General features: G+C 40.6%; 2 protein-coding genes across 2 annotated transcripts in view; both read right to left on the reverse strand.

The window, feature by feature from the left end:
- gra (granulito) overlaps nt 1–4,876 on the reverse strand; it is a 96,577-nt gene extending 91,701 nt beyond the window's left edge. Inside the window, exon 1 of the mRNA XM_048596065.1 lies at nt 4,686–4,876. Within this exon, the coding sequence (XP_048452022.1) occupies nt 4,686–4,717 (32 nt within the window). The 5' untranslated portion in view covers nt 4,718–4,876. The remainder of the gene's footprint in view (nt 1–4,685) is intronic.
- Nucleotides 4,877–44,016: 39,140 nt separating this feature from the next.
- Nucleotides 44,017–109,332, reverse strand: pip4p2 (phosphatidylinositol-4,5-bisphosphate 4-phosphatase 2). The gene is made up of 7 exons (XM_048596384.1): nt 109,148–109,332; nt 85,268–85,416; nt 77,258–77,364; nt 73,144–73,267; nt 67,594–67,646; nt 52,915–53,005; nt 44,017–45,049 (listed from the first exon to the last, which is right to left on the reverse strand). Exons 1-7 carry the CDS (start codon nt 109,251–109,253, stop codon nt 44,906–44,908), a joined length of 774 nt encoding a protein of 257 aa, XP_048452341.1. The 5' UTR covers nt 109,254–109,332; the 3' UTR covers nt 44,017–44,905.
- Nucleotides 109,333–115,647: the final 6,315 nt, after the last annotated feature.

The following is a 115,647-nucleotide window of genomic DNA, read 5'->3' on the forward strand; positions in this document are numbered from 1 at the left end:
TGCTTGGCCTGGTGTGTTCATCCAGCTCTACACCTTGTTATCTCAAGTATCCCTTATGCCTTCTTAACTACTCTATAAACTCGCTAAGCAACCTTTAGGGATTTATAGACAAATACCCCAAAAATCCCTCTGTTCCTCAAATATTCCTAGTGTCCTGCCATTCATTGACTTCATCCGTGATTTGTTACTTCTTCCAAAGTGCGTCATTTCATACTTATCAGGATTAAGTTCCATCCGCCACAGACCTGCCCATTTGACTATTTATATCCTCCTGTAAACTGAGACCTCCTTTCTCACGGTCAACCATCATGCCAAACTTCATGTCATCTACAAACTTACTTATCATTCTGCCTAGTCTACATTCTCATCTTCATCATTTACAATAAGTGACCCAGCACTGATCCCTGTGGTTTGGCACTGGACACTGGCCTCCAGTCACACAAACAGCCTTCTACCATTACCCTCTGTTTCCTGCCACTAAGTCAATTTTGGAACCAACTTGCCAAGTAACCTTGGAAATGCTTTCTCCCACAGTGTTGCAACTTCGGGACTCGGAAGGCAGTGGAGTTGGGGTCACTGAAAATGTTTAAAAGAGATGTAGATAGATTCCTGTTAGGCAAGGAAACCAAAGATTTTAGGGGGCTAGCTGGGAATGTGAAATTCAAAACATAAGCAAGTCAAGTAGTGTCTTACTGAATGGCAGAGAAAGCTCAAGTGGCCAAATGGTAAATTTTAGTCCAATTTTGTACTTTTGTTTGTTTCTCCTGACATTCCCCACAACTCTTGTGTTCCTACTTTATAGCCACATTCACATTAAATGGGAAGATGCTGCCATAGTGTTATATCATTGGACTAGTAATCCAGAGACCCAGGCTAATGCTTTAGGTTCAAACTTTACCCCAGCAGCAGGTGGAATTTAATTCAATTATTAAAATCTGGAATCAAGACCTAGTTTCGTTGGAGAGCATGAAACATTCATCAATTGGTGTAAAAAATCTATTGGGTTTGCAAGCAAAATATGTTGTACTCATCTAGACTGGTCAACATGCTATTCCAGAATCGTAATCAAGTTTTAAGTGACTTCTGAAATAGTCTGGCAAGCCACTCAGCTCAAGGATAATAAAAGGCAATATATGCTGGCTTTACCAGTAACACCCACATCCTATGAAAGAATAAAGAGGAAAAAAATAAGCTCACAGCCTCTCAGAGACTCACTGGACATTCGAGTGAGGAACTCACCCCTCGATTCTTTTGAGTGGGATTTTCAACTGATCGATTTTCACTTTGATCAATGTCATACAGTATGTCCACTGGAACTAATCCCATCAACATACTTATTGTCTGATTAACCCTATCTACATCATTATCCACTTAAACCCTGCAAACAAATCAAGAGAGTCAAGGTTACCAATAATGGATGGCAATATGAACTTCGTAACAGAAGCAGATTAATCATGATTTTATTAAATGGCAGAGCAGACTCAAGGAGCCAAATTGTTTACATCTGTTCCAATTTTGTACGTTCATAACAATCATCACCCCTCTGCAAATTTCTTAAGAGAATGCTCATTGTTAAAACCTTTGCCATCCACATTATTCTGGGTGATTTCACCGACATTTTGATTTTGACTATTATTTTGCCCTGATGGCAGCATCTTACCTGCCTCATATACTTTTCACTATTTGCTCTATCAAAATGGTAAAAGGGTGGCCTCATTCAAATCACAGCTTATTCTTTCTATTCTATATTTTTTGGTAACATTTTTTGTTTTGTTCCACACCTCTCACCTCTTCTTTACAATGCTAATCAGATACCATCCCTCATTACACTCCCACAAGTTTTTGTCGACTTTGTGGTGGAAGGTGTGAGATTTATATATATTTTACTGTCACTTTCTTTTGAGTTTGGATTTTTGAAAATGAAACTAGTGGAAAATGAGTTGTCTCTGTCTAAAGGTATTTAACTGTTAGCTTATAATTATTTCTGCAGTCATTGTCTTTTGAAAAAAAAGGTCTGAATGGATGTTTTGGAGGCTAATTGCAATAGTTTACATTGGGTGAGTTTATGAGCAAACAAAGTAAATAACGTAGTGCATAAGATTTTAATAGAAGATTATGGATTATTTTGGGCTTGGAGAAATACCTAAAGCTTGGAAAACAGCATTTTATTTTCAGTTTGGGGAGTTTTGCAGAGTTCTTAGCTAAAGCTGGATGTGTAAAGAAGATACTTCAGGGATAGGAAGATAATATAAAATCGTTAAAGATTCATTATCTCAGTGTAAGGAGTTAAAAGTTTTCAGACCAGAAATGTTTGCTTAAAACTCAAGGGATTATGTGAAAATGAGAAAGTTTAAACTCAGTTATATGAACAGGTGGGCTGGAAAGTTAAGTTAAGGTAAATGTTCAGCCAAGATTGTACAGAATTTGGGACAAAGCTTGAAAAATAATTTGATCTAACCTTACATTCTTAATACCAGAACAGAATCTTAAATTATAAGCCAGGTCATCAGGACAGAAATGAGGAACTGCTTCTCCACAAACTAGAAATATACAGAAACCTGGAACTATCCTACTTCAGAGGATACAGATGCTGGATCAATTGAAACTTTCAAGACTAAGGTAGATTATCCTAAAATATTAATTTGTTTCTGTCTATGGCTATGTTCTAATCAAACTGTTCACTGATGTTATTACGCACCTTTAAAGCAGGTGGAACTTGAACCCAGGACCAGAAGTAGGGACTTTACCACTGCACCACAATAGCAATTTTTTTCAGTCCATGGATACTACTTGAAAAATTGAATATTTCCAGAATATTTTAAGAATTTGCAGTAATTTACTTGTGTGTTGACATAATGTTAAGTGTGGATATTAATAGGTTTAAAGAAATAGAATTGACACAATTTCAGCTATAATCTCACTGAAAGAAATCAGACATGTTTAAGAAGTTGAATGATCAAGTTCTGTTCCTATGTAAAAAAAAACAAAGAACTGCAGATGCTGGAAACCCAAAACAAAAAAACAGAAATTGCTCAGAAAACTCAAAAGGTATGGCAGCATCTGTGGAGGGAAAGCAGAATTAATGTTTCAAGCCCAGTGATTCTGCTTTCTCTCCATAGATACTGCCAGACCTGCTGAGTTTCAAAGCAAAATAAAAACCAAAAGAACTGTGAATGCTGTAAATCAGGGACAAAAACAAAGCTGCTGGGAAAGCTTAGCAGGTATGGCAGCATCTGTGAAGAAAAAGAAAAAAAGAGTTAACGTTTCGGGTCCGGGACCCTTCCTCAGATCTCGGAAACAAAAACAAAATTGCTGGGAAAGCTCGGTGGGTCTGGCAGCATCTGTGAAGAAAAAAAAGTTAACATTTCGGGTCCAGTACCCTTCCTCAGAACTGATGCTCCTGTTCTGAAGAAGGGTCACCGGACCTGAAACGTGAATTCTGTTTTTTTCTTCACACATGCTGCCAGACCTGCTGAGCTGTCCCAGCAACTTTGTTTTTGTTCCTGAGTTTCAAAGTAATTTGTTTTTGTTTCAGTTCCTGTATATCCATTCTGAACTCTTTGCTTCTCTGAGTTAGGCTTATTGTGGTTTTCCCTGCTCTGCCCCTGACTGGCAGTTGTACTTTCAATTGCCTAGGCATTGACATCTCCTTCCTCACTTTTTAAAGCCAACATAAATCCACTTCTTTGGCCAAAACTTTTACCCCTCCTAATATCTCATCAGATCAGCCCTAGCTGTGTTTTTTTTAAAATCTCATCTCTTTTAAAAGGTCTTGAGAAGTTTCCCTGTATTAAAAGTATTACATAAATGCAACTGTGGTTTGATTACTCTTTAAAATACTTTGGAATTTCACTTCCAAGTCGATTCTTGTGCAGTTCCCCATCCAAAATATGGTTTCTGGAGCATTTAACTGCTCATATATTGAATTGTGTTTTCAATAAAGCTGTTCTATATGCTATTCAAGTGTAAACAAGAAAGCAGTTAAGAAAAAAAAAACACACAAAAGAAAAAGTAAATGATGTCCGATGGGAGAAAATGAAACAACTTTCCTTCCCCATGAAATTCTTCCTTCTCAGCATACTCTGTGATAGGTATACCTCTTCCGATAACTTAGGGAGGGACTAAACATGCCACACATCGGAGCGCTGAGGCATCTTGGCACAGTCAGCTTAACCTCGGCAAGAAGTGTCTCAGTCCTCTGGGAGATTCCACTGGCAATTGCCGGTGGAGTGTCAGAACCGTGAGAATCAGTCACCGTTGCGATTCCCACATAGCTGAATAGCCGCTTTGACATTCTGCCATGGTTTTACACACGAAGGATGACATACGACAGATACCCCATCAAGCGAGTGGGAGACACATCAGCTCTTGGGGGTGGAACTAACCGAAATAAGTCACTTCCACCTCTTGATTCTAAACGGCGAGCGGGGCCGTTGAAATTTCAGCCCGGGTCCCCGAAACCCTAACGAATTATCTCTCTCTCTCTTTGACAGTTAATCGAGTGAGGTGACAGCGATCCCTGACAAGCTCCTGTTAAAGCCGCGCTTTCGTTTCCCCCTCAAAAGAAAATCAGACTCCCCTTAAATGTTTTCTGGCAGAAAGAACATATAGAAATTATAGGTGTGTGTGTGTTTTTAAAAAGGAAGCGATCTGGACTCCATTCAAGTTTGAACGGTCGTACTTACCCAGTTTGAGCGACGCCCTTCACCTCCGCCATACCCCTCCTCGCTCGAGCGCCTCCCACGCGACCAGTCGCTCCGCCTCCGCCAGGTGCGGCACGATCCCGCAACAAGAGCTCGAGCTGCTTCGGCCGACCCCCCTTCGTCAGACCGCACGTGCCCTTCCGTTGGTCTCGAGCTCTTCCTGCGCGGAGAGGGAGCCGAGAGAAGTGAGCGAGGGGTGGGGCGGGGGAGGGGGTTAAGAAGCAAAAATAAAGGAGGTCGACCAGCTCACTTGTTGCTGGAGGAGGAGGAGGATGGCGATCACCGAGAGGGGATCGTCCGGACTGGGATCTATTAAAAACAAACCTGCTGAAGAAATGCAGAGGGACTGAAGATCATTTTGTTTTTTTTTTCAAGAAATTAAAAGTAATCAGCCTTCTTAGGGAGTGAAAAAAAAATCAAGGCGGCGGTCTCAATTTTTAAATTTGGACTGGGTGGGGAGCTAGAAGAGGGGAAAAACTTTCAAACGCCGGCGAGAAAGAAACTGACGCGAGTTTAAGAAACGTCTCCCCACAACGGGAAAAATAAGTAATCGAACACATTGGGGTTTTCTTAAAAAAAAGACACACACTCTGAAACAAAGTGTTTGTTTTCACAATGAAATACTCACAGAGAAGTTGCATTGAGAGGAGGGGGTTATAAAGCTGGATAACCGACCGGACTGTCACCTGGAACGGTTGCCTTGCCAACCACAACAACAGGTACCGCAGTGACGTAGCGCGTGTCGTCTGTCAGTGTGTCAGCAGCTGTGGGACATCTTTCCAGTGCATTCCCGGCCAGCACTGAACTGGAGCCCCACATCAAACCCTGTACCCACTCGGGACTTCCCTCCCCGCTGAAGGTGTGGATTGGAACCTTCAGTGCACGATTTCTCCTCGCCGCACTTGAGGAGCCAGGGACAGTTGGTCCAAAGATTTCGCTTCGAGGATGACCTTAAAGGAGGAGAGGTTGAGGGGAGCGCAGCTCCAGAATTTGGTGCCCAGGAATCTCAAACCAAATTATTGAGAAATCAGCATCGTCTTTTGCGTGTGCACGTAGGTCCCAAATGCAGTCTCCCAGTTCTGTTAGTTCAAAGAGCTTAGACCCTATTGTTGGAACGGAAGATGTTGAGCAGCCCCAAACCGTTGCGAAAGTACACTGGAATTTAACGAGCTTAAATATTTCTCCTTATAGAATACAGTAGCAAAGCTAGGACATTAGCTTGCAACTTCCCCCATCCCGGAAAAAAATGAGGTTAATTCTTTATATTCTCAAAAATTAGATTCAAACAAATTACTTATGCATCCTATTGTTACCAGGTCAATGGTAAGTATACAGATTAGTGAACCGAGGACTACACGATAGATCATGTCAACTAAAAATTGTAACATGCTATCACTACTGTTAACCAGTTGCTTCCATCATAGAATTCAGAAAATTAGAAAGTAAAAGGCTTACATATATTGCTACGCTTAGACAATGAGACTGAAAAACGTAAGTAATCATTGCAGTTGTCTCAAAAAACTTACTGCCGCTAAATAAGTAAGTTGGAACATCGTGAAACAACCCAAGGCACAGCGCATGAATGTACCCATACAAAATAAAAGCCACACAAGATGTTAGAACGAAATGTTAGAGCACCTTGAAGAAGAGCAAAGTGGAAAGGCAACAATGTTGAAAGAGGCAATTCAATAATTTCATACTCAGCTGACAACAAAATAGCAGAGTTTTGAAAGACTCGAAATTTATGCAGGGAAATCGGCCAGGTGAGTTCTGGAATAATTGAGTCAAGAGTTAACGAAATAATGGATGAGATTTTAAGCAACAAGTGAGCTGACGGAAGCTACAGAGATGCAAGTGGAAATTGGAAATAGGTGATCTTTGAGATGGAGGAGATTTGGGGTGAGAAGTACGGTTCAGGATCAAATGAATACCAGGATATCATGAAGTCTACTTTACCCTGAGACAGTGGCTAGGGACAGAGATGGAACTAATAGCTAGATAATGAGGTTTGTTACAACTGCTGAAGACTATGATGTCAGTCATTCCAATGTACAGCTGGAAGTAATGAGGTAGTGCAGTTAGTGAATGTTGCTGAAGGAGCAGTATGTTGTTTTAAAAAATCAGACGGGATTTATAGGGATAACCCTGCAAGATATAAGGAAAACAAGCATTGCAAGAGATTTTAAATTGGATTAAAATGAGTGGGTAATTTGTTTTTTTTTAGCTGATACTGACACAATGGGCTGAATAGCCTCATTCTGTGTCACAAGTCGAGCATAGTTTTATATCCATAATCAGACATCGTAATGACATTCAATGAGAATAGTGCTTCTAATTTGCTTGATGGAAGGTAGATAGTTAAGAGGATGGTTTGGTCAGGAATGGTAAAGCTGCAGAAGTTGAAAACAATGAGGAAGGATAAAGCAGCACAGTCATAGTCACAAGGATCTAAGTTATTACTTTAATCCGGGCAGTTTCACTGCAGTAGCAAGGGCAGAAACCTTTTTGAAGAAGTTCAAATATGAATTCCAGGCGAGATCTGAGGGGTGGCATTACTTTAAGGAGGAAAGGGAAATTTGTAAAAGGGCAGAGAGGTCAAGGATTCCTTTTTGAGGTTGAGATCATTGTGGTAGATTTAAACTGTATGGGTAGAGAGCTACTTACAATATCAGCCAGCATGAGGACAAGGAAAAAGAAACTAAGTTGGCTACTCAGTACTCTAGAAAGAATAGGAAGAAAGAACAGGGGTGGGCCCCTTGAAATCAGAATGGGTATGAGGCTAGGAAGAAAATTAAGCAAAAATTTAGTGAAGATGGTTCTTGTGGAAGATGGTGATAATGTCACTGGATTTAGTAATCAAGTACCCCAGACTAATGTTCTGGATATGTGTATTCAAATCCCATTTGACAGATGGTGAAATTTGAGTTTTAAAAACTGTCTAGAATTAAAAGTGTATTGGTGATGATGTAACAAATATTGTAAATAAACATCCGGTTCATTACTGTCCTTTAGAGAAGGAAATCTTCCATCCTTACCTGGTCTGTTCCCCATGTGACTGTAAACCCATAATAATGTATTCACTCTTTACAGTCCTCTGAAATGGCCAAGCAAACCATTCAGTTCATGGACAATAAACGATGGCCAAGCTAATGACCGACACTCCATGAGTTAATCAAACAAAATCTAGTGTTTGTTCGATAGCCCTTCCATTGAATGTAGAGGATGTGATGGAGGTGTTGCTGATGGAAGTTCTTTACCACTCGTGTGTCACTGAAACATAGTTAAGATCTCACTACAATACAGGAGTGTGGTGATAACAACTGTTCTGCACTATAGGACTTTTGTTTACTTGTGAAGATTTTTGTTTTAACCTACTTGCTACCATAATTTGTAGAAAGCTGTGTGCACAAGTGATCTGTTGTTGGATCTCTTTATTAATTGTATTTTTCTGAGATAATTGGCTGCCAAGTATGGGAAGTATTCAACACATTCCAGACTTTCTCCAGTATAAAAGCAGAGTAGGCTATCTGGCCCTTTGAACCTGCTCCACCATTCAAAGGATCATAGATGATCTGGTTGTGGTCTCAGCTCCACTTTCCTGTGAAAGTTGCCATAATTCTTGATTCCTTTATCTGTCAAAAATCTGTCTCAGCCTTGAACAATTTTAAAGAGCAAACCTCTCCTTCCTTCTGGGGAAGCAAATCCACTTAATAACTCTCTGAGAGAGGGGAAAAAAAAACTTCTCTTAAGATTTCTTATGCTTAAACTATGTCCTCTATTTCTGGTTTCAACCACAACAGGAAATATCCTCCCAGTTTCTACCATATTTAGTCTCATTAAAATCTTATATACTGCAATAATACCACCTCTCATTTTTCTAATCTCCAATAGATATAGACCAACCTATTCAAACTCTGTTGATAAAGCAAGCTCTTCATCTCAGGAATGAGTCAATATATGATAGGCGAAATGTTTCACTGACCAGTTTCAGCTGATATGGGTTTTGTTTTAGCAGCATTCAAGGTGAAGTTTCTTGCAGCAGAATTGAAAAGATTGACAGTGGTGTGCAAATCTGGTGCAGAGAAGGCAATGATACTATAGTCATCCGTAAAACAGAGATCAATTATATTTTTGCAGTGATCAGTTTAATTTTGGCACAGAGGTGACTGAGATCAAAGACATTTTTGTCTAAACAACATTTAATGCTGACTCAAGAAGACAAGTGACCTTGTCTTGAAGTAAATAACCACAGTCAGGTAGATTGAAAATAGCACGGAGGCTATCACAGTCTTGCTTGACCCCTCTCTGGAACTTGAAGGCATCTTTTTCAGATTTCTTACTCAACCTAATTGCAGTCATATCACCATAATATCACCATGACACAGCATTGATCTGTGGCAGTCAGCTGGGTAAAAGACTATTCTCCTCTCCATCAGCCCAGCCACCAAGCTGCCCAAGTCTCTGTCCATGAAGCAGGAAGTGAGAATTCTTTTTATGTCCTGAATGTTGGAGCTCAGGCACCACAGAGTGAGACCCAGTTCCTCACTTGCAACATTTGAAGTGATGCGGAACTGGGCTTTACATATGACATCAAAGGTATATACACCAGAAAGTCCTGACAGTGGCAAGTACTTTCACCACTCCAGCTATGTGATTCCCTGAGGAAAGTGCCCAAGAACTTATTTGCATAAGTATTGAGGTAAATTTGGAAGATTGCATGAGAAATGTCATTTTGCGCCATGGCAGACCAGATGCCATGAATCTCACTCCATAAAACACTAGAAGAAACTTGGAAAATTCCACCCTTAATGTGTTTGTCTATGATTTTGTAGCCACGTAAATAATGTTGTTAATAAACTTCAAAGCATATCTCTCAACAAGAACCTGACTTTCTGTGGTATATGTTACATGGGCAAACATACAAAAAAACTATATAGCACATTATAGTAGCAGTAAGTGGACATTAAAAATTACTGGTGACAACTAGTAAGTGGACGCTAAAGGCTGAAAAGGTGGCCCAGTATGGCAGTTGTGAAAAAGATTTCTCCTGTTATCCAACAACCTGTCTCAGTTCAGATCTGAAGTTACAAATACAACCTAAATTAAAGTTCATCAACAAAAAAAGGCTATAATTCTGTACTGAAGCACAGTGAGTACTCCACCTCTCTCTCTCTCTCTCTCTCTCCCTCTCTCCAGAAAGAACAAAAGCAGTTTAAAAGTTAAAAGAAAAAAGAACTGCGGATGCTGGCAATCAGAAACTCAGTTTAAAAGTGCCTGTATCTATACGGTACTATAGATAAAAGCCTTATGCCCGTAAAAGCCTTATGCCCATCCAGACATCAATCAATTCCACCATTTTCTTTTCATGGAACAGCACAAATCCTACAGTAAGTAACTCACCTCCAGATTCCAAAGCCATCCATCAATGACAAGTTATGACAGAAGACCGTCCACTTGCTTGGATGAATGCAGTTCCAACAAGACCGAAAATGTTTGGCACCATTCAAGACAAAGCAGCCCATTTCATTAGCACCACATTCACTCTCTCCACCACCAATGCTCAGTTGCAGCTGTGTGTACTATTTACAAGATACACTGCAGAACTTCACCAAGGCACTTTACACAACACCTACCAAATCCAGCAACACATGGGAACACCACCACCTGCAAGTTTTTCTCTAAGCCACTCACTATCCTTACTTGGAAATACATCACAATTATTTCAGTGTTATTAGGTCATTGAGGAACTCCATCCATAATGGCATTGTAAACCTACCTACAACACATGGAATGCTCTGGTCAAGAAGACAGCTCACCACCATCTTTGGGAAGGGCAATAAATGCTGGCCCAACTAGCAATGTTGACGTCTCATGGATAAGCTAAAAATGACGAATCACGATGAGCAGGGTTTGCAGCATGTACCATCCACAATATGCACTGCAACAATTAACCCTCATTTGACAACCCGTTCGAAATCCATGACCTTTACCTCTACTGGGACTAGGACAGCAGATGGAAGGGAACATCACTTGCTGCAAATTCTCCTCCAAGGCAAATACCATCAAGACTTGGAACTATATCCCCATTCCTTTACTGTCACTAAGTCAAAAAGCCTTGAACTCCCTTCATAACAGCACTAAAGTTGCACCTATCCACCACAGTCTGCCTTAGTCCAAGAAAGCAGCTCACCAACACCTTCTCAAGAACAATTAGGGATGGACAAAATGCTAGCCTAGCTAGTGACACCCACTTCCTGTGAATGAGTTTTAAAAATCCTCAAATCAACCAAACCTCTGTTACTAATCCTACAAGATAATCAACAGTAAAACAATGCTGGTGCCAAAACCTAAGCCTGTTATAAAATAAAACCATTGAACCACACAAAAGGCTTGTTCAGTTTTCAGAAAAGTAGCAGTGTTCAGCAGAAAAACATTATTATGATTAAGCCACTCAGTGTTTTCATTTGACAGATGAGAATGTCAACATTGAAAAGCAGGAAGCAACAAAGCAAAAAGAATGCTGAGCTACAGTGTCGAAGTAATAGAGTTTAAATCTGAGTTTGTCTTGCAGAAGCTTTGTAGACTCTGGGTAGATCACACCTGAAGTGTTATTATTAGTTATATTGTGACATGTGTACAGAAATTCCCACAAGACTAATCCTAACTGCAATACGAGGAAAAATAAAACAAAAAAATCTTCATCTTTAAAAGGTAATGGGGAGAAATCCTCCTTAGGAATAGTAGCAGCAAAGATCATACTATATAATTTGGTTTATGTTCAAGACTCCATTTTACAAATAGGCATTTTTCCCAGAATTGCTGGTAGAATTCTGGAAAACTTTAAATCAGTCCTAATCTCCAAGTCCCTTACAAAGTGGATACCATGTTGTCAAAAAAAAGCCATTTTATTCCCATACGTCTGGACTTTTGGCAATTATATGTGCACTTTTTCTGAATGCATGTTAATACAAAGATGGTTCTTATATGCTGATGTTTCATCTATTTAAGGTGCGATAAAGCAAATGACACTTAACAAAATTGTCAGCTGAAGGGTAAAAGCAAAGTCATCATAATGCAAAGTTGGGATGGCCAATGAGTTAGCCTTTTTGCAATTGATCTCAGGAAACTGTAACACAAGGGCACAGATCTCCCAGTCTCCAGATAATCAGATAAAATATAGAACTGTGGAATGCTAGAGATCTGAAACACACAATAACAGAAACTGCTGGAAGAAGATCGCTGAACTCAAAACATTAAATTTGTTTTCAACCACAGATGCTGGCAGACCAGCCGAGTTTCTCCAACAATTTCTTTTTTTGTGTTCCAGGAAATCAGAGACCAGTTGTACCTCAAAAGGTGCCTCATGGAGCTCCATACGCACTGACGACAACAGACAAATACCCTGCACCATGAACTTTACACAAAAGTCCCCAACTCTCAAATCATAGAATTGTTATGGTGCAGAAGCTGATCATGTTTGTGTTGGCTCTCTGTATATTTTAACTTGATGCTGCGTTCCTGCCTTACCAGGTAACAACCAATCAACATGCTCCTGTGTTACCATTTAGATTTCTTTTTTACCCCGTGCATTATCTGATCTGGTGTTTGGTCACCCTCTCCCTGTCTCCTGGTTCTCCTCTCCTTATAAATCAGAGTGAAACACTTCAGATGGTTTTGACTTACTTACCTGGATAGTACCCTGGATTAAAGACTATTCTACCTTCTGAGTAACAATAAAATGATTGCCAATCACTCACACTGCCCTTATTTCATCAAAGTATTTGGAAAGGCAAGGACTGATTAGGGATCGTCAACATGGCTTTGTGTATGGGAAATCATGTCTCACTAACTTAATTAAGTACACATGACAATAAATAAATCAAAAACATCAAATAACTGAGTTTTTTAAAGAAGTAATGAAGAGGATTGATGAAGGCAGAGCAGTGGACGTGATTTATACGGACTTCAGTAAGGCACTTGACAAAGTTCTGCATGGTAGATTGGTTAGCAAGGTTAGATTAAATGGAATACAGGGAGAACTAGCCATCTGGATACAGAACCAGGTCAAAGAAGGTGGTGGTGGAGTGTTGCTTTTCAGACTGGAGGCCTGTGACCAGCGATGTAGTGGACAGCAAGAAGATTGCCTCAGAGTACAACGGGACCTTGTTCAGATGGGCAGGTGGGCCGAGGAGTGGCAGATCATTCCTTGAAAGTAGAATCATAGAGTACAGCATGGAAACAGACCCTTCCATCCAATTTGTCCACGCCGACCACATATCTTAAATTAATCTAGTCCTATTTACCAGCATTTGTCCCATATCCCTCCAAACCCTTCCAATTCACATGCCCATCCAGATGCCTTTTAAATGTTAAATTGTACCAGCCTTCACTACTTCTTCTGACAGGTCATTTCATAGAGACACCACCGTCGACATGAAAATGTTCCCCCTTATGACTCTTTAAAATCATTTTCCTCTTACCTTAAACCTATTCCCTCTAGTTTTGGGCTCCCCTGCCTCAGGGAAAAGACCTTGGCTATTCAGCCTATCCATGCCCCTCATGATTTTATAAACCTCTGTGAGGTAAAGCCTCAGCCTCAAATGCTCCAAGGAAAATAGCCCTAGCCTATTCAGCCTCTCTCTACAGCTCAAACCCTCCAACCCTGGCAATATCTTTGTAAATTTAATTGAGATAAATGTGAGGCGATGCATTTTGGAAAGGCAAATCGGGGCAAGAGTTATACACTTAATGGTAAGGTCCTGGAGTGTGTTGCTGAATAAAGAGACCTTGGGGTGCAGATTCATTGACCCTATGACTCTACTTTCAAGGAACAGAGAGTTGTACAGCATGGAAACAGACCCTTCTGTCCAATTTGTCCATGCCGACCAGATATCCTAAATTAATCTATTCCTATTTACCAGCATTTGGCCCATATCCCTCTAAATCCTTCCAATTCATATGCCCATCCAGATGCCATTTAAATATTGTTATTGTACCATCCTTCACCACTTCCTCTGGCAGCTCATTTTACACACACACCACCCTCTACATGAAAAAATTCCCCCTTATGTCCCTTTAGATCTTTCTCCTCTTACATTAAACCAATGCCTTCTAGTTTTGGACTCCCCTGCCACAGGGAAAAGATCTTCGCTATTCATTCAATCCATGCCCCTCATGATTTTATAAACCTTTATGAGGTAAAGCCTCAGCCTCCAATGCTCCAGGGAAAATAGCCCTAGCCTATTCAGCCTCTCTCTATAGCTCAAACATTCCAAAACCGGCAACGTCCTTGAAAATCTTTTCTGAACCATTTCAAGTTTTACAACATCCTTCCTATAGCAGGGAGACCAGAATTGCAAGCAGTATTCCAAAAGTGGCCTAACCAATGTCCTGTACAGCTCAACTCCTATACTCAATGCACTGACCCAATAAAGGCAAGCATACCAAATATCTTCTTCACTATCCTCTCCACCTGCAACTCCATTTTCAAGGAACTATGAATTTGCATTCCAAGGTGTCTTTGTTCAGCAACCCTCCCCAGGACCATACCATTAAGTGTATAAAAGCCTTGATTTGCCTTTCCAAAATGAAGCGCCTCACATTTATCTGAATTAAACTCCTTCTGCCACTCCTTGGCTTATTGCTCCATCTGATCAAGATCCCATTGTACTCTGAGGAAACCCTCTTCACTATCCACTACACTTCCAAATTTGGTGATATCTGCAGACTTACTAACCATACCTCCTATGTTCACTTCCAAATCATTTTGCAGGTAGACAGCATAGTGAAGAAGGCATTTGGTATGCTTGCCTTTATTAGCCAGAGGGCAACTTTTCATTCAGAGTGGTGCCTGTATAGAATGAGTTGCCAGAGGAAGTGGTGGAGACTGGTATAATTACAACATTTAAAAGACATCTGGATGGATAGATGAATAAGAAGGGTTTAGGAGGGATATGGGCCAAATGCTGGCAAATGGGACTAGATTAATTTAGGATATCTGGTTGGCATGGACGGTTGGACCGAATGGTCAGTTTCCATGCTGTACGGCTCTACAACTCTATGACTGTATAAATCACATGTTACTTGAAGCCAATTCAACTCCATATACCCATCTTATTTGCACTGTCCAAACTGTAGTTGAAGATCTCATTAAATATGCATGACGAGCAATATAGTAAGTGGCACAACTTGCAACAAATTGTCCGCCATCCTCCTGCTGTAGGATAGACATACGTCAGTCATACTGTTTTCACCAGTTGGAGATGGAGATCTTCTTCAACAGTTGCTTGCTTCTACAATCCAATGATGATCAATATTCTACTGTATTTTGGAAAGCCAGTTAGTGAAGGTTGTATTGATGCCAATTTTGATTCCATCTTACATTTATTTGCAGAGTGAAATATTATATACCTCTGAGATCAATCACACCACAGCTCCAGTTAGGTCTCTTCATTTGTCCTCAAGGAAAACTCAGTTAATATCTTCATCTTGCACATAAATAAGCAGAATTGATACACATTTGATCAATTCTCTCTTCCTCGTTAAATAAAAAAAGTTAATATCCACAACAAAACTTTTAAATTGAATCAAATCTACAATAATTTCCATATTTTGCATAATAAAACAACCCTCCTGTAGCACCTCTGATGATTCTTTATACAATCATTTTGTATTGCAAAACTATCAGACAGTAGATGACTTGCAACCAATTTCACTAAAGTACAAGAATAAAGTAGACAATAAAAAAAATCGAAAGATAAGGACAAAATTGACAATAAAGGAAAATGATTATCACCAACCTAAAGGGAACGAAAAAGTGATATTGACAAGTTAGGACAATCATTAGAAAGGCAAGGATGGATTGTTAAAAGAAATTCTCAAAGAATATGAGAAACAGTATACCATAGATACGTAAATGGCAAAATGAAAATTAATCCAGTAATAGAGTCACGTTGTAGATAAGGCTATTTTTCTAATATTGCAAAGGGGGTCTAAAACAGATACTTGGCCCTTATTTCAACATGCAAAGAGCCTATCAGTCTTCATGTGACTTCATTTTTCACTTTTGAACTCCATTCTTTGCTGTTGATTTGCAGATCTCTCAGCATATTGGACAAGACATGAGGTAGTTGTAGTGATTGCAACAAGGTCAGTCAGATGGACCCCATAGAATAGGAGTTCCCTGATTGAGGTTGTTAACCTGGTCCAATCAGGGAACCCTGGCTGATAGATATAAACAGGAGTGTCAGATATTCTCTTCACTCTGAAATCTGGTTCTGAAGAAGTCACATCAGTCTCAAGTACAATGCACATATAAATAAAGGGTGGCTTGGTGATGGGATACTGGCCTCTGTGGAGTTATTCCAGTGATGAAGAGAGGAAAAAACTATGCTCGCAACAGTCGTCTTTGAGTTGGGTTATGCATTTCTGGCATCATGCTATTATTTGGGAAGTTTGACTTGCTCGATTCTGCAGTCGAAGACTGGGCCCCATATGTGGAAAGAAGGTGTTATTTTTTCCAGGCAAATGACACTGGGTAGATGAAAAGCATGGAGTAATTCTCCTGACAGCTTGTGGACCCACAACGTTTTTGCTTCTTAGGAGTCTAATGTTTCCTGAAGCACCACATACTAAAACATTTCAAGAGTTGACGGATTTAGTTAAGGAATATTATGACCCCAAGCCTCCTCTAATTATGAGAAACTATTGGTTTTATTCAGCAGTTTAAGAAGTAGGGGAATCTTTTTTGCAATTTTTGATGAGGTTAAGAATACTGGCAGAGCTTTTGATCTTGGTTTAACTCTTAATGAGATGCTGAGAGACAGTTTGGTATGTGGGATTAATGATGTAACCATGCTGAAGCCTGACTGGGCTTCAAATAGGCACTACAACTGGCTTTGTCATTGGAAAATGTGGCAAGTACAGCATATGATTTATGGGGAATGCTGATGAAAGTGGACACCCTCGCCAGGCCAATGAACTTGCTTGCAATTGAGTGATTGCAATTGCATAGCCTCCCTCAGGACATATCCTGAACAGGGGGACTCCAGGTCAGCCCATAGTAAAACCTCAAAACAAAGCCAAGCATCGGCGAAAGAGTTGAAATTTTCTTCGGGATCCAGGCTGGCAAGCAAGCATAGTTGCTGCTGGTATGTAGACTCAAGACAGAAAATGAATCTCAATAGGTCTGAACTGAGTAAGATAACTCATAGGCTTGTATCCTGGAGAGTGCACACCCTTGAAAGCCCACCTACATCTGACTCAGAACAATTAAATTGTTTAGCAACATCCAAATCAGAACCAATCAAAATAAACGTCTGGTTAAATGGTCACCCGGTTCTAATAGAATTTGATACCAGCATGGCTGTATCAGTGATTGCAGAACCAGTCTTTAACAAAATTCACTCTGGACCCCAACCCTTAAATTTATGTAAGAACTCGGCTAGACTGAGAACCTATATGGGGGAATCTTTAGAGATTACGGATACAGCTTTGGTTCTGGTCTCATATGAGAAGCAGGTGGTTCAGTTACCACCTTAAATGCCAACACCATAAACGATTATAGCTCCTTCTTCACTTCCCTAAAGGCTATGTCTTGCCTACGAGACCATTTCCAAGGCTGCCCCTTTATCAGTAGCAGATGCATGGGTGCCAGGATGGAGACTATAGTACATATGAACTTTCCATAATAATTCACCAATCCAAGGAAAGATCTAAGCTCCAGTAGACATGGGAGCTGGGCCACCTTTGATCACCTTCCCTTTATCTTCCAATGGGTGCAACCTGATCCAGTTGACTCTGTAGCGAAATGTAGGTCACTTGGGGTGCCTGGAACACACATTCTTCCCTGGAATCAGTTACACGTTGACTATGTCAGCCCTTTCATGGGATTAACATTCTTAATCATTGTGGATACCCATTGGAAGTGGTTGGACCTGCATAGAGTTCATTTGTCAAACATGGGGAAAACAATAGAAAAGCTGCGAGCATCTTTTGCAATACATGGTCTCCTAGAAGTGTTGGTCACAGACAACTGGCCATCATTTACCATTAGGGAATTCAAGTATTCCTAAAATCAAATGGCATTTGGCATAGAAGGACAGCTCCATACCATCCATCATCCAACGGCCTGGTAGAAAGAGCAGTCCAAACTTTTAAGGCAGGTTCAAAGAAACAGCCTACAGCTTCACTCAGTACCACCCATTATCCAGCTACAGGAATAGCTCCAGCAGAGTTGCTAATGGGTAGAAGACTGTGTAACAGATCAAGTCTCAACTTTCCGAAACTTTGGGGGAGGGTATAGGGGATAGGCTGAAACAGCATCAGGAATGCCAATGCTGGACATAAGACTCCTCTAAGCAAGAGAGATAGTTTACATCAGGGGACGAAGTTTGGTGCCAAAACCACGGAAATGGTCCTGCATGCATGACAGGCATAGTCAATGCGAGGTCGGGTCCCATGATGTACAAAGTTCAGGTAGGTGAGGTGCTCCTGAACAAGCATGTGGACCACATGAAAGCTGCAACCCCACAAACAGGGCAGCAGCAAAACATATCTGGAAAGGCTGTGGGTTCTTGCCCTCTGTTTAGCGTTGAAGAAACCTCAGCGTCTGAGATGGACACGGCCGATGTCACATCCTCAGCATCTTTACCATCTGAAGAAGATGGTCTGAGACAGTCCAGGCACAAGAGGCAGGCTATGGTCCAGTACATGCCACCGGTATCTAAGAACACGGCCACATCCCCGGACTTAGGATGTAGTGATTGTAACTGGATGAGCCAGGTGGACTTTATGCAGACGATGGTGGGTGCCTGGAACGCGTTGCCAGCGGAGGTGGTACAGGCAGGCATGATAGCGTCATTTATGATGTATCTAGACAGATACGTGAATGGGCAGGGAGCAGAGGGATACAGATCCTTGGAAAATAGGCGACAGGTTTAGATAGAGGATCTGGATCGGCGCAGGCTTGGAGGGCTGAAGGGCCTGTTCCTGTGCTGCAATTTTCTTTGTTCTTTGGCTGACAGATAAGAACAGGACCCTTCAAGGGTCTAGGCCCGAAACGTCAACATTCCTGCTCCTCTGATGCTGCTTGGCCTGCTGTGTTCATCCAGCTCTACACCTTATTATCTCAGATTCTCCAGCATCTGCAGTTCCTACTATCTCTGTCAAAGGTTCTGTTCCCTCTGAGAGCTCACTCTGAGAAAGTCGGTCCAGTGTTGAGTAGTATGCACATGTAAATAAAGAGTAACTTGGTGATGGGATACCATGCTCTGTGGAGTTACTTCAGTAATGAGATCTGGAGTGCCACATTTACTTGTTTTACCTTCTTTCTCCGGAATAACCTGGCTTGGGATCTGTAATGGTGAGGTTCTCAGCAGAAGGCTAAGATAAACCAACTATCCATGACAAAATTGGTAAGAGTGACCACCACACAGTACCTATATACACAAAACTTCTCCCACACATTGAAGGCACCCTCCATCATGACATTAACATTATGTTAGGACTTAGAAATTCAAAATAGATCTATGCCCAGTTGCACTAGAGTTATACCAGCTATATCAAAATTATATTTGAGCACTACCCAGTACGGATCAGATCAAAGCTCTGCGCTTCTGCCGTATCCATTCATGAGGTAGTGGACCCAATAAAGTGCAGACTCCACAAGTATTCCCAAGTTTAATGATGGGGGTACCCAACACTTCAGTGCAAAGAAAAGGCTGAAGCATTTGGAGTTATCTTTAGCCAAAAGTCCTGAGTGGATGATTCATCTCAACCTCCTTCTGAAATTTCCACCATCATAGATACCAATCTCCAGCCAATTATATTCGCTCCATTTGGTATCAAGAAGAGGCAGAAGATGATTTGATGCTGCAAAAACTACAGAGACCAATCTGCTGATAATACTAAAGAACTGTAGTCCAGACTAGCACCTAGCCAGGCTGTTCCAGTGGAGCTACCTCTCTAGAATCTACTGGACAATGTAGAAAGTTGCCCAAGTATGTATTATCCTCAAAAAGCAGGACAATTTGGCCAAGTACCGTCCAATCAGACTTTTCTTGATTGTTAGCAAAGTCACAGATAATGTCAATGACAGTGCTGTCACGTGGAACTTACACAGTAAAACTCATTTTTGATGCTCAGTTTCATCTCCACCATGGTCATTTATTTCCTCACATCATTACTGTCGTGGTTCAAATATGGATAAAAGAGCTAAACCAAATAGATGAGAGTAACTGCTCTTGACATCAAGACAACATTTGACCGAGGGTGGTATCAGTGAAAATTAAAGTCAATGAGAATTGTGGGGAAAGTCCTCTGCTGGTTGGAATCGAAACTAACACAAAGGAAGATGGTTGTGGTTGCAATTCCTCAGATACTGATGCATCGTCTAATCATCTGTCATAAGACCTAGACAACGTTTATGCATGGGCTGACATATGGCGTGAGTTTTACTTGCCACTTAAGTGACAGGCATTGAGCACATAACCACATCAATGCAATATTATGCTGGTGCTGGAAATGTGAAACAAACACTCAAAATGCTGGAGAAACTCAGCAGGTCTGGCAGCATCTGTGGAGAGAGAAACAGAGTTATCCTTCTGAATCTGATACAACTCCTCTTCCGGTTCTAAAGGTTCTGCCAGACCAGTGGAGTTTCTCCAGCATTTCCTATCTTTGTTACAGAATATATTCTAGTAGTCTCATCCAGAAGATTAAGATTAATGGATCCACATGGATTCAGAATTGGATCAGAGATAGTAGGAACTGCAGATGCTGGAGAATCCGAGACAACAAGGTGCAGAGCTGGATGAACACAGCAGGCCAAGCAGCATCATAGGATTCAGAATTGGCTTGCCCATAAAAGGCAGAGGGTAGGGGCAGAAGGTTGTTTTTCAGGCTAGAGGTCCGTGAATAGTGGCGTTCGCAGGTATCCGTACTGGGACCTCTGCTGTTTATGATATATATGAATAACTTGAATGAAAATGTAGTTGGGTGGGTTAGTAAGTTTGCAGATGATACAAAGATCAGTGGAGTTGTGGATAGTGTAGGAGGTTGTTAAAGGATACAGCGGGATATAAATCCATTGCAGATATGGGAGGAGAAATGACAGATGGAGTTTAATCAGGGTAAGTGTGAGGTGCTGCCCTTTGGGAGATCAAATGTTAGAGCAAAGTATAGAGTTAATGACGGGACTCTGATTACCATTGATGTACGCTGGGATCTTGGGATTCAAGTCCACAGTTCCCTGAAAGCGGCCACACAAGTAGATAGGGTGGCAAAGAAGGTGTTATGCATGCTTGCCTTTATTGGTCAGAAAATTGAGTACAAGATTCAGGATGTCATGTTGCAGCTTTATAAGACTTTGGTTAGGCCACACTTAGAGTGCTGTGTTCAATTCTGGTTGCCATATTATGGGAAGATGTGGAGGCTTTGGAGAGGGTGCAGAAAAAATTTACCAAAATGCTGTCTGGATTAGAGGGCATGAACTATAAGGAGAGGTTAGAAAAATTCAAGTTGTTTTCTCTGGTGCGGCAGAGGCTGAGGGGAGACTTGATAGAAGTCTTTAAAATTATGAGATGCGTAGATAGGGTTGATGGTCAAAATCTTTATCCCAGAGTTAAAATATCAAAAACTAGGGAGCATGCATTTAAGGTGAGAGGGGAGAAAGTTCAAAGGAGATGTGAGGGTCAAGTTTTTTACACAGAGAGTAGTAGGAGTGTGGAAGTGCTGCCGGGGTTGGTGGTGGAGGAAGATATGATAGGGGTGTTTAAGAGACTTTTAGATAAGCGCATCTAGGAATGGAGGGATATGGACCAAGAAGGGATTAGTTTAATTTGGCGCATGTTTGGCACAACATCATAGGCTGATGGGCCCGTTCCTGTGCTGTACAGTGCTATATACTGTGTACTAATAAAACCATCTCCCCACAATATTCAATGACACCATTCTCAGTGATTCCACCACCATTAGTTTCCTGAAGGCTATCAGAAAATGAACTAGGTCAGCCATATAAACACTCTTTTTAAAAGGGCCAGTCAGAGACTAGGAATTCTGGGGTGAGTAACTCACTTCCTGTCTCTCCACTATCAGTCTACTATCTACCAAGGCACAGGTCAGGAATGCAATGGAATACGTTCCACTTCTTTGCAGGAACATGTCACTACCTATACTCACGAGGTTCCAGGGCAAATCAGTCTGCTTGATCCATACCCCGTCTACCAACCTAAACATTCACTTCCTCCACTTCCAAAGTACAATAGCAGCAGTGTGTACTGTATACAATATACAGTGCAGCAACCCACCAAAATTCCTCTGGAAGCACCTTCTAAACCAATGACTTCTAATACCTGGAATGACAAAAGCAGCAGATCCATAGGAACATCATTTCCTGCAAGGTCTCCTCTTAACCACAGAGTAAAGTGGCAAAATTGGAATTAATTTGCTGTCTCTTTCCTGATTTATGCTCAAAACCCTATAACTCCCTCCCTAACAAAACCATGTGAGTAATTGCATCAAATAGACAGTCGCTATTCGAGAAGGCAATGTCCCGCCACCTTCTTAAGAGAAATTTGGGATAGTCAATAAATGCTGGCCTTCCCAGAGATGTCTACATCCAAACAAAATAAAGAAAAGGAATCTTCATAGTCTGCCAAATCCATCATTTTACCAGTAGTCTGGCTCAAATAAGATTGCAAAACTGTATGCATGAGCAACACCAGTCACATCAGAAAGTCTGGTGCCAATCTAAAGTTACAACACTAAATTACATAGATACTAAACAAAGGAAGCAATAAGCACTCTCATGGATGGAAATGAATTACCAACTCAGCACTCTAGCTGAAGATGGTCACAAAACTTCAAAACAAGTCTTTTACCTCACATGCATGTGGAGTTTTGGAGCATTGGATGTTCGAGGTTGTTGGAAATTTTAATGCTTTAAAACTAAAATTTACTAATCATTCCTGTATAACGTGAGATCTCATTTAACTGCTATTACTGCAGTTACTTGATTTTACCAAACACAAACAATTTCTACTGATCAAGATCACTGAAACCATTAAATTCCATTAGCTGATGTCAAAGATAAAGGTGAAAATTTAATTCCAGAATTTAAGTCAGACGTCTTTTATATTCGTATATATCCTATTATCCATGCAGTGTTTTAGAAAAGTTTTGTTCCCAAAAAAAAGTGAAAACCAACCTTCACACGAAGATGGGCAAGTGAAGAACTGATATCTTGATATCGTGAGTAAATGTCCCATGTCTATTAGCTGGAAGAGTTCAAATTGTGATTGCCACAGTGTAAACTACCAGTCCCTAGAAATAAAGTATATCATCATATTCTCATGGTCAGAGGGCAGTCCTCATCAGGCAGACTTGTATGGTTCATTCATCAGGAGCTGTCCTTTTCAGGTGGGAGATGAACCAGAAGAGAGTAAGGGAAGATCCAGGAAAGAATTCCTTGACACTTCAGCTAGACAGCAGGATGTTGCATTCACAACTTCAATGAGATCAAGATGCTCCATGTCAACAGTTTGTTCATCCCCTGGTGTCAGCAAACGGTCCTCAATTGTCAGGGTTGTACACTTTTGTTTTGTTTAATTAACCAATGTATCAAATCTAACTGCTACTTAACCAACTTAATAAACTGTCTGAAAATTCCTTACAAATGATCAACTGCCTTTATTAGATAACTGTGCTCACAAACCCCCAAAATCTAACAAAGGACTGCAAGTTTAGTGGGAAGCTATTCTGGGTTGATTCTCCAGTGCATATCAAGGGATAATGTACTGTTGTAAGTGCTGTCTTTCAGAAGAGATGTTAAAGCAAAGCCTCATCTACCTCTTTGGGGAGATGTTAGAGATCGCACACCACTATTACAAAGAAGAGCAGGGCTATTATTTCTAGCGTATTGGCCAATATGTATCCCTCACAAAACAATTTATTTGGTCATTACCACATTGCTGTGTGCAAATTTGACTGCTAAGTTTGTATAACAATGACTATCTTCAAAAGTGCTTTACTGCCCACATTGCTTAATGCTGTGATTTTAAAAAGTTCTATACAAAAGCAAACCTTTCCTTTTCTCTTTCTCCTGCAGGTTGTTTCTTATATTAGCCTCAAAACTTGTTGGTTATCTAAACTGATGCTGAATACTGATGACTGGCTTAATTTATGCTGTGAAGGGCTAGCCAGCAGCCTCCAAATGCACATTCTCTTGGTGTCCTTATTGGTCAGTAAACAGGCAGAAACAATGGAAAATTATGCCCACAGTTTTATCACGTAACTTAAAATGTAAATGCCCTTCGTCTTTCCTCGCCATTTTAATGAGAAAAATCATTCCTAATGATTAGTGCAATCTGTGTACAGTGAAAGAATATAAAAGACATCTGACTTAAATTCTGGAATTAAATTTTCAACTTTATCTTTGCCCTAAAACTATTCAAATAATCATTGGTCACGTACATTATATTGCAGAAGTAATAATCATTCAGGAGAATATTTCAAATTACAATTCCAGTCATTCAGACATACAATTCATTGATATTATTAGTTTTTTTAACCTGAGTTGGCATTGTAAAAGCAACTTCCAAAACCAGAACATGAAAAAATAACCATAAAGAAGCAAATTCACCGAGAAATGATAAATAGAATACATAATTTTATGTCTACATAAAAATGTAGAACACAAATTACAATAAACCTACTTTAGTCCTCTCTATACTGCATCCAGCATGGTGCAACAAAGGCAATCTGGCATGATGAGCACTTGCTGACTTTGTACAAAATGTCATTTCAATTCAATGGATTAATATTGTTTTCCAGCTTGCTGATACAGCTTTGACAATCATTACTGCTTCTACTGCCATCTTCTGGGAAAGGGACTTAAAACAAATTATAATACTTTCAGCACAATTCAGAATATACCAAGTGCCAAATAGGAAGCCATTACTGTAAACCTCAGAGCTGGCCCATCGGAGCTCACATAATTTTTATCACGTGACCTATTCCCTGGCATATCTTGCAGCTTTTCTAATTGTCCTAGTTGGATAGCATTTTTGGTTTGCAGAGAAAAGAAAGCATTCATAATTTTGGACGTCAGTAAACAGGATATAAATCCGTTCCAAAAGTTAGGAAAAAAACCTCTGGCCTCATTTCAAGACATTATCTGAATAAGTTTGTATCTATTATTTTTTCATGGAATTATTCTTTTAAACACAGATTCTAATCAATCAGGACATTCTGATGGGTGGCGCAACTGACGTCATTCATCTGAGATGCACACCATTTCAATGGTTTGGGCCTCACTTCAATTTGATTTCTGGGCTGACCATATAGCAGTGATAATCATCCCTCCCACATGGAGGGTGGAATTTCCTGTTAGCTGTCTAACGGTGTTTTCAGCATGATTACGCCACTCAAATGAAGACTGCATACAATTGTTATTATGTTTTGTTGAAACTGAGAAATAGGACAATGAAGAATGAAGTGATGAGCATCGACATTCTCCAAAGCAGCTATGGGAAACATTCAGTAAGGTGAAGACCCTATTTAATGGAAGCAAAGTCTGCAAGTAAAATCTGCAGCTTGCTTGGAGTTGAGCATTTTAATGCCAGGATTTGTGTAAGACAATGTTTAAATTCTTTGACTACTACAGTTTTCATTATGAATGGTGGTTCTTATAAAAATTGACAGTAAACAGGCAATGACATTGAAATTTTAAGTAACATGATAAAATCTGCAGAAGGTTTGGAGACAGCAGTCAATCATTTGCAATACCAGTTACATCACATCCAAGACCTGAATTTAGTGCTCATAATTGCGTCCATTGTCTATACAAAACAGCATGGAGAAGCACAACTTCTTATGTTGCTATCTCTTTTGCATTATATGTGCTCACAGAGTTTTTGTTCTCTGAAGCACTTTATGCTTTTCTCTCTTAATCTGCATTTCCATCAATCACAGGGAAAGTTACAGGTAGAAGTAATTCTCCCTTAATTGTAGAAGGTGAAAGTTGAGTCAGCTAGTCCAGATTTAGTCACGTGCAAAATGGACTCGGACAGAACAGAGACTGAGTGGAACAAAGTATTGCCACTGGTGGGCTCATCAACTTTCCACAAGCATACACCACCATCTCAGAGAGGTAAGATCATCAATTCAGCCATGTGGTCCACATAAATAAGATGTTATGATCCCCATGGTGGAATCACATACATAAATCATCATTTTTTAAAAATTAATTAATGGGATATGGGCATCACTAGCTACGCCAACATTTATTGCCCATTCCCAAATGAAGAAATTACCAACTTTTCACTTTTTGCTGCTTTTACTTTGACACACATCATAACTTATGCAAATGAATTAACAGGAAAATCGTCCCTTAAATAAAAAAGTAAATTTCACGTTACATAGTTAATACAATAAAAATACATCATATGCAACCATAAAGACTCACTAATGTAAAAATTTAGTGCTATATGCACCTCCAAAGTTTTCTTGCTCAACCTCTGATAAATAAGAATTTGGTGAGTTGAGGATATACTAATCTCTTTCCAGAAAATTTAGATTTGTTTGTATTTTAAAATTCAAACATTATGATTTAACTGAAAGTTACTGCTTAAATTCAGCAGCCAAAGAAGAGCTGTACAAACTATCCACTGTGGAACAGGCGAAGTTAGTAGATGAAGTGCTCAGTATGGTTTGAAAGGAGTGCTGCGAATTTGTTTAGTTCAAAAGGTTAGGTAGGAGGAGAAGCTCTTTTGCTTTTTTTTTTAAAATCCTTTTTATCCTGTAGGAATTGGATCTTACTCTTAATCTTAAGTATCCAATTTTTTGGTTTAGGATGAGGAACAGATTGTTAATGGCAAGTAATTCTACTTTCTATTTTCTTTATCTCAAATCTATAGTAAGTAGTTCAAGAGTAATCTTAAGGTATGTCAGAGCAGCTAACTACATGGAAGGTTTGTCCTGTGACACGTGGGGAGTCGTGGACACTGCACAAGACCTAAATGAGCAGAAAGTAAGTGTCTCCAGCTACAAAAACTTGAACTCCATATCTTGGAGCTCAAATGGCAATTGGTGTCACTGGGATTCACCAACGAGGCAGAAGACTAGGTAGATATATGTTTAGGGATGTGGTCACATGGCAGGACAGAAGCATATCAGGAGGAGGAAATAAGTGACTGACAGGGAGTCCAAGTGAACCAGGTGGCTGGTGCAGCAAACTGAGATGATTTTGCTCACTAATCAGCTTTTCATTCAAGATAATGGTGAAACCAATCGTTCCTCAGAGGGGTACAGCAAGACCCAAGTTAGTGACACTACAGGTTGCTCAGCTGTTCAAGGGGGAAAAGTAGAAGACCAGTACTGATAGGGGATTCATTAATTAGGGAAACAGATGGGCATCACTGCAGCCTTAGATGTGACTCCAAGATAGTATGTTGCCTCCTTGGTGCAAGAATCAAAGATGTCATAAAGCAGCTGCAGGACATGCTTCTAGAGTGGTTGATCAGCCAGAGGTTGTAATCCATGTTGGTACCAATGATGTGGGTAGTGATATGGTTCTGAAATTAGAATTTAAGGAACTAGGTAGAAATTTAGCAAGCAGGACTTCAAATGTAGTAATCTCAAGGTTATTCCTAATGAGATTCTCAAGTGAATACAGAAATAGGAGAATACGACAGACTAATTGATGGCTGGAAAGTTGACATAGTGGGGATGGCTTTAGATTTCTGGAACAGCAACTGAACCCTGAGATCTCTTATGGAGCATTTTACTTTTACTATTGCTACTGGAGAGAGTTTAAACTTTATTGGCAGGGGAGTGTGGAAACCTGGAAAATATATCAGAGAGGAATTCTACAGTGAGCAAAATGCTGGGACAGATGGTTAGCATTAAAAGAAAGAACAATATGTTAATAGTTGGAGTCAGAATAGGGGAGAAATTAAAAGATTGTACCCCAGGATACAAATGCATGTATATGAATGTATGGCCTACAGTAAATAAGATTTGAGAGCTTTAGGCACAGATTTCAAAGTGGAATTATGATGTTGTGGCAAAAACAGAAATCTGGCTCAAGAGGGAGCAGAGCTGTGTTTGATCTTCCTGGATATAAAGTGTTCAGGAAAGACAGGAAAAGAAGAAAAGGAGGATGAGTGGTAGTATAGGTTAAGGAGAACATTGCGATGCTGGAGAAAGACTGTCCCATGGGGGTCAAGGTTGGAATCAGTTTAGCTAGACCTAAGGAACAAAGGTGCAGTTACAATGTTCAGTACATACAATGTTCACACTAACTTCTGAGATGAGAGCAGAGGTATAAATCTGCAAAGAATTTACAGAGACGTATAAACATGATAGAGTAGTTGTAATGGAGTACTTCAATTATCCAAAGTTGGATGTGGTAATAAGTGGTAATGTAATTGGCAGAGAGGGACCAAGAGTTTCGTGCCTGTGTTCATGAGAATCTTTTGCACAAGTATCAATGAAAATCAGCCACTGCTAGGTCTGCTTTGGGAATAAAATGAGTGGAGTAGATCAAGTTCCAGTGAGGGACCTTTAGGGGATAGTGATAATTGTATCATACATTTTAGGATGACAGTAGAAAAGAACAATAAACAATCCAGAGCAAGAATAATGAACTATAGGAGAGCTGACTTCAATGGGGGAAGAACGGAGATGGGCATTGCAGATAAGAGCCAAAGGTGAACAGGATAAACTGTAACTGAAAATTTGAGAGCTGTTTTAGACTCAGTCAAACTATATTTTTTCAAAAGGTAAAACAAACAAATCCAGATCTCTCTGGATGATAAAGGAGATTGAAACTAAGATGAAGAAGTAAGGTATGCTTATCATGGCTATCAGGCAGAAAATACAATAGAGGGCCAGGCTGAATATAGAAGTCTCAGAAGAGAGGTGAAAAAGCAAATAGATGAAATAAAGAGAGCTCATGAGCAGAGGCATGCACATACAAGGGAATCCCAAGGTCTTCTAAAAGCACATAAATAGCAAAAGGATGATAGGGACGATTAAGGACCAAAAATGTGTGCTTTTCTTTTAATTCACCCATGGAATGTGGGCTTTGTTAGCTGGGCCAGCATTTATTGCCCATCCCTAGGTTACCCTTGAGAAGGTTATGGTGAGCTGGCTTCTTGAATATCTGCAATAGGTACTCTAGGTAGAGTTACATAAAGAAGTAGAAGTTAATAGTTTGAATCTGTCTTTACGAAGAAAGCAGATGCTTCCTAGGCCATGATGACATATGGTCACTAGAATAGTTAAAAATCAATAAGGAATTGGAATTTGATAGATTGTACCTAAAGTTGATGAGGCTTTAGAGCCAAATTATATATATTTAAGGATACAGAAGGAAGTAAGAATGGAAATTGACAAGGTACTGTGTATAATTTTTCATTCTTCCTTAGGATTGGGTAGTGCCAGAGGATTGGAGAATTGCAAACATTATGCTCTTGTTCAAAAAAAATTGCAAAGATATGCCTTACTACACGCCAGGTAAAAGAAAACATCAATGAGATTAATGACATTGATTTGGTATTCATGCACTTCCAAAATATGTCTGCTACAATACTGCACAATAGACATGAGTAAAGTTAGAGCTCATGGAATAAAAAAGGACATCAGAAAGGTGGATACAAAATTGACTGAGTGACAGAAAATAGAGAGTAATCGGTAATTGATATTTTATCAGTTGGAGGAATGCTTGTAACTCCTGAGAGCACAGTATTGGGACCCTTGCATTTCCTGAAAAATATCCTAAAAATGATCTAGACTTTGCGTATAGGGGTCAATTTTAAAGTCAGTGGACAATACAAAACTTAGATGTATTGTGTACTGAAAGAAGGACAGTGTAGCATCTCAAAAGGATATTGACAAGTTGGTGAAGTTGGCAGATACATTTAAGGCAAATAACGTTTTGTTAAATTACCTAGAGAGACACTTACTGTCTGTTTTGCTATGTACTCTTACTCGTACTCTAACTTTTCCCTTCTTATTAATGTTCTGGTCATCTGATAAACAAGATTCAATCTAGTGTGATGAGAGGGGTGAAATTCAGCTGGAGAACTGGGTAAAAGTTTAAAATTGCCTTTGATGTTATATGCATGTATACAGATAAGCCAAGGCCTGAACGGCCAGAACAGGCAACCCTTGAGTAGTGAGGTCTGATGGGACTTTCAGGACAGGTCAAGCACAAGGCATCTGCACAAGACAAAAGCAGACAAAGACAAATCCAGACTTGCTCTGGAAAACAAGACTGGCTCATGAATTAGAGTACAGCAAGCAGACTTGCTGGTGAAGGGATGAGGAGAAATATTTGGAAGCCATTCCCTTAGTGAAGACTTGACTTGGCCCAGCAGAGGAGTTCCAACCACCTGGAGAAAGAGAAAATGGCCATATGCGAGAACAACCTTTGCCAAGTTAATCAGAGCTAACTACACAGCCTGGCTAAATTTAATTGCATGGATAGTACATGGTCCTAGTCTGTTAGCCAGCAGTAGTTTAGGTAAGGTTTGTGACAAAGACTTAACAAGAGACCTTGGGGTGCAGGTTCATAGTTCCTTGAAGGTGGAGTCACAGGTAGACAGGGTGGTGAAGAAGGCATTTGGTACACTTGCCTCTGATTAGTGCATTGAGTACAGGAGTAGGAATGTCATGTTGCGACTGTACAGGACATTGGTGAGGCCACTTTTGGAATATTGTGTTCAATTCTGCACTCCCTGCTATAGGAAAGATGTTGTTAAACTTGAAAGGGTGTAGAAAAGATTTACAAGGATGTTGCCAGGGTTGGGGGGTTTGAGCTATAGGGAGAGGCTGAATAGGCTGGGGCTATTTTCCCTGGAGCGTTAGAGGCTGAGGGGTGACCTTATAGTAGTTTACAAAATCATGAGGGGCATGGATAGGGTGAATAGCCAAGGTCTTTTCCCAGGGTAGATAAGTCAAAAACTAAAGGGCATAGGTTAAAGTGAGAAGGGAAAGATATAAAGGGACCTAAGGGGCAATTTTTTCACGCAGAGGGTGGTGTATGTATGGTATGAACTGCCAGTGGAAGTGGTGGAGGCTGGTACAATTACAACATTTAAAAGGCATCTGGATGGGTACGTGAATAGGAAGGGTATAGAGGGACATGGGCCAAATGCTTGCAAGTGGGACTAGATTAATTTAGAATTTCTGGTCAGCATGAATGAGTTGGACTGGGTCTGACCAAAGCACGGATAGCATTGGGATCTCTGGATGGTCTTTGAATAAAAGTAGCCAACGGTTACTCTGAAGTTGAACCCCACCAGCTTTGTATTCCTAAACATTCAGCCTGAGCCTGAGCCTAATTTACAAGGGCAACTGCCCCACGTGACAGCCAGGATTCAAGTGGGCTAAAGGGGATAACGGCAACCGGCAAGTAATTGGATGACATGCCAGATCTGTGGAGTGAGATGAATAAAAATGAATAAAGAATTGTGAAGCTGGGATAGTGAAGAAGGAAGGGTAAACTCTGCAAGACAACCATGAGGCAGGGAGAGGGGGAGTTGCTTACCTCTTGCATGTTGGACTCAGAGGGACAGGGCAGGAATTTAGCATAAGCCTGATCGCTCTCCCAAGTGCTTCCCTATCCCTTGGACAAACCACAGTGGAACAGGAGAGCAGAACAATGGCAGATTGCTCAGAGTGGAAGGAAAACCAAAGGAAATATCTGAATAAGAAGTGGGCCAAGTGAACACTGCACCAAGGTAGTATCTGGTCTGGGATCCGGATGGCAAAATTGTTGAGAGGGAAGGCATAAAGAGTTAGATAAGTGCACCCCCAAATTAAGTAAGGTTATAGCAAAAACCAGCTGTATGGGACAAGAGAAAGGGAGAGAAGATGAAATGTAAAGCTTAAAGTAGAGCTAGGGAATGCAAAGAACAGAACTGAGCAAATACAGGCTAAAATTCAAGGGCAGGAACAGAGAAACTAGACAAATTTGCTGCACATGGGCAGTTTCAGGCCCAGGAGAACAGGCATACCAAGGGGAACAGTGTGCTATCGGGATCATGATGCAACCCATCAGCCATGACTGAGCTAACCGAATGGTAACCTGCAGGTGGCGGTCAGGGCTCTACACTAAGTAAAACAAGACAGTAAAACCCACACTGCAAAGTGCCGGTGAGAGATTGATATAGTAAAGTCCCAAGCTGTGGTCTGGAAAGGGATGATATGTGCCTTTAGGGTCACAGGAGCAGAAGAGGAGAGAAGCTGTGTGAACTGGGGGGACATAGAGGAGGAAGCATGTTGGTATGCTGAGAATCATGAGGGACAGGAACCCCCACCTCCCTTCCTGGAGCCTGGACCCCCAGCCCTGCTTCTCCTCCCTAAAGAATCTGAACCTCAGACAACCATGGAGCCCCTTTCAGTCCGATGAACCCAGTAACTACCAATCGCTGAGCGTGGTAAGGGGCAGCCAATATCACCGACACCACCCCATTCATGGTGGCACAACCGGCAGAGATAGCCAAAAAATCTTTGAACCCACTTCGCACCTTTATGAATTCTTCGACAACTGCCATCAACAGAGAATTTTGCATGGGCTGGAATACCCTGATGAAATCACGCTGATGTGTATGTGTTTGCGTGCCACTGTCCTTTCGGCTTTGAGCCATCCACAAAACATGGGCAGAGCGGAACTCGAAGACATGAACGATGGAATTTTAACTGTGGTCCGTCACAAGAAACCTATAGATGGGTTAAATAAATGCCGGGATTAGAAATTGGAACACCTGCCCACATTCGCCAGGTGCTTACAGACGCAGTTCACTGTTGTCTCTGAGCAGTTAGACCCAGGTCATGGCGTAGAATAAAGCCAATTAGACTGGGACCCTAGTCTCACGTGCAACCAAAGGGAGTAGGAAGGCCTGTGATAACTTTGACCCCAACGATGATACACACACATGGGGTGTGGATGCTCCAGAGAATGGCCTGTGCATGGGAAAAGGAGGTGCTGGGCTTAGAAAGGCCCAAGTCCAGCAGGGTGAACCCAGTCAGGGTAAATCCTAACCTCGGGCAACAAAGGGGGAGATGTAAATAGAGGGGGCTGCTGCAGAGATGTTGCATTGTGTTCTTTGCTAGACCTAGTTGGATATTGCTGTTACCAAGTAGATGGTTTCGCCATCAAAGCCTGCCTACTATCAAACCTGTTAAAAAAAGGATTTCTCCAGAGAATATGACTCAGCAAAATGCACAAACTGTTTCGGAATTAAAGCAGGGCATTGGCAAAGGCTCCCATGCTACAGATAATAGACCTGGAACCACCACTTGCAGTACACCTGGCCACTACAGACACTATCCGTATTCTTAAAGGAGGCTCACACCAGTGGCCTATGCTTCCCAACTCCCGTCCCCAGTGAAGCAGGGTTTCTCAGTGTGTGAGAAACACCTCCTGGTGGCTTTCTGGGCAGTGCAACACTTTACCTATAGAATTGGACTCAACCGCAGAACCATTCTCACCAAACGTATCCCTATGCAACTACTACTAAATACTACTGGACGGCTAAATTAAAGATGGCACAGTTAGCCAAAACCATATAGAGCACTGAACCCTGATGCTTCCGGGCCACACCATTACAGCAGAATGTACCAAAGTGCCCACCTTCCCAGCTGATATCTTGAACTATGGGGGGGGAACCTCATGACTGCCAGGTAGTGGCAATAAATAACCACAAGGGACCATTTTGTGCCAAAATAAAAAGGGGAGAGCCCAAGGGAATCAGGAAAGTCAATACACAGCCTTTTAAATTTTTTGTGGATTGGCCCTCTATTTTTGAAAATGGGAACATGAAAGCACAATGCAGAATACACATAGACAACCACTGAGGCAAAAACCTGATGGAATGAGCACTAAAGCTCCCCAACAAAACTGGCAGCCATGGCTCACTTAGTCAGCCATTCAGATATTCTCTCCCTACAAAATACGTACATTCAGACAGTATGTATATCTGTAACAGTTTAAACAATTTCCTGCCACTGTGGGAAGCCAGAGGTTTTGTATTGGCGAATGGGAAACCCCTACTAATCTGCATCCCTGATAAAATACATATAGTGTTAAAGTCAGGGCACATGATAAATCATCCCCAGCGGGGAATATAAGGGCAGATGAATTGGCCAAGCAGGGTGCCGAGAAGGAGAACCATGGCAGTCCTGCCAATTCCTGAACAGGTAGACACCATCGCTGCGAGACAAACTAAGGTCGAGGACCTTAAATAAAGTCAGAGCAGCAACAATGACCTAAAACAAATCCAGGAAGGAGCACATCCTGCCTCTTATGACAAATGGAAGGGCAAGCTAACAGTAAAAGAAGACGTGCTTAAAGATGGTGGCTACACGGGACTGTAACCGGATTTTATAACAATGTCATGATGTCCAGGGCCATCAAGGGGCAGAGGCCACAGGACAAAGAATGAAAGGGTTCTGATGGCAGCTAGAGATGGATAAGGACATACACCATTACAATGATAATTGCACAATCTTCACCTAAAATAATCACACCAACTGCCTCGTAGCCAACTGGCAAAGTCTCCGTTCTGGGCCCCCATTGCTGCCATCACTGCCACTGCCTCCTCGACCGCGCTCCCTTCAGAGGGTAAATAGAGAAAAAAAGTGAAAGAAAACTTAAAACAAAAGAAAAAAAGTGAGAAAACAAGAAAGAAAAACGGTTGGACCCTTTGGCTTAGGAGCCCCACTCCGCCACCATCTTGGAATAAATATCACTAGGTCTGGCAGCATCTGTGGAGAGAAAGCAGTCAATATTTCAGGTGACCCTTCTTCAGGACTGATTGTAGCTGAGAAAAGGCTGGTATATATACTGAAAGACAGGGAAGCAGCCCTTAGCCACGAAAAGACGATCAGAACATTGTTGGACAATGCCAAAGCTGCTCAAAAGGCAGCATTGTTGGGATAGGTCAGAAAAACAAAGCAAAGCCTACTTTGACAACAAAGTGAACCCCATTGTGTTCAAAATAGGGTAACAGGTCATACTCCAAGTCTCCCAGCCAGGAACACTCATGTCACTCAGGTCTTCAGGAACGTCAGAGGTGGACTAGGTGAATCTCCGAGTTTAAAAGGTGCTGGTTGACTCCAGGAAGACAGAATCACATAAAGCAGATTAAAGCGTACGGCTCCCAAAACGTAAACCACTATTTTCACATGTCCCTGGAGGGATTCGAGACCCCAAGCCCCAGGCCCTCATAGTTAACTCAATCTCCATGGGTTGAGGAGCTGGTGGTCAAAAGCCAACCTGTACCCCATCAGAAAAGAAAATGCACAGTGGTCCAGCCACATATTAAGGAATTTAAATGGCACCAGAACCAACAGAGGTGTCTAATCCGTCGCTCCACTGGGGAGGCCATGGAAGAATCAGTCCCCAGCAGCCAGAGTCTGTCCACTTACAGTTCCGACTCCACTATCAGAAACATGTGTGCACCATCCCCCACAACTGGTTCAGTTTTAGGAACTGACAGCCAACCAAGCTACCACATGCCTGAAGCAGCTTTGCTTTTTTTCCAAATAGTGTACTTTCACAAATAAAATTTTCTGCCTGGTAGGAAAATGTTCGTCTGTCTCATGTCTTTACCAGCCACTTTCGACCCAACAGATAAGAGTTGCTTGCATGAATGATCTAAGTCTTTGTTGCTTTCTTGTCCTGGCTCGTTTCCAGTCCCAAAGATCCCTATGAGCCTCTGCAATTTTTTTGTCATTTCTTCCAGGTGGTATATTTTCACAATCTGACAATACTCTAAAGCTGGTATGTGATCCCGCTGCATGTGCTTGTACCTCAAAATTTACCTTAAGTTCAGGCTGGGATTCATAAGCCAAAAATAAAAATTAACAATTGGTAAAGGAGGTGAATCAGTGAAAGGAAGGGAAGGTAACTAGGAGCATCAGATATTGAATGGGGACAATAACAAATGCCACTTTGACCTCTGTCCCCCCAGAATGTACGCACCTGTAAGGGGCGTCGTAGTGATCACCATCGCCATCATTCTGATCACATCCACCCTTTGGAAATGTTTGATTACCTGAGATACGTGGTTCGCCCCCACTGGACACAGGCAAGTTTGACGACAGAGTTCTGTAGGTACACCCCAACAAAACTGTCATGTTCAGGTATAACATCCAGCAGGTGGTTGTACAGAAGGATAAATGGCAGCTTGAACAATTGGTACCTCACTATGGAACCTACTGGTGATTAGTGGGAATTCCCCAGTAGCAAGTGCATTGAGCATAGGGTGCTACAGGCTCAGAGAAAGGAGTGCAATGGAGGACAAGAACAGAGAAGACTGGTCACAGACACAGAATATCTGAAGTTGTTTATTTTGCGAATCTGCACTTTCTGATCATAGATCCACCAACAATATATTGTTCATCAGCTCTTCATTGTTCTTCATTGTATTTATTTGCTAGTATTTATTTTGTCTTTTCAATTGCTGTATAATTCACAGTTTTAGATGGTTGAGGCTGTCAGCCTGGGACGAAGTACTGTTCGGTGGGAGAGCATGATCAGAGTGGTGTGATCCTATTTCGTTGACACTCATCCGGATCAAGAGGAGGGGGCAGTGTTCAGATTGCCTGAATGGCTAGGCCTGAAATCAGGATGGGCAACCTTTGAGCAGCCAGGCCCACCGGGACTTTCAAGACAGAGCATCTGCACAAGATGAAGAAAGGCAAGGACAAGCCTGGACTGTTCTGGATAATAATGCTGCTTTGTGAATTTTAGAGTCTTACAGTGCAAGAACAGACCCTTCAGTCCAACTCATCCACTTTGACCAGACATCCTAATCTGATCTAGTCCTATTTGTCAGTATTTGGCCCATATCCGTCTAAACCCTTCCTATTCATATACCCATCCAGATGCCTTTTAAATTGTAATTGTAGCCAGCTGTACCACTTCCCCAGCAGCTTGTTCTATACGTGCACCACCCTCTGTGTGAAAAAGTTACCCCCGAGGCCCTTTTTAAATCTTCACCCTCTCACCTTAAATCTATAGCCCTCTAGTTTTGAACCGTCTAACCTAGGAAAATTAACTTGGCTATTCACCCTGTCCATGTCCCTCATGATTTTTATACACCTCGAGACGGTCACCCCACAACTTCTGATGTTCAATGAAAAAAAAACCCAGCCTATTCTGCCTCTCCTAATAGCTCAAACCTTCCAACCCCAACAACATCCTGTAAATCTCCTCTGCACCCTTTCAAGTTTAACAATATCTTTCCTATAAAAGGGCGTCCAGAATGGTACACAATATTCTAACATGGCCTCTCAAATGTCCTGAACAGCCACAACATGATATCCCAACTCCTATACTCAATGTTCTGACCAACGAAGGCAAGTGTGCCAAACACCTTTTTCACCACCCTGTCTACCTAAAACTCCACATTCAAGGATCAATGCACCTGCACCCATAGGTCTCTGTCCAGCAACACTCCCCAGGGTCGTACCATGAACTGTATAAATCCTACCCTAGTTTGCCTTACCAAAATCCAATGCCTCACATTTATCGAAATCAAACTCATCGGCCCATTGGCCCATCTGATCAAGATCCCATTGTACTCTAAGGTAACCTTCTTCACTGTTCACTACACCACCCATTTTGGTGGCATCTGCAAACTTACTAACCATTCCTCCTACATTCACATCCAAATCACTCATAAATGATGAAATGCAGTGGGCCCAACAGTGATCCTTGTTGCACACCGCTGGTCACAGGCCTCCTGTCTGAAAAGCAATTCTCTCCCACCACAGTACAGCCAGCAAGTCTGCTTGCTGGCACCATGGCTTCGGTGAATGGACGTGCCCTTGACACATTGAGGATCCATTTAAAACCCGTGGCTTTGACTTGGAAGATTGATTGGCTAAGGGCCACAGAACATTCTGGAAGGAGACACCAGGGAGGGAAGAGGGGCAGCTAGCGACAATTTTCTCTGAAAACTCAATTTAAGCCAGCCGAGGAGCTCCAACCACTTGAACAGAGAGAGATGATAATGTGCGAGAACAACCTTCGCCAAGCTCACCAGAGCCGATGACATGGCCTGGCCACATTCAACTGCATGGATGATACCTGATCCTAGTCTGGCAACCAGTTGATAAGGCTTGTGATAGGCTTAACATTGTGATTGGTAGAGAAACTGATGTAGAAATCAAGACTTTTATTTTGAAAGAGCAGGGATTTAGCCAAAAAGGCAATATGGTCAAATATTGTATCCTTAAGAGTATTTTGTAAATAAAATTGCATTGAATTGCAAGTTGACTCTGACCCTTTTGTTTATCTCACAAGTACAGTGCCCAAGTAAAACGTGTTTGAGCAGTTGCTGCGTAAAGTATTCAAAGCACAGCAGACCTACGTTGGTAGTATTGGTGGCACAGATCTCAGATGAAACTTCCTTTTCTGAAGAAATTTGGTGGTAAATTAATGTTTGAATTATGCTGATTTTATGGGTGGCCTCTTATAATAAAAGAATTTTTTAAAAAGTGAGTACCGCAAGAACCGCAGATGCTGTAAATAAGGAACAAAAACAAAGTTACTGGAAAAGCTGGGATCAGTTCTGAGGAAGAATCACCGGATGTGAAATGTTAACTGTTTTCTTCCTTCACAGATGCTGCCAGACCTGCTTAGCTTTCCCAGCAATTAAAAAGTGAAATTTTGTTCAAATTCTTCCAATGAGAAAATGATTTCCTAGATGACCTAAGTTGTTGATCTTTAATGGGATTGTGACACTGCAGAGAGCTTCCTGGATCATGCCTTATTATGCAGAACTTTGCCAGAGGAAATGCCTGCATTTGCAGAAAGTAGAGCAACAAATCTCAAATGAGGAAAATGAAGCAAGAGTAGTGAGGAATCAGAAGAACAAAGGCTGCCTTAATGTCACGCCAGTACTAGCATGCAAGAATCACGTTAGTGTGTGATGTGAAGACAGCAAAGAAAACAAATGTGTCTTAAATTAAAAGAAGTAACACAGCATATCCTCAAGATAGAGGGTAGAGAAGCGGAAGACAGACTGAACAGGTGATGTTCTAAAATAAAAGGAAAATAACGTGAATGCTGGAAATCTGAAATACTCAGGATCTGAGGAGAGTGAAACAGATGGAATAGTTTAGGCTAATAGCCCTCTGACTTTATTGTTGCAACGTGTGGGGTAGTCCCTTGGAACAAGGATGGCATTTGCTCATTTCAGAGTAAAGCGTACAGTCAGAATGAGGGAGACTTCATTGGAGTGAGACTGAGACAGAGCGACTAACTGGAAACTTAAGGCAAACTGGGAATTCAACTGGCAAATCGTTTGCAAGTTTAATTATTGTGTAGAAGTCAGAATCAGACCTAGAACCAGAAGTCTTTAAGGAAATTAAAATAGCCTAATTAAACAGACATCTGCCTGATTGTGGCAGTTTCTATCAAATATGTGAAATTTCTGTCCTAATTTAGGTGTTTATGTTGCAACACAAAGATAGAGAGCCTGATTTGACTTGGCTGTCTAAGTTACAGCACTGTAAAATTAAAACATTTAACAATCCTTAACATTGACTCCATGGTCCCTAACCAGACACCAAGTTTTTAAGCTTAAAGCAAAAGAATTTGCAATTTATTATTAATACAGTAGCTTTAGCTAAACAAAATTAAACAAGGTGATCTAATTAATGTTCATGAATGACACCCAATCTTATTTGATCCACTCAAAAAGACAGACAGACACTGTTAAGGGATAAATTAAAAGAAAAACAAGTGATGTAACAGCCCACTTCACTTAAGCAGTTTCCACAATGCATCCTATCACAGGCACATGGAATTTACCTTACTTGATTATTGAAGAAATCAATCAATGCAAATAGCTTCTAGTAGGCTCCAAGAAATATTCATTTAATTCTTATAACTGAGTTTCTATTCTTCGAACTTTCAGTAAGTTGATAATAGGAGGATATCCAAAGAGCAATCAAATCTCTGCCCTGTAGCTTTGGCAGCCACAGTCGTTTTGACCAAAAACACAGTTCAAAACCAATCTTCACTTTTTTCAACATTCTCTTTGTTAGACTGGTTGGCACCAGCCGTCCTGTTAACATCCGAACATCTGCCAACACTAACAATAATGCATCTCTGGACCCAAAAAACTCTATGGTGCTCTTTGAACAAGAATCAATCTGCAATTAACTTCCAGACTTCCTACAAACAAACTGGGAATTCTGTAAGTTAATTGCAGATTGATCAGTTTGTTTGTTCTTGACCTTTTGAAAAAAAAAGCTACTGCTCACAGTGCAAAGGTTATCTTCAATTTACAGCTCACAGTTCCAACCAAAAATGAGTAAAATAATGAAGGTCTCAACTGTAGCAGGATGTTAGGAAAAAAATGAGTGTCTCATTATGTTCTCTATATAAGGGCTTGTTTAAAGTGCACAGCCAGAGTAAGCCACATAGTCAGAATGTCAGAATGAAGAAGACTTTGTTGAGTGCAGCTGAGACAGAGTTGGTAACTAAAAACTTGGGGCAAATTAGGAATTGTTAGCAGAGGGCGAAAAAGAGGAAATTTAATTAAGATTTACTGCAAGAAATAAAAAGTTTCCAGAGAGGTGAACAAGGGGAGGAAATAAAGTGTAGATTGGAAGGCCTACCAGCATTGAAACCAACATAAAGGAAAACAACCATACATTTTGTCATATATATCAGTACCTACAAGGTTTAATTTAAAGAAAGGGTGAGGTCGTACAAACAGAACAAAGGGAGTAAGATGTACATTAAGAAGGTCGTACCTCAAAAGGGAGTAATCTCAGGATTACTACCATTGCCACAAGTTAGCAAGAATATACCATACCAATAAAATGAATGTGTGGCTGGAGAAATGGTGTGGGAAAGAGAGATTCAGATTCCTGGGACATCGAGTGGAAGAAGGTGGGACTGGTACAAGCAGGACAGGTTACATCTTGTCTCGACTGGGACCAATGTCCTCCTTAGGGATGTGTTTGCCACAGTTGTTGGGGAGCATTCAAACTACAATGGCAGGGGGATGTAAACCTGAGCAGGTAAACAGAGGAGGAACAAGGATAGAAAGGTAAGAAGCAAAAGTACAAGGCAAAAGAAACATAGGAGCTTTTGTATCTTAAATGGGCAGAGCATTCACAATAAAGTAGATGGATCAGCAACGCAAATAGACAAAAACATTTATGTTATAGCTACAATCACAGAGAATAACTGTAGAGTGACCAAGAATGAGAATTAAACATCCATGCCATTCATTATTTAGGAAGGACAGAGATAAAAGACAAATGACGAATGATTTTATTGCCATGTGTATTTTATAGTAAGAAAAACAGTAAAATACATTGATAAAGATTTTGCACTGTCATCATAATCCAACACCATTTTGAATAGTTTTAAGGATGAGGGAAAAAAAACAAAGGAGCTGGCTAGCATTGTTATTAAAGGTAAAATCTGTTCAATATTGAGGAAGGGTATTGGCTCAGAGAATCAAGTTGAATCTGCATAGATGGAGATACAAAACTCCAAGGGACATATGTTGGGTATTGTCCATAGGCTCCCAACTAGTACTGGAAATGTAAGGGAAGGCATTAAACAAGAGATCAGTGATACATGCAATAAGGGGACAACTATAACCATAGGTGATTTTAATTTACGTATACATTGGACAAACCAAGGTAGCAATGATACTGTAGAAGAATTATTCCTGGAGCATGTACATGAGAGTGAAGCAGTCAAACTCAAAACCTGGGTCTTGAGTTTAAGTAAAAGGAAACTATGAGGATATGAGGTGCAAATTGGCAAGGATGGACTGGGGAACCTTACTAAAAGTACTGATGATTAGATTTAAAAATTTAAAAAGCAGGACAGAAAAAAATTGAGAATTACAGACCAGTTGGCCTAACATCAGTAGTGGCAGTAACATCCAGGTGACAGGCAGGGACTAGCGGGGAAGGACAAGAGCCAGTGCTTGGTGCCCAGCTATTCACAATAAATGAAAATAACCCAGATAAGGGGACCTAATGCAACATTTCTAAGTTTGCTGATGACACTAAACTAACAGGATTGTAAGTTGTGAGGATAAATACGAAGTGGTTAAATACAAAGTTATACACTTCCTTGTGAAAAAATAAAAGGCAGAGTATTATTTAAATTGTGATATTTGGGAAACATAGATATACAAAGGAATCTGGGTGCCCTTGGTACACCAATGAAAATAAACAGGCAAATTCAGCAAACAATTAGGAAAGCAAATGGCATATTGGCCTTGACAGCAAGAGGATTGGAAATTTAGAAGTAGGAAAGTCTTAGTGCAATTATACAAGGCCTTAGTGAGACTACACCTTAAGAACTGAATAAGGATATACCTGCCATTGAGGGAGTGCAGCAGAGATTCACTAAGCTGAATCAATACATGATTATCCGGAGGAGAGATTGGCTGACTAGATCTACATTCACGAGAATTTAGGAGAATGAAAGAATGTGCCTGAAACAAAACTCTCACAGGGCTAGACAGACTAGATGCAGGGAGGATGCTTTCCCTAGTTAGAGTCTAGAACTGGGGTTAGTCTCAGGGTAAGGCATAATAGCATGCTTGCCTTCATTGCTCAGATCTTTTGAGTATTAGGAGTTTGAGACATCATGTTGAGGTTTATACAGGGCACTGGTGAGGCCTCTGCTGGAGTACTGTGTGCAGTTCTGGCCACCCTGCTGTAGGAAGGGTATTATTAAATTGGAGAGGGTTTAAAAAAGATTTATCAGGACACTGCCAAGAATGGAGGGTTTGAGTTATAAAAATAGACTGGGACTTTTTTTTGCCCCCACTGGATCATAGGAAAGAGGGGTAACCTTATGGAAAGTTATAAAATCATTAGGGGCATACCTGAGGTGAATAGCAAGTGTCTTTTCCCTAGGGTGGGTGAGTTCAAAACTAGGGGGCATATTTTTAAGATGGAAGGAGAAAGTTTGAAAAAGGACATGAGGGGCAACTTTTTTTTTTTTTTTTTTTTAAAAAAACACACAAAGTAGTTTGTGTCTGTGTGTGGAATGACCGGTCAGAGGAAGTGGTGGAAGCATGTACTTTTAAAGGACATTTGGAAAAGACTTGAATAGGAAAGGTTTAAAAAGGGACATTTTTACTTATTCGTTTTTTGGGATGTGGGCGTCACTGACTGGCCAGCGTTTATTGCCCATCCCCAGTTATCCTCGAAAAGGTGGTGAGCTGCCTTCTTGAACCGCTGCAGTCCATCTGTTGTGGGTTGACCCACAATGTCACTAGGGAGGGAACTCAATATGAGCCAAATGCAGGCAAGTGGGAATAGTTTAATTTGGGAACATGGTCAGTTTCCATGGTGTATGATGCTATGACGCTATACAAGGTAAGCCACTTAGCACTGAGGGGAGGAAACATTATCAACTCAAAAGGGTACTGAGTCTGGGAATTCTTTACCACAGAAGTCTGTGGAAACCATGATACCAAATATATTTAAGAAAGGTCGATTTTTGTTTTAAAATTACATTTTACATTCAAAAGCATCAAGGGGTATGGAGATAAATTGGGGACGTAGCCTGGAGTTAGGGTATCAGCCATGATCATACTGAATGGTAGAGTCGACTTAAAAGGCTGAATTGCCTATTCCTCCTCTAGTGTCTATCTTTGTGCTTGTGGAGTCTTCTATTTTGGGAAAGCTGTGGCACTGCAGCTACCGTATAGTCCTGGCTAAGCAGGTACTCTTGCTCGTACTAATTGCCATGAGTTACAGATCAAGTGTACCTGTTTGACTACATTATGACAACTTCCAAAGCCTCATAGCAATACGCGTTCTGTGGCCATCAAGTCCTGAGGTGGGACTGAAGTGCAGAGCTTCTGATCAGAGGTTGGGACACTGCTCCTGCACCATAACACCCCCAACTGTTCTGAAACACTGGTTAGACAGGGGGAAGAGTGGAGGGTTGCATCCATCTTTGCTGCTTCTTGGGTAATCAAACTTCTCTTATATTGAAATTCTGCTCTTCTGTTCTGCCTATACAAGCATATAACTTCACTTTTAGCCACATTATCTTCCATCTACCAATATTTTTGCCTGTTTATTCCGTTTTCCTTTGCAGTTTTAGAATAAATGCTTGTCTCATCGTTGAAACTGGCTGGCCAACATTTATTGTCTGTCCCTAGTTATCCTTGAGAAGGTGGTGGTGAGCTGCCTTCTTGAACCGAAAGAGTCCACCTGTTGTGGGTTGACCCACAATGTCACTAGGGAAGGAATTCCATATGAGCCAAACTTTTTGGTCAAAATCATAACACCACAATGAACAAATGTTTTTTATTTATAGAGTAATTTCGATCACATTATTTTAAAAAAAAAGGACTGCATCCAGTTCAGCTAAAGCAAGGTTGTTAATAGATTGATTGCTAAATTTGGTACAAATTTTGACATTACATTCAACAGCTGAGGTTTGTGTTTCCTCTTAAATTACGTAATCCTTTTATGATATTAGCAAAAACTAACTTCTTCTGATATTTTTCCAAATAGGTGTCTGTCAAAATGTTTATAATATGGATTGTTACACAATAAGATTAATATGATCCAATACGTAAAGCATCACTTACTGTTTTCACTATAATGCTTTGACAATCTCATTACAGGCATTTTAAAAAGCTTTACACTCTAAAAAGCAAGTACTTAAAATTATGAAAATATTCAAAATATAACAGAGCTTATTTAACTATGAAGCAGTTTTGTCCAGAATGTTCAGAAATGCAGGAGCAATTTAAACATCAAGCCTGTGTAGAAGTACCTTGAAGTGTAATAAGACAAACCGTTTGTTATAATGCTTCTCTGTTGCAGTTTGAAAGATAAACAGTGGCATCAGTAAACATTAAAAATATCACTGCCATCAGAAAAACTAAAAGCTATTAAAAGATTTGTTTTAACAAATTTCAACAAAAAGACAAACTCAGGTGTACATTGCAAACAAACTAAATTCAGTATGTATTTTAAAAACATAGCAAGCTGGATGCAACAAAAAGTCTACTTGCTAAAATCATAGTGCAATATGCACATGTTCTAACACCATTGCCCTCTTTAGGCCTAATAAGTTTATGAAGTAGATTTACATTAACTCAAAAGTGTCCATTTGCCTGGAATTAAAGATTTTGTAGAGTATCGTATCCTTTGAAGTGAGTCATCTGATTGGTCTATGCAAAGTTGTGCTCAGGATAGCTAACTTTTATGGCTCCCCAATAACAAGCTCGGATTAGACAGATCAAACCTAGGAGATAAGCAAAAATCCAGGAAACGTATGTTGCAGTGTAACGCCTGGCAAATTCTTGGGTCCCAACCTTTTAAAAAAAAAAAGTGGACACAATAGTTAGACTTTCTACAATCACATTATATTTTCAAGTCCAAAATCCAATTCAACACAGACATTAAATTAGTTACTCTTTGTTAACTGATGAGCTAACAGTCACCAATTAGGATACAAAATAAGCAAACTGCTGAACTGATCGTACAATTCTTAAATGGACTTAAATTTACAAATAATACGGAGAAACATGAGCGCCTATCAAATACAAAACTAACCACAAGATAGTGACGTACAGGGAGGAGATTGCCCTAGCTTTGTTCAGTTATTTTTAAAAGGCACATCAATACCACTCCGAAACCCATCCTCCCACTACCAAACACACATCAAATACCTTTGGCAAATAAGTATGAAAATAATTAGGTAAAACGAGGAGCCAAAAAGGCAATTTCACATGGAAGCAGGGACAAATAACATATTATATGAATACTTGCCATCTTTCCTAGTCAAGGAAGAAAACACCACCCAAGGGATAGAACGAGGTGGTAATTCAGACATAGAAGTGACAAGGAAGAGGTAGAAGATAGACTGCCTTTATTTAAAGTTGATTAAGCATCAAATGAGGTAGATGCAAGCACAGATACTGAGGGAAGTGACGGCAGAAACTGTAGGGGAACTGGCTGTAATTTTCCAGACTTCCTTGACCTCAGTGATGGTGTCGAGAGGATTGGAGGTTTGCAAATGGTGAACTGTTGAAAACACTTCAGATCAGTTTAAATTCAGTGGTGAGGAAATTTCAAGAAACAATAATTCAGGACAAAATTAACAGGTCACATGGATAAATGCAGATTGATTAAAGAAAGCCATTCTGGACATACTTTTATGCATTCATAGGATGTGGGTTATGCTGCTAGTGGTTAGCTACCCGTTTGAACTACTGCAGCCCATTTGATGTAGGTAGATTACAGCGCTGTTAAAGGAGGGAGTTACAAGAGTTTGATGCAACAACATTGAAGGAAATATGTATTTCCAAGTCAGCAGAGTGAGCGGATTGGAAGGGAACTTGTAGGTGTCAACGTTCCCACGTATCTGCTGTTCATGTCCTTCTAGATGGAAGTGGTCATTGGCTTAGGTGGTGTTGTCTAAGGAGCCTTGGTGAATTGCTGCAATGCATCTCTCAGACAGTACATTCTTACTGATGCTGCTACCGTGTATTGGAGGAGGAGGAACTGGGGTCAGTTTAGCTCAGTTGGCTGGAGGTTAGTTTGTGAAGCAGTGTGGTGCCAACATTGTGGGTTCAATTTCCACCACCAACTGAGGTTACAATGAAGGATTCTCGTCTTCAAACTCTCCCCTCACCTGAAGTATACTGGTGATTTATCTCTCTCTAATGAGAGCGCGGCTATGGTCTAGCGCAGCTACGGGAACACTAATGATTGTAGATGTATGCTAATCAAGTGCTTTGTCCTGGATACGGTCAAGCTTTTTGAGTGTTGTTAGAGCTGCACTCATCCAAGCAAGTGGGAGTATTCCATCTAACTCCTGAATTGTGCCTTGCAGATGAACAAGCAGCTTTGGGAGTCAAGGGAGTTACATGTTGCAGGATTCCTGCTCTTTGTACCACATTATTTGTATGGATTGTCCAGTTTAGTTTCTGGTCAACAGTAATTTCCAGGATGATAATAGGGGATTCAATGAAAGTAATGCCACTAAACTTCAAGGGATGATGGCTATAATCTTTGTTGAAGATGGTCATCGCATGGCATTTATGTGGGGCAAATGTTACTTGCTACTTGTCAGTCCATGTAGCAGCATTCAAGAAGCACCTTGATGAATACATGAATAGAAAGGGTTAGAGGGATATAAATCCTATAAATGAAGACAGTTTTAATATAGAAGGGCAAAATGCGTTGGCGCTGGCTTGGAGGACCAAACGGGCTGTGCCTGTGCTGCACTGTTCTTTGTTCTTGTAGTCCAAATCTAGATATCGTGCAGGTCTTTTGGATAAGGACTATTTCAGTATGCAAGGAGTGGCAAAAGCTATTGAACGTCATGTGAACACCCCTACTTCTCACTTTATGAAGAAGGGAAGGCAATTGATGAAGGAGCTAAAAGATAGTTAGGCATACAACACTGCCTGCTGTGATGTCCTACCTCCAAAAATCATAACTATCTTGCTTTTGCCAGGCATGACTCCAATCTGTAGAGAGGTGTTCCCTGATTCTCTGATTCCAGTTTTGCCAGAGCTGCTTGATGCCGCACAGTCAAATGCAGTCTTGACTTCTAGAGCTGACACTCTGATCTCAGATCTGGAACTCTCTTTTGTCCATTTCTGAAATAAGGCTATAATGACAGGAGCTGAGGAGCTCTAGCAGAACCCAGACTATGTCAGTGAGCAGACGATTCCTGAGAAATGCTGCTTGATGATGACATCTTTCATCACTTTACTGATACTTCAGAATAGACCAATGGGGCAGTAACTGGCAGAGTTGGAATTTGTCCTGCTTTGAGAGCACAGGACTTATCCAGGCAATTTTCCGCATTGTCCAGTTGATGCCAGTGTTGTAGATGTACTGGAACAGCTTGGCTAGGGGAACAGCAAGTTCTAGATCACACGCTTTCAGTACTATAAGGCTATCAGGACCCATAGCCTTTGTAACATCCAATGCCACACTCAGGCAAATGTTGTCTTGATGTTAAGGGCTGTCACTCTCATCTCACATCGGATGTCTTCAAACGTTTTTTGATATCAAGTGGACTGGACGAAATTGGTTGAAGTTTTGCTTCTGCAATTCTGGGGACCACTGGAGACAACGGAAATGGATCATCCAATCAGGGCTTCTAGCTGAAGATTGTTGCAAGTGCAAGGACAGTCACTCTCACCTCATATCTAGAATTCAGCTCTTTTATCCATGTTTGAACGAAGGCTGTAATGAGCTGAGTCGACCTGCTGGAAACCAAAGTGGGCAACACTGAGCAGATTATTGCTAAGCAAGTGCTACTAGGACTTTTAATGACGCCTTTTATCACTTCACTCAATCATCAATAGACTGATGGGGTCAGTAATTAGCTGGATTGGCTTTGTCCTGTTGTTGATATGTACATAACTTACTCAGGCATTTTTCCACTGTTGTAGCTACCTGATTGCATTCAGCTAACCTGGAGCTTCTTCTCCCCCCAAAACAGGTTACGGAGAGCGTTGACGAGGATTACTTTGTTGATACGACTTCCAAGACAACTCATTCAGTGTTGCGTACAGACAGACTTCCAGAAATCTTATAGTTTATGACCCAGCAACACAATGATATATTTCCAAGTTTGGATGGTATGTGGTTTGGATGGTATGTAGTTTGGAAAGGAAATTTGCTGAGTCATTGCAATGAATCTTGGAGATGGCACAACATTGGTGAGATGCTGGAGGGAGTGAAACGTTGAAGCTGGTGACTGCAGTACCAATCAGATAGGCTGCAACTGTCCTGGATAGTATTGTGCTTTGAGTGTTGTTGGACTTGCACTCATCCAGGCAAGTGGGAAGTGCTCCGTCTCACACACAACTTGAGACTTGTAGTTGGTAGACAGGCTTTTAGGAGCTAAGTGAGAAATTTATCACCTTCGAATTGCTCGTGTCTGACCTACTTTTGTAGTCACAGTTTTTAAAATGGCTAGGCTAGTTCAGTTTCTGGTCAATGTTAACACTCAGAATGTTGATAGTGGGAGGTTCAGCAATGGTAATGTTACTGAATGCTGAGGAGCTATTTCTGGATCCTCTTGTTGGAAATGGTCATTGCCTTGCACTTGTGTGGCACAAATTTTACTTGAGACTTAAGTTCAAGCCTGAATATTGTCCAGGTTTTGCTGCATTTGGGCACAGAACGCTTCAGGATCTGAGCAGTCTCAGGGGGTAACTAAACATGGTGGGGATGATTGCTGAGGTTTGCACTTCTTCTAACCTTACTATGGTGTGATGAAGCAGTTGAAGGTGGTTTGGCTGAGGACACTATCCTGAGGAACTGAGGTACTAGTACTCCTGACTGAGATGATGGACAACAAACAACCACAACCATCTTCCTTTGAACTAGGTACTGATGAAGAATTTTCACCCGATTATCACCGACTTCAGTTTTTACTCGAGTTCCTTGATGCCAGACTCAGCTGAGTGCTTCAATGTAATGGGCAGTCATTCTACCTCACTTCTGGAGTCCAGTTCTTTTGTCTAAAATTGAACCAAAGCTTTAATGAAATTAGGAGCTGAGTAGCCCTGGCAGAATACAAAGTCAGTGAGGATGTTTCTTCCCTTTGGAAATAACATTTAATAGCACTGTCAACAACCTCTTCCATCATTTTTCTGACAATCAAGAGTAGACTGACGGGATGATAATTGGTTTGTTTGGATTCGTCTTGCTTCTAGCAGACAGGGCATTACTGAGCAATTTTCCATATTGTCAGGTAGCGTTGTAGTATTCACTTACACCAATGCCAGGCAATGACCATCTCCAATAAGAGACAATCCAACTACCGCCCTTTGACATTCAACAGTGTTACCATCACTAAGCCCGCATTATTAACATCCTGGGGTTACCACTGACCAGGCACAACTGAATTCACTACATAAATACAGTGGCGACAACAGCAGGCCAGAAGCTAGGAATCCTTCAGTGAGTGATTCACCTCCTCACTTCTGAAAGTCATGTTAAGATGAAATATACACCACCTGACACCATCCAGAATAAGGCAGCCCACTTGATTGGCACCATATCCACTCTCTCCATCAAGAGTCACAGCAGTGTGCACTATCTACAAATGTACTGCAGAAATTCAAAGAGCCTTAGACAGCATCTTCCAAACCGATGATTACAAGTCTAGAAGAACAAAGGGCAGCTACATGGGAACACCATTGCCAACAAGCTGCTCCTCATCCAGCCTTGAAAATATACTGCCATTCCTGGAGTGTCGGTGGATCAAAATCCTGGAACTCCACTCGTAACATCATTGTGGGTCTATTTACAGTGCACAGGCTGCAGCAGGTCAAGGAGGCAGTTCACCACCACCGTCTCAAAGGCAGCTGGGGATGGACAATAGATGGACAATAAAATGCTTCGTCAGCAAGTGTATTCACGTCCCATCTATGAATTACGTACTGGAATAGCTTGGTTGGGTGCGCAGCAAGTTTTGAACACACATCTTCAGTACTACTGCTGGAATGTTGTCAGGGTCCATAGCCTTTTGCAGCATCCAGTGCTTTTGGCTGTTTCTTGATATCACATGGTGTGGATCAAATTAGCTGAAGACAAGTATCCGTGATGCTGGGGACTATTGCAAAAGGCCGAGGTGGATTATCTACATCTGGCTGAAGATGAATGCAAGTCCTTCAGCCTTGCCTTTTACACTGACCTTCTGGAGTCCATCATTAGGGAGGGTGATATTTGTGGAGCCTTCTCCTCCAGAGTTGTTTAATTGTCCACCTCCATTCATGGCAGCAGAGCTTATTTGATTTATTTGTGAGGGACCACTTAGCATGCTGCTTTGGCTATTTGGCACACAAGCAGTTCTTTGTTGTAGCTTCAGGGTGTTTGGTACTATTGCTGGGATGCCCTTGTGCACTATTAGTTGAACCAGGTTTAATCTACAATTTAGTCATGGTGAGTGAAGGCAGGCTGGGCCATCAGGTTATATATTCTGTTTGGACAGCCTCACAAAGTTTCAACAGTTACTGCAAGAGCACCTCCTGAGCTGAAATCCAGCCAGCTATTTGTAATGAATCAGCTGTCAAAATAAAAAAAACTTTCAACTTAACTGACAAGTCAATTATCCATTTCAAAGCATAGCCCTTGTCAATAAACAAAGGGGTGTTTCTTGAAAAGAAAATCCCAACTAAATCCAAGATTATAAACATGACAACAGCAAACCTTTAAAACTTCTCTTTTTACATTTCACTTATTGAACTTTCTTCCATTAGTTAAGTAACGCATTGCATCTGAACAATAATAATACTGGTGAACATAAGGGTCAATTTACCTTTACAAGATGGTTTCTGGTGATGAACTTTTGGACTAAAAATAATGTTATTATGATGGCAGCAGGTGAAGAAGGATTCCTTGTGGACAGTGAAATAAAGTCTTAGAACATCGAATGAACATGATCAGACTGGTCAACTTGTTCCACCATCCCTCCTCCAACTGACAGGTGAGTGTTTCGGTCAGCACTATGAGCAATCTCGTGGCTTGGGAGACGAAAGTCACTGCAGGGGCTATGAGCGAGAATTTCTCTGTGTGAAGGCAGGCTGGTCCAGCAAAGACAGATACACAGTCTCTTCAGTCTGAAGATTTCCACAGCAGAGGAAATAGCATAAGTTTAAGGATAGCTGAGCGACTATTGATAGACTGTCTCTACCCAGGTTCTGAGGGCTCCCAAAAATCCACATCTTGCTTCATACTCATTTTCTTTAATTCAGCATTAAAGTGTTTGTAAGACATAGTCACATGATGCCACTGCTTCCATCAGTAGCATCTATGCCAGGAACAGCATATGAAGATCTGAGACTTTATTTTTCCATGCCTCTTTACTTTGTGTATTATAGATGCTGGGCTGCTTTGTAGCGATACATTTGTGGCATTGCTGATGTAGTTCTTGCTTTTCACTTTAGGTTATGCATAGCAATCATACCCAAAGAAAATTTCCATAAATACAAAAAAATAAGAGTGGAGTACGCACATTAAAATGCCACACCCAATGGCAACCGTTAAAAAAAGTGTTAGAACATCACACTTGTCTTACAGAATGCTCCAAACTCCTCAGTAGACTTTCATTTTCTTCACGCACACTCGTTCTGACATGCCTACAATGGGCTTCCGAAATCCTGCATCCCCGCATCATCAGATGAAAAAGACGTGTGGAACAAAAGGACATTTTCATTCCTCCCCCTCTATTTAAAAGGGTGGGACCAATCTCTGTATGGGTGTAGTAGCATTTTAGTCATTTTACATATTCCTAACACACCACAAACACTAGAGGATGTTGGGCATGTGGAGGAAAATTGGAATTCCTTAAAAAAAACAGGCCGACTGCACACCAACATTATTTTGCATTCAGTTGAAAATTCAGCCCTTGGTCTTTCTATAAAAGCCTCATGGAAAAGTTACATGCTGCTCAATGACCTAAAGTGGGTTTGGGCAGTATATTATGTTCAGAATTACTACTAAACAACTGTAGTGGCCATGAAAGAGCAAACTTGTTTCTACTAAAGGGAAATACTCCATAATGATGAAACATCAAATATTTGCAATTTTTTGATACTGGGTTCAAACTTACTCTCCTGTGCATGTCCCAATTATTTATTTTGTCATCCATAAAATTTCAAAATTTAAAGTGAAGGGATTCTCTCGGTTTTATTTCATGGTTTGTTGCCTGTGAAAATAATTCACTATGACTGGCTGCTTGATGGCAATACTATTACTGGATGACTGGAAATCCCAATAACTTGGTATCAGAAACAAATTATCTTTGCGAAAAGGTAGTCTGCTTCACCAAGGCCATTAGATCTTTGTACGTTGGGTTAAAATCGATTCAGGGATAGTAGGAACTCCCGATGCTGGAGAATCTGAGATAACAAGGTGTAGAGCTGGATGAACACAGCAGAGGAACAGGAAAGCTGACGTTTCAGGTCTGGACCCTTCTTCAGAAATGGGGGTGGGTCCAGACCTGAATCGTCAGCTTTCCTGCTCCTCTGATGCTTGGCCTGCTGTGTTCATCCAGCTCTACACCTTGTTATCTCAGATCTTTGTACGTTGATTTCTTTGATGCCAGCAGAAAGCATACTGCTTCACCCAGAGTGTAAAAAGCAATCTAATTCCTAAATCAACACTGGCTTTACACAAGTTCTCCAATAAATTGAATTCTACTTACAGTTAAACCAACTCCAATGAAAACACATATCATTCCAACAGTAACATATGCACAGCAACGCCTTCGAGGCAATGCACTGCCAACAGACGATCTAAAAGGAAACCAAAATAAAAACCACATTATCTTGTATCTGCATTATCTACCCAGCAGTAAGCTATCACCATGTTGTGGGCGGTGAAGTAAAGAAAGGGGAACAATTTGAATACATAATGATTCCTTTTTATAAAATTACAATTCTGGCATTGGAGGTGCCCATTGACAGCACCATTTCGCAAAATCATCATAATGCACAGTCAATACACAGTACACCCCGAACAGCATTTAACAATGTTGTCTTCTGTGCGAATTTGGCACCATTTAATAGAACGAATGGTAATTCTTCATTCCTGGCATCATTACACTGCTGTTGATAGTATAGGACACAATCAAAGATCACAGCCAATCTTATGATCACTTGCCAAACGGCACATCAACTAAAGGATGATAGTCACTCTACTTCTCCTTCAAGAGAAGTGCTTGAGCTTTGTCATAACCATAGGTAGGTCAGTGGGACTGCAAGTTCAAGCTGCAATGCATCACCATCCTACCTGGGATTAAAATCTAAGTGTGCCTATCAATCCCTGCAATTGTGTCTTGGCGTGAACACATCAAATTATTCAATTTAGCTTCTGCTTTTCCAACACTGATCACAAAACAGAACCTTAAATTTCACACATAACAGTACTAAGCAAAGTGCTCTATTTCACCGTGAAGTAATGCATATAATCTCCACAATGAGGAAATCAATATTTCATAAATCAATGCTAAACATGCTCAAAAATTTGTAATGAAAATTCTGAAACACAGACAGCTCATTCTGTGTATTGTATGAACAGAACACACAGTAAACCACGTTCCTCACACATTGTAACAGTTAGCCACATCTCTCAGATATTTGATGGCTAGTGAAGTGAAAGTGCTATTTTTGGATGCAAAGATATGCAATTTTCATCCTTTCAGGTTGCTATTCTCGGAACAACAGGGCTAGTTATTTGGTAATTAGGCACAATTCTGCATCCCATACATTTGTCTGTGGAAATAGATGCAGATAAACAGATTGATAATGGCATACCATAAAGAAGCTGCTAAGCTATGCTCACCCTCAGTTCTGTGTGATATGCATACTTAGCCTAGGCACAAAATGTTACCTGCAACTGGTTTCATATTTACCCCTAGCCAACTGCGGCCTTTACACACTAAATGTTGCTTGATAATACAAAACTTTAATATTGTTGAAGAGAGAAATATATTGCCAAAGCATTTCCACTTGCACTTATCAGGTCAAATGCTGAATATAGCAGAAAGGGTGTTAATAGGTTGACTGATTCATTTATTCACAGGCTAACCCATTGCTGGCTGGACCAGCACTTACTGCACATCTCTAATTACCCTGGAGAAGACTTTGGTGATGAACTGCCATCTTGAAAGACTACAGTTCTAGGCTGTAGGTATGCTCAGAATGCCATTAGGGAAAATAGTAGGAACTACCAATGCTGGAGTCTGAGATAATAAGGTGTGGAGATGGATGAACACAGCAGGCCAGACAGCATCAGAGGAGCAGGAAAGCTGACGTTTCGGGTCTGAACCCGGTCCAGACCCGAAACGTCTGCTTTCCTACTCCTCTGATACTGCTTGGCCTGCTGTGTTCACGCCATTAGGGAAGGTGGTCCAGATTTTAACTCAATGGCAGTGAAGGAACCATAACAGTTCCAGGATGGTGTGCCAGTTGAAGGGAAACTTGCAGGCAGTGCTGCTCCCATGTATCTGTTTGCACTTGTAGCTCTGGATAGAGAGGTTAGAGGTTCTGAAATGAAAGCTTTCTCCTCTTATGTGCTCAGTTTGCTGACAGCTGCAACGACTTATCCATCCTCTGCCAGTCCATGCTGCCTCATATGTCCACCTCAACCCATAAATGTGGATGCTTCCTAGGGGATGAGGGACATTGTTTGGAGAAATGGCTACTCATTCCTCTATAAGAGTCTCTGACAGAGATGCTACAATCAATGTCCCTTGCTCGTTTTGGATAACTACTGAGCAGGGCATCGAACTTCAGATGGCGTGATCCAGTGCCCTGCAATAAACTCCTGAAAAAATCTTGCTCATTCCAGGGGCCTGCTTTAAAGTTCCCAGCCTGTGGCAGTTGCACTGGATGACTGAAAGAGGACACCAGCTGGCATCTTCTCCAAAATGTTCTACGCTAATGTCACTGATCAGATGACATTACTTTTACAGTGTCAACATGACTGAGTTCGTCATTGTTGTTTCCTGTGCTTTAGTTAATGCCAGGCAGTCCATCCTGTTTCATTCCTTTCTAGGAGGCACTTTAGTGGTTGGTCTAACTTAAATGGCCTGCTTGGCCACTTCAGAAAGCAGTTAAAGAGTCAATCACATGATTCTAGAGTCACATGATAGCCAATCCAGACAAAGATTACAGATTTCCTTTTCTAAGCAACATTTGTGAGCCAGATGGGTTTTCTTTATGACAATCGACAGTGGTCATTAAATTCTTAATTCCAGATTTCTTTTTGAATGCATATTTCATGATATATGGGATTTGAACCTGGGTCCCCAGAACATAACGTGGGTCTCTAGATTACCAGCCAAACACCAATATGCCATCGTGCTTCCCTCCCTGGCAAACGTGTTGGAAGCTTTTGAGGATGTTGTACTAACGAAAGTAATAAAGGAAAGTAAGTGGAAAATAGTACGCCTGGATTTTCCAAGAGTTTTGATAAAGCCTTGCAAAGGTTAGAAAAAGGACAATAGATAGGAGGTAATGTACTGGCCATGAGGCCTCAGTTCAAGTCCCAACTGCTGGAGAGGTGTGTAAATACCATCTCTAAAAAGGTCAATTAGAAAGTATCAAGAGTTGGGGTCCAAATGTAATATTTTCAAGTTTTCAGTTAAGTGGAAATGTGCATGTTGAGCAAGTTATTTAGCAGCTCAAAGTAGATCTTATCAGGGTTGGTGATTGAGAAAAAATGTGGTAGATAAACTATAATGTGGAAAAATGTGAGCTTATCCACTTTAACAGGAAGACCAGATGCGTAGGAGTATTTCATAACCGAGGAGACTGTAAAGCATAAGCGTACAAAGGGGCTGAGGTATCCAGGTCAACAAATAACTGAAGGCCAAGATACAAGTGCAGCAAACAATTATGAACGTCAGTGGCATGTTCGTCTTTATCGCAAGAGGATTCCAACTCAGCAGTAGCAAAGACTTACTACCAACTGTTTGCAGATGATACAAAGCTTAGGAGGAATGTGTGTTATAAAGAATGTGTCACTAAGGTTTTGGAGTAGATCTGTAGCTCGGGTTGTGGGTGTTGAAGTTGATTGGCTCGCCGAGCCGTTTTGTTGTTCCGCAGACGTTTCGTTACCATGCTGGGTAACATCCTCAGTGCAGCCTCTGATGAAGCGTCGGTGTGTTTTCCTGCCTGGTTTTTAAACTCTGGGGTCCATTGCGATGGATTGCCTCACTTCCGGGTTTCCTCCGTAGTGGAATGTATGTGGGGTTGAGTTCAATGTGTTTATTAATAGCCTGCTTCGTGGAGTGCCATGCTTCCAGGAATTCTCGTGCTTGTCTCTGCCTTGTCTGTCCCAGGATCTTGGTGTTGTCCCAGTCGAAGTGGTGGTTCTCCTTGTCCATGTGGATTGAGATGAGTGAGTATTGGTCGTGTCTTTTTGTAGCCAGTTGGTGTTCATGTACTCTTGTTGTTAGTTTCCTTCCTGTTTGTCTGATGTAAGTGTTTCTCGCAGTCTCTGCAGGGGATCTTGTAGATGACACTGGTCCTGTCCGTGGCGAGGAGTGGGTCTTTAGTTCGGGCGAGCACTTGTCGTAGGGTTGATGTGGGTTTGTGTGCCACTCTGATGCCCAGCGGTCGTAGAAGTCTTGTGGTGAGATCTATTCTGGTGCGGGTGTTGTTTATGAGTTTGTGTGTCTCTTCTAATTTGGCCCGTTTAATGATGACAAAGGTGTCGTCTACGTAGCGTATCCATAATTTAGGTTGGATTTGCAGAAGGGCAGTCCTTTCCAGTCTTTGCATCACTGCTTCTGCTATGAATCATATGAAACGGACCAAATTGGAAGAGACACACAAACTCAAACACCCTCACCGGAATAAAATTCACCAGAGAGGAGGAGAAGAAGAAGAACAAACAACTCCCATTCCTGGACGTCATGGTAGAGCGCAAGACAAATGGGGAACTGCAAACAAAAGTACACCGAAAAGCCACACACACAGACCAGGTATTGAACTTCAATAGTAACCATCCCAGCACACAAACGAAGCTGTGTGCGAACGTTATTTAAAAGGGCAACAACACACTGCAGCAACATGGAACAATGCCAAGAGGAGGAGGAATACCTCTTCCAAGTGTTCAAGGATAATGGATATCCAAAGAACTGGGTCAGGAAATGCCTACAGGAACAGCATCAGAAAGATTCTACACACTCCGACACACTCACCACACTACCCTACATCAGGAACACGTCAGAACTCACCACAAGACTTCTACGACCGCTGGGCATCAGAATGGCACACAAACCCACATCAACCCTACGACAAGTGCTCGCCCGAACTAAAGACCCACTCCCCGCCATGGACAGGACCAATGCCATCTACAAGATCCCCTGCAGAGACTGCGAGAAACACTACATCGGACAAACATGAAGGAAACTAACAACAAGAGTACATGAACGCCAACTGGCTACAAAAAGACACGACCAATACTCACTCATCTCAATCCACATGGACAAAGAGAACCACCACCTCGACTGGGACAACACCAAGATCCTGGGACAGACTAGGCAGAGACAAGCACGAGAATTCCTGGAAGCATGGCACTCCACGAAGCAGGCTATTAATAAACACATTGAACTCAACTCCATATACATTCCACTACGGAGGAAACCCGGAAGTGAGGCAATCCATCGCAACGGACCCCAGAGTTTAAAAACTAGGCAGGAAAACATACCGACGCTTCATCAGAGGCTGCACTGAGGTGGTTACCCAGCATGGTAACGAAACGTCTGCGGAACAACAAAACAGCTCGGCGAGCCAACCAACCTCAAAGAATATGTCAACTTGGACAGGCTCAGTGATTGAGCAAGAACATGGCAGATGGAATATTCTTTGGAGGTTATCCACTCTGGTAGGAAGAACAGATGTGCAGATAATTTATTAAATAGTGAAAGGTTGAAAAGTGTAGTGTGCAAAGGCATTTGGGTATCCTTATCAAAAAGTCACTGAAGGCTAATGTGCAGGTGCAGCAACTATGAGCAAAGCTAATGGAATGCCAGCTTTTAATTGCAAGAGGATTTGAGTGAAGGGAGTAATGAACTGTATAGGAGCTTGGTTAGACCGCACTTGGAGCACTGTGTTCAGTCTGGCCTCCTTATCTCAGGAAATATAATATTTCCATAATGGGAGTGCAATGAAGGCTCACATGACTTGTTGCTAGGATGGCAGGACTCTCCAATGAGCAGAGAATGGGCAAACTGGGCCGTACTCTTTTGAGTTTTGAGGAGTGAAAAAGTGATCTCATTGAGACCTACAAAATACTCAAAAGGATAAAAACAGTAGATGAAGCTATGTTTTCCCCCAGACAGAGTCTAGGACCAAGGACACATTTTCAAAGTAATAGGGATTCTATTTAAGACCAAGGTGAGGAGAAATGTTTTTAGTCAGAGGCTGGTGAAGTTTTGGAATTCTCTACCCTAGAGAGCAGTGGAAACTGAGTCCGAGTATATTAAATTAAAAAGTTGATAGATTTTTGATTATCAATGGTACAGAGGGTTGAGGTGGGTAAAAAGCATGGAAATGCTCAATCAACCACGATCATATTAAACAGCCAAGCGGGCTGAATGGCTTGCTGTTATTCCTAAAAACCTTGGCTGGATCGCACCTGGAGTAGCATGCAGAATTTTGGTCACTTCACCTTAGGGAGGATATTATTGCCACAGAGGGAATGCAATGAAGGATCATGGATTTGCTCCCATAATAGGTGACTCTCTCATGAATTGAAATTAGGGAAATGGAGCATGATTTTTTTTAACTCAGAGGGTTGCAATTCATAGGTATTCTCTAACCAAGGCTGTAAAAAAATCAGTAATCAAGCATTTTTAAAGTAGAAAATGACATATTTCTAATGATGTAAAGGGATAGGAGGATAGTGTGGAAAAAGACAATGAAATGGATGTTCAGTTATGAACGTATTCAATGGTACAGCAACCTCCATAGGAGCAGGAGTAGGCCATTCAGCCTATGCTTGTAGCAAGAGTAGATAAATATATAGTTATCAAGCTGTAACTTGAGTGCTGGAGTGTTACCGTCGGGTTCGGGCTCTCAATGAAACATACAATGAAGAATCATTGCTAGATTTGCTGATAATGCAAAGATAGGTAGGAGAGCAAGTTGTGAAGGGGATAGGGAACCGGTGAAGAGCAATCAATATCTGACACAAAAATGTCAAGATTTGGCTGATGGAGTACATATGAGAAATGTGAACCAGTCCACTTTACAGGAAGAATGAAAATACTTTGTATAATTTACACAGAGAAATAACAGAACTGTGATACAGAGGGATCTGGGTGTCCTAGGACATGAATTACAAATTTAATGTGAAGGCACAGTAAGTTATTAGGAAGCTTGATCTCTTGCAAGCGAATGGAATAAGTAGTGACGTTTTGGTATAGTTGTACAGGACCTTAGTAAGACCACATCTAGACTGCCATGTATAGTTGTGGTTTCCTTAAATAAGATATAATTGCATTAGAACTAGTTCAGAGAAAGTTCACTTGTCTGAATCTGGGAAGAAGGGATAATCTTATGAGGAAAGGTGGGACAAGTTGGGTCTGTATCCATTACAGTTTAGGAATATAAAGGAGGTGATTTTACTGAAACATACAAGACCCTGAGAGGATGAGGTGGGGTGGGTGCAGAGAGAACGTTTCTCCTAATTGGAAGGACTGAAACTGGGAACACAGTTTAAAAACACACAGTTTTTAGCAGTTTATTTTCCTCTCTTTCAAAGTGTTATCAAACTGTAATATTCTGTGTTACAGAAATCAGTGGAGGCAAGTTCATTGAATATTTGAGGCCAGAAGAAAAATTCTTGATTGACAAGGGAGACAAAATGGGAAAGGGGTTATGCAAGAAAGAAGCTACAATGAAATCAGTCACGGTCTCATCAAATGGTGGAACAGGTGTTTGGGGCTAAATAGTCTCTTCCCACACTTAATGCCTTTGCTTGTGCTTTTTTAAAATTCTACACCAGCATTTACTGGCCATACCTAAGTGCCCTCAAGAAGCTGGCACTGAGTAGCCTTCTTCTACCATTGCAGTACTTGATGTGTAGGGTGCTGTGAGAGAGCTCCAGGTTGAGTTAGGACAATAAAGGAATGGTGATTAGTTCCAAGTAAGAAAGGCAAGTGGCTCAGACAGCAACTTGCATGTAGTGATATCCCACGTCTCCGCCATTCTGTCCTTCTAGGTAGTAGAGGTCATGGGTTTGGAAAACACTGTTAAAGGAGCCAAAAGTGAATTGCCACATTACCTCTTGTAGACTGTTTGCTGTTATCTGTCAACAGTGAAGGGTTCACTAATTGGTAATTAGTAGCTTCTTTAAAAAGCAAAATTTATTTGAAAGCTGTGTTTTAAAGTTTGTTTTAGAACATTTTAATGCTTACCTTCATCCCATCTACTATTAGTAGATAGTGTAATGTAAACGTATGTAAGACTAAAACAAAAACTGAAATTGCTGGAGAATCTCAGCAGGTCTGGCAGAATCTGTGGAGAAAAAGCAGAGTTCTGAAGAAGGGTCACCAGACTCGAAACGTTAACTCCGCTTTGTCTCCATTTGATGCTGCCAGACCTGCCGATTTTCTCTAGCAATTTCTGATGTTGTTCCAGATTTCCAGAATCTGCAGTTCATGGTTTTATATTTAAAACTAATTTTATTTGCTCGCTCCCCCTCCCCCCACCCAACATTCAGACTTTGAAATGTCTTTGATACAACTGGTTGCTTGGATAGCTTGATGGCATCACTCCAGCCCTACAGTTGAACTTCTGGTTTAAAAAAAAAAGACTGCAATTTGCTGCAGAAGCACAGTACAGTGATGAAAATTACATTCACAGAGAGATTACGAGGGTCAGTGGCAAAGCAAACGTATCTCTCAGATTTATTTGCTTTGCCAATGACTGTGAACTTGAGCTGAATTACAGCAAATGCTTTGGCATAAAATTTTTTGAGAACACATTTCCAGTTAGTTTACATTTGCCCAGTTTTATCCTTGATTAAGAGCTCCAGAATTTTCTGTCTATTTGCTACTAAAAAGCAAAATTTATTTGAAAACTTTGTGTTTTAAAGTTTGTTTTAGAACATTTTAATGCTTACCTTTACCCCATCTACTATCAGTAGACAGTGTAATGTAAACATAATGTAAACCTACTTGCTAAAGGTGGCTATTTGCCTTTAAAGGACTCATACATTTGTTGCTCTCCAGTCTTCAAGTACTATCTCCCTTTTCAATGATTCAGTGAATATTGCTGTCAGTCACTCCTGCCAGGAAATATTTGGACAAGAGGTAGAGATTCAGTACAGCAGCAGGAATGTAAGTGGAGATAGCAAAGATGACAGCCAGAAAGGATAAATGAGTGATAAAATTCAGGAAGCTGGAGGTGTATGTTCTTCTTAGAGACACACAATAACGATTTTGTGGAAGGAGTTGGCAGCATGCTACTTCCTTACTTTGCAATGTTGGAAGTGGCTTAGTACATTACCAGAACAACCAGGTACGTTCCTTGTAATTTTTCCTAGCAAAAGATTTCAAATGCATGGCCTTTATTGATGCCTACCTTCACCCAATGCATAGAACTCTATCAATAATCAGTGTAATGTAACTACATTTAAAACTAAAACAAAAATCAAATTTGCTAAAGAAACTCAGACGGTCTGGCAGACGCAGGGCCGTGAGGTAGCTCAGTGGTTAGCACTGCTGCCTCACAGTGCCAGGTACCCGGGTTCGATTCCAGCTTCTGGCAACCGTCTGTGTGGAGTTTGCACATTCTGCCCATGTCAGCATGGGCTTCCTCCACATGCTCCAGTTTCCTCCCACAGTCCAAAGATGTGCAGATGAATCGGACTGGCCATGCTAAATTGCCCATAGCGTCCAGTGATATGCAGGCTAGGTGGATCAGTCATGGGAAATGTAGTGTTACAGGGATGGAGTACTTCTGGGTGGGATACTCTTCAGAAGATCAGTGCGTGTTCGATGGGCTGAATGGCCTCCTTTCACACTGTAGGGATTCTAATGATCCTTATTATCCCAACAAGGTATCAGGCAAATCAAAGCGAGATTTGACAGTGAATAACAGAATGCCACTGAAATCATGTTCTTCCCAAACCTGTTGCCCAAGATTTCTGGGGTCTCCTTCCAACTGGAATAAGAATTGCACCTGTATAGTCAATGATAATCACCTTGGAGGATCAAAGATACACATTAGGTATCATAACATGCTCCTAATCTATTCTCACTAAATCAACATATTTCAATTCATCAAAATACAGCACAATGTGGAACAACTAAAAGCACAAGGAAAACCGACACACATCCCATCCCCAACTGAGAGACTACACGGCAAGAGATTAACTAGCTTCCGGAATACCATCCCTTTCAGTCTGCAGCATCTGACTAACACCACAGGTGTACCCTCCCACTGACCTGGAGCTACTCAGATTGCAGACAAACTTAACACAAATCTGCTTAAAAATGGAGACAAGCTGGAAGCTAGCTTGTCACACAAAACATATAATAGCACAGTACAGCTAACACCACTTAGGGTATCACATCACAGTGTATCCACAATTAGTTTAAGAACGCAACAGAAAAACAGAATGGCTAAGTATGCAATTTAAGCATCTGTTCTACAAGGAAGGTTATTTTGGTAGCAATGCAAGGGAATGCCATTCATCGTCTAATTCATTTAAACCTGTTCATTCATACAAAAACAAATCATGTTTGATATGTATCTCTTTAGAGCATTTGCTGTATATGCCTGGATACACTTTCTCTATGAAAATCTCTCTCATTTCTTCATGACTTAACTGATGATTCAGAATTGAGAGCATTTGGAAAGAGTCCCAGATTTCTAAGTGCTCTGGTTTTCTCCCACAGGCCAAAGATGTGCAGGCTAGGTGGATTGGCCATGTTAAGTTGCCCGTAGTGTTCAGAGACATGTAGATTAGGTGGGTTATAGGGGGATGGGTCTAGGTGGGATGCTCAGAGGGTTAGTGTGGACTTGTTGGGCTGCAGGGCTGGTTTCCACACTGTAGGGATTCTATGATCTATCATCTATGCTCTAAGTAGTGACACATTTCAGAATGTGTCAACTTATTGCGAGTTGCTCACCCGAGGAAAACAGCTTCACCAGATAGTCATTACCGGGTACCTGTGTCAATCTTCAACAAGAGAGTATCTAACCATTACATATTAATCATATTTGCTGAATCCACCATCCTGGGTCCATTGACCAGAAACAAAACCAGACTTGCCATAAACACTAAATACTGTGGCTACAAGAGTAGGTCAGAGGCTCGGAATCCTGCATTGAGTTACTCATCTCCCCATCTAGCAAAGCCTATTCACCATTGTTCTGAAGGAGGATCACTGGACCTGAAACATTAACTCTCCTTTCTCTCCACCAATGCTGCCAGACCTGCTGAGTTCTTCCAGCAATTTGTTTTTGTTTCTGATTTCCAGCATCCGCAGTTCATTGTTTTGTTTTTTCCTATTCACCATTGACAAGGCACAAGGGAGGACTGTGATGGAGTACTGTCCACTTGCCTAGACGAGCATTGCCTCAACACTCAGGAAGCTTCACATCATCCAGGCCCCTTGATTATCACCATATCCACCGTCTTCAATATTTACTACAGTGGCAGCAGTGTGTACAATTTACAAAGATGTACTGCCGTAACATACCAAAACTGTACTTACAACCACTACCATCTGGAAAGACTTGGCCAACAGTTGCACGGAAACACTACTATCTGCAAATTCCCTCCAAGCCACTCACTATCCTGACTTTGATATACAATCACTGTCACTGGAGCAAAATCGTGGAACTTCCTAACAGCATGGTGAGTGTCTCCACACTCCAAGGCCTGCTGAAGTTCAACACTGCACCGTACCACCTGTTCACCCAGGGGAAGAAGAATGGGCAATAATGGAAGCCAAACCAGGCAACAACCACATTCCATGAACAACTAAAAATGTTGGAAGTTTTTAAACAGCATAAACACAGTTTGATTAGTACTCACCCCTCACCCTCAACACCCAACTCAAAATGTTTCAGAAAACCTCAAGGGAATAGAAATCGAGTTATCAACTGGTCCTCATAACTTACCCCTTTAAATCCCAGTATTATTCTGGTGAATCTTCACGGTTACTCCTGCCAAGACCAACTTTCATTTCCTGAGGCGTGGTACCCAAACTGAGCACATTACTCACATGGGGTTTGCCCAATAGAGACATTCTAGGCACCAAGATAGAGGCCAACATTCTATTGAACTGTAGTTATTCTTCACTGCTGTACACTAGATTTTAGTAATTTGTTTACACTACCAAATGAATTCCTTTGCTCCTCCCCTCTTCATTATTTCAGTAAGTTTTCAGTAAAAGTTCCCAGACAGTGAAAATATTATAGACATGGAACAGAAAAATGAAGAATTCAATGATTCCCCTAAGAAACCAACATATTTTTCAGGGTACCTGTAAGGTGCACTTATTATCTTCGTGGCAACTTGCACTTCATTGTATTCTTGCTACTCTGAAAAACAATGCTACATGGGACACATAACCTAATACATGCAGGTGGCAGGAATGGAAAAATGATGAGAAAGACAAGCTCAGCAGTGCTAACAATAACCTCTTTAGCCTTGCAGGTTAGGTCATTTCAAACTTATAGCCAAGTAAGTTTAAATGTGATTAAGGTTTTTGTCTCTAACATGCCACTCCTCTTACTCACTCGGTGGAAAATTCATTTCTTCCTCTACCCTCACCTGGAACTGTGGCAAATTCTGTCAGTGGATTTGACTTGTTTATTTTCTTTTTCTTAAGTTACCTAGTTTATTACCATCCTTGTGGCCCTTTCACACTGAGGGGAGACACATTTTGGTATGTTAATACCCTGTGTAGGGTCAGCCGGCTGTGGGCTTGGAGTGGTTAACAGATCTCAACCAACTCGGAGGGGTACAGGTGGTGGTGGAACATTTCTTTCTCTGTTGCAGCTGGCTAAATGTTTGAAATGTTAAGAGGCTCGATAGTAGATTGTTCGTAGCTCATCTACAGCAGATATACTCACGGTGTAGGGCTGCGAATTCTCATTGAAGGCCTTCCCAAGGGTTTGATCACGTCATGTTCTGACCACATGACCTTTTTAAAACGTTGTTATCGGATTTATTGCATCTCTCATCTTGATCATTTTTACTTGTGGTTTCGTAACACAAGAAATAATAGCAGGAGTAGGCCATTCAGCTCTTAAAGCAGAGTCATTTCGTGAGATCACAGTTGATCATCTATCATTTCACTGTACGATCCCTGTATCACTGATGTTTGACATTTGTAGAAATCATGCTGTCTCTACATTCCAAGTGCCCTTTTACTGCACTCTTCATTACGCATTCTAGGATTTTCCCTATGACTGACGTTAGGTTAACTAGTCTGTCATTTCTCAAGGAACTATTCAAAGAGTCTTGAGAACTTTAAAAGGGAGATCACCAACACATTTACCATCTTTTCTACTTCAAATCTTTAACTTTTGTGGAAAGTTGCAAGGATCAGCAAGCCACCAAAGGATAGGAGAAAACGGAGAACCAAACAAAGGCAAATATGCCAAAAAGGGAAAACACATCGTCTCTCTCTCTCTCTGAACCTGACTAAATAAATTTCACTTTTCCCCTCTCTACAACTTAAATATTCTGCACAATTTCAGACAACCACTTCGTGAAATGTGTGTGCATACCCACCCCAATTTGACGTCACCCAATTCCCTAAACCTTTCCTCAACCGACTGAAGTTCTTGGCTTGTGTGTAAAGGTTATCTTTTACCCAGCAATCAGTGGCACAGAGACCCCTCCTCTAACCCTCTGCATACTTAGGGACACATTCATTGAAAAATATATCTTGATACCTCACCATGCCTTGTTGTTTCTTACTTACCCGTCTATCAAACATTTAACGTTGGAAACATATTTGATACATTGAATGCTATTCATAGTTTGGACATTTGTAAGTCTTTATAGTTTCAATGACAGTTTGTATTTGTGCAATGCAAATTATTTGAGATTGACAGTAATTGTGCACATTTTCAGGGTATCTGCTTGTACAGTGCTGCTGTAATGTCGATCACAGGAAACTACCAAGAATAAAAAACCAACAGAACTGCAGATGTTAACTACCAGGTATAGTCCAATTGTGTGAATGTGAAAATACTCAAAAATGCAGTAATAAGAAAATCACACCAGAAACCTTACTCTGGATACCTATACAACATATCCCATTGATGAGAAGAACAGGGAAGGCTTTGAGTGAAAAGCCCTCAAGTCTGTTTTTTCACATGCTATTAATTCTAGGTTTTGTTTTGGTCCTGATGGGTTCAATGTCCAGAGGTCAGTCAATTAGATGGGCTGCACCCAAAGCAGGCCACAAAACCAGGTTAGGCAAATCCATAACTCTGACAGGAGGAGGGAAGAGGTTCTTATTCCTAATCGTGATGGCTTTTACATTTGTGTAAATGTGGGGCTGCCAGGAGGTGGAGCAGAAGGGGCAGGACTCCCATTCTTCCTAGTCCATTAGCAGTTCTGTGAAAGCACCTACCTTCTGTGAAGCCGTGTTTGCCTCATTTCAATTATCAGGTTGACTGAAGCCCAAGAAACCAAGCTAAATCAATCAGTCTTCCAGGTTTATTAACCAACCTGTCTCAGGACGACTTTCGTAAAACCCACAAAGCGGGGTCTAGGTTCAGAAGTTCTAGTAAAACAACTATACAAAATTCTGAAAAAATAACATTGCAAACAAACTTGCTGTAAGATCTAATAACTACATAAACTGAACAACTTTTAACGTGGACAGCTATTCAAGCTCACGTTTGTGTGCAGTCTGCTAAAATAATTATTAAATGGCCATTTTATCCCTCACACAATCAAACTTGAAATAGTAAAACTGAGACTGTGCACAGGCAGGGGAGAAAGAAATATGCCTTTTCCTTTGAGGATCCATCATTCAAAACTCATGATTAGACCATCACAGCTCAATAATGTCAGAACTCCGTAAATTACAATGAACCAAATATTATCCCATCGATTCCAAACAGGCTGAAATGTAGCCCTCACCTTTGGCAATCATTAAAGCCAAATTGAATTACAAAAGAAACCTTTCTTGTCATTTTTCTCGTGAGCAAATAGCCATGGTAAGTGAGCAATGAAAATCATTCATATCCTTTCAATACTTAGTTTTTTTTTTGAAAAAAGGATCTTTCAACTTTAGATACAGAAAGCAGACAATAATGGTTCGAAAGTAAAACAACTGTAGTTGATAAGACATCAGAATCACATTTTCCATAAAATGATTTTAACTTACATTCTTTTGCAGTGTGGGCATTTTGCCAGAGTGTTGAACCTAACTTCCATCCACTGTAAACAAAAACAAAACAAAATCAGGTCAGAGGCAAAACTTTTTTTTCCCTACAATGTCTCCAGAGGTCACCAACAGCTTTCCATTTCTCAAGCCTTAAATCTTCCTGTTCCTCCATTCCCTTCTAAGGGAAAATGCTTGATACATTTTCCAACTACAACATTGATTTGACATGGGCATTCACAGAAATTTTCCCATGATGTAACAAAAGTGGTTTCAGTGCCAGTGAACAGAATTGTTCAACTTAATGACTCAGGTTATGAATGGGTTGCGAGACTCTGAGGGCACAATTTAACCACTTTTGAAGAATTCCAGAAGTAGGGACCAAATGCTGACGCTGCTGATGTCGTCTGGCTGGCTGGGTCCACAATCTTGGTGGGAGGCTACCTCTGGGAGCTGTGTCCAATCAAGGACAGTGGGGCAGAACATGCAGCAGGGTGGGCTATCTGGAGGGCCCGCAGCATTGTCCTGTTAGCAACCCCTTCAGCAGACAAAAGAATGCTAACGTATCTCCTGAAGATGAGGCAACATTTTAACATTATTCGAAAACAGAAAACTTGCAAGTGACACATACTGGCCTAACTCATCCTGTATCTCTCAAAACGGAAGTCTAGTACATTCATTTTTAAGTATTACTGCTGCCTGACAAAGATTTGCAAACTGTGCTGGAAGTGTATCGGCAGTGGCAGTGGTGGTGGTGGTGAGGCGGGTAAAGGTAGTTTTGCTGCCTCCTGACTCCAGGGATCTGCCAGGCACTCGACGACTCATCCACTCCTAACAGCATCCCCAGTTGGACCCCAATTGGAGGGAAGGAGAAGTCAATGTTTCAGGTATTACTCTCCTTCAGGGCTTGAAGTCATCTCCCTGCTCTTTTGTCAGTCATGTTCTCTGGTTACTAATTCTTGAGCCAACGTAAACAGTTTCTCTGCCAAAACACTTAACAAATTTGAACGCATCTAAATTCTCAACTGTTCCAGTTTCTCTAGTCCTGCTGTACATCTGACGTCTTTCATTCCCTGACACCATTACAATAAATCTCCTGTGCACCCTCTCCAAGAAGGTGGTATCATTCAGGTTGGAAGACTATACAACCTTTTCAACTTGTAGAACCATCTTCAAAGATTTTTTTGTATATCACCAGCTCTCTAGAATCATAGAATATTGCAAACACAGGAATCAGCCACTCAATTTGCCTTTTCCATGTTAGCTCTCAGCTAGGTCAGCTGAACAACTCAGCAGGTCCCACTTCTCTACAGCCCTTTAGATTTCTTCACAGTTAATTATTCAATATTCTCTTGAAAGCCATGAATAACTCTGCCTCCATTGCCCACTCAGGCAGTGCACAGTGAATCTTGACCACTCAGGGTAATAAAGATTTTCTGAATGTCACCTGTCAGCTTTTGCCAATCACCTTACTTCTCAGCCACCCTGCCGATGATAACAGAAGCACCCAGATTTTAGTCTATTCCTATACCTCATTTAAAACCGCATCTTCTGTTCAAATTCTCTTTCATTCTTCCAACAAAAATACTTCACTTTTCCATATTACGTTTAATGACCCAAATGTGCCATTGCTACCAGTTTATCTTTACCATCTTTTCTAGTTCCTTGTTAAAATAAGATCTTTCCCCTTTCTTTTCCCCATGTAGTCAGGTTTCTGTTCATTTGAGAGAAGAGAACAATTTTTAAAATGTAGGCTCAAATGGAAATTTAAAAATGCCATAAACTAATCTTTCAGTCAAAGGACTGGCATTAGACCAATGCCTGTTAATAGAAATTAGCAAGCTGTTTTTAAATATTCTTTCAAAGGTTAAACCAAGAATGTGCAAGTTTTCTCATCTGCAAAGCCCCAAGAGAGACCATTTCTAAGCTTCCTGAAAAACGTAACCAAAACGTATTTTGTTGATTTACTATTTTCACAAACATACAGGTTTCATACTTAATCGGTAGATCATGAGACTGTTAATCTCAGGGCTTGGGTTCAAGCCCCATGCTGTGCACCTTTGTTGGGGCAGCATGGTGGCTCAGTGGTTAGCACTGTTGCCTCACTGCACCAGGGACCAGGGTTCAATTTTGTCTGCATGGGGTTTGCACTTTCTCCCAGTGTCTGCATGGGTTTCCTCCGGGGGCTCTAGTTTCCTCCCGCAGTCCAAAGATGTGCAGGTTAGGTAGATTGGCCATGCTAAATTGCCCATTCTGTCTAGGGTGGGAAATGCAGAGATTGGGTAGGGGGGTGTGTCTTGGTGGGATGCTCTTCGGAAGGTTGACATAGATTCAATGGACTGCTTCCACACTGTAGGGATTCTATAAACTTCTAAGTTCATTTTCAGACTGACACAAAGCTCTAAAATGACAGGCTAGCAAGGAAATATTGAACTAATATTACCCACCCAAACAAAGAGAGGTTCTCTCAAACAGCCTGAGCACAGTCTGACCTTTTGGTCAGGCGCTATAAATGATTAGGTGCCTGATGAATTTACTCAATGTTCAGCTCAAACAGGAACAATTTCTTCAGATGTGCAGTTAATCAAATCTATTGTGGATTTTTTTTTTTCCCTTTATTCATTAATGGGATGAGGGAGTTGCTGGCTAGGTAGCATTTATTGCCCATCCCTAACTGCCTAGAGGGCAGTTCAGAGTCAACCACATTGCTGTGGGTCTGGAGTCACATGTAGGCCAGACCAGGTAAGGATGGCCGTTTCCTTCCCTAAAGGACATTAGTGAACCAGATGGGTTTTTCCAACAATCGACAATGGATTGATGGTCATCATTAGATTCTTAATTCCAGATATTTTACTGAATTCAAATTCCACCATCTGCTATGGCAGGATTCGAACTCAAGTCCCTAGAACATTCTGGGTCTCTGGATTAACAGTCCAACGACAATTCCACTAGGCCGTTGCCTCCCCGTTTGCTTCCCATAGTGCATTTTTGCAGATGGCGGAAAAGACATATTCACTACAGAAAAAAGAAGGTTCACATCATTCACAAGCAACAGCTCATTTGTGAATAGTGTCTCAGTCATCACCAGATATCGAGCTCACTTTAGCATTGAGAATTTGATCGGTGAAATAACAGGCAAGTTGCAAATCAAGACAAGCAGTAGAGTTATAAAAGCAAAAAAGTGGCAAAAGAAATAATTTCTAGAGCTTTCAGGCCAGATGGATATGTGAAGCTAACCTTTTACATTAAAAAAGCATATCTTTTACTTTTGTAACAGTGCATTAATAGTAGTCAAATTGACTATTCCAAGTGTTATTTTCTATATATGTCGTATATTGCTTTTCTTAAAACACTTCCCAAACAAGCAATGCCTTGTCTAATAATGGTGAACAGTATAAAAGGAGTGTGCATATGTAATATCTACACTGGCTCTATGAATGAACAATTAATTCAGTGCCATTCTCCAGCCTCATCCCCACAACTCTGCACATTCTTACTTTTCAGATGATACTCCAATTCCCTTTCACTGGCTTCAATTAAACCTGCCTCTGCCAGACACTCGGGCAGAAGATTTCAGACCTCAGCCACATAATAGATAATATCTTGACTGTGCCCAAAATACTATTACTGTGAAGGTAGCCCATTGCTCAACGACAGTCTTATCTACTAACCTCTGCCTCCAATTTATCTTGTACAGATCTACTCTTATATCCAGATAATTATGTTTTCTCTACATTATTCACTGTCCTTTTCCACAGTCAGCCTAATCCTCGTGATACAATCATCATAGTTGCTTAAACATTCCCCTACGGTATTACGACCCACCTGATTTTTAAAATATGCCTCGCAAAGTCTCCATTCTGATTGGATTTCAAACCTACTGTTATAGAGTTTCTTGAACACATTCCAGACACTTTAGTTTCTCCAGTTAGCTTCATGTCTGTTGTTTGGAAAATGTTAAAAGTCTATTACAAAGGATGTGATAGCAGAGAATTTAAAATACAAAGTATGACTGAAAGTCTGCATGGCTTCATGAAGGGGAAATCATGCCTGACAGGTTCACTATTCAAATTCTTTGAGGAGGCAACAGCACGACATATGAATGGGAAGCAGTAGATGTAATGTATTTGGATTTTCAGAAAGCACTTGATAAAGGCACCACACATCAGACTACTTAATATAATAAGATCCCAAGATGTTGGCAATCACATATTAGAATGGATAGAGGATCGGCTAACTAATAAAAAGCAGAGAGCTGGATAAGAGGGCATTTTCAGGCAGCAATCTGTAACTATTGGTGTGCCACAGGGAGCAGTGCTGGAACCACAATTAGTTGTGATATATATTAATGACTTGGATGAGGTGTATTAATGTTTTACAGCCAAGTTTGCAGATGATCCAAAAATAGGTGGAAAGGCAAGTGCTGAGGATGACACAGAGTCTGCAAAGGGATACACACAGGTTGAGCAAGCATGCAAGATCTAAGCAGATGGAATATAATGTGGAGAAATGTAAGTTTATGCACTCTTAAAAGAGAAGCTGAATATTATTTAAATGGAGAAAGACTGCAGAAAGCTACAGAGGAGAAATTTGAAAGTCTTGAATCATGAGGTAGCATCCAATTTCAGTGGGTAACAGGAAAGGCAAATGGAAGTTGGCCCCCTTATTTCAAACAGAATGGAGTATAAAAGTAGGATGGTTTTGCTAAAACTATACAAGGCACTGGTCAGCTCACAACTAGAATACTGTGAACAGTTTTGGGACTCCACTCCAAAGAGATCATCCCTGATTGGATTTTCAATTCCACTTCCCTGCTTTTTCCTCCCATAAATGCGGATTCCCTTACTGATGAAAAATCTATCTTAACCACAGATTCACTACCTCCAGAGAAGAAATTCCTCCTCATCTTGTTCTTAAATGGGTGACTTCTTGCTTTAAGATGGTCTCTTCTGGTCCTAGACTCTCCCCAGAACGGGGAACAACCTTTCTGCATCCATCCCGTCAAATCCTCTAAGAACCTTGCATGTTTCAATAAAGTCACTTTATTGCATGAACTCTGCCAGGATCTCATGTCGATAAGATTATATGTTAGTCTTCTAAACTCCATAAGATAATGCCCAGGCTCTGTCCAACCTTTCCTTATAAGGTAAAGAATCCACAACTACACTTCTCTCCCCTTTAACTCCATCCAATCCCCAAGTACCAACTGTGTGAACATTCTCTGAACTGTTTCTAATATATTTGTATACTTAAACAAGGAGACCAACACTATATTCAGCTCTCCCAGATGCTGTCTCAACAGCGCCCTGTAAAACCACAGTAAAACTACAATCCTTTTATCTTCCATTTCTCTTGCAATAAACAATATTCCATTATCATTCCAATTTCTGTTTAATGTGCAGCGAAAATATACTAATCAAAGCAAGTAAATGTAATGGAGAGCAAATTACCGCATAAATATTGTGTAATTCATGGTAAGTCTTTTCTAATTGCTACTGGAGCTGGCAGATCCTCTCAACTATCTTACTATTCACATAGCAGCTACATACATACCAGAAAGGTATTCCCACAATGTCCGCACACCACACGTGTACCTTCAGGTTGCACTGGCAAGGCAGGCTGAGCAGGTTGTTCCTCTGGGATCAGCATCACTGGACCCAAATTTATTATGCGTCTACTGTGGGGAAACAAGTGCTGCATTAGAGTACGTATTTATACTAAACTTTGAGATTAACAACTCTGAAAACATTTATCACTGTTTATCAGAGATAGTAAGAACTGCTGATGCTGGAGTCTGAGATAACAGTGTGGAGCTGGAGGAACACAGCAGGCCAGGCAGCAGAGGAGCAGGAAAGTTGACATTGTGGCTCAGGAGGGTCAACTTTCCTGCTCCTCCGATGTTGCCTGGCCTGCTCCATTCCTCCAGCTCCACACTGTGTTATCTATCACTGTATATCAGCATTTTCGCAACTTGGCTCCGCTGCTGGACATAAAGGGTGAGATTATTCCAGATAAAATCTCAAACCCCAAACTGATATCATTCAGTTCAATAATAAACAAACTGTCTAAGTTGATTGCTAACATTATATTAATAATTGAACACTTTTTCCAGCTCATGATTTGTACTTTTACTTGAAATCATCTCTTTTGCATTAGTAATAGGTACAGAATCAGCTGCAGTGCCTTCTGTGGAATACTGGCATCTCGTGGAATGTCGGCAAAGAACAAGGAACATAGGAGAAGACCACTTAGCCCCTCAAGTTTGCTGCACCATTCAACATGATCATGATTATCCACTTCATTACCGTTTTCCCCACTCTATCCCCAAATCCCTTGATGTCATTAGTATTTAGAAATCAGTCAGTCAATCTCCATCTTAAACATACTCAAAGTCTCAGCTGCCACAGGACTCTGAATAAAAGAGGTCACATCATACTGGTCTAAAACGGCCTCCCCCTTACTTTTTGCCCCTTGATTCTAGGCTCCTGACTAAGGAAAAATTATTACCTGCATCTACACTGTCTATCTATCTATCATTAAGTGTTTTGTAGGTTTCAATGAAATTGTCTCTCATTCTTCAAAACTCTACAGAACACAGGCGCAACTTCCTAATCTCTGTTCGGAGGACAGTCCCGACAGCCCAGGAACAAGTCTGGTGATCCCTCATTACACTTCTCCCGTGACAATAATATGCTTCCTAAGATAAAACGAGGAAAACTGCACAATACTCCAGGTGCAGTCTACCCATGCTTCTATACAACCGAAGCAAGATTTCTCTACTGCTGTATGACAAAGGCTAAACATACGACTAGCGTTCCTAACTGTGCCTGTAGGTTAGCCTTCAGCAACTTATATCTTGGCTTTCTAATTTCTTATCATTTAAGAAATAACATATATATCTTTTCCTCCTACCATAATAGGTAATCTCATTTCTACACATTATATCTCTGCCCAGTTATTAAGTCTGTGCAAATCCTCTTTTAGCCATTTTGCATCTTCTCTTCACAATACACATTCCCACCTAGCAAGCTGGTAGTAGTACATCTGGTCCTGATATCCATATCTCTGATATACATTGTGAAGGTTAAAACCAGAGTACTGATCATAGTGGCACCCCATAAGAAGCTTGACAACCTGAGAAAAACCCACTTCTTCCTTCTCGGTCTTCTGCTTGTGAACTGATCTTTAATCTATGCCAGTATATTACCTTCTATAATGTGGAGAACTTTATCAAAAGTCTCCTGAAAATCCTGACTACACCCACCAATTTTACTTTAATCGATTCGGTTTGTAACACCCTAAAAAAAATTCCAATTGGTTCAACAAACACTGATTTTTGCATACATTTTGACTAATGTCAAATCAGATCATTATTTTCCAAGTGTCCATTTATTACATCCTGCCATTTTCCCAGCTACTGATGTAAATAGGCAGCCTGATAAAAGTTTATAAAATAATTAGAGGTATAAATAGAGTTAATAGTAGCTTTCTTTTCTAGAGGATGGGGCATTTCAAGACTAGGGAGGCACATTTTTACGCTGAGGGGAATGGGACTCAAAGACATGAGGGGCAAATTTTTTTTTTTCTTTTTTTTTAACATAGAGGGTGGTTCATGTGTTCAATGAACTTCCTGAGGAAGTGGCGGATGTGAGCACAATTATAACAATTAAAAGATATTTAGATAAGTACATGAATAGGAATGGCCTGGAAGGATATGGGCCAGGAGCAGGCAGGTGGGACTAGTCAAGTTTGGGATGTTTGGACCAAAGAGACTATTTCCGTGCTGTATGACTGTCTGTAATTCGCAGTTTTATCTCTCCATCCCTTCTGAAGTATTATTAAGATTTTATACCTTTCAATTTGCTGGAACCATTCCATAATCTATAACATGTTGGAAGATGATTATCAATGTGTCCACTATTGCTTTCGGAGGTAGAATATCAGTGACATCAATTTGCATCACCAAGAGTAGCTCAGTAATCCTGCTACTGACTAGGTCACAAAAAACATGGGACTGTCAGACTGGATCCGTGCTTAGTTGCAAAAGAACCAACATATGGGAAAAGCACCTAGTTAGTTAACCTCGTCCTCACTAATCTTCATGGTCTGAAGTGTCTATGACAGGACAATGTTTGCAACAGTGACCAAAAGGAGGAACTTGAGCTGATCTTGCCTTGACATAAAACCAATGTTGAATCCCTTACAGTTAACATCCTGGGCTTATCTTTGACCAGAGAATTAACTAGACTTGTCACACAAATACTGCAACTTCAACAACAAAATCAAAAGCTAGAGATTCCACAGTAACTTCCTGCATAACTCCTCAAAACCTACGCACCATCAAAAAGGCACAAGTTGCAAATATGATAAATTACTCTCCCCTTAACTGAATGAGTATGGCTCTAACAACATGCAGAATGCTTAACATAGTGCAGAAAATAAGTTGCTCACTTGATCTACGCCATATAGATCATCTTGAGCATTCCCTCCCTCCACTGCTCACAGTCAACAGCAATGTGTAACATACACAAAATGCACTGCAACACTCATCATGGATCCTTAAAGAGCACCATCCAACACTGCAACCTCTACTACCTGGAAGGACGAGGGCATCAGGTTCATAGGAACATTACCACCTATAATTTACCCTACAACCCCAATTTCTATGCCCGATTTCCTCTTAATCAAGAATCTAGCACTAGAGTCACTAAAATAGAGATTGAGCAATTTTTTTTTCTCTGAGGCTATTGAGTCTTTGGAACTAAAGGCTTGGTGGAAACTGAGTTCTTGAATATTTTTAAGACAAAAGGTAGACAGATTATTGCTAACCCAAGAGAGTATAAAGTCATCAAAAAAGGCTGGAATGCGAATTTAAGATTACAGACAGATCAGCCATGCAGATGGAGGAGGAGGCTGGAAGGGTTAAAAGGCCTATGCCCGCTACTGATTCGCATGTTTGTATGTTAGCAACACACCATCCTGACTTAGAACTTTATTGCTGTTCCGTCACTGGGTCAAAATCCTTGCTCTCTCTTCCTAACAGTACACACCAAATGGACTTCAGTGGCTCAGCAAGTTGATTCAACACTTTCTCCAGTGCAATTTGCAATGATGAACAAATGTTGGGCTTGTGGGCAATACTCACACACCACGAAAGAATAATTAAATACAAGGTTAGTTTCTGCTCACTGCCTTCCCCAGAACACTTACGTGAAATTCCTCTGCCATTTTCAAATGCTTAATTAAAGCTCCATAAGTATTCCAGATTAATTAGTTAGTTGAAATATCTCAGCTAGCATACCTTTTAACAGCTCTTTCTGGCAAAAAGACATTTTCTGTAAAGCACATTTTGAAATATGGTACTATTATATCAGTACAAGATAGTGAAACAATGACCATTTTAAAGATCATCGACAGCAGCAAGTGCCAGTAATTTCATCGGATGATATCTGCATATTCTAATACCTGCGCTGGAAATTTTCTCATGTATTCTCCATGTCAGAACTTGACCAAAAAATAGGTGGAATCTCAGAGAGATGCATAACTAGAAGTGACAATGACCTTTGGTCTAAGCTATAGGCTGTCAAAATGGATTACTGAAGAGTTCATCAAGCTCCAACGATAGAATTAAATTCCTAAAACTAAAATGCAGCAAGTTCATACCAACCAGTTAGGCCTTGGACACCCAATGCGTCGCGATGTGTCCTTGCAAATAAGGAGACAATTGCAAGGACATCGTACATACTTCTTCCCTGATGGAGGATTTTTGATTGGCTGAAAAACAAACACCATTTAATTAAAAGACGTACTTTCCAAAGGAGAAAAAAAAACAATTCTTATTTACAGGTATCTTCCACAAATATCTTAAAACACAAATTATGAATTTTACAAGGCTGGTTTAAGTTGAAGTAATGTTGCACAAAATGTAAAATACATAATTTGTCAGAGTCCTGAAAGTTATAAATAGTTATTCCTATGGAAATACTGGCAATCTAAACATTGTGTAGGTCATTTCCTTAGGAACACACAAACTTTTTATCCATTATTTAGTGTGAGACATAATTTGATTTTGGTTACCTTTGCGTTGTATCCCTAAATGACTGTGGTTAATGGTTAACTAGAAATCTAGATTTTAAATTTATAGTCAATCTAGCATCAAATACTTCTGTGCAGAAGAGTGTCCCACATTTTTAATTACCGTGTACAAGCATTTCACTCCTGAAAGGTCTGTTTTAAACAGACTATGGCCTTTTTCCTTATCTTCCCAACTCACAAAGTTTCTAACTAACTGTTCTCTTAACATTTTAAACTTTGATCAAATCATCCCATACCTTTGAATTCCAAACAGGACTTCCAGTCCTCTTCTTTGTAGTCCTCTTGATATCAAGGCCAACTTCCATTAGCTTTTTGTGTTCCCTTCTGTACCCTTTCCTGGCATTTTAATGAACTAAATACTTGGATCCCAAGTACTTTTGAATCTCTGTTGTTTCTATTTAGAAAGTGCTTCGGTTTACGTTTTGAATATGCAAAGTCAATATTTCATATTTGTCTACAATGAAATCCATTTACCACAGTTTTGCTGTTCACTTAACTTAGTGATCTCTCCCTGTAACTTTATGCCTTCATAAACATTACGTACACTACTGCCTTTGCGTCATTGACAAATTTGTGGTTTTCTATTCCCTCACGTTACTCATTAATAAATATATAGGGAGGCCTCAGCAGACCCTCATATGACATCATAAGTCACATCCTGCTAATTGCAGACTGAGTGTGTCTAAATTATTCAAAAACATTCAAGAAGTGACTCAAACCAGCCAGGATTACAAAAAGAAATGTTTCCTTCCATGATCCTGCCTTTCAACTGAATATAATACTTTGCTCAAATATATTTTCTGCTATCCATACAAAATGATTTAAGAATAACTGATCAACTGAGAACTGCAACAGGACTACACTGTTGAGTGAGGCAAGGGAGGAAATAGCAGGAGCATTGACAATCATTTTAAATTCCTCCTGGCCACAAAGCTATCAGATCACTGGACGACAGTCAATATTGAAGTGTTATTCAAGAAGGGAGCAAGAGATAAAGCAGAAAACTACTGGCTGGTCAGTCTAACCTTATTGGTGGGGAAATTATTGGAAGCAAGTCCAAGGGGCATGGAAAGGCAGGGATTAATCAAGAACAGTCAGCACAGTTTTGTTAAGGGGAGGTCATGTCGGACTAACCTGAATGAATTTTTCAAAGAGGTAACCAAGTGTGTTGATGAGGGCAATGCATTTGATGTAGTCTATGGGGAATTCAGCAAGAGTTTTGATAAGGTCCCACGTGGGAGACTGATAGCAAAAGTAAGAGTCCATGGGATCCAAAAAAAAAAAATTGACAAATTGGATCCAGAATTGGCTGAATGGCAGGAAAAAGAGCGCGATTGTCAAGGGGTGTTTTTGTGACTAGAAGCCTGTGTTCAGTGGGGCTCTGTAGGGATTGGTGCTGAGACCCTTGCTGTTTGTGGTATATTTAAACTTTAGAAAATGATTTAGACTTGAATGTAGGAGAATTGATCAGTTAAGTTTCCAGATGATAGAAATGTTAGTCGGATGGCAAATAGTGAGGAATATGGCTTTAGAATATAGAATGGTGTAGATGGGCTGATGGCAATGGCAAACTGAAGTCAATCTTGATAAGTCTGAGTTGCAAAGTCGATATTCTCATTTTTGTCTTCGACGAAATCCCATTTACCTGCATAGGACAAACAAGGCAAGGCAACATATGATGAACAGCAAGACCCTATAATGTAGTGTCCAGCACTGGACACTATTCCATCTGTGGCCTCACCAATGATTTATAAAGTTGTAAAAAGACTTCCTTTCTTTTATATTCTACGCTCCAGCTAATGAAGGCAAGCATCCCGTATGCCTTCCTCACCATCCGGACTACCTGTGCTAACACCTTCAGAGATCTATGGACCTGTACACCAAATCGATTGTTTTGTCCAACACAGGCTCAACAAACTGAAGGCCCTTTCTCTGTAACATAGACCTCTGTGACTACAAGTAGCTGCCACAGGAAATAACTCTGCAAGTTTTTTTTCTAAACAGAAAGACAAGCATAGATGGTGAACACCCAAACCAACAGTGTTTGTATTCTCGCATCCTAACTGCAGATTATGCCGATTAATTAATGCCAATTACTTTGGTAGCTTTAAAGTACAAATGTTGAGAAAATGCAACAATTTAGAAGATTAAATTTAATTATTCCATACAACACTAACAAACTATGTAAATCTATTGCCCTCATGTCCAAGGCAGGTAATTAAATACCTAGTAACTTGACTATTTTCTACATCACAGCTCAGGTTCAAGAAACCAATAGAGAATTAATACATGAATAAGCTGACAACTTTGAGTGATTAATGGTGTAGATTTCTGAAGAAATAAGTTGCATGCAACCTCGACTTGAAAAAGCACAGGAAAGCACGGAGTACAAACTTATACTGTACTTTTTAAAATTCATAGGATGTGGGTATCACCAGCTTTTATTGCCCATACCTAACTGCCTTTGAGGTGGTGCTGAGATGTACTGCTTCAATCCCTGTGGTGAAAGCTCACCACAGATTCTGCAAGAGGGATTTGACCCAGCGACAGCAATACATTTCCAAGTCAGGATGGTTTGTGGATTAGAGGGGAATTTACAGGTGGTAGTGTTTACATGTACCTGCAACCTTTGCCCTGTACGATACAGAACACAAACTTAGATGGTGATCTGAGATGCCATGCTGAATTACTGCAGTGCATCTTGTAAGTACTGTCATTGGGCATCGGTGGAGAAGGATTCAAATATGAAAAGTAGTGGATGTGACAAGCAGGATAGTCCTGGATTGTGTCAAGCTTCTCAAGTGTTGTCAGGGTTGCACTCACCCAGGCAAATGAAAAGTGTGCCCTCAAATCCCCGATTTGTGCTTTGTACGTACATGTAGACAAGCTTTGGGGAGAAAGGAGGAGAGTTCCTCACTGTTGAATTTCTGTCCTCTGACTGGTTCTTGTAGGCTGCACTTATTTGCTGATCTAGTTTGCTTCTGGCCAATCTTCACGACCAAGATTTTGAGTGGGGAGGATTCATTGAACAGCAAGGTGTAACAGTTTAGATTCTTTCATATTGAAGATGGGCATTGCCTGGCACTGATGTGGTGAAAATGTTACTTGCCATTTATCAGCCCAAGTTATCCAGATTTTCTAACATATGGGCACAATTGTTTCAGAATGTACATCTCTTGGAGGTACAATATTCCAGAGTCACCACACCGAGTGAAGAAATTCCTCCCTATTTTAGTCTTAAATGGCCACCTTTATTCTGCAATTGAGACCCTTGGTTCTATACTGACTGGGAAACACCTTAACTGCATCCATCTGTCCTGCCCTGCAACAATTCTCTACGTTTCAAAGAGATAAAATCTCACTGTTTGGAAAGCTAGGAGACGACGGACCGGACAGTTCCTCATTCTTTCTTCATGAGACATTCTGCTATTTCAGGAGTTAGCCTGGTAAAACTCTGCTGCAGTCTCTAAGGCAAATATGCTTCTTTCGATGAGGAGACCACAACTATGCACCATACTGAAGGTGCAATCTCTGCTAGGGTCTATTCAACTGTAGCAAGACATCCTTACTCCTATACTCAAAACCCCTTGCGATGAAGACCAACATACCATTTACCTTCCTAATTTCCTGTGTGACAGCTGCATGATAGCTTTGAATGACTCAAAAAATAATGACATCCAGTTACTTTGGGCAAGAAAACTTCCCAAACTCACTATCAAATTCGGTTATAGGACAGCTACCACTGGCAGCTCGAGGTTCACATATAGAAGAACACAGAACAGTACAGCACAGGAACAAGCCCTTCGGCCCACAGTTTACTGGCACCAACTGAAACATTGGGCAAGATACAGGTTATTCCATAATATCAATCGGGTAAATGTTACATTACTAAGATAAACATTGTTATGAAGGCTACAAAGAGACCTGTGGATATTGGTCTTCACTCCTCGAGATCAGAAATGTTCTACCTTATTCCTACGCAAACCAGTGTGATATCAAATTGGCTGGAGCTCAAATAAAAACAAAATAGTATAGATGCTGGGGATCTGAAATAAAAACAAAGTGCTAGGGAGACTCAATAGATCTGTCAGCATCTGTGAAGAGAGAACTAGAATTAACATCGAGTCCAATACAACTCTTCTTCAGAACTGGACAGTAATCAGGTTTCCTTGCCCATGTTCAACCTGGTACCATGAGACTTCATGATGTTTGGAGTCAACATTGAGGACTCCCTATGCAATCCCCTCCCAACTGCACACCACTGTGTAGCCTTCTCTGGTGCATCTGTTTTAATCGTGAGTCAGGACTTGTTCAAGGTTTACAATGGTGATGTCTAGGACATAGTGATATTCATGGAATCATACCTTACAAACCATGTCAAGCTATTATTGGACTAGACTGTAGGACGGATCGCCCAATTTTGATGAAAGTTGGCAATGTTCGCAAGGAAGGCTTAGCAGGGTCAACAAGTCTGAGTTTACCATTGTTATTTCCAGTGCCTCGATTTGCCAGATGGTCCGTCCAGATTCACTGGTTTTGTTAGACTTGGTAGTGACGGACACAACTGAAATGATTTAGCAAGCTATTCAGATGGCATTTGAGAATTCACCACATTCCTGAATTTGGAGTTGCATCTATGACAGACCAGATAAAGACAGCAGAAAAGAACGAGTGAACCAGATGGTTTTTTGCAACAATCAGTAGTGGTTACATTATCCAGATTGGTGCCGAATTCAGATTTAACCAAATACTTTGGTGGGATTTGAATCCAGGTCCCCGGGGAATTAGCCCGAGGGTCTAGATTACTACTAACTCACTGAGAGTGCGACCATTATTATACCACTGCCTCCCACTCCAGTTACTGAGATGGATCATGGTCAAGTTACACCATTCAAAAACAGCCATGAACATAATTCCCTCAAACACCACCAAATATAGACTAATTGGCCATTCCTCCAGTGCGCAAAACAGCTGCTCGGTCATTAAGAAAATGGACTGGTTTTCGAAGTGATTCACTATATGTGCAGTATTTTAGAATGCTTTCTTTGTCTTTTAAAAACAAACAAGAAAAGAAGAACAAGTCTGCAATTACATAGCACCTTCAGATGATGCACTTGGGAAATAATAGGTACTTTTATAACATTGGGAATGCAGCAACCTATTTGTGAAGAGCAGGTCCTCAAACTGCAATGAGATTAACTAAGATATAAAATCAGTTTTAATGTTTTGTTAAAAGTTAAATCACCACAGCTCCTTCAATAGCACCTTCTAAATCCACAACCTCTACTACCGATGAGGACAAGGTGCAGTAGATAGATGGGAACACCACCAGCTGCAAGCCCCTCCATGTCAGTCATCATTCTGATTGGGAACTATATCATTGTCCTTTAACATTCGCTGGATCAAAATTTGATAACTCCCTCCCTTACTTCACTTTGGATATACCTACCCAATATGAACTGCAGCGGTTCAAGAATACAGCTCACCACCACCACCTCAAGACCAATTCGGGACCAGCAATAAATTCTGACTTTGACAGAGACGTCCACATTCAGTGTATAAATAAAGGAGGATATTGATCTGGATACTGCGTGAACACTCAAGCATATCTTCAAATAACATCATTAAATCTTTTACATTGTTTTAAGAGTTGGCTGTGCATCAGTTTAACATCCATTTCAACATGAGGTGTGGCATTTTTTCAGTACTCAATTCAAGTGTTAATTTATGTGATGTACTCAGGTTCTGGTGTAGTGTTTGATCCATGATCTTCCAACTCAGCAGTGAGAATATGACTACTGCAACTGACAACCTGGAAATATTCCAACAGCTTTGATCTGCTAATGAGATTTCGATTGCCCTTGCATTTAAAGGGGCTTCAGTTCAATTGTCTAACGGTAATTTTAGGGTTTACCCTCTTGTTCTGCACATCCTCATCAGATGCAATAGTTTATCTGCACTATCAAATACTGTAATTATCTTAAACTTCTCAATCTTCTTCACTCAACAGAATGCAAGATTTGTCTGTGCATCCTGGTCTCAATTTAAAACATTAAAACACATCTGTATTGATGTATCGTTAAACAAAAACCTACACTGCACCCGCTGCAAAACAAATATATCCTTCCTAAGATGCACTGCCTAGAAACAAAGCAGCAAATCAGATGCTAGTCAACTAAAGCATTAGGTCATTACAGTACAACTTCTACTCCTTATGCATTGCAGTCCCCTAGAAATAAAGAACAGCAGTTCATTAGCAACTTCCCACTTTTTGTTCTAGTCTCCTAGATCTGTATAGATCCCTTTAAATCTCTCCATTCTTCACAGTTTCTATCATCCCGAGTTAGAAAATACTCAGACACATCTTTCTTACATCCAAAGTAATTTGCAACTTTCTGTTCCTACCTACATTACATACTAGACCACCTAAATGAATGGCATGAACAAGCTTGGACACACTAATCTCTATTCCTTCCTGAAACTCAGAACACTAAAATTGGGCAACTTCAAATGTTACTCCCTCGAATAAATCAGTAAGATTCAAAAATAAATTTAAAGAAACTAATGATAGGGAGGGGAAGAGGCTGTGGACATCTACAGAAAATGTGTTAGCATGTATTTTTTACAAGTAGCATAAGTACAATTTAAACTCAGTTTGTAACTGATGAAATTATTGCTCCATTTACAGTATTCTCTTACTTGTGTTGACTTCGTAAAACAATCACAAATCAAAAAAATTGAACAATTAAATATCAATACACTTATCCTAATATCAAAAAGCTTGCTGGTGGACATGATCTTACAAGGACACTAGAGTTGCATCACGAATTACTTTTGGATTTAGCTGTCAAATTTTGTACAAGTTCAAACAAGATGGGAACTGACAAGAGAAAATGTTTATGTGGTGATACTTTGATACATCCACGCAATTCTTTGCCACTTCCTAACCCACACATTCCAAACTGAAGACATGCCTTTGACCGAAATGCATAAAATAAACAGCAAATAAAACACCTTGATTTTTTTTTGTCTGTATCCATCTTGCATCCAGAACATCTTTTTTCTAAAAGAGTGGACGTGCAGAAATAAACTGTGGATACATTTCAGCATGAATCTCAAGGAACTGAAGCAACAATTTTTTTGTACACAAAAACACTGCAACCTTGAATACTGATTTGTAGTTACAGGATCCAAACATGGGAAATGATGGATTGATCAGACTACGAGTATTAATGTTTCTTATAGATTTAATGACAGGCCTTAGAAAATCAACGGGAAAACGTGGGTACAGAGAATTTTAGTGCTGTTGAATCTACAGCATTCTTTCAGCACCAATTTACTCAATATTACTAAAACAAAAATGTTAAAATCGAGAAAGTCAACATGTCCTATATTTCTTTACATGTCCATATCCCATTCTATTAAATCAAAATTCACAAAAACAAAATTTTTCGTGTTGTACAGAAAAAAATAATTTCAGTACATTTATAAAAAGGAAGAACTATACATATTCAAGGGAAGCTACACTTTATAATGTGCTACCTGTTAGTCATTGACTTGTATAATATTTAGATATTCTTACCGTGGCTTCATTACAAATGGTGCATTTAACAACATGCTGGTGGAGCTTGCCCTCCAGATTAATCAGGGATTGGCACACACGACAGTTTATTACTGGCACTCCTCCAACATCAGGACTAGCCACTGGGCTGTAAGGAGGCGGGAGCTCTCCTGTGAAGAAAACCAACCGCAAACATTTACAAAGCTTCAAAATAAATATAACTTAACACAGCAATTACAGGCTCACAAAATGGATCAGTGGATGAATGTTAATAAATTGTTGCACCAGGTAAGAAATGGCACTATGTTTGATCCCTGGGCTGATCAAGCGTTGGGATAACAACGTTGCAGTGCAGTTGGATTTTGCATTCTTGAGCTAGGGATTGAAGTTCATGCTCCTCATGACATCATTTTGTCATTTTCTCAAAAGTGTATTTGCGGACGCTGTTGAGAATAACATCAGACTCACCTCTCACCCCACAAACCCAAACCTCAACCCACCCAACCCCAAACCACAGGCAGTCTGCCAGTGCCCTTGCCATATGACTATTTTCCCATAAGGAGACTTTTTGTGTGAAATTATTTCTGTGAAGAATTTTTTTTGATTGCTGGAACAGCAAAGAGACATGCAAATTTTCTGACCAAAAAAAAAACCATTAGCAGCTATTCATCTCCCCAGACTGACCTTTAACTACTCCTTTATCTGTCCAACAGTTTCTCTCTCTCTGTGGGTTCTATCTCCATCTATCATTTACTCTCCCATCCCACTCCATCTTCTGTATAAAAACCACCCTTTTCCTAGCTACCATCAGTTATTAACAAGGTTCACTGGACAGGAAGCGTTAACTCTGATTATTATCCACAGACGCTGCCAGATGTGCTGAGATTTTCCAGCAATTTCTGTCTCATACTTTCTGACTTGCATCATAATAATAAAAGTCAGTAAGATGCACATTGTGAAGACTGAAATATTGTTAGATTGCAAAGTTATCAGAAAAGAAACATTGTGTTTATGTTCACTAAGATTTGAGGCGACAATGATAGAAGACAGCACTTTATCAGTAGCATTTGCTTATACGTCCTCAATTTTAAGATACCTATAAATTTGATTCAACAAACAATGTCAATACTTCAACTTTAACTGACAAATCAATTTCTTGCGAGATCACTTAGGGCAAATTGAGAGTATGAACCTTACAAAAAGGAGAAGTGTGCCAGACAGAATACTGAGAGTATGTATATGCAGAAGGCTGAAAGACTGCACATAGATGAGGGACCCAAAATGCTAGGAAAAAAAAATCCAATGAAACAAAGTATTGCCATAAAACAAAATGTAAAACTCAAAAACCAGATTCGAGAGATAGGTAAACTCTAACACTAGCAGTTGGGGGGGAAAAGAGAACAGGGTATTGAAATTTTAAATGGAAAAACTTGGAGTACCTACAAATCTCTAGTCCAATGTGGTATGCCTTGGTATTAGGACCTCCTTCCTGTCCTATGCCATGTTTATTTTGAGACTATGAAACCTAGAATTTTTGTGCACGTTTCCATTTGGGATCTGCCCTCTTGCCATCGTTGGCCCTATAACTGATGAGTAAAGGATTTCTGACACTAAGCATAAGAACTTTGCGATAAACAATGATACAGCATGACTAGTTTGCAGACTTTTTCAGTTTAAGCCCAAGGATATTCAGGAACAAGGTAATAGCAACTAGGTGACTTAAAGGATAAATTTAATTTGCATTTGATAACATCTTGCCAAATGGGTTTAAATTAAGTGCCTATAAGTATGAAGCTGGAAAATTAAGAACCTGAAGACTAATTTTGTCAAGTATGATGCTTTCATAGACACAAATTATAAAATCCATGGTTCATGTGCACTAGAAGTCTTTTCAGCACATAGCCAAATCAGGATGGACTGTCCCAAATAATTTATTTCACAGCACAGTCTTTAACATAAAGAAAGAAGTGTAAAAGCAAGGTGATGAAAAGGATATCTGTAATTGGTTGGTTTCCATCAGAACAAAAGGAACCTTGAAGGAGGTTGTGCTATTTATGCAAACTAAGGTTTGAGAATGCATTTCACATTAATCGTTATATAAATTTAATTGCCTTCCAAAGAGACAAGGATGTCAGGAGATTGGTTCAGATAACCTGCAAAACAGAAAGCTCATGAATGCCATCTGAACTCTCACTTTCTTCTTGATCTTCAGGGTCCGTTGGTCTTTTTTCTAAAAAATATATTTATAATATCTTTCTTTCTTTACTTTGTTAAAACCGCTGATTGTCAGTTTAATGTGTCCGGTATTGGTTACAGTAATTTGGTTAAGAGCTAGACAAGAGCGTACGAAGGTAATTAAGGGTTAGAGCAATAAGCAGCATTCCATATCTGACCACAGGACTACTACTTACAGTACAGGAAGTACAGCTAAATATTAGATAGATAATCTGCAAAAGCTAGTTCAGAATGACAAGTGCTTTCCTTTCTTAAAGTGTAATGATCACTAATGTTTGAGAAAACTAGAGCACTCTATTTTCTTTCATGTGATGTTAGCATCACCAGCAAGGCCAGGGGTCCTTGTGCCAAACTGCCCTCAAGAAGGTGATGGTGAGCTGCCTTCACAAACCATTGCAGTTCATTTTCTGCAGGAAGACCCAAAATGCCATTAGCATTTTCAGAAGTTCCAGGATTTGGATTCGCTAACAGTGAAGGAATAGAAGAACATCAGAAGTAGAAGCAGTAAGTTACACAGTCCTTCGAGCTTGCTCCACCATTCGACGTGATCATGACTGATCATCTACTTCAGCACCATTTTGTGTATTTCTTGATATTTTTAGTATTTAGAAATCTTGAATATGCTCAATGACTGAGCTGACACAGCCCCCTCGGGCAGAGAACTGCAAAGATTCATAGATACTGAAGAAATTCCTCTTTGCCTCGGTTCAAAAATGGCCACTCTCTTATTCTGAGTCATCGCCCCTTGATAACCCAGTTCTGAAGGAGGGTCAATGAGCCTGAAACATTAACTCTGCTTTCTATCCACAGATGCTGCCAGATATACCGAGTTTTTAATAGCAATTTCTGCTTTTAAATTTTAGACTTCAAGCATCCACAGTTCTTGATATTATTTCCTTGTTCTAGACGAGCTAACTAGGAAAATACCCTTCCTGCTTCTACTCAGCCAATCACTCTAAGAATGTTGTATATTTGAATATACACTCATTCTTCTAAACTCCACAGAATATAGACACAGTCAATTTAATCTTTCCTCATTTGACAATCCCTCCATCCAGGAATTAGCTTGGCAAACCTTTGCGGCACTCCCTCTATAGCAAGTATATTTTTTCTTAGCTAAGAAAAAATATCTACCCACATTACTCTAACTGCAGCCTCACCAAGGTTCAGTATAATTGCAAATCTAACCACATTGTAGGAGGGACAGAAGGAGGAAATGGGAAAAGGACAAAGTTGAGTGTACTTTATCCGAATGTTCACAGCATTCGCAACAAAATGAATGATCAAAGTCACCAGAGTTGAGTGGTTATGATACAACTGCCTTCACAGAAACATAGCTACGTGGTGGCCAGGCCTGGGAAGTGAATATTCAACATTTAAGGAGGACGGACAAGAAAGGGAAGTGGAGTTACACTAATGATAACAGATGGGATCAGTGTATTAGCAAGGGAGGGTCTCAGATTGGAACAACAACGTGTGCAATTTGTTCAGGTGGAGCTAAGCAGCAGTAAGGGACAGCAGGAATAGCTTGGAGTTATGTATAAGCCACCAAACAAGAGTGGTAGTGAGAGGCACAGTAGACATCAGAAGATGATAGAAACATACACCATGTGCATGACAGTTATCATGGTGACTCCAAAACTGCACAGACTGGAAACTAAATGAGCACTAAAGCTGTGGTGGTTTTAAGAGTGACTTTGGGATGGTTTTCTCGAGCAGGGTGGTGATGAGCTGACTACAGGACAAGCTATTTTAAAATCTAGTATTAGGTAATGAACAAAGACTATTAATAAACTTGTAAAAGAATCTTTAGGGATGAGTGGCCACAATGTGATAGAACACCACATTATGTCTGAAAGCGACATGGCTCAATCTAAAGCAGGGGTGTTAAATTTGAATGAGGAAAATTATGAAGGTATAAGGCACAAATTGGCTGAGCTGGAATGGGGAAATACAGTAGAAACATGAGTGTACACAGGCAATGAAGAGTCTTTAAATTAGATTTATTACATGGCCTCCAGCATTGTGTACAGTATGAACAGGTGGGTAATTCTTGCATTGACAGGCTGCGATTAGTGGAGTACCCACTACGAGCCGCTCACACTGTACACAATGATTTGGACATAGGGATTAAATTAAATTTTTCCAAATTTGTGGATGATACAAAACTAAGCAATAAATGTGATCTGTGAGGAAGGTGCAAAGTATTTTGAGAAAGCCATGAACAGGTTAAGTGATTGGGCAAGAACAGGAGAAATAAAATAAAATGTGGAAAAATGTGAGGTTATCCATTCTGGTAGGAAAGACATATGTAGAGCATTACTTAACTGGAGAGTGGTTGGAAAGTGTATATGTACAAAAGGACATAAATACCCTTGTCAATGACTGAAGACTAGTGCATGGGTTTAGCAGCTAGTAGAAAAAGTAGCGGAATGTTAGCCTTTATTGCAAGAGGAAGAGAGAATGGGAGTGGTGAAGTCTTGCTTCAGTATACAGCAGCTACAGGAATTGGACCTCGCCAGGAGTACTGACAGCAGTTTTGGATTCCTTATCTCAGCAAAGATTTTAAAGCCATAAAGGGACTACAACCAAGATTCACCAGACTTGTTCCCAGGATGACAGGTTTACCGTATGGAGAGAGGTTGGACAAGCTGGGCATGTGTTCTCTGAAGTTTAGAATGATGAGAGGTGATCCCATTAAAATTTACTGAAATCACTCAGGATTTTCTATGTTTCAAGAGAATCACCTCTGATCCTTCTAAACTAGAATGAATGCAGGTCTAATCTGTTCGATTTTTCTTTCTAAGGTAAGCCATTCAACCCAGGAGTGAATGGTATGAGCTTTCTCTGAAGTGTTCCTAAATGCAATTACATCCTTGCTTAAGGAAACCAAAGCTGTACATAGTAAACCAGATGTGGTCTCACCAGCTTCAGCTAAAGCAAAATGTCTGAACTTCTATATTCCTTTCCCCTTGCAATAATGCCAATGTTCCATTCACCTTCCTCACCACGTGCTGTACCAGCAGAATCACTTCCCGTTCTGCAGTCTCTCCCCATCTAAATAGTAGACTGTTTTCCTATCTTCCTGTCAAAGTGGACAAGTTCACATTTTCCCACATCATATTCCTTCTGTCAAATTTTTCCCTCAATCACCACCTATCTGTATCCCTTTGTACCCACTTTATATCCTCCTGACAACTTACGTTCCTCCTAATCTTGGTGTTATTGGCAAAATTAGCTTTCATACATTCAGTCTCTTTATCCAAGGGATTAATACTGGTCAGGCCTTTCCAACAGGTGAGCCACAGGCCAGAATGTTGGTTGGCAAGGAATCCTGGTGTTTCAAAGATTGTAACGGTTGGAAGGCAATCAGCTTCCTTGTGTCAGGCATGATTTTAGTCACTGTAAAGTTTTTCTTTGGCCAAAGACCTAGGATTCTTTGGTGGCATACCTTTCTCCTTTTGACTTTAGCTCATGTTAAGATCTAGGCTAAGGCTATCCAGTTAAACCTAGGACAGAATAATTCAGTGGTACCTAAACAGAACATCAAAAGATAATTGGTGATTGTTGCAATCAGGATATGATTAAGATCCATATCCTTTAACTGCCCAGTACATTCAGTCACTTCTTGTTATAATAAACAAATAGATCTGACCGAACACTGGCACTTATTATGGTAAGAATCTCAGGAGAAGCACCAACTATTTAACATTTTTCATTATTTACAAACACTGCACCCATATCTGTTCCCCAAATTTCAGAATTTGAAAGTTTATCAAACTAGTTCTTCTCATTAATTGCCTGATTATCCATCAGCATGTAAAACCGGAAGATAGGGAGGTACAGCTGGAAAACTTTAACCTAGTGGCTGTGAGACCTCAAGCTGTGCAGAAAAACCTGATGCTTTTGGCATTCAGCATAAAGTTAACATTGTGACGTAGTTTCAACAGACTTCTGCCTCATTTTAAAGTATGTCTGATGTTCTTTCTGATGTACTCTTTTGAACTAAAAAGTCAGCCTTATTAGCATGGAACGGATCACACATAGTTTTATTTATTTAGCAAATGTAAATCCCCAACATTTGCTTCCACATTGCCTTCTTTGACCTCCCAACATTTGGTGCAATGACAGATGTTACACTGAGTCTACTGAACCTGAAGGCTCCTCCCAAAAGATACCCAAATTAGCAAGGTACAAGTTGCATGTTTAGTACAAAATCAGAGGACTGAAACAATAAGGCATGAAAGTGTAGCTACAGTCGACAATGTCAAAGGGCATCCTTTCCTGAGTCACACTACAAGCGAGATGTTCAACTATTACAGATCGGACACAGGTTCTTCTATCCAACATAATGCAAGAAAAAAATTTAAGCTGTTCAGGCAGTTTTGGCACAGGGTATTTTAATCTGAACAGGCCTACAGGACTTCAGTTTAAAACCTCATCCAAACAAAACAGCAGCAGTGGAAATGCAGCACTTCCATCATGCTGCCCAAGTGTCAGTTGGATAATATGCAGAAATGCTGGGCTTCCTAAACAGTCGGTTGCAACCTCCAGTAGGGTTGGCAGCCAATCATGTTTCGAACACAAGCTCAGAGGCAGCAATGGCTACTATGAAGCTCCAACCAAATGCCAATAGATAGAAGGCCTTTTAAATGTCAGCTCTTGGACACGGCCAAAGTGCCTGAAGTTGCAGGCCTGAATGCTAATCTCAAAACCTAAAATCTAAGTGGACACCCTCAACCGTGTCTCCTGCATTTCCCGCGACTCATCCCTCACACCCCGTCCCCACAGTAACAACCAAAAAAAAAAATCCTCCTCATCCTCACGTACCACCCCACCAACCTCTGGATCCAACGCATCATCCTCCGACACTTCCGCCATCTGCAATCCGACCCCACCACCAAAGACATCTTTCCCTCTCCACCCTTATCTGCTTTCCGGAGGGACCACTCTCTCTGTGACTCCCTTGTCCGCTCCACACTCCCCTCCAGCCCCACCACACCCGGCACTTTTCCCTGCAACCGCAGGAAGTGCTACACCTGCCCCCATACCTCCTCACTCACCCCCATCCCAGGCCCCAAGAAGACTTTCCACATCAAGCAGATGTTCACCTGCACATCTGCCAATGTGGTATACTGTATCCACTGTACCCATTGTGGCCTCCTGTACATCGGGGAAACCAAGCGGAGGCTTGGGGACCGCTTTGCAGAACACCTACACTCGGTTCGCATTAAACAACTGCACCTCCCAGTCGCAAACCATTTCAACTCCCCCTCCCACTCCGCAGACGACATGTCCATCCTGGGCCTCCTGCAGTGCCACAACGATGCCACCCGAAGGTGGCAGGAACAGCAACTCATATTCCACTTGGGAACCCTGCAGCCCAATGGTATCAATGTGGATTTCACAAGCTTCAAAATCTCCCCTCCCCCTACCGCATCCCAAAACCAGCCCAGCTCGTCCCCGCCTCCCTAACCTGTTCTTCCTCCCACCTATCCCCTCCTCCCACATCAAGCCACACCCCCATTTCCTACCTACTAACTTTATCCCACCCCCTTGACCTGTCCGTCCTTCCTGGACTGACCTATCTCCTCCCCACCTACACTCACCTTTACTGGCTCCATCCCCGCCTCTTTGACCTGTTTGTTTCCTCTACACCTATCTTCTCCATCCATCTTCTCCTCGCCTTTCCCCTCTCTCCCTATTTATTTCAGAACCCCCTTCCCCTCCCCCATTTCTGATGAAGGGTCTAGGCCCGAAACGTCAGCCTTCCTCAGATCGGCCTGCTGTGTTCATCCAGCTCTACACCTTGTTATCTCAGTTTTCCCACTGTTGCTCTCACATCCTCCCCTTAACCCTCTCCTCCCTCAGGTATTACTACACCACCACCACCACCCCCGCAACACAACTGTCACAGCCATTCCCTTCTCTGCTGTCTCTCAGAAATTCCTCCATACACTGCTTTCCCAAGTCTGGACTCAGCACTTTTGAGAACCACAATGGGGTCACATTGGGAAGGACTGCACTAATTATATTACACTACCTTTTTTAGCTTGCAACATCTTTGAGGCCTAAGGGACATTTACTCACCTAACCTGGATAATTTCATAGCACATGCAGGGGTTAAAAAGACAACTCATTTCAGCTTCTGGCTTCATATCGCTCATGATCTTCAATAGTCTTGATATACACAGTACATTAGATTATGGCTGAGGTTTCAATAGCTTACATACAGGGTTCTTCGCTCATAGTATAACAACTCATGTCTTCAGCATATCCAAAAGCACTTTACAACCAAAAAAACGATTACTTGAGGTGTAATCACTATTATTGCACAAATAATATTCACATAGGAGAGATCCTTTCCCTATGCCACGATCTGCAGAAGGTATTTTGCTTGTCTATATCTCCTTATAGACTTCAGACTAATTGGAAAAAACTACAGCCTGAAATTTACATTCAAAAGAGACCAGAATAAAGTGAATATAAGAGTTGTTTCGATTTAAATTGTTAAAGAACACATTTGAAGAAATATTATAAAATATTTTTACCACGATTATGAGCTTGCATTTTCCTTGAGCCATCTGGCCCAGTCAAATTAGTTGTTCAAATTAAGCTGGGTTATGACTTCTGGATATTAACTCCAAGTACCTTGATAAATTCAAAACTAAATCTTGGATAAAGATCTTTAATTTCTGTAGCCATCACCAGAAACTAACCTTATTGACAAGCAGGGAACTAAGTCAACAGATAGCAAATACTATGCAATATGGATAGCTGCAAAAAGAAAGGAATATTTTTCATACTTTTAGCACAACAACGATACAGAATTACTGATAGAGAAAATGTTCTAATTATAATTTCCAGCAGAGGCTAACTTAAAACAGGGGACAGATAAAAGATGACAATTGTCATCAGACTTTGTTGGATCCCATATGGAATAAAGCCAGCAGTTCTGGTTACCAAATCATTAACTGACTTAAGCACTTGACAAGACATACAAGTGGACAATGGAAGTGTTTTAGGCTTCTCAAATATAATTTATCAAAGGAACAATTAAGGAAGCTTCAGAACAAAAAAAATGATTAAGTTTGTAGAAAGGGGTGGAGGGAGTGAACACAAGCAGGTAAAAGGTTACGTGACTGCAACTGAATCTCTAGCAATTTGAGCAAGATTTGATGATGACGGCCTTAGAACCACTGCAATAACTTTTTATAGAACAGTCATTGACATATGGGATGTTTATATAATACACATGCTAAGAGCAGCTGTTAATATACTTCAAGTTGATATCCAGTAATGTTCAAGTCAATAGATTCACCTTTGTGACAATACCATTTACAAGCTTCTTACCAGAATTCAATGGTTGACCTACAAGTCAATTTCAGTGTTCAATAACAGGAAGGAAATCTCAAAAGGAATGTGGTTTGCCAGTTAGGGCTACAATATTGTGATAGTGGTTATTAGTCAACTCATGCTCCTATCAAGACTGGCACTGCTGTAGGAGAACAGAGCACTGAAATCCCCTCCCTAAATCTCTCCACCTCACCATCTCCCTGTCCCACTTTGCGTTCTATAGCCTATTTTTTTTCAGACAAGACCATTATCTCCCTCTTTGGCTGAATGCCCATATTTGTCTCATTATGCCTCAAGTCCCTTTTGATGCACGTTAAAGGCACAACATAAACAGTGATGTTTAACATACATCTTGTTTGCCTGAAATCAATTCTATATCAATACTAAAGTCAATTCAGATAAGAGAAATCAGCAAAAGTAGTACATTTTCATATATTGCCTTAAATGGGTGGATTACTTAGTTGCTTTCATCTGACCAAATAGGCTGCTGTAAGGCCCTGAGCTATTTCAACATCAGGCCTCATACAAATTAAATTGCTGACTGCCCCATAAAACACATGCCATTGTTCTGATCTGCGGACATAAAATCCTTCAAGGTAGCTGAATTTAAAGGGATTGGAGAGCAATGATGTTAAAAGGTTGGATAGCAAATATTGGATACGAAGAAGTGAGGCAGTTCCTACTGCAGGAGCCTTTTCTGTACTACCCATATCAACATGAAGATGAAATTGAAAAGCTTTAGTACACAAATTCACAAGTGATTGTCGTAATAATGAGTGCCAAAACCAGCTTCACTAAAAAGCAAAATCCTGCAGCTGCCGGAAATTGGAAATAAAAACAGAAATGGCTGGAAACACCGAGAAGTCTATGTACGACAAATGTTAGACAAAATGACCTTCCATCAGAAACCACATGAAGTGCTTCACTTTTGAGGGGATTCTCCTGCCCAAATGAAGCTTAATATTAATTTAGTTACATCCAAGTATTTGTTGCTCACAAAGCCAAGAACATCTTCAAAATGACTTTTCCTACCTAGGTAAACTTACTAATATCTTGATCTCCCAATGTTTCTTCAAAATTTTGCGCTACTAGCCTGGCCTTAGCCTAAAGTCCCAGCAGGAAACATATTTTTTACCATGCATATCCATCTGTGAGATAGGTTGACTGTCCCCTATCTGGCACCTGTGTACCCTCAATCTCTTCTCCACTTTGCAATTGTTGTTTGGAAATGTTTATTAATTTGTTTTCTAATTTTCTGTAGCCACTACAGACTTCCCAATCACACGAGCTTATGTTTCTGGTGATATTCCTGTTGCAGAATGCTTCTTGACCTTGTTGAGCTTTTCTCTCTCTCTCTCTCTCTCTGTTGTTACCCACCTCCTAGCAATGGTTTTCAGTTCTTCATTCTGGTTCTTGCCCTGTCCCTGGCCAAGCCATTCCAGAACATCTACAACACTGGCATCTACCCAACGGTGTGGAAAACTGCATCAGTACATTCAGATTGTCCAAATACAAAGCTGTGTCATTTTTCATATCCAATTTTATCTGCACTTTTTTTTTTCCCATTGTTATCCAACTTAATAGCAAGTCTTTCACTGGATACTATATTGCTCCTAATCAAGTGGTTTATGAAGAATTACTACACCTTTTGAAGATTTTAGTGGTATCATGTACAAATCTGAAATGTTTGCAAAATTTGACAGCTGCACTTTGTTTCAATCCTTATTACTCACTGTCTGGATATAATTTCAGGTCGTCCATTCCACACACTGTAGACATGTATCCGCTATCTAACGCTGCACAAAGAGATTCTGCCACCAACATGTTCTTCACTGGACTGAAACTTCTTGTGATCAATACACTGCCCTCTCTTTGATATGCATCTCCATCTTCTGTTGTGTGTTTAGTTTCAAAATATTCATTCTACTATCTGGTACAGTTTGTGGTAGAGTGGTACTTTGAATTGACTACATCTATGCATTTTTGGGGTTCACTCTTCTATTCTAAGTCACACATTTTTCTTGTTTCTCAAAATTGTCCTCATTTCTCTTAGTTAAAATTCTTCTTTGATATTGTCAGCTATAACCTATATTTAGCCTGTTAAAAACGTGCCCTCCATTTTCAGTCATATGGTCAATTGCTCCATTTGCACTACCGCTAGAGAGGAATGTTTTCCAAGGATAATTCATTTAGTGCTTCCGACATTTGTTCTAGCAGTGTGCACTTATCTGCAAATACAACTCATACCAAAACTAGAAGTATCTCTAACTACGATATTTTGACATGTGTAAAAGCTCAAGTGCCAGCAGCTTGAGGAACATCCAAATATCATTTCTGCGGTCTTCCATACACTGGAAAAATCAACTGAATTCAATTAAGTACTCTTCCATGGAACTTTCTTCACTCTTTCCAAATTTGCTAAAATCTGACCATGCTAAAAATGTGGCCATAAACTGTTATGAAATCACCTTTTTGACAAATCTCATCAATGCAGATTGGTACTCTGTCCAAACCATCAGCCATAAGCTGTTCCTCAATCTCCAATTCTGAAGTTATGTTGCTTCCTGGTATAGTTGTGAAAGAGACAAGGTCATATCTTATTTCTTCATTAGCAAAGAATCAACGCAGGGCTATGATTTCATTCTTCTAATGATCGTAGGTTTTGCATTCAACAATAGCAGTGGTAACCATACCTCAACACTTTCAACTTTCATTAGCCATCTCCAAAGTTTGCTCCAACTCACTTGCTGGTTAATGTTCAGTTTTCAATCTTAGACTTACCGACAGCTGACCATCCTGTCTGCCAATGTTAAACACCAGACAGTCTAATTGTTGGCTAGATAGAGTCCAGGTATAAACTTTTCTGACTAAAAACCAAAAGAAATGTGGATGCTGTAAATCAAACAAAAATAGAAGTGGCTGCAAAAGCTCAGCAAGTCTGGCAGCATCTGTGGAGAGAAATCAGAATTAACATTTTGGGTCGAGTGACCCAAGGAAAGTTTGAGGAAGGGTCAGTTGACCCAAAATGTTAATTCTGATTTCTCTCCACAGATGCTGCCAGACTTCTGAGCTTTTCCAGCAATTTATGTTTTTGTTATAATTTTTGTCTAGCAAGTTTTAATTCACCTTACAAGTTACAAAACTCAATCACACTGATAATGTTCCCCATTATTACATCCACTCAAGTTCTCACCCAATAAATCCCTTACTTAACATAACAATCACCTGTCCCCTGGTTCCATTAGGTTTTGAGTATCTCAGCCAGACCTTACTTGATGCTGACAAGCAACAGAATGGATATCTAACTGGCTGCAAGGCAGACAGCAGAGAGTAGAGGGAAAGGTTAGTTGCTTTGAATGACAGAAGGGCAGGACCACTATTGGTCACCACTGTTTTTCTAAATTTATATCAATTTCAACTTTTATGGATGATGTCAGATATGGTAATTGCTGTTAAGAGCAGAATAATCAATGCTGAAAAGGACAGCAGCAAATCACAAACAACTTTAATAAATCTGCAGAAGGAGAACATAACTGGTAAATGAACTTCAACACAGCTAAGTGGCTCATAACATATTTAAGAAAGAGCACATAGAAAGTAAGATCCTAAATACGGTTCAAAACAAATGAATCAAGGAACACAAATATATCAAATTAAAATAGTGACACAGGTTAACATTGAAAATTCAAACTACGGGTTTTGTCATAGTCATAGAGCTGTACAGTATGGAGACAGACCCTTTGGTCCAACTCTTCCATGCCAACCAGATATCCTAAATTGATCTACTCCCAATTACCAGCATTTTATCCATATCTCTTCAAACCCTTCCTATTCATATACTAATCCAGGTGCCTTTTAAATGTTGGAATTGTGTCAGCCTTCCCACTTCCTCTGGCAGTTCATACATGCACCACCCTCTGCATAGAAAAGTTGCCCGTTAGGTCCCTTTTATATCTTTCCCCTCTCACCTTAAACCTATGACCTCTGGTTTTGACTCCGCCACCCTGTGAAAATACCTTGACTATTCACTGTATCCATGCCCCTGATGATTTTATAAACCTCTAAGGTCACCCCTCAACCTCAAACTCCAAGGAAAACAACTGCAACCTATTCAGCCTCTCCCTGTAGCTCAAACCCTCCAACCTTGGCAACATCCTTCTAAATCTTTTCTGAACCCTTTCAAGTTTCACAGCATCCTTCCTATAACAAGGAGGTCAGAATTGCACACAGTATTCCAAATGTGGCCTCACCAATATCCTGTACAGCCACAACATGACCTCCCAACTCCTACAACTCAATGCGCTGACCAATAAAGGCAAGCATACCAGATGCCTTCTTCCCTATCCTGTCTACCTGGGAATCCACTTTCAAAGAATCTGCACTCCGAGATCTCTGTTTAGTAACACTCCCCTGGACCTTACCATTAAGTGTATAAGTCCTGCCCTGATTTGCCTTTCCAAAATGTAGCACTTCAGATGGGCCAAAGGGGCAAGGTGATCAAGGTCCCATTGTACACTGAGGTAAGCTTCTTCGCTGTCCACTACACCTCCAATCTTAGTATCATCTGCAAATTTACCAACCGTGCCTCTTATGTTCACATCCAAATCATTGATATCAATGATGAAAAGCAGTGGACTCAGCACCAATCCTTGTGGCACTCCGCTGGTGACAGGCCTGCAGTCTGAAAAAGTAATCCTCCACCACCATCCTCAGTCTTCTACCTCCAAACCAGTTCTGTGTCCAAATGGCTAGCTCTCCCTGTATTCCATGTGATCTAACCTTGCTAACCAATCTACCATGAGAAACCGTGTCGACCACCTTATTGAAGTTCATATAGATCACGTCCACCACTCTTCCCTCAATCCTCTGTGTTTTTTTGAAGTAACGCAATCAAGTTAGTCAGACACGATTTCCCATGCACAAAGCCATGATGATTATCCCTAACCAGTCCTTGCCTTTCCAAATGCATGTAAATCCCATCCCTCAGGATTCCCTCCAACAACTTGCCATTCACCGATATTAGGTTCGCTGGTCTAAAGCTCCCTGGCTTCTCCCGATCACCTTTCTTAAATGGTGGCACCACATTTGCCAACTTCCAGTACCTCACCTGTGGCTATCGATGATACAAATACCTCAGCAAGGGGCCCAGCAATCACTTCCTTAGCTTCCCACAGAGTTCTAGGGTACACCCGATTAGGTCCCGGGGATTTATCCACCTTTATATATTTTAAAACGTCCAGCATCATCTCTGTAATGTAGAGATTTTTCAGGATGTCATTTTTTTTGGCCCCACATTCTACATCTTCCACATCATTCTCCACAGTAAACACTGATGCAAAATACTCATTTAGTGTCACCTCCACCTCCAGCAGTTCCACACATAGGCAGCCTTGCTGATTTTTAAAGGGGGCCCTGTTCTCTCCCTAAATACTCTTTTGTCCGTAATATATTCGTAGAATCCCCTGTGGATTCTCCTTAACCCTATTTGCCAAAACTATCACGTCGCCTTTCTGCCTTCCTGGTTTCCCTTTTAAGTATACTCCAACTGTCTTTATACTCTTCTAGGGAATCACTCGATCCCTGCTGTCTATACCTGACATATGCTTTATTCTTTTTCTTGGCCAAAACCTCAATTTCTCTAGTCATCCAGCAATCTTTACATCTACCAGCCTTGCCCTTCACCCTAACAGGAACAAATTTTCTAAGAAGGCTGAATTGAAATGTACAGAAGTTATGCTAAACATGGGTCAAACCTTGGTTGCGCCACTTCTGTATACAAAAAGAATATATAGAGGTACTGGGGAAGGTTCAATAAAAAGATTACAAGAATTATACCTATCAGGAGAGGATGATCAGGTAGGTCTTTTTCTGTTGAACCAGAGATTTTTAAAATTATGAAAAGTTTTGGCAGAATATGTAGAGGAAAGGCGAGAGGATGTGGGAACAACAAAACTCAAGGCCATCAATGCAAAATGATAATTAAGAAATTTTCACTCAGGGAATGATGACGACTTGAAATTTGCCACTCCATACAGTGGTCAGCATGGACTGCAAAGAGGCAGTTAAGGGGAGGCCATATAAGCAAATGAGGAAGAAATAGAGATTCATTCTGATAGGGTTAGATAAAGAGAAAGGGCAGACTCTCAAGTGGAGCATAAATGCCAGTTGAGCTGAATGACTTGTTCCTGTGGAGTATATTCCATACAATTCTACAAATTGCAAGTTATCGCCAATGTATTCTTCATGATTTACATCCACATCATTGACCAAACAATATGAATTCATGCAATCTGTATCAATGAACCTCTTCAATCAACTCAGTAAGCATCAAGTATGTCATTTTTAAATAACTTGCCAATTTAAAAATATGCAGATAGATAGATAACAACATGGCATGCATCCTATAACAACTCCTTTAACATGATAAAATTTAATATTAAAGTTTGAAAGTGATTAGTTCAAGCCAAACTAGTCTCTTTACACAAAAGAAACTAAAGGTACTACAAAGAATAGCAAATTGTTTGTGGAAGGTTAGAAAAAAACATTAGTAGGTGGCAAACAGACATAGTCAAGTATGTAAAGAATTAAAATACAGTTTATAATAAATTTATAGTACTTCAAAGCACAAAAACACAGCAGCAAAGGTGACCTGACCATGGCTAACAAGAGAAGTTAAAGAATGTGTCAGATCAAAGGAAAAAGCTCAAAAATAGTAAGCTTGGGATCATATCAGAATTGGAGAGAGGACCAAGAAACTAATAAAGAAAGGGAAAAATAGAACATGGAGTAAATTAGCAAGATATAAAAACAGACTGTAAAGAATTCTACAGATACGTAAAAATGAAAAAAAACAGAAGTTGCTGGAAAAGCTCAGCAGGTCTGGCAGCATCTGTGAAGAAAAAAATCAGAGTTAATGTTTCAGGTTTGGTGACCCTTCCTCAGAATTGAATGAAAAGATGCATATTAACAAATGTGATACAAGCAGGGACAAGAGAATTAGTATCAGGAAATAACGAAATGGCAGAAAAAAGCTAAAATATTTTGACCGAATTTGTCCTAGGATGGAACGCCTCTCCATCATAGCAATAAATGACAGAAGATAACAGAAATCAGAAGTCCTGCCCCCAAGCTTGACACCCAGCATTTTATCAGACAGAAATGAAGTTGGCTAAGGATTCACATACGTGTAGTTTGCAAAGTAGCAGTGTTCACTCTTGCATGATCCTGATGACGTAGGTCTCCAGAACCAAATGTATGGAGATCAGACCAGGAAAAACCAAATTTGAAATTCATGGAGTCAGCTGAATAGCCAGGGTATCCTTTTGTACAGGTAAAGTGCCCCTTTGACTTTGCTAGAAGTAGATACATTTTGTGTAAAGAATGCATAAACTCATTGGAACTGTCAAGTTGTCACAGGGACCCTCTCAAGGGATTAAAACTTCTAGTCTTTCAAACTCTGCTGAAGAAAAAATATGAAGTGTTTAAAAAAAGTTCTGTTTGACTCAATTGACATTAGCCTGAAGATTTCCATTACTGGATTAGTGATTTATTTCACAAAGATCCACCACCAATAGTAGTGTGCCTTCCATTTTTGCTTGATTGATGGCTACCAATGGTTTTAGATTCTCTAACATGGCATTGTGACTTCCAGTGATATTGCACTTGTATAAAATGTTTTTAATAAGGCTTTTGGAAGTGAAGGAATTTAAAAGTTGTAAGTATGTTATGACCAACAAGTGTTTCGTTCTCAATTTAGTGCCCTCTGCAAAGCCCTTCCTTCATTGAATACGTTCTTATTTCCTTCTCATCTGTGCATGGATCCTGAGGTCTTTTCACAATCCATAATAGAAGAGTTGGTATTGTAGTTGAAAGGGGTATATGCTAGTATTAAGATGGCTAGCAGTAATAAATGTCCATTGGCGAGTATAGCAACAGAATAGAAACCGTTTAGGATGGAGAATGTCGGGGGGGGGGTGGTGGTTCATTGGTGTGTAGATATAGGGGCAAGGTTGGCATGAATGATGTGGGTAGATACAGAGGTATACATTGGCATGGAGTGAGTATGTAGGAAGGATGGCACGCGAAACAGAGCATTAATTGGCAAGGTTTGGACAGAGCATGGGAATGCATAGAGGTAAGGGGATTGAGAATGAGGGCTGCCAACTTTTATTTATAAACTTTGGACACAACGCCAGAGTTCCAAGGTAGGCTTTCCATCCATCTACTCATCGCCACAGCAGGCTTCCTCAAGCAGCCCACCAACTTTCAATTCCACCCACTTCAAACTCACACCCAAGATAGGAAATCCAGGCAGTCTTTTTTTTTTTTTTAAGAAAGGTCAGGTTCACAGAACCAAAAATTCTTATGTTTTTGCAGATCTGAATCAGGAATGAAAATCAGCACTTTAATATCTGTTTCATCAAATCAGAGTCATACAGCTATTTCAGCACGCAACTGGGCCCTTCAGTCCATTGCTTTCATACTGATCAAACATCCATCTGTTCTAATCCAATTTTTCAGCACTTGGCCCAAAAGTGTACACACACTAGTGTTTCATCACTAACTAACATTATACACAGCCGCATCATAATCTCCTTACTCTTGTATTCAATGCCCTGACTAATAAAGGCAATTATTCCATTGGCATTCTAGGGTTTTTTTGGTCACTGGTACTGTCCCTTTCTCAAGAGGCCCAGTTCAAGTCCTATCTGCTCCAGAGGCATGATATAACATCTCTGAACAGATTCATTACGGAAAATATCTCCCCTATGCCTTCCTAACTACCTTACCTGCCTTCAAGGATCTATGGACAGGCATACCAAGGTCCTTCTGATCCACTGTACTTGTTAGGATCCTAACATTCAACATATACTCCTTTGCCTTGTTAGTCCTCCCAAAATCATGTCACTTTTCAGGATTGAATTCCATTTTCCACTGTTCAGCCCATCTGATCAGTAGGTCTATATTGTCCTGGAGTCTAAGGCTTTCCTTCTTTATTTACCTGCATCAATTTTTGTGTCATCTGCAAGCTTATTAATCATACCTCCTACAATCATGTCTAGCTCATTAATGTACACAACAAACAGCAGAGGACCCAGCATCAAACCCTGTGGTATGCCACTGGACACAGGCTTCCAATCACAAAAGCACCCTTTGACTATCACCCTCTGCTTCCTGCCACTGGCAAATGGGGTCCAACATTGGCTCAAATTGTCCTGGATGCCATGGACTCTTAGCTTTTTAACCAGTATGCCCTGTGAGAACTTTTCAAAAGCCTTACTGAAGTCCACAGACTACATCAACTGCCCTACCTTCATCTACACATCTAGCTGCTTCCTTGAAAAATTCAAATCAAATTTGAGAGAAATGATTTCCCCTTTACAAAGCTGTGCTGGCTAACCTTGATTAATCCTCATCTCCACAGAGGAAGATACAATAAAACTCCCAAGAATACAAAACCAAGAATGATTAACTGGCAAAAAATAACAAGGCTGCAAGTTGATAAATCCTTTTGAACCTGATGATATGCATCTCAGAGTGTTGAAAGAGATGGCTGTAGAGATAATAACTAAGTCAGTGATCATCTTCCAAAACCAAAAAGATTTTGGAATGGTATTTGTACATTGGGAAGTAGCTAATGTGACACCACTGTTTAAGAGTAGGAGAGAAAATGGGAACAACAGAACTGTTAGTTTTAAGGGGAAAACTGTCAGAATCAATTATAAAGGATGTGACTACAGGACACTTGGAACATAATGGTAGGATTGGGCACAGTCAATGTGGACTTATGATGAAGAGATCACATTTGACTAACCGGTCACAGTTTTTTTTCTGAAAATGTAAATAGCAAAACAAAGAAGGGACAAAAAATGTGTGGATATGGTATGTTTCAATTTACAGAAGACTGTTGAAATGATCCCATACACATGGTTAGTAAGCACAAATTACAGGACACATGGGACTGGAGGTAATACATTGGCACAAGTTGGTTGACCAACAAACAGAATAGGAATAAATAGGTAATTCTCAGGTTAGCAAGCTCTGATGAGTAGAGTACAATAGAGACCCAGTAATTCACAATCTATATTAGTGATTTAGACATGGGAACAAACTGTAATATTTCCAGATTTTTTGATGATGCTAAAACTATGGGGTAATGAGAGTTGAGGATACAAAACAGCATCAAGGTGTGTGAGTAAGAACATGGCTAATAGAATATAATTAAGTAAAATGTGAAGTTATCTACTTAGGCAAAAAAAACAAATGTAGAATACGGAGTGAGGTAGAAAATGTAGATGCCCGAAGTGACTGGTGTCTTTGTTCAAGAGTCACTGAAAACCAACAGGCAGATGCAGCAAGCAATTAGGAAGGAAATGGTGTGTTGGCCTTTACTACAAGACGATGAGAGTCAAAGAAGAAGTTTTGCAGCAATTATATAGCACCTGGTGACCCCATACCTAGAACAATATGTACTGTTTTAGACTCCTTACCCAAGGAACGATATACTTGCCATAAAGGGAATGCAACAAAGATTCACCAAAAAGTGATTCCTGGGTAGGCAGGTTAGATTGAAGAGACTGGGCCTATATTCTCTACAGTCTGGGACAATGAGAATTGATCTCTTTGCAGGATACAATATTTTTACAGGGTATGACAAGGTAGATGCAGGATGGCTATTTTTCACTGGAGTGGCTAGAATAGAAGTCAGAGTCTCAAAATGGGAGGTAGGTCATTTAGGACTAAGACAAAGGGGAATTTCTTCACCCAGAGGATGGCAACTCTTTAGAATTCTCTACATCAGACTGTGGAAGTTCAGCTGCTGAGTACATTGAAGGCAGAACAACAGATTTCTGTATGTTTCTAAGAATAGAGATAGGAATGCCATTCAAAATTAAGGCTATGTTCCCCTTCCATTAAGAATGCTCATTTATTCAAAAATGTGCCCATACTATTTTTCTCATTTAAAAACATTTGCAGCATAGTCATTGGGACATACGGCACGGAAACAGACCCTTTGGTCCAACTCATCCATGCTGACCAGACATCCTATATAGTCCAATTTGCCAGCATTTGGTCCAAATCCCTCTAAACCCTTCCTATTCATATAGGAAGTCAGATGCCTTTTAAAATTTTCTAATTGTACCAGCATCCACCACTTCCTCTGGTAGCTCATTCTATATACACACCACCCTCTGTATGAAAAAGTTGTCCCTTAGGTCCCTTTTATATCTTCTCCCTCTTACCTTAAACTTCCCCCATCCCAGGGAAGAGAGAGATTGCCTATTTATCCTATCCCATGTCCCTCATGATTTTATAAACCTCTATAAAGGCCACACCTGACTCTGACGCTGCAGAGAAAATAGCCCCAGCCTACTAAGCCTCCGCCTGTAGCTCAAACCCTCCAACATCCTTGTAAATCCTTTCTGAACTCTTTCAAGTTTCACAACAGCCTTCCTATAGCTGGGAGGCCAGAATTGCATGCAATAGTCAAAGTGCCCTAACCAATATCCTGTACAGCTGCAACATGACCTCCCAACTCCTGTACTCAATGCACTGACCAATAAAACCAAGCATACCAAACGCCTTATTCCCTATTCTATCTACCTGTGACTCCACTTTCAAGGAACTATGAACCTGCACTCCAAGGTCTTTATTCAGCAACACATGCTGGGACCTTACCATTAAATGTATAAGACCTGCCCTGATCTGCCTTTCCAAAATGTGAGGGGCTGCATTTATCTATTGAAAGAACAAATTTAAAATGAGAATATTAGCAAATCATGTGACATTTCACTTTGGAAATTTATCTCTAGTGCAGGGCAGTACTGAAGAGAAAACCATTAATAAGCTTTAACAAGGATAAGAATAATCTCAGTATTTGCAGCTTTTCATTAATACTGATGGAAATTGGATGGATTACTTGCTGTTAGCCCACATGTAGCTACTTGTGGAAAATGACAGCACAAGAAAAAAGGACGAAGACACAACTCCAGCCATTTTGCATTCAACATCCATTAGACAGTGAACAGTTGAAGGAAGCTCACGTCTGAAAAAAGGTTTATTTTCAAAAACAAAGTAACAAAACTGCAGAAGCAATGCAGTAACATTTTTCTGCTCTTGTACTAGACTTGTTTGTGTCAGAAATAGTAGGAACTGCCGATGCTGGAGAATCTGAGATAACAAGGTGTAGAGCTGGATGAACACAGGAGGCCAAGCAGCAGAGGAGCAGGAAGGCTGACATTTCAGGTCGAGACCCTGTTTGTGTCACTTCTAGTTATCAATATAAGTGAACACCCAGGGTTCGTAGATGTGAAGTAACAAAACAGGAGAAAGTTTAAAAAGGTCAGGAAGAAAATTTGCATCATCATTTATGGGCCATATTTGTTTTTTTTAAGATTGTTTTAGGATTCCATGAACACTTCTGCTATTGTCTTTATTTATTCCTGCACCAATACAATAGGAAATTAATTATCAGGTGGATTTGAAAGTGAACCATCAGTAAAGGAATACTAAATACAGGAAACCGCACAAGAAGCACTCTATACCCACCAGCATAGGCATATCAACATTTACAGATTACAGGAGAATCAGTGGTTTCAAGTTGTGACAGCAAGATTTGTGGGGGAGAGATAGTAGGAACTGCAGATGCTGGAGAATCTGAGACAACAAGGTGCAGAGCTGGATGAACACAGCAGGCCAAGCAGCATCACAGGAGCAAAAAGGCTGACGGTTCGGGCCTAGACCCTTCATCCTGTGTTACCATTATGCTAAGTAGTACTTCCAATATATCCCACGACAAGGGGTATCATACTTTCTATAACATTACATTGAAGAAAACATGCCAGAGAGTGATCAAACAAAATGTGATCATAGTTACACAAACAAAATTTGCAGGTATCATAATGTCTGCCTGTCAGCAACTGGAAAATGAGCTCTTACTCAGCAGAAAGACAGACAGAGAGGGGTTGTACCTCTTCTACAGTTAACTAAAGGATCTGTGACCCTTATGCGTGCCTTCCCCTGTTGGCCAACAGTGTTGTGATGAACCTAATGGTAGAGGTATTGTGGGCAATTAGAGAACAACCCACTACTTTAGCATCTGTCGAAGTCACAGTCCGTCAGGAAAGGATCACGTGCTAGACAGCTCTGTCATTCATGCACACACGGGACTTCCTTTCACCATGTTGTTTGTCAATTTTAATCCCTCGGTCTTGTCCATTCTACAACCATGTTCAGCTCTACGACCGTATTAGAACCATATGCAGTTCTGACTTCAGTTATCTACTTTTCAATCCACCCTTTCCAATATGTCCTTTATTGCACGCAGGTTTTCCCCACAAAATGAAGAGACTGGAATTATTTTTCTACATTAAGGAGGCTTGTTTCTAAAATAAAAGATTCTGTCAAGGTTTGTAACGGTTCTTACCCGTTTTAAATTGGCTCACAACAGTTTGAGCCTGTAAGTGAACAGTGCAATTTCATTAAGAGGAAGCATTGCACTTTGGAAAAACTGCTTAACATTTCCAATGCATTGTTAGGCTGTATGCAGAAAAGTAGACTATTTATGTATACAACCCACCCCAGCCTGTATTAGATTCAGAGCACAATTTTACAAGCAAGGTCGCTCTCCAGAAAAACAATCTCATGACTATGCTTGAAAATCTCAGCATGATCGAAAACCGCCTTTAATCTGTAAACCCGGACGGCGTGCGCTGTACAAACGCGTCAGACGCTGCTTTGTACGATTGAAGTTTTTTTTAAAGGGGTGGGAGAGAGAGGAGAGAGAGAGAGAGAGTGAGTGTTATTATTTGTATACTAAAGCCATCACAACACATATTCACAATGGAAAGAAAGAAGTTCTGGAGAAACCCTGTCTCATTCGTTAGCACAACAATGTTTATGCAAAACAGAAAGGCACTAGCTGGCATCGATAACGCTGACTTGCATTTCTACTTTTGCTCCCCAACATCCCGCAGACTATGTAGGTAGAGGACATCTGCAGTGAGCTCCGTGCGCAGCAAAGCAAGGCTGGGGCTAAGCGATGCACATCGACATCAAGCGGTATTCCTTCCTGCAGTTTGCTATTGAAAGCTTTCCCATTTTAAAAATAATGATTTTTTTTTCTAATTGTTGACATTGTTGCAATCTGATACAGATGAGCCACAGCCGGCCTGCAGACAACCGAAAGCTTCCTCACCGCACAAGCTTTCGTTATGAGTGCATTTTTTTTTGGTTTCAACAACAAAAAAAGGTTTTTTTTTCTTATGTGTATATCTTTAATGATTTTGCAATAAAGCCACACGCACTCACCCCGAGGACTAGGTTCCTCGACGTACAGAGGCGTTGTAGGAGTGACATTGCCAGAATTATTTCCTGAGAGCAGCGGAGAACGTTCATCCAGTCCGTTATCAGCCATGACTGCAACCCCGGGCCGCAGAGCAGAGAATGAAATCGGAGAGAGGAACTCTTACCGAACGGGGAGGAGCTTACTTAAGTCACGAGGGGAAAAAGAACAGGATTTGCAGAGGTCAGAGGAATGAACGAGGGGAAAGAGTGTAGCTTGAAACGAAAAGGAAGCTCACATAATTGTTGGAGACCATTCAGTCCATTGTGTCTGTACCAGCTCTGCACAAGCCTTTCCTTTTCAGATAATGATCCACATCCGTCATGAATACCTCCAATGAGCCTGCCTTCACCACACTCTCAGGGAGTGCTTTCCACATCATGAACGCTCACTATGTGTCAATGTTTCTCTCCCTGTCTCCTTTGCCAATTACATTAAATCTGTGTCCCCTCACAATCTTTCCACCTGTGGAAACATTCTTTCTCAAATCTGCTCCGTCTGGACCTTCGTGTTTTTGAACATTTTTATCAAATGTCCTCTCAACCTTCCTTTCTCCAAAGAAAATGCTCCCAATTTCCCAGATCTATCCGCATAACTGAAATTCCTCATCTGTAGAAAGATATCAAGATCTGCAGATGCTGGAAGTCAGAGTCAACACAGTGTAGAACCCGAGGAACACAACAGGTCAGGCAGCATCAGAAAAGCTTGAAAGTCGACATTTTGGGTCAGGACCCTTCATCAGCACTGATCCTCATCTGTAGAGTCAGGGAAGCAATATCTCGAGGCCAAGGTTTGAGTTGATTCTCAGAAAATGACAACAGAACATGCAATCTGATGGCATCTATCACAGCATCCAATGATTTCCTGAATAATTTTGGTTTTGTTTCCACCACTTACCATTCCAACTTTAACAGCTCATATTGTGATAGCAACACAATAAAAAAGACAAAATACTGATGTTGTAAATCTGAATTAAAAACAGAAAAGCCTGTAAACAGAAATTCAGGCAGCAACAGTGGAGGGGGAGAGAGAGCCATGTGCTAGCATTCAAAAGAGAACACACATTTTTATCTGGTTGCACTGGGTGCAGAGATCCTGGTGTGGTGAGCTTCTCCCATGTCTTGAAGTCACTATCAGAACTCCAAAGTGAAACTTCCATAGTGTGTTTGTCGAGCTTCCTTTAACAGCCATGAGAGTGCACCCAGATCTGTATTCTCCATAGGAGGTTTGATTTGGTAATTAAGCATATATCAGACATTCTGGTTGTATGATCAGCCCAACTCAGCTTCAAAAATCAGTTCAAGTGAAAGCTGTTGAATGTCTTGGAAAGTTGCTGATACACAGTCTAAGTCTTACATGAGTAGAACATGGTAGGTAGAAACAATGGTCTTTAGGTTTTAGTTTGCTGGGTAGATTAACTCCTCTGGCTGCATACAAATTTTCAAAGCCTGCAATTTGGCAATTCTTGTATCTGTCGCTATCATTATAGACAGTTTGAGAGAGTGTGCTGCCGAGATGTGAACATCTCTACTGCTGATAGCTTCTAACCATGAATGAAACCTTGGGCCAATGATATTGCTGTCCTGGAGTAGGTTGGTAAAAGACTGCACTTTTCTTCATTATGATCATAAGGCTGAAACTGTTGCATGCAATGGAAAACATATCCATGCTACATTGCATCCTCAGCTCTGAATCTTCAACTAGTGAAAAATCATGGGCAAACAGGAAATTGTGAAGTATATCCTTGGAATCCTTCAGCTTTACCTGGTGTCATCTCAGATTTGGCAGGTTTTCATTCATGCAATTCTTGATTCTGATGTCTGGATCACTACCATGAATGGCATCAGACCAGGTTAGTGTTAGCCATGTTTAAGTCTATTAATGGCTGGGAATGGGTCAGAAGACTTACTGTAATCTAGGACAAGAATGAGTATGCCTTCGTGGAACTGTCAAACAATTATGATGATGATGATGAATTATGGTGATGAATTATGACAATTAGAATAGTTAGGTGGTTGTTTATGACCAGTGTGGACATGATGGACCAAAGGGCCTTTTTCTGTTTTGTGGATTTCTGTGACTTCCATGTTTTCATTAGCTTCCAGGTAAATCACCACAAGCACCTTTAATTCAGCTACTTATCAAGAAATCTCACAATCAAATACTGAAACAATAATTTAAACTTTATTAAGACCCCTCAAGCAAGCAAGTATAAGCCTGCAACCCAGCTTAGCTATTAAATGATGAATGGTGAAATCTGGCCAGGATTTCAACAAACAGTGATCTGACTCTGGAAATTTCCAGGGTTTGGTCCTTCTGCAGCGTTGTTCTTCAAAGTTCTGCTGCTGCTGAGTTGTTCTGGTGTTTGATTCTCATACAATTTTCTCTCTTTCATGTTTGCAGTGCGACATTGTTGATATCCTTTAGATTCTTTCATCTCCAACATTGATTACACTTTCGATGACTTCAAGCCTGCAGCTTGCCTTCTTATCAAAAATAGTTCCTTTGTACATTGTTACATTGGGGGTTAGCTGTCTGTTTAAAACACAGTTTTTTTCCTGCAGTTAACCCCTTTGCTTCAGAGCATTACTTCTGCAGGCAGATCTGACTGCCCATTTGTCATGGGGCATCAGTTTATCATATAATCCTCTGTCCCACAAAACAGTTTGTTCATTTTGTTTCTGCAACTCCTTCTTCCCAGGAATGTTTAATTCACATCAAGTTGTTACTCATTTTATAACAGTTTCTCGTTGTCCCTTTCGTCTTAAGAAACAGTTTATTCCAGAAAAACAGTTATCTTTGTTGATTTTTCCAATCCATGAACAGTTATTAAAATTCTATAATTTACATTGTCACACCCTCAGAACTGACTGTGCAAAAGTTCTCGGTTAGGTCAATAAACATTGTGCAGAGGTCTGTATTCTGTTCTTGACATTTCTCCTGTCACTGGTTAACTGCAAACATTATATCAGTGGTTATTCACCCTGTTCTGAAACTGCAGTGAATCTCTGGAAGCAGATGCTTTTGAGACGTTGTGCTAAGTGGTTCAGAAGAACTCAGGTGAATATTTTGCCAGGCAATGGAGGGCAATATTTCATTGGAGTGATTTCACTACATTTGTTGTAAGATTGGTCAGTTCCTTGGAGACATTGTCAAACTATTGAGGATCATTCGTTACTTCCTCATAGACTGAAATAGTTCAGTGAGTTACCTAACCAGATATTGACCTCCAGCTTTGTAGACTTCAGTCGGAATAGCATCATCTCTTCCTGTTTTCTCCACAATAGAATTTTGATTGTGTTCATTATTTCTAACAGTGTGGAAAGGTTATCTAAAGAACAGTTAATGGCAACCTGTGGCAGCCAAATAATTGCTGTTTCATTGATGAATGCAGGCCAATAGAGGATGTGGTTAAAGTGCTTTGCCCATCTTTCTTTTTCTGTGAGAAGTGTTGACTCATGGCATCAGATTGATAAGGAACAAAAGGACTGTGGCCCATAGACAAATTTCAGAGCATTGAAAAATCTCCAGTCTCAGCGCTATCCATATGACTGAAGTTCTTCTGCTTTTTGATTGTGTAAAATGTCCTGCATGTCTCTGAGATTCCATTGGACAGTCCTGAGGATGATTTTGTAGACCTTGTGCTAGGATAACGATCACTTGTTATTGAAGTAAGAGGTGATGTTTTCCCTCCAGTCATTTCTGGATTGTCACATAGTTTACATCAAACCAGGCTTGATGCTTACAAGAGGTTAGACCAAGGATATCTAGAGCAATGGTGTACAATATATTTCTGAAGGCCTCCCAGTCATCCTCAACTCAATGAGTGTCCATTTTCATTGCACACGAGTGAGTCTCTGGTTTCTCTGAGACAGAATCCTTCATGACTATCTGCTGGAACTTTGAGACATTGAGATGTGTCTGGACCTTCAGGCTCTGAAGGCAGCCAGGAGAATGGAATTTGATGACTATCTTTTAAATGACAAGATGATAGTCAGGCAGCAGTGCTCATGGTTTCCATTCTTGCCTCTCTGTATATCCAGTAATAACATAGTTGATTAAAAGATAATGCACCAAATAGGGTGCATTCAGAAAGTATTAGAGTCATAGAGCTGTAGATTATGGAAATAGACTCTTTGGTCCAACTCGTCCACACCGACCAGGTATTCTAAATTAATTCAGTCCCATTTCCAAGCATATATCCATCTAAACTCACCCTGTTCATATACCCATCCAGCTGCCTTTTAAATGTTGTAATTGTATCTGTTTCTGCTTCCAAAGTTCCAAAACAACGCAACAGCTTATAAAACTGTAATTACTGCTCCTAGAAGTTGAGGAAATCAGCACCAACACTGAAATTATCTCAAAAAAGGAGCAGATCTTACAGCCACAAATTTTTCCCATCCTCCATCATGGATTACCCAGAATCCTCCATTCGAGATGACTTATTGCAACTAGGAAGATGGAATACCATGTTGCTGGTTAAGAGGTTCTTCTCAGTGCATATCTCCAGCAAGTGCAAACATTGCTGTTATACTGCCTAACCCTAACCCTAATCCTTTATAGCCTCTCAACCTTCCCTTCTCCAAGGAAAACACTCTCAATTTCTCCAAACTATCAACATAATTGAAGTTTCTCATCCCTGGAATCAACCTCATGAAACATGATAATATTTGGATGTGAATATAGGAGGAACATTTGGTAAGTTTGCAGATGACACCAAAATTGGTGGTGTAATGGATAGTGAAGAATGTTACCTCAGAGTACAACAGGACCTTAACCAGATGGGCCTAGGAGTGGCAGATATAAATGTGAGGTGATGCAGTTTGATAAGGCAAATCAGGGCACAACTTAATGTTAGGGTCCTGGGGAGTGTTGCTGAACAAAGAGACCTTGTGGTGCAGGTTCGTAGCCCCTTAAAGGTGGAGTCACAAGTAGACAGGATAGTGAAGAAGGCATTTGGTACACTTGCCTTTATTGGTCATTGCATTGAGTCTTGGAGTTGGAATGTCATGTGGCAGCTGTACAGGACTTTGGTTAGGCTACTTTTGGAATATTACATTAAATTTTGGTCTCCCTGCTAAGGGAAAGATGTTGTTAAATTTGAAAGGGTTCAGAAAATATTTACAAGGATGTTGCCAGGGTTAGAGGGTTTGAGCTATAGGGAGAGGCTGGATAGGCTGGGGCTATTTCCCTGAAGTGTCAGAGGCTGATGGGTGACCTTATTGAAGTTTATAAATTCATGAGGGTTATGCATAGGGTGAATAGCCAAGGTCTCTTACTTTGGGTAGGGGAGTCCAAAACTAGAGGACATGGGTTTAGGGGAAAGATATAAAAGGACCTAAGTGGCAATATTTTCTTGCAGAAGGTGGCGCATGTGTGGAATGAGCTGCCACAGGAAATGATGGAGGCAGTTGCAATTACAACATTTAAAAGGTATCTGGATGGGTATATGAATAGGAAGAGTTTAGAGGGATATAGGCCAAATACCGGCAATTGGGGCTAAATTAATTTCAGATAGCTGGTCGGCATGGACGAGTTGGACTGAAGGGTCTGTTTCCATGCTCTATGATTCTATGACTCTCTCATAGAACATGCAATCTACTAGCATCCATCTTGGCATCCAATGATTTCCTGAATAATCTCAGTATTGTTACAATCGCTCTTCCATTCCAACTTTAACAGGCCATAACGTGATAGCAACACAATACGGAAGCAAAATACTGATGTTGCAAATCTGAAATAAAAACAGGAAATGCTGCAAACAGCAGTTCAGTGGAGACAGAGCTAGCCATGTGCTAGCTTTGAAAAGGGAACACACCCATTTTAATCTGGTTGCACCGGGTGCAGAGATCCTGGTGCAGTGAGTTTCTCCTGCATCTTGAAGTCAATAGCAAAACTCCTCAGTAAAACTTCCATAGTGTTTTGTTGAGCTTCCTTTAACAGCCGTGACAGTGCACCCTGACCTGTAATCTCCATTGGAGGTTTAATTTGGTAGTTAAGCATGTATCAGTATGAACAGCCCAATTCAACTTCCAAAGTTATATGAATTAGAATATCCTTTATTGTCACGTGTATGCAAGTGCGAAGTACAGGAGTACAGTGAAAAGTCTACAACATCACTCTATTTGGTGGCATCCTAGATACAAAGTACCTTGGTACAGATCTTAGATGCAACATACAGAAATAAAGGGAAAAAGGAAGGAAAAAAATTACATTACTTACAGTTGTTCATAGTGTAAGTTAGCAAAATGAGAAAAAAGTTAAAACAATAAGCAATACTATCTTTTAGTAGATCAGCGTAGGGGTCTGCCCGGGCTTGCAAGCTGCTGACCACCCAACCCAGTTCCCAGTCCAACAACCATCACCGCTCTGATTGAGCCTCCAGCCCACTGACCATCCCCACATCGTTCAGGCCTCCAGCCCACTGACCATCCCCACATCGCTCAGGCCTCCAGCCCACTGA

This window comes from Rhincodon typus, chromosome 4 (assembly GCF_021869965.1).
Source record: "Rhincodon typus isolate 14 chromosome 4, sRhiTyp1.1, whole genome shotgun sequence".
NCBI classification, from domain to species: Eukaryota; Metazoa; Chordata; class Chondrichthyes; order Orectolobiformes; family Rhincodontidae; genus Rhincodon; species Rhincodon typus.

Coding starts and splice junctions, on each gene's coding strand:
- pip4p2 (XM_048596384.1), bottom strand. CDS start 109,253: ATGGCTGATAACGGACTGGATGAACGTTCTCCGCTGCTCTCAGGAAAT. Junction 77,365..85,267: donor CCATTTGTAATGAAGCCACG/GTAAGAATATCT, acceptor TTTGTTTTTCAG/CCAATCAAAAATCCTCCATC. Junction 67,647..73,143: donor ATTGTGGGAATACCTTTCTG/GTATGTATGTAG, acceptor TTTTGTTTACAG/TGGATGGAAGTTAGGTTCAA.